This window comes from Danio aesculapii, chromosome 13 (assembly GCF_903798145.1).
Source record: "Danio aesculapii chromosome 13, fDanAes4.1, whole genome shotgun sequence".
NCBI lineage: Eukaryota > Metazoa > Chordata > Actinopteri > Cypriniformes > Danionidae > Danio > Danio aesculapii.
The window spans coordinates 26,316,232-26,460,410 of NC_079447.1; the positions used below are offsets into that span (position 1 = coordinate 26,316,232).

General features: G+C 37.0%; 2 protein-coding genes across 2 annotated transcripts; one reads left to right on the forward strand and one right to left on the reverse strand.

Annotated features, from left to right (window-relative positions):
* The first annotated feature begins 6,333 nt into the window (after positions 1–6,333).
* On the forward strand, positions 6,334–25,763 carry LOC130239289 (serine/threonine-protein kinase VRK2-like). The gene is given in 15 exon segments (XM_056470384.1): positions 6,334–6,685; positions 7,602–7,656; positions 7,759–7,829; positions 8,378–8,409; positions 8,411–8,466; positions 9,376–9,419; positions 9,422–9,483; positions 10,688–10,780; positions 11,121–11,253; positions 18,116–18,236; positions 18,601–18,659; positions 19,611–19,768; positions 22,655–22,798; positions 24,689–24,847; positions 25,191–25,763. Coding segments are annotated over 15 exon segments (1,728 nt in total). The 5' UTR covers positions 6,334–6,558; the 3' UTR covers positions 25,605–25,763.
* LOC130239288 (E3 ubiquitin-protein ligase FANCL-like) lies at positions 24,953–56,499 on the reverse strand. The gene is given in 15 exon segments (XM_056470382.1): positions 24,953–25,651; positions 25,801–25,872; positions 27,210–27,326; positions 29,754–29,835; positions 30,137–30,182; positions 32,752–32,835; positions 32,953–33,103; positions 45,001–45,069; positions 49,765–49,861; positions 53,261–53,358; positions 53,514–53,570; positions 53,900–53,960; positions 56,013–56,047; positions 56,049–56,072; positions 56,219–56,499. Coding segments are annotated over 15 exon segments (1,116 nt in total). The 5' UTR covers positions 56,306–56,499; the 3' UTR covers positions 24,953–25,615.
* Between the last annotated feature and the right edge of the window lie 87,680 nt (positions 56,500–144,179).

Here is a 144,179-nt window from a genome sequence, read left to right on the forward strand (position 1 = left end):
AAATAAAAAGAACAATTTTGGTTCTTTAAAAGGATATTATTATTATATTATAATTATAGTAATAATAATAATAATTATTATTATTATTCAAATTATTTACATTATAATCTTAAAAATATATTTTCTTATAAACATTTTAAAGACCCTTTTGTGTATAAGTTTATATATGAATGTTAAAATTTCTTCCTAGAATCATCAATACCAATAACAAACCTTTATTTTTATAACTTAATTCTTCTCAAATCTATACAGTCTACACTCTCAGAAATAAAGATACGAGAGCTGTCACTGGGGTGGTACCTTTTCAAAAGGTACACATTTGTACCTGAAGGGTCCATATTGGTACCTCAAAAGGATATATTAGTACCTACAAATTTTAAAAGGGACACTTTTGTACATTTTAGGTACATATGTACCCTTGAAGTATTAATATGGACCTTTTAGGAACAAATTTGTACCTTTTGAAAAGGTAACACCCCAATGACAGCTCGTGTACCTTTATTTCTGAGAGTGTATGACAAAGTACTTAATGTGAGTACAGTATACATAATTTGTGACAAATGTATTTTTTTAACTATACTTTACTTGACTTCTTAAACTACTTAAACCTAAGGTGGGTTCATTGATACAAAAATAAAAAAAACAATTTTTTAAAACAAATATTGTGACATTACTTAGGGCTAGGCAATCAATTGAAAAGTAATATAAATCGACATTCAGAACTTATAATCAATCCAATTTTTCCAGGTCGATTTCTTCTTCACTCTGTTAGCTACACTTTGCAGCCACATCTGATCTCTGATCAAGTAGAACGAAGGACCCATTCTTGAGCCTTACTTTGCACTACACCGACGATGATTGGAAGCTGTGCTGAGATGTCTTAAAATGGCATATTTTCCATTACATTAAAATGATTATTAACATTAAATTATTTGTTTACAGAAGATGCAGGAAATGCATAAAATATTATTTACAGGATATGCAAGAGTTATTTTATTTAGAAGAGATGCTGCTTATTTTCTACTTTTAATATAAAAAACACTGAAAATAATTTATTTTGTTTTCAAAAGTGCAAGTTATTTATTTTCCCTTTTTCATACGAAAAAAAGTGACTGTTGGTTTTAGGCGATGTGTGTTTTAATTTCAGTTGTTCAATGTTAATGTTCAATAAATAATCATAGATATAGTGTTTTAAAATCAAGTAATGCACCCTTCATTCAAATCTCTCACTGTTGTCTCTGTACAACACCTGTCAGTAAACTATGAGGGCAACAAATAAAATAAATATAATAATCATTCATTAATCATAATTGAGTTAAAATGTACAATTAATTGAGATATTGATTTTAAGCCAAATTGCCAAGGCCTAACATTACTGCAATTTACAATAATGCATTACAATAATAACTTCTTTACAATAACTTAAGCTTAGCTGTAAAATAAAATGGAACTAAACTAAATTTTCTGCTGCCATTATGGCTTTTAGTCTCACATGATCCTTAAAAAATCATCTTTAAATGCTGATTTGGTATTAAAAAATGTTTTTGAATATAGTCGTGCTGCTTATGATAAAGAGAATAAAAATATTGGAAATTTAGCATATATTAATATAATTAATTTCCTTATGTATGCATTTACTTACTCTCTCTTTGAATAACGGAATGTATTATTGGCAAATCGGGACGACGTGGTGGGCGCAGTGGGACACTCTGTCGCCTCACAGCAAGAAGGTCACTGGTTCAAGCCTCGGCTGAGTCAGTTGGCATTTCTGTGTGGAGTTTGCATGTTCTCCCTGGGTGCTCCAGTTTCCCCAACAAGTCCAAAAACATGAATGAGAGTGTATGGGTGTTTCCCAGTAATGGGTTGCAGCTGGAAGGGCATCCGCTGTGTAAAATATGCTGTGGCGACCCCCAATTAATAAAGGGACTAATCTGAAAAGAAAACGAATGAATTATTGCCAAATATGAGTTTTAATTTAATTACTGACACTATTAATTTAATTATCGACACTGTACAAGTGTTTGAATGGTACTGAATGTTTATTCAATTCAAGTTTATTTGTAAAAGAGCTTTTCACAATGATTATTCATCAAGTTACTGCACTCCATGGCACATATACTTACACTTAAATTGTATTAAACGATTACAGCGGAGCATTTGTACAGCTCAAATAAAGTTATTATTTCATTATCATGCACGCTCAATGATATCAATTAAATGTCTGAATTATGGTCTGGCTGCTCGTCTGAAGGACGTGACCAGTTGAAAAGCAATGGAAATATTATGAAGATGTTAATGTTTGCCACCCAAGGGCACATCTTTAAAGGCAAATATTCCAACAAAGATACATTTCCTTACATAGTGTTCACTAAAGATCCGGAGCACTCAGACTGAAACAAGTCAACATTCAATAAATTAAAATATCCACAAAAGGTCTTGCTCTACTATTGATTCAAATGACTTGGTCTCTGGCTAAATTGTCGCAACGCAATATTCTCCGATTTTTGCTCCACTCTTTTTATTATTTGTTTATCTAGGGCAAGAACGTAATGAAGACCACCATGAAGTAGAATGCACATCTCTAAAAGAGGGAAAAAAATTGCATCATAACCAGCACCAATATGCACAAATAGTGGCACATCATGAAGAGATATATAGTCCTAAATGATGTTTGGTTTGGGGTTTTACATTTCAATTTAGCCCCAGGCTTTAGAGACATTAAGGCCCTAATGTACATCTTGGTCAGTGCAAGTTCCCCGAAGCGGTCCGCGTGCTTTATTAGCAAGTCTCCGGCCTCTCCCCTAATAGCAAACCAGTCTCTCATTACTGGTCATTAGATTCATATTACTTGTATTTGAAATAGCAATACATCTTGCAACCATAACTAGTTTTAAAGGCCTCGATAATGCACTAAAGAGAAAGAAAATACTCGGAGCAAAACAGTTTGTAATTGGAACATGGTGTAGAGAGGCTGTTTGCTTGTATGGACTGCTAATGTGCTGCTCTTGTATAATAACTTGTACAATCAGTTCAGAAATGTGCAGAGTGAAATAATCTTGCGTTTAAGGCATACTTTGACTCAGAGGAATGTATAATTTCGCAGGCAATGCCTCGGGGATACAATATGATAAGTCGACGCGTAATGCAGACAATATTAAATCGGCTACTTTTAGAGTGCTGATGAACACTTGATAATGGAACCGATGAATAAGACCCATACTGGGAATAAGAGAGAAATTTTCAGCATCCTCACCATTTTCTCCCCTCTACAAGCTAATAAAGAAGCGCACACATGGTGAATACTAAACATGCGCTGAAAGCCCCAACACAGCCAGCACGATACACCTTGACAGCCCTGCTTCTTGCCAGCCACATATGTCAGTGTAATGATCTGTGATAGGTCAGGTCATTATGTCCTTTTACATATGCATCTATAAATGCATTCATAAATACATAACTTTTTTATTGTGTAGGGTTAAGTCATGACATTTAAAATGCATTTTCTTCATCTGTTTGGCATATTCTGTTTGGCAGTGATGTTTTTCTTTCACACTGTATTACTGCTAGCTGACCCAATAAGGTCAAAGCCAACACAATCTCTCTCACACGTACACAAAAACATAATGCAGTCACATAGATCTGCATTAGTCGGATCAGGCAAAGCTGTTGCTGTGTTATAATAAAACAGTGTTAATGCAAAAAGTATGAAAGCACTCAATAACTGTTCTCATAAAAACACATTTTCCAATATGAGCTCAAGCAGTTATGATAGTCTTTTACAATCATGTTTCAAATTCAAACAATGCAGTCAGTGTACCATCAAACAAGCAATATCTCAATGTGTTTCTAAACTTACCTTGTGCAGCTTTGTTTCTTCTTGAACTTTGACCTAGGAAGGACATTTACCTTTTTATATTTACAAAATACAAGTCTTCCCCCCCATTGTTATTCAGTAAAATAAAAGGACAGCAAATGATATATATGCAATTAATTAGTTCATTCTTTTGTTTGCAATTTTGAATTATTAGATCAGGTTTTGTGCGAACCTAAACATGTGATATGCTAGCACATTATGCCACGATTTTACACCACAAAAAAAAATCTTGTTTACACAGAAACATTCATTTTTCTTCAGCCTAGTCCCTTTATTCATCAGAGGTCACCACAGCGGAATGAATTGCCACCTTATGCGCATGTCTTTGGAGGAAAACCGAGCACCCGAAGGAAACTCACACCAACACAAAGAGGAACGTGTTGCATTTCTCCACTCAGAAATGGCAACTGACCCAGCTGGGATTTGAACCAGCAAGTTTCTTGTTGTGAGTCGACAGTGCTAAACACTAAGCCATCATGTCGCCTATACAGAAACAATATTGATTTAAAAAAAGCTTTAAAAAGGGGTAGTTTAAATACCATGGCTTTATCTAACATACACCGGCCAGTTTATTAGGTACACCTTACTAGTACTGAGTCGGACCGCTTTTGCCTTCAGAACCGTCTTAATTCTTCGTGGCATGGATTGAACAAGGTTCTGGAAAAATTCCTAAGAGATTTTGCTCCATATTGACATGATAGCATCACACAGTTGCTGCAAATGTGTCATCTGCACAAGTACTGCACATCCATGATGTGAATCTCCTGTTTCACCACATCCCAAAGGTGCTCTATCGGATTGAGTCTGGTGACTGTGGAGGCCATTTGAATACAATGAACTCATTGTCATGTTCAAGAAACAAGTCTGAGCTGAACAAAGATGGTTGTGTGTGAAAATCCCTATAGATCAGCAGTTTCTGAAATACTCAGACCGGCCCGCCTGGCACCAACAATCATGCCACGTTCAAAGGCAATTAAATCACCTTTCTTCCCATTCTGAAGCTCGGTTTGAACTGCAGAAAATCATCTTGACAATGTCTACATGCCTAAATGCATTGAGTTGCTGCCATCTGATTGTCTGATTAAAATTTTGCGTTAACGAGCAGTTGGACAAGTGTACCCAAATAAGTGGCTGGTCAGTGTATATGTATAGCAAGGATATATGCCATAGCACTTTTTAAAAAAATATATTTTTTTATTGTGCTAAACATTTAATGTAAAAAAACTGTACATTGGTCATTTCACACTTTAATCTCTATCATGATTTTAAAGACCAGGAACACGTATGATGTGTGTCCAAAGTTAAGAATGTGTAGGAAAAAAACAAGAAAAACTAAAGAAATGTGGCAGTCAAGACTGTTTCGCAAGGTCTTATCTGCACTTCTTGGTGGCCTTGGTGAAAATTACAGCCTGTCCATTTACAGTCCATATTGCGCATAGATAGCACATTAAGAGGCTCATTATATCTATTTCAGACCATATGGACCTGGGCTGAGGTGGGTCATTGCAGGGCCAGCCTAAGCTGCTCTCTCTAATTGCGACAATTATGCCATCTTCATTACAAGGGGCATTTATGGAAAATGGTGCCACGGCCCCTCAAGATTGGTGTCATAGCACTCTGGACTACAAGAGTTCCAAGGAGATGTGCCCACACAGAGCCCAAAATATGATCGTATCCCAGTGATTTTGAGCTTAATGTGACATATAGGAACGTTTTATGGATCAACATAGATAATTTTATGCTTATTTAAAAACGAGTAAAGCTCTTCAAATATTTAACTGATCTTACCTCAAATTGTTGAAAAAGAATACAGAAAAGATTTATAAAAAAAATATTTGAGTCCGATTATCATCTAGCCTAATTTATTAAACCTGTTCATAAAACATGCCTGGGCTTGTTCATGAATCACACTGAAAGGTCCGTTGAGGAATTGAACTGAATGACTCGTTTGATGCGAATTCACTGACTCACTAAAACGAAATGTGTACAACAAACAAACACTAGAAAAGTTAGTTTAATAGCAAATTTAGACAAATATGAACATACACAAAGGTCTATGTTTACGCCATGCTTGTTTTTAACACACGTGAGATTTTGTTTAACAGTGTTTTATTTTAAATGTGCATCAGAACCACACAAATCTAAACATGTGAATAAAGTTTTGTCCACGGTAAATGAAAATTATAATGGCATTGTAAATTATACATGACTTTGTTTGAATTAGCTGAATCAACAAACTGAGGCAGACTGTTCGAATGAACCGATCCATGTAAACGAGTGGATCTTCTCTTTCTGTTTTGAACGGCATCTGTGCCATCCTGTGATAAAGCACGTGTACTGTGTTGTCCCGCCTCTCTACGTTTTTTATTGGTAGTTGAATATGAAGGACGTACGCATTCCTGTTTTCTATTCGTTGCTTTAGATTTCGCGGGACTGTCAATCATATTCAGGAAGTTGCAGTCTTGAGTCAACTGCAGAACTGAAACTGTTGATTTTAAATAGAAATTCGGCTGCTGTATCATATTTTGTTTTTTATTGAGTACTAACATACTAACATAAGAACGCGCTATTGCAATTTTAGGTGTTTTTTGTGAAACAGAAGTTGAATAAGACTAATGATTTTACTTTAGTTAATCAACTTTATGTTAGTCGTTCTGAAACGTTTTACATGACATTTTAACATAATGCCTCCAAAGAAATACACACTACCTCGTCCACTTCCAGATGGATGCATTCTAACAGATTCAGAAAAGAAGAACTGGCGCATCGGGAAAATGATTGGAAAAGGAGGCTTCGGGCTGATTTATTTGGGTATGACTCTGTTCTGCATGAATATGTTATAATTTCAGTTTCATTTCACGTGTTGACAGAATAATTCAGGGCACATCATTTGTTAAGTTTAAAGAACACTATGTTTAAAGATCTTATTCCAACTAAAGAAACTTGCTGACTGATCTTAAAATATCAGTGCCTTTGTTTGGCTCAAGATGGACACAGTAATGGGTTTGTCAAAAATAAAGCTAGAACTTAAAGGTCCCCATTGAACTATGGCCTAATCCTTGGTTAGTCTAAAACCCTAGCCAGCTGGGTGAAAGGGTTTTTTTTTTCTCTCTCTCAAAAAGTGGAACTTTTATTGCAGTTACTTCTGCTCATTTTCTATTTAAGTGAGGTTTAAACACTGTATTTTTAGTGACATTTTAAGCACTTATTTTGCTGGATTAGCTTGTCGGATGATTACCATGACCACAATTTTTAAAGTACCAAAACATTTCCTAAGATTCATTCGAAATGTGAAAACAATGCTTAAAAAAACAAAAAACAAATATATCACAACACATATCATTAGGAAAAATAGGAATCTGTTAAAGTTTTAAATAAAAAGTAGCCTATTGTCATTATAAGCAAAAAACAAACTGGCCAGCACATTCAACTTTTCCTCAGTCAGAATTTGGGATGTCAACACAGGATTCCGCTTGGTTCTTCAATGGGTTTATTTACGCACTGTAGGTATTTTCTTTTACAATTTATTATGGCAAAGCAGTCAAAATAGGGGAAAAATGCTCAATAAGGGACATCTCTGAACTTTTGTTGGTGAGGAGTGGACCTTTCTAACCAACCCCGCTCCTGGCTATGGGCCTGTGATGAAACTAGGACTGTTTATGTATCTTAACTCTATACATAAGCATTGGATAGCTCAAATTTTTTACATATTTGTTAATGTTTACAGCCTCTCGGGATGTGAATGCCCCTGTTCGAGATGATGCCGATTTGTGATCAAAGTGGTAAGAAATATTTTAATCAGTTTATGAAATGTTCATTATAACACTATAAATAGACTTAAAGTCTCCACACCTACTGATTTATACTGTATGTCCATTTTCCAGGAAATATCATGAAAATGGACCTTTATTCTCAGAACTCAAATTTTACCAACGCGCAGCAAAGCCAGAAACTAGTAAGATATTTTGATCCTTTTAAATTTAAATCCTGTCAATATTCTGTAATGGAATTTCTGTTGTTATGTAAGGAAAAAAAATCCATAAACGCTGATTTTATTATTGCCAAAGAGGTAGAAGCAGATGCAGCCTTTGGAGTAGTGTTGAATGGAAAATGCTGAAGACCCCTCATCTTCATCTGAGAGTTCTCAAACATGGAGTGCATGTCACTGATGAAGTGGCTATAGATGTAAATTAGCCTGGCTAGGCGAATTAATAAACCAAAGCAAACATGCACCTCTGTGGTCGTTAGTGCAATCCCAGCTTGTTGAGCTCCTAATTCAGAGAGAGTGACCAAATTGCTGATAATGATGCTGGTTTCTCCAAAGGGCCCCTGACCACCTGTCAGTCTGGTGCACAGCCAGTCAAGACAGATTTCTTTCTAGCTAGGCTCTAGGAAATGTGCGTGAAATGTGCTTATTGTATATCACTTTATGTGTTTATAAATATGTGCATATGCATAAATGTTTTGCTAAGACATATATATTTTTTAAAATTCTGAACTCAGTGAGCAAATGGATGAAATCAAAACGGCTGGGTTTTTTTGGGTATCCCAACTTACTGGGGTTCTGGACTGACTGAAAGTAATGGAACAAGGTATGAGCTTGTCTTATTTTATTATTTGCATTATTTATTATTATTAATAATGATATGTATTTTTTTCAACCATGATGAACACATAATATATAAGCATGCATACAGTACGTAATCTGTGTTTGGGATCAGTGCAAAGCTGTTTGAGAATAGTAAAGTAGATATAAAACAAATAGTTCTGAAAGTGAGGCTGCACGTTGGCGCAGTGGGTAGCACAATCGCCTCACAGCAAAAAGGTCGCTGGTCGAGCCTCGGCTGGGTGAGTTGGCGTTTCTGTGTGGAGTTTGCATGTTCTCCCCGTGTTCGCGTGGGTTTTCTCTGGGTGCTCTGGTTTTCCCCACAAGTCCAAGACATGCGCTATAGGTGAATTGGGTAAGATAAAATTGTCCGTAGTGTATGTGTATAAATGAGTGTATGGATGGGTTGCAGCTGAAGGGCATTCACTGCGTAAAACATATGCTGGAAAAATTGGCGGTTCATTCCGCTGTGGAGGAATTCCCCAGATTAATAAAGGGACTAGACTGAAAAGAAAACGAATGAATAGATGAATAGTTCTGAAAGTAATTTCGATTTGTGTGACAACATAAAAATAATTACAAAAAATATATTTCCACATAAGTTGTATATTAAAGCATAGAGATGCGATGTTGCTCAGCAACTGTAAACGATTAAAATCTGCCAAACAATTTGACTGGTGTCTGACACATTCTGCTTTATATTTTAGCTCTCTGATAAGAGTTTAAAATTGTTGCTTGTCGAGACGCTTACTGTACCCAATCACATAGTATCACCAATCCATTTGACATTAACTGCAATAAATAGAGTACATGCATATTTTTGTCTGTATTCTTGAACTTCACTGTAGTTATTGCATATAATTAAGTCCATTATGATATTTTTTTCCGGGTGTAGGTACAGGTTTATGGTAATGGATCGGCTGGGTACAGATCTGCAAAAGTGTTAATAGAGAATGGTGGACAACTGAGGAAGTCCAGCGTGCTACAATTGGGTGTACTCATGGTGAGAGTGATAAACATTTTACATCATGAAGTTGATGTTTAAAGCCGCTTGATATTTAATATTATTTATGTACACATTTAGAATTCATTAATTTGTTTAATTTGATTTAGTTTTATATTTTTCATTTGAACGTATACAATATATTTTTTTTTGTCACAGGCTTGTCATTTTTATTTTTTCTTTATTATTATTATTTTAAAAACAACTTAATTTGTTTATTTTTATGTATTTTTCACATTGTTATTGTCAATGGTTGAACAGCTTAGATATTAGACTTACAATTATTGCACAAAATATTAGAGGTTATCTGACTTCCTAGATTGTCTATGAAAGCTTGTAAACATATTTTTATCTGAAGGACTGGGGAAATCAAAATGATGTAACCTTATTTTGTGGTCCTGAGAGCTCTCTCCTGTTCTATGACACATGACATAAATGCTTAATGTTTAAGAAATTGAGGTATTCTCTACTGTAAAGTCAGTGTCGTGCATAACCAGATTTATACAGAGAGTCTAAAAGCATTCATTGTGTAATATAGCCTCAATAGTGCAGTTACAGTGTTGTTGTAAGTTAAGTTATAAAAAAAATATATCATTTGTAATATCACCAATTTTATAATTTTTTTTTCTTAATCTGTTTTTCAGTAAATCATTTGAGCCAGTGATTTAATTATCCGTTCATATAGACAGTCACTTTCTTTGTAAGTTTGTATTGAACAAATCATTTGATAATGATTCTAATTAGGTTTATTGGGGCATTTTAGTTACATCTTAATCATGAACTTGTTTATGTCTGTTGTTCACTTAATGTCTACTGGTGTTGCTAACATAAAAGCTTTCTCAAATGTACATACAGTATATTCCTTTTCAGCTTCAAGTCTATTATGTTTCATTTATTTTCATTTCAGCTTTATTGCGGTTAACAAAAGCAGTAAGTAACAACCTCACTATAATTTATGAACACACTATAACATAACAATTAATGTTTTAAAATGACTTCAGTGTATTTAGGGGGTTTGATTTAGCACACACGTTAGCGTGAACACATAAACATTATTTACCTCATTTGTATACCTTAGTTGCATTTGCTTAGTGTCCGGCTATCTTGCATCCATCTCATCTGCCTGTAGTCATTACAGCAGGTCATTATGGGATTACTAAATTATTCATGTTAACCTTCCACTCTGCCACTTTGCCCCCAACAGCTGGATGTGCTGGAATATATTCACGACAATGAATATGTCCATGCTGATATTAAGGCTGCCAATCTCTTATTGGGATACAGAGATCCTAACAAGGTGAGCCTAAATGCTCATCATAACCACAATCAGTAGGGACATCTTAAATGATTGGTTATTGTTTTAAGTACATATTAACTATTTAGTTGCTGCATGTTTTCAAAAGAGTTTTTTATCACTTTCATTGATCATGTGTTAAGACGGCCAGCCAGCATCAATGACATTCAGAGCTTCACTCTTAAGTATAATCAATTAACTTTTCAGTCTGCTGTCACAACTTTAAAACTGACCCCAGTTTGCTTGTGCTTTGCACTAATGTACCATATATAGTATTGTAGAATAGATTCAGTTTGAAGGAAAATGTCATTGTGATGATTTATCCCGACTTTATCTCCTGCAGGTGTACTTGGCTGACTATGGTCTCTCATACAGATACTGTCCTAATGGCGAGCATAAAGAGTACAAAGAGAACCCCAAGAAAGGACACAATGGCACTATTGAGTATACAAGCATTGACGCTCACAAAGGAGTAGGTAATGTGAAATCTGTCGTTTATTTTATCTTTTTATTTTCCTGACATATCACAGTGAGAGAAATGTATGCTATCTAACGTGAATGTCTTGCTTTTCTCACTTAAAGTCAACATGAATTGGTGTTTGCAACCTATTTTATTTCTAGAATTTGAAGTATTTGCAAGTCAAATGGGGCATTCTGCAAAATATATTTGTGATATGTGTACAATTTCACCAGATGACATAAATAGCTCTATTTGGTAAGAATTCAGGTACAAAAGTAGAATAATCAAATGTAAGATAGCACTACATGGCATCTTCATTGTATGAATAACTGATTAATTATCTTTTATTAAAGTTTCAAATTGTACATTTCCTTGTGCCTGAATGGATTAAACTCTCTTGATATGCTCATACAGTCACAAGCCTTAAAAAACATGTAAATGAAAAGCATTTGCTCCATTATGGTGAACATCTCCAATGGTTCCATGTTCTGAACTGTGGCTCCTGGTCAACTATAATCCCAATTCAACATTGTAGATCCTGCGATGTGACTATTGCGTATACACACAATGCGATATTGATGCTAAAATGATATATTGTGCAGCTCTAGTTTAAATTTAGTTCAAATGATGAAATTCACAAGCATGAATTCACTAGCTAAAATACTCAGCTTATAATAGAGTACTGTTTATGTTGCTGGGACTTGTCAGTATCATGTCCTTAACTCCGGGTCATGCTATTGGAAACACATTAACTTGTAAATTGTGTACAGTCCTTTTTATTGGATATTGATTGTTCTAGCCATGCTTACTTGGGCAGACTTAATTCAAGAAATCCCTAATTAGTCAAAGTCATAACCTGCATCTTGTATGCATTTACTATTAATTAAAGCTTTGATGTTTTGTTGAACTGGGACTCAACGCCAATATCTCTGCCTGCGTTGGCCATAGGATATTACAGGAGTTCAATACTGAATACACAATGGTAAAGCTTGCTAATAGCCATGTTTCTGTTGCCGTTCATTTTGTAAGCATATGGAAAATAAACAAGATGCCCAGTCAGCAGAAAAAAGTAATAATTTACAAAGTTTATTTTTATGATAATAGCTAGTTTAATTTTGATATTAAATAATTGAATAATGTATTATCTTTAAATTATTTGAAATAAAGATATTTTAATTTTATATTTTTAAATTAGTTTTGCAATGTCAAAATTAGCTTAAATGACATGATAATATTCTAAATATATATTTATTGAACTTGATAATAAGTTTCCTACTTCGAATAGAGTAGCACGCATCAAAATATAATTCTACCTTAATGTTTTTGCAAGGACACCTCCTTTTTAAGCAATAAATTTGTGGATCCAGGCATTAAATAATTAAATCATTTTTTAATGTAGATTGAAAAAAAAAAACATGCTTCTATATTTTTATTTATCTGTATGATGGTAATGCATTTAAATAAAGAAAATGTGAGTATATATGTATGTTTACACAGTCACACATCTATTATTTCGGTTAGTGATATAAAAGGGAAAAAAATACATGACTCTCAGTAAATTCATAGCTTGGGCTCAGTAAAACACATTTTTTGATACATCAGAAAGTAAATCATGCTAAGGTTCAGACTAAGGTCTGGAGGCTTTCAGACAAGACCATGTTCTTACCTGAAACAATTTGTTAACTTCTCATGTACAGGATTCTACATATGGTCCTGATTCTGTCTTACTGCTCTTTAAATGTATGGCCAGTTGTACTGTGTAAATCACACTGCATATGGCAAGTGATATAACATTTGAGAGTTTATAAAAACACCTACCCACTGACTCTGGAGTTCATTGTCCTGGTCCCGATCCACTCCCAAACCTAAACTCAATGCAGCGAGGCCATAAATTTGACAAAGATTGTTTGCATCACTATCAAACTCTCTGCTGCAGAACGAGTCGACATCACCACACCGACTGCCCTGACAGAGGATGCAGACAGCTGTTGTGCTGGTCATTAGCATCGTCTGCCCTGTAGATGAATGTAGATTGCAGTGTTTCTTTTCTTTTGGCCTCTGGCACCCCGTGTAGCTGTTGATTTGTTACCATGGTGAGGAGTGCAAAGACGGGCACTTCGTGTCCCGCTGAACCCCGTGCTAAAGGCCTAATTATCACCTGTAGGGTTGAAGTGAGCCGGCTGAAATTCAGGAGGAGAGGTTCAAGAGTTTGACATGGCGCTTTGGATAATCACAATAACAATAGGCCGTAATTATGAACAACAGCTTCTATCTGATGGAAGGTGTTGTTCTCAGGCTTGAATGCATCATTCTTTTGGATGGGCCTTTTTTCTAAGTGAATCGGTGTCAGGACTAGGCCAGGCAGCCCACCCCTTCGACTCCCTATTACAGAGTAGTACTAAATGTTTACAGAGCACGTCTTATCTTGTGCTCTTTGGTCTTTAGTCAGAGTTACCTTTTATGTGGCACTTAAGAGGCATTTTCTCAAGGTCACCAGTGAGGGATGTTAAAATCTTTCTATTAAATTGTGTGTTTGCTAAATTAGTTTGGTCAAGGTTGAAGAAAAATAAAGAAAACCTATAGACGTGGCCTAATGGTGTTGCTGGCTAGCGGGCAGGGAGGCTGACTCCGTAATGGGCATGGCAGGATCAATGATGGTCATGGATTTAGGCAGAGATTTTCCCTTTTGATGAATGCAGTCAATAGGTAATTTCTCAGGAGATGGACTGCAGTTACAGTATTGAGTTAATACACTCTCTAGGCACGAACAAATGATGTGCCTTAATTTATCCTTATTGATGAAGTTGGAGCTTTTCATGAAGGTAAAAGCTTAAAGGGAGGTTAACTCCCATATATGAGAGAAACTGACAAAGCCCTCCCATTCAGATTTAAATATACGGGCGAACATAATTCATTGAGGGTTCTTAGTTTAAAGTCAACCTATAATTGGTCAGTCTGACCCAAAATGTATTTTAGTTTAATAGCTTGGATCTGAAATGAATATTTCATATCTGCTGCTGTCTATCTGCCTAGACTAATCAGTTGGTTGAAGTGAGGCCATTTAACACTCCTTGTTCAAGCAGATGCCTTTGTAGTAATTCTAGAGCAGTGTTGTTAAAACTGGACAGGGATAGATTCCCATTGAGCTTATGGAACACTGAATTGAGCTCTGTTGAGCTTATTCAATAACTATACAAAGACCCCTTAAATTAAATCCAAAAGTATTCATTTCTTCTCCTTTTGATGTTAAGTACAATTGGATGGATTATTTAAATTTATGTTGTTTACAACTACTAGACAATTTAAATAATGCCTAATGAGAAGCTGGACTGAGTGATGTTGTGTTGCACACCATAACATAATGTAACGTGACTTGTGTAGTCCGCCTTATAAACAGATGTTTGTGGACTGGTGAACATGTATAGTAGGGTTGTCTTGATACTGGAATCCATTACCAGTCGGTACTGAAATTTAAAAAATGTCCATTTCCCGCAAAAATTTGAGTGCTGTGGACCACGTTCTTAAACACTGCTGATTTGCCTACAGAAATGACTGTGATTGGCTGTGAAGGTCATCGGTTCACCGAACTCACCACTGTTTACTGCGTGTAACCACAGATACAGGGACACTGGAGCATTTTAAAGCCGCGATGCAACAGTTGATCAACATGACTTTGAAATGCTCTAGTGTCCCTGTATCTGTGATTACACCATAGACTGTAAAAGATATGGACGCAGTATCCGTGACGTCACCTATAGGTTTCTGAAGAGCGCAAATGAAGCTACAAGTAGGCGTGGCCAACCATCGCCATTTTGTTAGTGCATCATCGAACCGACCAGGGGTGACTTAATAAGGGCAAAGAAGCAGAGCTTGAGCGGAGCTGCAGATGCCTTCTAGCACTTTGCTTAGACGGGCTTTTCATTGGGAGAAACACTTAATACTTCATTACCTGCAACTCATTTGTGTTTTGACCACTTGTGCTTGGCTGTGTACTACAGTATATCAATAAATTGTTTAGTCTTTTAAAAAACAATGTTGTAATACTTTGAGCCACTAAGAAATGTTCTTATGACGTTTTTCTACAAGAGGAAAACATAATAATAATAATTTCACTCACCTGGGAAATGGATGCCACTTGAATGGTTTGTGAGCACAGTTAAGTGCACACAGCATACCATATTATCTGATAATTGTAGGAAATAATTCCAAAAGGCAATAGACTGAATAAAGCGATAGAAAACAAAACAAAAATACGATGTATATGCCAAGTTCAGCGGCAATCAGCTGGAATCAGCTGAGGTGAAATAACGGTGACCAGCGAGACCTAGATGTCAGTCTATACTCTATATAACTTAATAAAAACGAAACAGATGAGTTATCTGTACCCCCCCCCCCCCCCCCACACACACACACACACACACACTTAAATTAGCAGTAATATTAGCTATATGCACCAAAACCATCTTTTGTACCAGGCTGTAAACGTTTTTATCAGCTGTAAAAAAGGAAAATTTTGCATTGCAGTCAGAGAACATCTGGGACCTCATGTATTAACGCTGCATTCTCACAAAAACTTTGCGTACGGCAGATTTCACGCTCACATTTGGATTTACTAACGATGAAATGAACATGAGAATGTGCGTTGGTCCACGCCAACTTCATGTCTAGCGGACGCGCATTTCTTGTGTGTGTTTGTTTTATTTCCATTAGCGACTCCTAGAGGCAATTGTGTTAAATTGCACACTACAAAGTATCTTTGAGCCGTGCAATGGCAGCTCTATAGGACGGGATCATAAGGTTTCCATACCACACAGTTTACCAGCCAAACATTAAAGCGCAATTTGCAGTGATGGCCGGTTTTCCAAAAGTAATCTGAGCGATCGACTGCACAACTGCACGATAAAGGCGCCATCTGAAGATGAATTTGCATTTGTATATCGGAAACCTTTCCATTGAATAAATGTGCAAACAATATGTGATGCTCAAATGCGCTTAACACAATACACACACTTATTAATGATTCCTACTTGTCTTCCTTGTGATGAAGAGTAGGCAAAATCTGATATGTATTGGGGAAAAAAAGATCGATTTCATCAGACGCTGGATTCGAACCGAGTTCATGATTGATAGTGTCAGAACATGCTGCCATGCGCTTTACGGGCTACGCTGCTCTGCTCTCTTTAGTTGTTTTATCTCTGTCAATCAAACGGGACACTACAAAATTTTACACCTTTACATCGCACTATTTCTTTTTTAATTCCTTCACAGTGCGATGTTCAGACCCCACTGCGTTAACTGTGTCAGCTAAACTCTCCCACTGTATTTTTTTCTTTTGTTATTAATTGTGGAGGACAACCTTGCAAATAACATTGTTTATCTCCAGTCTACCACCGAAAGGAGCACCTCCAATTCACATTCTGTTCAAAGTTTCTCTTTTTGCTTGCTTTTGCCATTGGTTTTCATTTGGTTTTGCCAAAGTAGAGTCATTACCATATTTATTAGGGGGAGGAGGCAGGGAGGGGTTTTGCGCTCGTGCACGTGCACTCAGTTTCACGTTAATTCAGATGTACAAAGAGAATATGCGTGGGATACAGCGTACGCAGTGTTTCATACATCTGAATTTTTTGCTGCGTACGCACATTTACAGCTTTGTCCGTACGCAATGTTTTAGTATGAATTCAACGCAAGTCTTCATACATGAGGCCCCTGGACTTCCTGAAGCTAGCCCCCAATGGCGAGTCGATGAATTGCAGTTCAGTTCCTTCGGTATTGGCTTCACGAGGGAGATCGGGATGTTACCGCTTGGGTTACACTCAGTAAACAGGGGTGAGTTTGGTGAACTGATGACCTTCACAACCAATCACAGTCATTTCTGTTGAGCACTTGAACACAATGGTAAATCAGTGCTGTTTAAGAACGTGCTCCACAGCACTCTAATGTTCGCGGGAAATGGACGTTTTTTAAAATCTCAGTACCCACTGGTATCGAATTCCAGTATTGTGACAACCCTAATGTATAGTATAGTTAGTGGTTTGATTCATGAGAAATTCCTGAATTTTTTTTTATCTCAGCCCATTTTTTATGAATCAAAAACATAGTATTATTTTTATTAGTTAAAAAAATTGCTTTGGGAATCTGAAATACCATCCACTTTTAATTTTAGAGTAAGATATGCAATGATAAATAAGCAAATGCAAAAGTGAATCTATATTGAGACCTAGCTTAGTGGAGAGAAATAATCTTTTTAACATGTATAATAATGCGATAATCATGAAAGATGAAGTGGCTTTATAAGAAGTTTTTCGTTTACAAAAGACATTTACACTAGATGGCAGTTGTGTAATGTGCTAAGGCAGAGGTGGAGATGGAGGAGGTCTAGGGAGCACAAGCACACACTCCCAAGCTCTTCTCTTAAGGCCAGCGGAGACCCCACGGAATCCAGTAACATGTGGAAACTATTTGAGCCCAGACATTTATTTCTTTGTTTTACTGCTTGGCTCTCTGTCGGAGAGAGTGTCGGGCCGGGCCACAGGCTGTCTGGATCATGTCAGAGGCCGTCAGGATCAGGTTCCTGGACGAGTCGCCAGACCAGACGAAGAAGGAGGGAGTGTGAGAGCGATGCGAGGAGTGCTGGTGGGAGGAACTGACCTACTCTTTCAACTCTTAGCCCCTCTTAGAAAAGCCCCGTTAGCCTGTTAGGCAGGCCAGGGCACCAGCTGAGAAAACAAAATACTTTTCTCCATCACCCCTCCTCCTCTGCCTTTTTTTTATAAGGGCATATTTCAGCAGCCAATGGATGGGTCATTCAATCAAAGGGTCTTAACTTACTTCTCAACTGACACTTAACTTCTTTTTCTTATCTTCGCTTTCTCCAACAGCCGCGTCCCGGCGAGGAGACTTGGAGGTGCTGGGATACTGCTTGCTTCATTGGCAGTGTGGAACTCTGCCCTGGCTCCCTTCTCTTAGAAACCCAGCTGAGGTCCAGGAGGCCAAGGCCAAGTATGTTCCCCTTTTCACCACAGGTCTAGACCTTAAACTCCGTTGTGCACAGTGGCTGCTGATCAGAGCATTTTGTGCTTATTCAGCCTGAATTATTCTCTCACAGCTGCTTTGTTAAGCCTTAAAACTCTACTAAAAGTGTATAAGGCTACAGACTTTCTCTCATGCCTAGAAATGTAAGCTGAGGGGTACACAGCTTTAAAATGATCTTCAGATCTTCAGAAGAGAGAATGACAAGTTCTTCACAGTAAAATATTAACCATATGTTGTGTGTTTGCATAAGTCGAAAGCAAAGGCGTTTTCAGATGCATTCTCGCAACAAGACCTCTGGATAACCTTTCCTCTCATCATCTCTTAACTGCAGGTTGATGTCTAACCTGCCAGATTCTGTTCTGAAGATGTCTACCTCCAGCTCAAGCATGGGTAAGTGCACGTGAGTTTGCAGGCCATTTGCATTGATCAACAAGGTATGGAGCAGGGACTTAGATTCCTCGCCATCCCCACAGGCACAATCTCCTTGCCTCTCCTTCATCAACGGACTCTAGCATCCCTGCAGTATCTTTTTCCCCTCCGCAGGGAGCGAGGGCACGTGCGTCTTCTGAAAGGGGGCTTTGTGATCTATGATTATGATGAGGCCTTATTCCCCCAACCTTGAGAGGCTGGCTGCAGCTGGACCAGAAAGATAAGACCTCTAACATGCATCAAGGCTGCGCATGTGGTATACATTCAGCTGGGCTGCCACAAAGAGAATGCGCACCAGCATAGCACTGCATCCAGCATATTTATTACAGTGAAGAATGGAAGGTGCCCATATAAGACACACATTTGTGTTCTCGTATGAACAGAGAAGCCCTTTCACATTGTGCTTCTGCCACCGTCCATTTGTTAGGAAGATGTGGTTTTTGTTCCCTTTGGAATGAAAATTAAGTCTGCAGATGCAGGTTGTCACTTGGCCGGACATTCGTGCGTGCTTTCGGTTAGCATCTAGGTCAACTGCAGGATACATCAACATAAAACATGCACACCAGCACAGTTGGGGTTTATCTGTGAATTATGCAAATACGCAACCACAATCCACCTCCACAGTAGTCCTCACTTGTGTAGTTTTCCAAAAAGGATACATTCGGGATATATGATGAGGTGTTTCTAAAAATGTGTCCTGCTCAACATTTGATTTTTAAGAATTGTTTTCCGAGTATTAAATGGATAGTCCAACCAAGAATTCTGATTAGATTTTGTTATCATTTACTGTCCTTTTATGAAACTGATGACATCTTTCTTCTTTGGAACACGAAAGACAAAATTTGATGTTTTATTTTTTGTATAAATTATGGTTTTGCATATTCAAATGTCTTTCTTTCTGTCCCCCTACAGAGATTGCCCAGTTCCTGTCCAGAGTGAAAGACCTTGGCTATAATGAAAAGCCAGACTACCAGGCCCTCAGAATGGTTCTGTCAGCGACCGGGCTGCAGGGCCCATTGGACCTCTCCAGGCAGAGAGCTTCAGAGACGGTCAGGCCAACTACACAAAGGGTGAGTGTGAGATGCTTTGGCACAACAGCCCAGTAGTCTTAATCGAGACCATATGAGCTGGGGCTGGAGCATTCAGAGCAGCCTGTGGGCTGCGGCAGATTTATCTGTCTGGGAGAGAGAAGGAGATGCTCAGGTTTGGGAACCCTCCTCTGACCCTTTCCCAGCTACACTGCCTCCCACTTCTGTTCAGAGCAGACTGACTGGCCTATTGGCGGCGTTGGAGTTGGACCGAAATGGTGCAAACCAGAAAAAAAAGGAGATTTACACAGTGGTGACAGACTCAGAGTTACTGAAGGCCCTCAGCCTGGGGCCACAGCTCTATGCAGTGTCAAAACCATAGAAGAGAGCCATTTAATTAAAGCACTCTTATTTATTGCTATCACGCGCAGACTTGTATTTCAACGTGTATGTGTATTCAAAATGGTGCCTCTGAAAATCCACCATGTCAGATTTCTGTGCTCTATTATGCTGGTGAAAGACAAGAATGGCACTTTTTCTCTATAAGTAGAATGAGATGGTGGATCTTGACCGTGGTGTCATAGGTTAACCTTTGCTGACCTTGCCAAAAGGCTTATTGGCTCTCAAGAGGTCTGGAGTGGAGAGACCTTAATTCCTCTGGAATCACTTCACAGTTGATCACTGCCAACTTGAACCGCTGAACTTCATGAACACCCGAGCAACCCAATTTGGGGCTGTTGAATACACACATTTTGCAGAGGCCAAAAGATCGGCATTTAGAATTGCTTCTCATTTTTCTGAAGCTGTCCATCAGTTTGATCTGTGGTCAATAGAGAAGGCTCAATGTTGAGGATTTAGAGAAGGTATGGTAAATACCTTCAGTGTTTAGGGTGTCATTTACTCGCTGATATTGAAACCACTCTGCACAGTAAGTAATTCAGAGGACCACCTGCAGAACACATCTCCGTTCTGCAGTTTTAGATTGACCTTTGCATTTTACAAGTGTTTTATGAATAAAGCATGAATCATACAAATGGTGATTTGAATAAAAAAAAAATCAGAATGGTAGTTGGAATGAGTCATGCACATGAATGAACTAAGAAACTGTAGTGGAATTTTGCTTCAAAAGGTTTTTTTTTAAATGTGGGAAATTGATGAACTTGGGGTGCTTTCACATCTGTGGTTCGGTTGGTTTTGTCCAGACAAAGGGCAACAAATGATACATTGTAGTATTTCTCTGCTGTTTTTGGGTTCTTCTCACATCACACTGATTTGGTCATGTGACAAAATCCACATCACTCATTGGCCAGATGTTATTGAACGTATTTCCTAAACTGCCTTTCGATTGGTCAGAATTTAAGTGTAGGAAAATGCCAATGGAACTCCCACAAGTAAACGAAATGGCAGACACAAAATGTCACTTTTTACTGTGGAGTGATTGCGCTGGCTAATTGTATCCCTGGTCATAGTAGACTATACAGTTTGAGAATGAAGTGGGGCTGTGACTGCAAAACAATGTTTAATGCATTGCAAATGGCAAAGGCGCATCGCAAGTCACTTCAGGAGGAGGCATGAATCAATTTTGCTAAACTGCGACAACTGAAAATATTACCAATGATCCATCAGGTAATGTTTTTCTCTCTCACCCTTTGGTAAAGCGTTGTCAACAAATATTTTACCGCCACACAGCATAATATGAGACGGTGCATTGGACTACGGCATCTGAATTTGTCCAAAAAGGTGCAGTACTTTTTCAGTTTGGTTGTTTTAGTTCGGATGATGTTCTATCCACAAACTGACCGCTCCAGAGTTAGTTTGAAAGCGTACCGAGACCACTTCTTCAAGGAGGTCTTGGTATGCTTTTTTGGTGCGCACTTGAGTGCGATTGCTACATTCACACCTGCCCAAACGAACCACATCAAGAGGGAAAACGAACTCTATTGCAATTCAATCGAACTAAATAAGGCAGGTGTGAAAACATCCTTGAACACAATGCAAGAACTGCATGGGTAAATCCTTTGCCCTTAAGCAAAAGTCTTGGTCAAATAGATTCCTATTGATACTATTGGATATCGGCACCAAAAAAAATAAAATAAATAAACTGCCTTTACAAACATTACAATTCAGAGGCCAAAATATTCTTCACCAATTTTTACTCTGCAACAATTTGTCCACTGTCATTTTGACATTCCATCACCATCCACATGCAGCAAAACTGCAAACGGTGTGCATACAGTGTATTGCAAGATGATTAATCAGACAGAACAAGTCCACTAGGTGTTACTGCACATACTGTACTTGTTTATCCATTCTCAAAATGCAGAAAAAGAGGTATAATCATCTGACATTAGGACACAAAGTTAGATGACTATGTAGTTTGGATGATGGTTCATATGGATGATCGATCATTCTAACAAAGCAATGTGACTTTTTAGTCTTTTAATTCTTACCACCCTACATTAGGCGCAGATGGAAAGCATCAGTGTCACCAGCAAGGACATTATGATTTGAATCCCCATTTCTTTGTAGTTCTATTTTTCTCTGTGGTTCTGTTCATCTCTTTCTAGACAATGTAGCTAAAGATCCCTTTGAATAAAAGCTAAAACAACACCATCAATGTCCCCCTCGTGTCTCAGCTCTCCTGAAACCACGTCAAGCAGCGTGAGGCCAGCAGCTCCTCGTGTCACTCCAACACTCCTGGAGTTTATTTTGCCTACAGCTGACCTCGCTGGTGATCTGTGGCCAAATTTAGTTTGGACAGTTGCCACCGTAGGGAGAGCAGTAGATGCCATTAATCAGGGCAGGTCTTCTCCTCTCAGGATTCAGGTCAGGGAAGGAACACAGAGTGCACTCTTTCTCTCTCTCATGAATGCTCGGAGACAAAAGCAAGTAAATTTCTGTCATCTAATTTAACTTAACCTCCCACAGGCCGCAAGCCAACCCAAGACTACTGAGAAAAAAACAGGGAGATCAAAGCCTGCGGTGACAGCGGAGGAAATTGATGAGGAACAGTTGGGTGTGTCATCACCAAACAAAGTCTGGAGCAGGACCAAAACACAGACACACAAGCAGGTATAATTAAAAAAAAACATAACTGAATGACAGGCATAACTCGACTAGAATAGAATTGTATTCTGCTCATATTATTTGAGAAACTAGCATCACTCCCAACAAACTAAAAAATGTAGACTGACATTTGTACGCTTGCTGTATTGAAGTCCATGATTTGCCACATTCTGAAGGAACTATTCTACAGACCCAGGTCGAGAACTGTAGTTTCAAGCACACAGGTTTGCTATTCTGTGAATGTGAACTATAGATTTGGGAAACACCACATTGTTGAATGTTTTTTGGTAAAGACAGAACCATTGTCGACTAGTGATGCTTTTAGGAAATCCACTTCTGGTTGAATAATGTTCTGAATAGGCATGCCCAAGTCCCTTTAAGGCAAGTCATTTCACTCTTTGAAATGCCTCTCGGGAAGTATGCTCTGTCTGAATGGGGAAACATCAAATTCTCAAATTGCTTGCCAAGCTAGCTTATGATTAAATTTAATATTAGGTATCACAAATAAAAGTACACAACAAATGTCTCTTTAGTTTCATTTCTAAATGTTTGAATCATACAAAATCTGCAGAAACTCATGTCTGATTTGAGCCCCTCCCCTGGAGACTGTATATCGAAGGCTGATTGGCTCCAGTACTAGAAGGCGGGGCTTCATTCGCCATATTGACTTTTACACTTTTCTCCATTTAAAAATATACGAGTGACATGTCATGTGTATTCTATAAGCTGTCTCATTTTAGAGGCTGCAGACTTCAAAGGTGAGTCCTTCAAAGTCTATACAAGCTGAACCTAGCATTTTGAAATGAGACGATCTAGCCTATAGACAGATCTCATCACCTAGCAACCATAACAGCTTTCGTTGATAAGCCGTAATAAAATTTGGAATGACTTTTTTTTAAAGTGATTTTAAATCTTATTTTAAGTGATCTGAAAAAAAAAGCAAGGTTTACAGAAGCTGGAAATATATTTCCTTTGATCCATACATGCGCACACAAAAATCTAAACTGTCTATAAAATCACTTTTTAGTTAGACATGTCATACTCTTTTTGTTTTTTTAACATATGTTTAGATATCCAAGTAAGATAAAACCTAATTCAAACATTTAATCCAGAGATTTTTTTAAAAACATTCTGCCGTTATCAGCGCGCAATGAATTATGGGATGTTCCAGGCCACAAAGGATCCACCGCTTGTGTCCTTCATTACCTGGGAAACGAAGGACGCAGTTTGAGGATGTATTTGAAGAAGCCTTCAAATTTTTAAAAAATGAGACAGCCGTCGTTGCGCCATGATGACACAGAACCCTTCGAATGCTTCCTTCAGAGGATGCAGCCTCTGAAATGTGACACAGCTATAGTCTTTGGGCATGCATATGTGGAAAGGTGCAGTTTTTTTTAAAAGGCTTGGACGATTTAAAACAAATAGTTATTATTATTTATACATTTAATGCTAAAGTAATGACTTATTTCTTCATGGTGTTTACTGCGTATAAGATTAAACACAAATTAAAGCATCCCTTAAAATGACTAATTACAAACAAACAATGAATAAATGCATAATATTACAAATACAAATGGGTGATGCTACACGATTAGAGTTGAACTGAAAATGTTTCTTGGTTCATAGATTTAATAGTAAATTTGTATCAGGTAAATTTTTATTTAGATTAGATTTTAATTTGGTTATTACTCTAGCTGCATGTTTCTAAAGAAATCAATAATATGCTGATGAAGTGCTTAAACTTCTCTCATTAGTATCAATATTGAAAAGTTTTGCCACTTAATATTTTTGTGGAAACTTTTTTTCAGGATTGTTTGATGTTTCTTATGTAAATACTACATATTTAGTGCTATCATACTGTGGTTTTCTTCTTTGCTTAATTATTTCTTGTTACAGAGGCCAGTCAGAGCTGACACAGCTGCTAAAGGAAGCATCGGGCAAAACCCTATGCCCTACGAAAGTGATGAGGACGTCAGTGATGAATATGAGCCCCTGCCTCCACGAGTTCATCCTAGAACAAGAGCAGGAGCCCGACAGAGACAGGAACATGAACAAGTAAAACCAGCAACAGAACACAAGCCAAATGCCAAATAGACCACAGTCCTTCACTCACTTATTCAATCTGATCTATGTTTTAAAAGAGTCACAGGAAATGCTAAATTAATTTTTTGAATAAGTTTAATTTATTTAACACTTTTTTCCAAGCTCAAAGCACTTAACAATCAACAATGAACATAAAAGATTTAAAAATATAACAAAAAATATAGTAAACAATGCAGAAAATGATGGATTCTGATGTATGTTGTATGCAGTCTTTGTCATTTGATGCAGTAGTGTTTTAACAATCAAGCCCTTGCAATGTGTGGAAAAAAAAATCTAATTTGCTTTAACAACACAGGAAAAAAAGAATGCAGATGTTTATAAGAGCAAGACCTGGATGACCAAGAGAAGACAAAACCACCAGTATGACAACCAACAAAACAATACTCGATCAATTGATAACGACTATGCAGTAGCCAGCAGTGAAGCTGACTACTGGAGGAACTACACTAGCAAACACAGCTGGAAGAAAAAACAATGGGAAGAAACCGATGATGATGATGAAGATGAAGACCACTGTGGAAGTGATGTTTGTGAACTGAAAGTTGAACGAAATAACAGAAGAGGAAGAGGATTTGGAAAATTGATAAATCAGAGTAAATGGCCAATCAAAAGACTATCGATTTTCCTTGTTGTTCTGATATTAGCGGTTGTTGGCTGTTGGTTTTATCCTCGCTGGAGCCGTAATGCCACACAACGCTACTCTGAATGAACAGACTGTTGTTAAGCATTTCCTGTGACCATTTTCACAGTGATAGGCTGAAATAAATACAAAGTATTTTTAGGATTTTTTTGTACGCTAGGAACAAACTGTATGGTACATTTTAACCAATTTAATTGAGCATAAAAATAAAATGAATTTCTTTATAGAGCTCTTGGTATATTTTTGCAATGGAGTGTAATATTACCTTGCTGCAGTAAGGACATTCTCCAAACACAATATTGAAGCTTTGGCGACTGGTTGGCAGACCTCTCAGCCACTGCGAAGACAAATATATCAAATTAGATTTAGAAGGGTCCTATTATGCTTTGTGCACTTCAGCTTCTTTTAGTGCATGTTGGTGCTGTTTGATCTGGACTGACAGAAAAAGTTAAAAAAGCATCAAGTTCACTCTAAGGGGCCATTGTGCCTGTTCATTTACATGTTTTTTTCCATTTTAATGTAGAGTTGAATTCAGAATTCCCCGTAATTTTTTTCCCCAATACAATATTATAGTTTTAATAACTAATAGGTTATCTATAGAACAATTTTAGAGCACAAAAAATAAAGGAGAGTTCAGGATGAGAGTTCAGCATGAATTGTTTGTAGTCATAAGTTTTCTTTTGGGAAAATAGATGCCACCATATCCTGAATATAAATAATTGTTCACCACATCCGAGATATTTTTTTCCCTATATCTAATATACAAGTACACATGCTGTTAACTTTCATAGATAGTAACCAACGATATCTAAATGTGAGTGTTTTTGAAATATTGTAGCATTTTGTGTTTTGGGCAGAGAAGTGTAGGTTCTCTGTCAAAAACCCAAAAGCCTACAATATTTCAAAAACACTCAAATTGTGCTGGGTCTGACAGTCAGCTTTCTATGCAAACACATTTGTTTGTGAGCTTTAAACACCATTTCACGAGTTCACACTTGCAATAGTTTCAGAATAAAGCGTATTTGGCGTGCTGTCCGGGGAGAGGGCTCTGAGCTCGGGGAAGACACCCAAACTCGAGTTATTCCTCTTATCAGGAAACGGAGAGGAATTGGGATTCGAGCGAATAATCTAGCCCGGCCCCAGAACGCTCCCCCCGGGATTGTAATGCTTAAGAGGTGAGGTGACGGGGTGGTGGAGGGATGCTAAAGTCGTAAGATGCTGCAGGTAAGACAGCTTTGGTATATATAGGGGTTTGGTCAAGAACTGATTGGATAATAGAATAATTGTCAATGACGTATTTGATACTGAAACTTCTGCGCATGCTCCTCACGAAATTTGGTTATAAAACATCACGTATTGGGAGTTTAAATGTTTGATTGTTTGCTGTTGCTGCTGCATCCAAGGCACAAGCTGTAAAGGCTCCGCCCTCTTCTGGCCGGGGTCTGCAGCTTATTTGCATTTAAGGAGGCACATGAAAACAGCATGTTTTTGCTTCCACATAAAAGTGAGCTTTTTATAATCTGTGCAGTATTTTGAGCTGAAACTTTCCAGACACATTCTGAATACCCAAGACTTTCTTTAAATAATAAAATGCTAACAAATTAATAATTGGTTAAGGAGTTCCACATTGTGCAGTGTTTTTTTGTATGGATGGTTTGAGTCAGTGTTTCTTACCTCATAAAGACACACTTGATGAAAAGGCTGGCCACAGCGTGGGTCATTGCAGACCTGATCTGGGATGGCTGACTCAAGTCGGTAAGAATAGCAGATTCCACATTCAACACTGAAACTCTGAGAACACAACCATAAAATGAGATTAGCTTTCAGATGTACAAAGTTGCAGGGAAGTAAAAAAAAACGATCAGTAACATTTCAGTCATTATTTTATGTCTCATTTAAAAAATACAAGGTGAGTAGATTTTTTTTATTTTTCTTGAACACAAAAGGAGAATTTGTGTTGAATTTGATATTTTAATATGCAATTACTGTCAATAAAGACAAGGAGAAACCCAAATCTTACAAGTTAAAGGTGCAGTATGTAAGTTTGACACCCAGTGGTTGAACTAGGTATTGCATTCCTGCATCAAAACAAACGCAAGCGCAGGTTGCCAGATTGACAACATTAACAGGAGCGAGTCTCGAGCCTAAAGGCTGATTTAAACCATGTTCTAAATAAAAGCAAAGGCACACGATATAAGGATATTTTACATATTAAAAGGAGTTTTTATCCTAACCAACACCTCAAATAGATATATTTGAAACGGCTTCTATTTTGCAATGTGGTCAGTCTGCTAGTTTATCTATCCCCACACATTTTTATCATCACATGATCTCATAACAAAGTCACATTACTTTTTTTATGTGCATACTGGAATTTGTTCAGTAAAAGTGTTTAAGTCGCAGTTCATGTGCATCTTTTCTTATCGAATAAAAAGTCTATCCTACTCAGTTATGCGCATATTTTTTTACTTTAATTTTCAGTTTCATTTTTCAAACTTATGTGCATCTTTTTTTTTTATGCGCATATCAAAAGTGTACAGTACATAAAAATAGGTGGATGGAAAAGTAGCTAATGATCACCTCAGATACATCACATGTGCTTTGTTCAGTGGTAAATGCTAACAGTGTGAGTTTGAATGCCATTTTACATGACATTCCTTCCCGTACTACTGAAAGCAGCAGCAGATAGTTCAACTTAGATCTTGAAAATGAAATAAATCGTTTGAAATTAAACTTTAAAACTAAACACATGAGTGATTCAGCTTGTACATTTAATAATGTTAAAGAGATTATATATTAAATAGATTATAAACCTTACCATTTTGTGAGTGAGTGCACATAGTCTCTGCTTTTGAATGGCTGTATTTAAATTTCTGGTGCCAACGGCCGAATTGCTTATCACTGCAAATCTCCTCACGTAACACGCGATTACAATGTACAGTAACCTGCTCATCTAATGTTTATGTTCGTGATATTTATAATATTTGCTGATTAACTACCTCATGTGGAACTCTGAATCTGCATCTCATTTCGGAGTCTGCTACTGTCCACCGGAGGTTGCATTTCGGTCATGAGCGCATGCTTTGAGAGCCTTTCTGAACAAATGAATGAATGAAATATGCTGTTTTCCAACAAGGCAACCCGGGGTGCTGAAATATAATTGGCTAATGTGGCATTGGGCAGATTAAAATAACCAAAACAAAGACAGCGTTCCAGCACGTAACAGACATTTTCAAAGCAGAATATCTGACTTTAGCATTGCTTTTCAGATAAACAAGAATGTTCACTTGCCGTGTATCTTAAATATCTGTAAACATGGTATTTGTATGCTTTAGAAGAGTCAAAAACTTACATACAGCACCTTTAAATCCTATGATGACTTTGTATATGTAATATAATTATTTTTTAGAAAGTAAACGATTAAAAAACAATAAACGCCTAATTTTAATCTTGGCTTTTTCAATAACTTGTTAATATCTTGTTAAAAAAACAAAAAGGACACCAACAAAGCATCAAATCTCATATTTAGTCTCTCTGAGATGTGAAATTCTGCATGTAAAATTGAGTATTGCGACGGCTCATATTTGTTCCCACAGGGTGAGAAGGCTCAGGTGGACTCATCATCTCTATATGTGCTTGACCTGCACTTCACACAATCCTCCTCTGCTTAGCAAAGACGCCTCAGTCTCACAACCCCCCCACCCATTCCTCTGCTTCTCCTCCACAGTCCATGTTTGCATATCGCCATTCGGATAATTAGAGGTTTTTTTTTTAATTCTCCCACAATCCATTAAAAAGATGCAAGATAAAAATTTCAACATCTGGTCAAGGAAACTTTTCTCGCTTCAGAATGTTAATGATGGTCAAGCATTAATCTGCGGTACAGACTGTGAATAAACACTGCGCCCTTTCAACCTGCGAGCTGAAAGAGAGAAAGCAGAAAAAAAACGCACGCAGAAAAAAAAAGATAAATGGCGGAGCTATGATTAAACAGCTCTTGATAGTGCTGAAGATTCTGCCACCTTTGTTATTGTAATGATCTTATCTGTAAACAACCCAATTAAAGGAAATCCGTACCCACCTCTCCCGATGATAAAAACATAAAGAGAAAAGGAGGTGGAAACACAAACACACACACATACTGCAAGCCTCAAAATGTAATGGTGCTGTGGAACTAATAGTAAGTGGCAGTCTATGAGACGAAAATATGCAACGTACAGATTTTTCGTGGGTGGTAGGCGATGGAAATTCAATCTCCAACACATCTTTCATATTCTGTAGGACAGTGCAGTCAGGGTTCCTGAGAAGAGATGAGGAAATCAGACCTTCGTGCACTAATTAAACACACGCAGTCATGAAGCTATAATGAATACAGTTCAGTGATTACTGCCCAAAAAATGCAGGCTATCACTGTGAGAATCAACGTATGGGCCAAGACATTCTCACTGTGCGGTTTCTGATTCATTTTACACTGTAATGCAGATATGCACACACACACACAAAAATCTGCTGCAAATAAAATAGCACATTTATGCAGAAATCAATGCAGCATCCCCACAGATCAGCTTCAGCTTGAATATATGTATAACATGTTTGCTTACCATAAGTGCATATTGGCATTCAACTTATTCCTTAAAGGAGTGACCACTGAAAGACACACAAAAGTGTTACTATTTTTTAACAGAATTGGTGGAATAATTGTCAAAATACAACAATATCTATCTATCAATCTGTCTGTCTGTCTGTCTGTCTGTCTGTCTGTCTATCTATCTATCTGTCTATCTATATAAAAGGTCAAATACTAAAAAGATGATTTTTTTATCGATACAATTTTTGTATAATCCCTCAACATATAATAATTGCTTCTAAGTATAACCACTATATATGCTCACTGGCCACTTTATTAGGTACACTTTACAAGTACAAGGTTGGACCCATTTTGCCTTCAGAACTGCCTTAATCCTTCGTAGCATAGATTTAACAAGGTACTGGAATTTTGGTCCATATTGACATGATGGCATCATATAGTTGCTGCAGATTTGTCTGCTGCACATCCATGATGCGAATCTCCCGTTTGAGATCTGGTGATTGTGGAGGCCATTTGAGTACAGTGAACTCATTGTCATGTTCAAGAAACCAGTCTGGGATGATTCAGGCTTTATGACATGGTGCGTTATCCTTCTCGAAGTAACTATCAGAAGATGGGTACACTGTGGTCATAAAGAGATGGACATGGTCAGCAACAATACTCAGGCGTTGGCATGATGCTCAATTGGTACTAATGGCGTCCAAAAGTGTGTCAAGAAAATATCCCCCACACCATTACACCACCACCACCACGAACCATTGATACAAGGCAGGATGGATCCATGCTTTCATGTTGTTGATGCCAAATTCTAACCCTACCATGCAAATGTCGCAGCATAAATCGAATCTCATCAGACCAGGCAACGTTTTTCCAATCTTCTATTGTCCAATTTTGATGAGCCTGTGCGAATTGTAGCCTCAGTTTCCTGCTCTTAGCTGACAGGAGTGGCACCCGGTGTGGTCTTCTGCTGCTGTAACCCATCTGCCTCAAGTGCCTCAAATGCTCTACTGCATACCTCGATTGTAACGAGTGGTTATTTGAGTTACTGTTGCCTTTCTATCAGCTCGAACCAGTGTGGCCATTCTCCTCTGACCTCTGGCATCAACAAGGCATTTGTGCCCACAGAATTGCCGCTCACTGGATATTTTGTCTTTTTTTGAACCATTCTCTGTAAACCCTAGAGATGGTTGTGCGTGAATCAGCAGTTTCTGAAATACTAAACAACAACCATGCCACATTCAATGTCACTTAAATCACCTTTCTTCCCCATTCTGATGCTCGGTTTGAACTGTAGCAGATCGTCTTGACCATGTCTACATGCCTAAATGCATTGAGTTGCTGCCATTTAACAAATAAAATTTGCGTTAATGAGCAGTTGGGCAGGTGTACCTAATAAAGTGACAGGTGAGTGTATTTACTAATAAAAATGAAACATTTACTTAATGACAGTAAAATGTCACTGTAACTGTCTATATATTTAATATTTAATAAAATAACGTATTTAAATGTAATTCATTTAGTTAATAAAGCTGTATTCAGTAGTAATGTATTGTTTGTTATTGCTGTGGTGGTGAAACTGGCATTGAAAACTATTAAATTTGACAAGATACATTGATGACCTTAACACAGTTAAGCTGTTATCTGTTCTCATTTTCAGTTATTCGTTATTAAAACAAACACACATATTTTAGTTTTTATAATAGCAATACACACTGGACTTCATAATGTCTGCAAAGCACTGGGGGACAAAAAAGCCATCAACATAAATCATATCAATCAATCTGCATGGCAAAAAAAAAACAAGCCCGGGGGAGTGTTGTATATGAAGGCAAGAACGCTGCTCACCCCCCTAATGTAGCCGAGCAGTTTCAATTAACTCTACCTCATCTCTCATTCAGCGTTCCTCACCTGATCGCCGAGCGCTGACAGACAATGCACAACCACGTCATTTCTTACCTCTAATCTCTATTCTCTCCCAAGAAATGCCACAGTAGAGCGGCCGAAAGAACAGGGCATTTCCTACTGTGACAAACCGTCTGACAGAAAGGGAAATATTCAAATAATTCAAATAAAACGCGCTCATCATGGCTGTTCCACCCGAGAGATCAATCTGGGAGGAACGTGATAGCCGCACTCTCTGTTTGTCATTTGTAAATGCAAAAAGCAATATTTCTGTCTGACCCCGCGCTCGGAGGGTCCGCGGCTGCCACCGTCTTGACTATTGAAGTGTGGATTTAATATCAATGAATAACATTGCTAGGCAACCGACAATGTGTTCTGTGTGCCATTGTCAGCCAAGCATGACCTTGGATTTAAAGAAACAATCACGGCGGCTTAAATAGAGCAAACTGACCTCCATTCCAGCACCATCTCACTCCGAATCTAAAAGCACGTTGCGCCGCAAACATATTGCGGGCTGTCAGCTCGGCCGCTCCGACTGTAGCGCTGCTGTCTAAATGCAGTAAAGCATTTACAGCATGTGCACTTATGTACGGAGGTAATTGAAAAACAAGAGCATGAGAGTGAGGCATGAGTCTTCACATCCGAGCTGCCTCTCACACGCAGGAAAGCGTAATAAAAGCTCTATGGAGATAAACAGAGAGATCTGCAGATATGAAAAATGCCTACCGTGCTCAGCCCCGAGCAAACAGCACTCCGGCAGCATTTTGGGGTGTCTGGGGTCAATTTGTACCTTTATTGAGACATTGTTTCCTGGGGAAGAACAGTGATATGGCAGCTTAATATCATAGGGAATCATTGTGAATGGGCATTGTTGGATGGTGGATAATCTGCTGGTAATGAGATTCAAATGTAGTAATATGATGTCACCAATGGCGATTCTTCTGGTGGAGTCTGCTTTTGTGGGTTTTTCTGGTTCCAGCACCCATGTCTTCTCATCGATCTCATCCAGCACTGACCAAAAGTCAGACAGAGCCTCCACGTTTAACAGGAACTGGCTGTGGATGTTGGCCAAGGTGCTCTGGGTGTTGAAATAAAAGACAATAAATTAGTCCTAATATTTAATGTATTTCTGATTGAGAATTGGCATTTGGCTTAAAGACACTAAAGGCACCGAGTAGAAGTAGTAGGTCCAATATAGCCTTCGCAAAGTTCCATACCCTTCACTATACCCAAAAACTAGAAGTACATTTCATGGTGACTACATGTGGTTGGCTTGGTATCGGCAAAGACTATAGAATACACAAGACGTGTCACTCGTATAGTTTTGAATAGGGGGAAAAGTGTAATGGTCAATATGACAAATGAAGCCCCGCCTTGTAGTATAGGAGCCAATCACTGACTACGTTTACATGGACACCAATAATTCGATTTTAATGTGATTTAAGACAATACTCTGATTAAGAGACTAGCATATATTTGATTAATTTAATCCGATTAAGATCATAATCGAACTAAAGAGAAACCGAATTAAGGCATGTGGAGTATGCCGATTTTAGTCACATTATTGAAGTGCAGTACAGACATGTAAACATCTTAATCGAACTATTACTGTCATTTAGGGCTTTTCGCTGCGTTTTGCGACAGGATAGTCTACACACACGGCTGTTTGTCATGCTGCGCCTACCGAGTCAGTGCAGACCACAGACACCTGCATCGTGAAATGTGGAGGCTTTTTTCTTCCATTCAGCATGCGGTATGAAGTTCTATTAAAACAACATTCTTCCAGCAGTTTATAGTTGCATCCAATATCTCTTTTGTCACAGGGGCCATGCCCGAATGAAAGTGAAAGTGCCAAACTGCAGTTAAAGTCGACAAATTAACAATGAAACACCCGAAATTACATGAAACTCCGGTGGAAATGCGGATAGCCCGGTGATGCAATGACGTAAATTTATGTATGTGCTATTACATGTAAAACGGGATCATGAAAGAAACATTTAAAAAGCAACTCATGTAAACACAATCTTATTATTGTCTTAATTAGATTAAGGCAAATAATTCGATTACTGATGTCTATGTTAACGTAGTCATTGATTGACATAGACTGATGATTGGGGAGGGGCTTAGACCAGAGTTTCTGCCGATTTTGTGTGATTCGAATGTTTAGAAAAGAAACTAAAGAGACAGTAGTTTCATTTTACTTGTAATTGCTAATATGAAATTTAACTGTAAGCTTGGCAAGCACACTTGGAGAATCTGATGTTTCCCCATTCAAACAGAAAACAGAAAGGCATTTCAAAGATGGCCGCGAGTGAAATGACTTAAAGGGATTTTGGTATTGATAACAAGTGTTTGTGAGGCCGAGAGCCATGGGAGTCTAGTGGAGTAATTGTTTAACAAGCTCCAGATGGAATCTTTTGTTTTGGGTTTATCTTATGATTAAAGTTTTTGAACATTTACTCCATTTGGAACAATCATTCCTTAAACAAGTGTGAGTTTGAGATACATCTACTATTATAGTAGCATTGCATGCATTTCTGGCATGAACCCAAAACACTGGCAAAGAAACTCGACATGGTGGAACATAGAAATCCCCTCTGCCTACTAGCATTTCAGAATGCAGTGGGATTTTCTTTGTTCCACTGTGTTGAGTTTCTTTGCCAGTGTTTTGGGTTTACTAGCATTTCAGAAGTGTTATTGCACAGGCAGAATGCAGAGGTATACTGTATATGCTCACGATTGTGTTGAACACAATGTATGTGCTGTGGGGTAGAGCAATCTCCTGACACAGAAGTATAAATCAGACCTCTTGGATAAACATGCTTTGTTGAAATTGTTTGTTCTGACAATATAACTTTATACATTTTTATACTTCCATTTTATTTCCCTTTACTGTTCTGAACAGTTAAATTTAAAATATTAATTTGTATTAATTAATCAATTAATTACTTTAAATTTAAAGATTAATTTGAGAGGAAATAAATGACCTGTTCATGATGTTTCTAAATGGTTGTGTATGTGTGTATTTATGCATGTATTTATTTTGGGCGGTGCGGTGGCGCAGTGGTTAGCATTGTCATCTCACAGCAAGAAGGTCGCTGGTTTGAGCCCCGGCTGGGTCAGGTGGCGTTTCTGTGTGGAGTTTGCATGTTCTCCCCATGTTCACATGGGTTTTCTCCCGGTTCTCTGGTTTCCCCCACAGTCAAAAGACATGTGCTACAGGTGAATTGAATAAGCTAAATTGCCCGTAGTGTTTGAGTGTGAATGAGAGTGTATGGGTGTTTCCCAGTGCTGGTTTATGGCTGGAAGTGTATCCGCTGCGTAAAACCAATGTGGGATAAGTTGGCGGTTCATTCCACTGTGGAATAAATAAAGGGACCCCTCATAAATAAAGAGACTAAGCCAAAGGAAAATGAATGAATGCATTTATTTTAAACTTGAATGAATGTACATTTATTTTCCGAATAAAATAACATAATTTTTTGACTTTAAAAAAAGCTCATTTGATCCTGAGACACAAGTGCAACATATTTTTCAGAAAATATGGTTAGGCCTATAGTAAATTATCTCTGGAAAGCGTAAAATGACTGTATTTAAATTTAGAAATAGAACAGTAAAATCCACTATGTTTAAACATCTCAGTTTGAATGGACATGACGCCTCTCATCCAGCAGTTGTACTCTTAAACGTTTTTATTTATTCCCCCATCTCTCAGAAGTGCCTAGACACAAGAAATACCATCGTTTTAAATTCTCATGCGACTCTTGATATGCAGGAACAAGTGTGTTTTTTTCTTACTCTGACATTGGCCGGGCTGTCTTTAATAACTCCTGAACACTTCTGCATATGGAAGATGTTGATACTGTCCACATGTCTGGTTTCATATCACTGCTTTATACAAACTCTTCAGCCCTCTACCATCAACACTCGTGAAGGAAAAAAAAAAAAAAAAGAAACGTTCCCACTGAAGCCTTGCCAAGTCTTCATCAACTACCTGTCAACAAACCATTGATTAAAGCACCAACCAAGAACAAATCAAATACAAAAAGTGACTGAACAGGAAAAGACCAAAACTCATACATCAGCAAACAAGAGAATTTTTAGCAATGGCGTTTGATCATGGAGAACCACAGACGCCCCATCCACAGTTCAGCGTAACGGCTTCCTCTAATTCTAACATACACAAACACAGTAGGCCTCGGTTTCCTTTAGAGCTGTCCAGTGGTGAGGCAGAGCTAATGGTTTGAGTTTGACCGCTCATAAATCACAGCCGATGATTGACAGCTGATGGGGTTTGGCCTCGTTTCACTCCACGCTGTCAAAGTGAGGGAGCACAGGTCGCCCACGCCGCGCTGACCTCAGACCCACACTCCTCGCTTTCCACCCGGCTGCCAATTCAAGGTCTTTAATCTCGGCCCAGAATCAGAACACTTCAGTCTGGACACCAGATCCTCTCTGCTTAATGCCACGACCGGTGCTTTATTTTTAGATGAATAGGCTTATTAAGTGTCAAAGAGACGGCAGCACTTGAGCTGAAAGTCGGTGGAATTTTGAAATCAAAACTTCAGACTTCTAAAATGACGCAACCGTGTGCGATAAAGTCTACAAACAACACTGAAGACAGTTGGAAACCTTGTAAACATTGATTTGCTTAGTATTTGTTTGGACATCGACGATTCCAGGTTTCCAACATTCTTCAATATATCTTCCTTTGTTTTCAACAGAACAACAACAACTCAAATCGCTTTGCAACAAGTCAAGGGTGGGTAAATGAGAACAGGATTTTCTGAACTTCTTTACGTCGTCTTTAACAATCCCAATTACATCCATTGAGCATTACGGAATACATTTTTCTCTTTGTGCAATTATTGATTTATTTACTTGACTATCCCTTTAAGTGAACTGCAGACAGCAACGTATTGCTTATACCCACATTCTACAAGCTTTTAGGTTTTTTTATTATTAAAAATACAACTTTTATATTCAATAAGATATAAAAAATTCAAGGAAAATAGAATAAGGGGCAAAAATCTAATTTCTTTAGGCTGGACATGACTTTTGGGAAGCTAATGTATTTAACATCTGAATCTATCCTTGATTTTAAAGGTTAATACATTCAACAATGCATACACCCATAAAAAAGACAAGAACAAGTCAAATCTGCAGGTGTTTTGAACTATGTAAATCATTATGTTACATTTTAAAATGGCAGAAATGTATGTAAATATAGAGGCAAGTTTCACTGCTTAATGAAAACAATAACAGAGAATACTTGATGAGATTGTAATCATACAGTTGAAGTCAGAATTATTAACCCCCTTTGAATTTTTTTTCTTTTTAAAATATTTCCCAAATGATGTTTAATAGAGCAAGGAAATTTTACAGTATGTCTGATAATATTCTTTCTTCTGGAGAAAGTCTTATTTGTTTTATTTCTGCTAGAATAAAAGCAGTTGTTAATTTTTTATGAACCATTTTAAGGTCAATATTATTAGCCCCTTAAGCTAATTTTTTTTCGACTGTCTATGGAACAAACCATCGTCATACAATAACTTGCCTAATTACCCTAACCTGCCTAGTTAACCTTATTAACCTAGTTAAGCCTTTAAATGTCACTTTAAGCTGTATAGAAGTGTCTTGAAAAATATTAAGTAAAATATTATTTTCTGTCATCTTGGCAAAGATAAAATAAATCAGTTATTAGAAATGAGTTATTAAAACTATTATGTTTAGAAATGTGTTGAAAAAAAAAAATCTTCTCTCAGTTAAACAGAAATTGGGGGAAAAATAAACAGGGGGGCTAATATTTCTGACTTCAACTGTATGATAAGAGTACGAAGAGAAAAAGAGTAGGTGCACAACAGATCCTGAGGCTCTTCGGCTAATATTTTATTTAGTAAAATGTGCGTCCAGTACTGCAACACATTGGTCTGTGTCCTCCACACAAAGTATTGCATAAATGTAAAGTAAAAAGTTAGAATGCTTTCAATAAGTGCATCTTAAAACATTTCCTAGATTAGCACAATATATGTATAAAAGAGCAACGAAGTTATAATGTGATTGAAAGGGAACACAATGAAACAGCCTCCTACTGGTCTGAATTACACCAATTTCTCTTCATTTAAACATTAAATGGAAACATTTAGGATAATTTAAGTACACAAGTCACCAAAATGTTTAACACAGTTTCTTTAGGAGTTTTTTAAGCATTGATTTAATGCTAAATTTTTATATTCTACCTAACAAAAGAAAATGTTCTATCAGGACATTATCTGTCTATTTGAATGTACCTGTACACAGTATACTAGGGGTGTTACAAGTCACAGTTCAGTATGTATTTTGGTTTTGGGGTCACGGTTTGATACAAGTACATTACAACAGAAATAAATAACAAATCTCCACTTTTTTTTTACATGCAGAAGTGTTCACAATCAGCTACAGAACTGAAAAGCTACATGTAAAAAAGCACAAAATAAACAGAACAATGAAAAACAAAACTTTATAATTAGACTGCATATTAAACTTTTAAAAGGTTGAGACCAACCCTCTCCTAACAACAGTAATTGTGCATAAATTAAGTAAGCTTCTAAACTGGAATCTCTTTTATGAAAATGCTAGCACTGACTAGAGGTCCATCATAAAAACGGATGCAGCGGGCAACAACTGTTCAATCTTGCGTGTGTGTAGAGAAAAGGACTCACTTGCTTTTCTATGTAAACATGGTTGACAGACGTGCATGACAATTCACGTCTTCTGCAGCACCTCGCACATAAATGGCGCTCATTAATGTCAGTTACATAGCAGTGGACCAATCAGAAGAACTTACAGGCAGGGCAAGAGTTGCTTGCAAGCTTCTGAGTACCAAGTTGACATGACAATGGCAACATGGTGGAACTATTTAAGTGCTGCATCTCGCTTTTTAAAATGTAGAGACGCATGCTTTGTGAATGGCTGGTAAGTTTTTGCACTACTGAGATTGTTTTCTGTCTAACTCCAGTGACTGCACATCTGGACTGTATTCGCTGTTTGAGTTCTAGAACTGAACTGTCATCACCGTACCATGACAATTTGGGATGAATACATATACCGTCACACCCCAGTATATACAGAATGCATGTATGTACAGTGCATCCGGAAAGTAATCATAGCGCTTCCCTTTTTCACATTTTTTATGTTACAGCCTTATTCCAAAATGGATTAAATTCATTTATTTCCTCAAAATCCTACACACAATACCCCAAAATGACAATGTGAAAAAAAGATTTTTTGAAATTGTTGCAAATTTATTAAAAATAAAAAAAACCTGAAAAATCACATGCACATAAGTAGTCACAGCCTTTGCTCAATACTTTGTTGATGCACCTTTGGGAGCAATTACAGCCTCAAGTCTTTTTGAATATGATGCCACAAGCTCGGCACACCTGTCTTTGGGAATTTTTGCCCATTCCTCTTTGAAGTCCCTCTCAAGCTCTATCAGGTTGGATGGGAAGCAAATGTGTACAGCCATTTTCCAGAGATGTTCAATAGGATTTATGTCTGGGCTCTGACTGGGCCACTCAAGGACATTCACCAAGTTGTTGTAAAGCCACTCCATTGATTTTGGCGGTGTGCTTTGGGTCATTGTCCAACCGTCACCCCAGGCTGAGGTCAAGAGCACCCTGAAGCAGGTTTTCATTCAGGATGTCTTTGTACATTGCTGCATTCATCTTTCTCTCTATCCTGACTAGTCTTCCAGTTCCTGCTGCTAAAAAACATCCCCACAGCATGATGCTGCCACCACCATGCTTCACTGTAGGGATGGTACTAGCCTGGTGATGAGCGGTGCCTGGTTTTCTCCAAGCGTAACGCCCGGCATTCACTCCAAAGGGTTCAATTTTAGTCTCACCAGACCAGAGAATTTTGTTTCTTATGGTCTGACAGTCAACAAGAACGCTGGAGCTCAGACAGAGTGACCATCGGGTTATTGATCACCTCTCTGACTAAGGCCCTTCTTCCCTGATCACTCAGCTTAGATGGCCGGCCAGCTCGAGGAAGAGTCCTGGTGGTTCCAAACATCTTCCACTTAGGAATGATGGGGGCCATTGTGCTCATTGGAACTTTCAGAGCAGCAGAAATTGTTCTGTAACCTTCCCCAGCCTTGTGCCTCGAGACAATCCTGTCTCGGAGGTATACAGACAATTCCTTTGTCTTCATGCTTGGTTTGTGCTTTGACATGCACTGTCAACCCTGGGACCTTATGTAGACAGGTGTATGCCTTTTCAAATCATGTCCAATCAACTGAATTTACCACAGGTGAACTCCAATTAAGCTGCTGAAACATCTCAAGAACGATCAGTGGAAACAGAATGTACCTGAGCTCAATTTAGACCTCCACGGCAAAGGCTGTGAATACTGATGTACATGTGATTTTTTTCAGGTTTTTTATTTTCAATAAAATTGCAACAATTTCAAAAAATCTTTTTTCGCTTTGTCATTGTGAGGTATTGTGGGTAGAATTTTGAGAAAATAAATGAATTTAATCCATTTTGGAATAAGGCTGTAACAAAAAAAATGTAGAAAAAGTGAAGCGCGATGAATACTTTCCGGATGCACTGTATGTATGTATGTGTCACGATCATCAGCGATCATAACTCCTAGATCGCTGGATCTCACACACAAACACACATGGACTACAAATCCGCCATTCATGGACTACATTTTCATACATGCACTCCGTTCACAAACACACATGCTTCCTCATTTTGACTGATTACACCTGCACCACCTGAGGATTATCAAAGACTGATTACACACACTACTTAAGCAGCACACACACTCACTTCCCTTGCCGAGTCTTGTTATCTGTAAAGTGACATTACAACGCATTTCTCCAAGTCTTGTTTCTCCGTGTTTTCATCTTTGCCTTGTTTACCTAGTTTTCCCTGTCTGCCGCCTGCCTTCCGACCTCTCGCCTGATACTTTTGACTACGATTCTGGACTGCCTTTATACATCTGTTTGCACCTGTGTTAACCATTGCCTCCCTGACTTTGAATAAACCTGCACGTGGATCCTAAACCTCAGTTGTCTCTGTCGCTCTCCGTGTTACAGTATGAATGTATGTGTGTATGTATGTATGTATGTACAGTGTAGAATGCATATAATAAAATAAATACTGTCAATTTGATGCAGCATAAAATGCATTTAAACTAAATTAAGTTGCACCACCCAAAAAATAATGTAATAAACTAATTTTTAATCCAATATACAGCATGTACTACACACACACACACACAGACGCACGCACACACAATGTATTTTTGTTGTGATCAGAGGGGAAACTAGATTGATTTTAGATTGTGAGATGTTAAATCACATTTGTCAACAGTAATTTTGAACCATTGTAATACCTCGACCACATAATACAGCCAATCTCAACTGATTTAAGAGGGACAAGACTGGTTGCGTTTATAGGATGAGATCTCATGTGTTTTTCTTTTGTCATATAATTTGTGTGCGCTGATGTTGATTATGTGCCTGATTCTGCGATACATTTCCATACATGTTAAATTGGAGAGCACAGAGGCAGAGCAGTCAGAGCTGGTAATTGAACACAACAAAACAAATCAACTGACTTTGGTTTTCGTAGACAGTTGCACTAAAGCAAGAAATATGCAGACAGGAAAATCAAAAACACAGCAAACACTGGGGAAGAAAAATGTGTTAAGACTAGGACATATTAATGTGAACGAGCCTTTCCGGACGCCACACAGGACGAAATGCTCTGATATAGGAAAAAGAGCATGAAACAAATATAATGGGTCATTGTGCCAATACAGCACACACAATTTAGCATCGCACAGGTGCAAAGACGCAGCAATTATTTCCCAATTAATGCCGGTTGTGTGATTATAGTTATGCTTTTATTTAAATATATGGTGCAGGCGAGATGTCCTCGTAATTGAATTTCTCTTGGAAATGTGCCTGAAATGTGGAACGGCACAATGAATTCCTCCCCAGTGAGGTGACAGCATGTGCACTGTTCTGTTAACTCTACCAATTAGGTCCCGCCTCATAATGTTCAATGGTGCATTTTCAGTCATTTAGTGAACAAGTGTCAAGTAAATAAATCAATAAGTGCACAAAGAGAAATATGTATTCCTTAATGCTCAATGTCTATAATTGTGGTGGTTAAGGACGACGTAAAGAAGTAATTCAGGGCTTAACAAATCGTTCATTTATCACATTAGTGGAAAAAAGCCAAAAATGTTCCCAGCACTAACATTATTGGAAGTATACATGAAGATGAATTTACATTAATATTTAATCACTTGTCTTCATGAGGTTAGTTCTGGGGTTCTTAGCAGATTAAAACTAAAAACTTTAACTTTTTTTTTTTTTACAATTTGAAATAAAGCACTTTAAATGTAAAATAAAAACAGAAAATACAAGAATTAAAATCTGTTTAAATGATCAATAACTTAAATATTCAATGATCCTAAAATTATAGTTCATGCAGTTTTAATTCATGCAGCATTAAACTGGAAATGACAGTTAATGGAATAATTATATTATATTATATTATGTTATATTATATTGTATTATATTATATTATATTATATTATATTATATTATATTATATTATATTATATTATATTATATTATATTATATTATATTATATTATATTATATTATGTTGTTATGTTATGTTATGTTATGTTATGTTATGTTATATTATATTATATTTATTATATTATATTATGATTACAATTAACAATTATTGCTTAAAAGTAAAAAAATTGTATATTAAATAAGTGACTTGAATAAGTTTCATTCATTCAATTAACATTTAAAGCTTTAATCATTTATTTGTAGTTAATGTTAAAAAATGTTTTGTTTTTAAGTAATATTTATATAAAATTTTTAAAAAGTTATTTTTAACTTAATGACATTTCAGTCCTTTTCTTACTTTATTTTTGATGCAGATAACTTTATTTGTTTATTTTTTCCAGAAATGTTAAAAAAAAAAAATCTTACAAATCTTTTGACAAAAATCAATTTTATTTAAGATTTTTCAATACATTTTTTTAGAACAACCTCTTCCCCAACAATTTAACCCCATTACAGATGAGGGAATGCATAAAAAATAATGATGTTATAAAAATAAAAAATAAAAAATATAAAATAAAATAAAATAAAATAAAATAAAATAAATAAAATACTGCCATCATAATTACTTTTCAGGGGATACATTTGTACATCAAGTTACATTGTGTTACATTGTAGTTACCTCAAAATTACATTGGTGATAGGTAGGCTCACACGGAATCTGCGCTGGCAGAATTCCGCAGATTTTCCCCAGATTTTCAGCCCATCATTAATTCTTTTTATTTACTTGAGTAAATGTGTGTAAATCTATATTTATTCAGTTTTTAAATTAATTACAATAATATTATTGACTAATATGAAAATGTTCATCTGATTTATATACAATACAGTTTGTAAAGTAATATTTTCTGCCTTTTAGTAGATATATTATATGAGAGACTTGCTTTGTTTACCAAATAAAGTGAATCTAACTGGATTTGCATTTTAAACATTAAATAAAAGTTTAAAAATTATTTTTTTTTTATTTCACATATTAAGGTTTTAGTTATGATACTCCCAAAATAATTCCGCAGAAATTCGCAGATTTTTACCAAAATTCCCCGCAGAAACATCAAAAAACGTTCGCAGATTCCGTCTGGCCCAGATGGGTTAAGTAACCTATTATATACATATCTATATATGTTTTAATACTTTTCGACCTCTTCAGAAAAATATCCGTCTTCTTTTGTAGACATGCAGTAATTTTTTCCATTACATAGACCTGTTTAAGTCTCTGAATCCACTAATCCACCTTTGGAGAACCTTCTTCCATCCAATGTAATGTTATCATTTTTTTGCAACAAGCAATAATATCCTTAGGACAAATCTTGTTTCATCATTAAACATTTCTTTGTTACTGCAACAAACATGAGTCATATCATGCTCACTTTTCTAAAATAGGTTGTGGGTTAAAAATTGATGCTGTGTGGATTGTTTCTCTGCGTGCGCTCCACGAGTCGGGCCTGGTGGCTTGTTGAGTGTAAATCCTGCTGAGACGCACCTGCACCGCTGCGTCCGCCACCAAACAAAGAGCACACCTCGCCAAATCTCCTGATCCATATTATACATTACTCACAAACTCACTGACTCTCTCACACATGCACAAACACAGTCAGCTGAGCGCAGGTAATCATTACTCATTCAAATGTACGTGAGAGGCAGGCGGACAGGCCTTTCTCTTCCCCGAAACGAGAAGATGCATCAAGACATCAGCAGCGCAGCAGGGCTTCGGTCGACAGAAGGCTGCTGTGTGCTGAGCTGGTCTTCTCTGTCAGAAAGCCATGTTCCACCACCATCCCTCACCCAACACAACGCACAACCCTCCCTAACTCACACCACTGCTGTGCAATGTGCCAAGTCGCTTTCATCCACCTCAAAGTAATTGGAGCAAACGTATGACTGAAGAGGAGCCTGTTTTTTTTGTTACAGGGGAGGAGGCGAAAACAGAGGACGATGATAAAAAGAAAACGACAGTGAAAAATGGGTCTCCGTTCTCGCTTTTAATTGTTATACGTAAGAGGAAAACTCGTCGAGGCTCATTAGAGGCCGCTAACATATGTAGCTTTCCAGATCGCCGTCCTGTCGGTTTATTTGGCACACTTTGAGCCTTTGTGAGGGGAGTTATTGTGTTTTTTTATGAGTGCAACATCAAAGCGGCGGCGGAACGGAGTACCTTTCATCAACAAAAACACACCTTCAAATGCCAAAAAAAACTTTGTTAATTAAAAACGTTGTGTTTTAATTGTTATTTTTTTTAAAGGCCAATTGTAGTAATGTGATTAAAAGCCAAATTGACTTAATAGTAATTTGTTTTGTTCAAAAACTTTTTCAAACTATTTAAAAATATGTACCTGAGAGGTCCACGTGATGACCAGAGGAATTGGAAGATCTGCAGAAAACTCTGGAGCCTCAGCTGGATACTGAACAAAAAGAGAAAATAATTGTGAGAGATAATCATGGTTTAAAACTATAAGGTAAGCAAGGAGGTACATTAACTTATTAGATGCTTTTATCACTCAAAATGTTACTGGTCTGCTATGATCAAAAGTCTGCTATGGTCTTTTTCGGAAAGTTTAAAAGGGCACATATTTTACCCCTTTTTCAAGATTTAAGATAAGTCTTTAGTGTCTTCAGAATGTGTCTGTAAAGTTTCAGCTCAAAACACCCATCACAATATTTATTATACCTTTCAGAATACTGAAATCTACTGCTCTGAACACATTGTAGCTGTTTTTGCTGCCTGTGCCTTTAATGCTAGTTCTCCCCGCTCACAATTCCCACGTGCCTGTCAATGTGTCTGCGTCTCCATCGCATAAACAGCACAGTGACAGACATGAAGGAAGCAGATCTCGCCTAATGTTTGTGAGAAATACTACAGTAAGAACTTTGCCAATAATTATTTGATGTATTTGTTGTGGAGTTAATTCAAGCTTTTCTGAAATGAGTCACACAATGTCAGTACAAAATTCACGCACACACAGTGCGCGCAATTAACTTTGCACTGTTTTTGCATGGCAAATGTGACAGGATACATGTTAATATCCACTGCTGTATGGACATTCGTTAGGTTAATGTACAAAATAAACCTGACTTAACATCCACAAATCGGGATTGAAGCTTCTTCTTTTATAATTGTACTGACATGCGTCTGTGTAAAGATGGTAAATTTGCTGTAATTCATTATAAACACTGTTTTAAAAATGTTTTTAACTTGTGAAATTCATTCTTGATCACATTTGATGATGATTGATGATCACAGCGAGCTGAACAGATCTTTAATTCTCAGTTGCTTTGTGCACATCCTGTCTTGTGAATATGATTTTATGCGTTACATGTTAATACGCTGCAGTCAATCAATTCTGTGGGCGGGGAAACCACACTCTTACATCACATTGTGGTGGGTCTCAAAATGGGAGGGATTTGGATTTTAATGTCAGGAAATTTAAAAAAGAGACCTATTTTGTTTCTATTACTCCAATATGACTGTGAACACACTTGACCTACACACAGCTCTGTCCAAACAGCTTACAAAAGATGATTTTTATCATACTGTAGGTGCCCTTTAAATATAAATGGTAGGATGTAGGCAAGCATTTAGGGCTGTGTATCAGCAAGAATCTGGCTAATAGATATGCCTCATGAAACAAGGTCACAATATAATATACTTAAATATACTTAATATACTTAAATAATATAGCACAGCAATTTATTGCACATTTTTTATTGCTAAATCACTAAACTGCCATTAAAAAACACACCATTAGGGGTGCAATGGATCACAAAATTGTTTATAATGTTACAAAATATGTCCATTTCTTTAACTTTCTTTTGATCGTTTTATTCACCAAAGTCTCCAGAAAGATTCGATTGAATCAATAATCAATCAATCAATCAACCAACATGTTTTTGAGGATAAAAATAATCATATTTGAATATTTTCTGAAGGATCATGTAACACTTAAGACTGGACCAGTGCCCTTTTAAAAAAAAAATGCAATCATTCATATTTTAAAAAGTAATAAAAATAATGTATTATTGTTTTACTGTGTTTTTTACTGTATTCAGCAAATACAGCCTTATTGAACATAAGAGACTACTTTCAAATATATACAGGGTTTCTGCAGGTTTCACAACGTCAAATGTAAGACGTTTTAAGACCTTTTTAAGGCTATTGTGAATTAAATGTCAGACTTATACAGGATAGTATATTATAGTTATTTTTTAGCCACATATTTTAAATACATTGTCAAACAAGCAACCCAGCTGTATGCACACACATTTTTCAACAGAACTAAAAAAAAAGAAAAAAGAAATCTTTAAAAAATATAAAACTAAATGTATGGCCACCAGTCTGTCCAGGTCATCATTTATGGACTATAAATACACAGAGAACTTTTAAACAAATATTATTGTAAGGAATATAACGAAACCATATTGGTAATAAACAGAGTTATTGTATTGAGATTTGTTAAAAGTTCTATCGTGATGATTGTTGGTGACTGGATGCATGTTGGCCTGGTTGCGTAGCTGTACATGGACATAGGAAAATTAAGACTCAATTACAATTATTTAACAACATTTTTGTGAATTTAAGACTTTTTAAGGTCTAAAATTAAATTTGTGAAATTTAAGACTTTTTAAGACCCAGTGGACACCCAGATACAAGCACAATTGTAGTGTATGTTACATGAATGCTGAATGGCAGGGTACACACAATACAATACAAAGTAACTAAAATAAAATTATAGCAATGTTAATTATTTAACATTTAAAACTATTATCAATAATAAAAGTATAAAATAAAGTAAATTAAATGTATAACAATGTTAATTAATTAACAGATAAAACTATTATCAATAGTTATGCATTTAAGCAGAGAATGTCCACTCTCCATAGCGGAACATCTTACCGCACACAAAGTCTTACTTCACCTCTTTAATCCTGATATTCTCCTACATATGTTACCATGTTATATCCAATAATACAACCATGACCCCACAACCCACACTTACAGCAGAAGCAGAGATGCCTTCACTGGTTCCTATTGAGTAAGCTGCCGCTGGGTGACGGAGGGCCTTGTGAGAGGTGCCCGGCTCTGGGAGGATGAGCAGATGTGAGGTGGGTAGATCACGGCTATTTTTAGCACCCAGCAGGACGATGGGCAGGTGGGCACAGGGGGCTTCTCACGCCCTGCTGAATCTCATCAGTACCCCGTGCAGTGTCCGCAAGGAGCCACTGGCATCCATACCACGTAACCACTTCCAATGCCAAGCAGAGCTCACACTTACGGCCCGACTCTCAAACTATAAACCACTCACACGCCACAATTTTCTGCTTCTTCTGTGGCCTCTGTAATCACCTTATGAGGATCACTCCTGGTCTTATCTGCACCTCCGCATCCCCGCGCACTCTCTCACCTCTCCTTCAGGCCCTGCCACAATCTCACAGCTCCATCTCTCAACATAATCTTACAGTCACAGCACATTAGTGCCACCTGCTTAAAGTTAGATACTAAACCCAAAGTTCTGCTGCTTCTGCAGTCCAGCTGAGTCTGAGAATCTAGATATAGAAAGCTGTGTCAACTTATCCGGGTACATTTGCATCTGTGACCCACAAAAATCAGGAATCTGCAAAATGACAAAATTATTTTTGTCAGAAAGTTTATTTTTGTAGATCCTGACTTAAAAGGGGACAGATCTCTGTATTTCTGGAAAAAAAGATTATATTTTTAAATCCGGATTTATATCCAGTACATAAAATGTATTGTATGTAAATATATGTAATATATTTACAAAGTACACACACATATTTAATTTTGGAGCCAAATGAGAAAGACCTTGAATTAGATTTTTAATTCCAGATTCAAAATGCATTTATTTAAAAATATTCATTCATTTTCTTTTCGGCTTGGTCCCTTTTATTAATCTGGGGTCGCTACAGCTGAATGAACCGCCAACTTATCCGGCACATGTTTTACGCGGCGCATGCCCTTCCAGCTGCAACCCATCTCTGGGAAACATCCATCCACACTCATACACTAAGGACAATTTAGCCTACCCAATTCACCTGTACTGCATGTCTGGACTGTGAGGGAAACCGGAGCACCCGGATGAAACCCACACGAACGCGGGGAGAACATGCAAACTCCACACAAAAACGGCAACTGACCCAGCTGAGGCTCGAACCAGCGACCTTCTTGCTGTGAGGTGACAGCACTACCTACTGCGCCACCGCGTCACCTATTTATTTAAAAACAAAAATTTTAAAAATATTATTTCAATTTAGGATAATTGTTTTTTTGTGATTAAATTGTGATTTAGTTGTGACTTGTGACAAGGTTTTTTTTCTTCACTTCCGCCATTAGTGAAGCTTTTTTCCCTCTCCGCTGTCGCTACTGGCTTGCATGGTTCAGGATCTATAGAGCTGCACATCGTTGGATTTGCTCTTCAATATTTGGACTCTCAGTAGTGATTATTAAACCACACTGAACTGAGCTAAACTGAACTGAACTTAAACACTACAAACTGAACTACACTGTTCCTATTTACTATGACCTTTTATGTGAAGCTGCTTTGACACAATCTACATTGTATAAGCGCTATACAAATAAAGGTGAATTGAATTGAATTGAACTTTTAGCGTTATTTCTTCATGCTTCAGGGTCACTTCAAATCATTCTAATATACATATTTTCTGCTATTTTATGATTATTATTATTTCTAATGTTAATCTTTAATAATGGTTGTACATATTATCAACGTTGAAAACATCTTTTGTTTCTTATTTTTTTGAAAACACTGATACATTTTATTTTTCAGTACTCTTCTATTTCAAAATCGAAAAAGTTCAAAACAACAGCATTATTTAAAAATCACATCTTTTGTTACATTTTTGTCTTTACTATCACAACTGATTTATTTTTATTGATATATTTGTTCTATTATTTCAAAAGGGTCATGTGACACAAGCCTGGGTTAATGCAGAACAGCAGTTATTGAAATAATTTTTCGCAATACATCAATTTTTATTCTTTTTTGCCATATAATAACATTGTCACCTGACACGTACAAATATAAAAAAAATTAAAAAGTACAAATCAGGAATTGACACTTTACCTTGGACTTGAGTTTGACAGTAATGGTGTGGTGACGACCTGCAGAGTCCTCTGTCTTCAGCTGGAGTGTGCGGAACTCTGCATCAATGAAAAGCAGTCTGCCGAAACACATCAACAACACAATAAGACAACAAATACAATGTGCATCAAATAGGCCAACAGACACCACTTACAGAACATTTTTGAAAGAAAAATAGAAGTATTGCATGTGAATTTGCTTCAATGTCCAAACAAATCAGCTAAGACCAAATAGAAAAAAATATATACAGATGAAGTCAGAATTATTAGCCCCCCTTTGATTTTTTTTCTTTTTAAAATATTTTTTAAATGATGTTTAACAGAGCAAGTAAATTTTCACAGTATGTCTGATAATATTATTTATTCTGGAGAAAGTCTATTTTGTTTTATTTCGGCTAGAATAAAAGCTGTTTTTAATTTTTTAAAAACCACTTTAAGATCAAAATTATTAGCCCCTTTAAGCTATATTTTTTTCTGATAGTCTACAGAACAGACCATCAATATACAATAACTTTCCTAATTACCCTAACCTGCCTAGTTAACCTAATAAACACAGTTAAGCCTTTAAATGTCACTTTAAGCTGTATGGAAGTGTCTTGAAAAATATCTAGTCAAATATTATTTACTGTCATCATGGCAAAGATAAAATAAATCAGTAATTAGAGATGAGTTATTAAAACTATTATGTTTAGAAATGTGTTGAAAAAATCTTCTCTGTTAAACAAACAAAAAAATAAATAGAGGGCTAATAATTCAGGGGGGCTAATAATTCTGACTTCAACTGTATATATTTTGGTTTGTTTTTTTAATCGAAAGATGCTCTGCAGACATACACAATGCTTTCACCCAGCAAACAGTATGGAAAGTCTTGAATCATCTGCATTGACCACAGCAGATTTACGTCTGCTAATGTTCCAGCACTTCACATGACACACTCTTATTTCAGCAGCTTTCTTACGAGTCCTATAACACAGCATATTGTGGTTAGTCCATACATGCACACTTTGCTCTGAGTGTTCCCATTGGCAAAAACAGTCAGATTACATACAGTATCCACATCACAGAAGTTTCACAAAAAATCTGAGAGAGAAGAATTCGCTGGCACTTTTTGTTGGCTCAGATACTTGTTACTGCAGAATATAATCAACTGTCTATAAATCAATCAAACATTTTTTTAAATTAACTCTTTCAACAAATCAATCTAACAAACCTCCCCAAACTGAACAACAGAAGATTGAAAAAGGGCTGCTTAGTTTTAGTCTGATTTCTGCTGCTACTTTTAGATGGTAGGGTCAGAATTTGGTGTAAGCAACATAAAACATGAATTCATCCTGTTATGTATCAAAGGTTCATCAGGCTGGTGATGTAACGATATGGCAGACATTTATTTTCTTGGGATCTTTTAGTACCAATTCAAAACATTGTGTGAGGGCTACCCCCAGCAGGATAGCATGCCATATGATAAAGCTCAAATCACCTCAGACTGGTTTCTTGAACATGACATGGATTCTCTAAACTCAAATGGCCTCTACAGGCAGTGGATCTCAATCCAATAGAGTATCTATTGGATCTGGTGAATATGAGATTCCCAATTTGAATGGGCAAGTAGCAAATCTGTGGTGACTGTGTGATGACCCAAAACAATCTCTGAGGAATGTTTCCATCATCTTGCTAAATCTGTGAACAATAATTAAGACAGTTCTGAAGGCAAAACAGGGACAACCTGGTACCAGAAAGGAAAAACCTAATGGCCAGTAAGCGTACATCATAACAGTAAAGACAACTTCTATTTTATGCAATGATTGTCTAGATTTATGTCTATGCTTATTTTAAAAAAACCCTGTTGGTAACATGGGTGGAAGCATTTGTGAACACCATATGCAAAAATTCTACCTGCAAAGCCTCTTCCTCTGCTTCACTGTGTCCTAACCGCTCAGTCTATTTCTCCCCCTCACAATCCATGAAGCAACGGGACGAATCTTTTGCATCACATTCAATTACATGAGCTTTTGGCACAAAATCACACCAATCATTCATTTCCTCAAAATTGAGATCTCTTTTCTGAGCTGGAACCCCATTCAACCACTCTGCATTCTAAAGGGATCTCCTGCCACAGTATCAGGCCTTGCTGGCGTTCACCTCAGTTGATTGAAACAGCTTGACGGCTCGATGTCTTGCTGGGAGGATTGATGAGAGCATTACATTTGCAACTGGAAAATCAGCTCCCCTCATAAATGGCGAAGGAACATTTGGCATGTTTGCATACAAACAGGCTACAGATGAAGGCATAAAACGGCAACAAAAAAGAGAAGAGATTCCCAAAGAATAAGAGGGGGGAAACACAAACCGTAATACCGTCAAGGCCACTTCTCATCACAACTTTCCAGATATGCAAAAAGCCAGCTGCTGAAAATAGTACAGTTATTCCATTCTCACAGGTGCCACCAGGGATCATGGGTTTTAAGATATAACTGCTGGCTAGAGTGAGACGGTGAGAAGACCAGCCAATAGGAAAGCTGCTCAGGTGTCATTATCTTGGCGGGGTGTTAAAAGACCACAGCGAGAGGCCCGACGCTTCTCTCTCATACATGTGCAAGGTGTGACAACCTCTCACCACGGCTCCCATGCACCAATTGTCTAAAAAAAAAATCTCAACAGTTTCAGATGACGATGTCAGACCAAACGCAATATCTCACAGTAAAATGGGAGCAAAATGGGATCAAAGTCAAAATATTCAACTCTCATTTTCTTATGACCTAACACTTTGCTGCGATACTCCAAATAGCACACTTACACAGCACTATAAAGCAGCCAGAGACTGATGTTTTGTAATTTCCTAAATATCTGGCACTTTTGAACTTATACAGGGATAAGAGGGGAGAACAGACCCGACCTCATCTATACAGTAATTAACAGTAAATGTGGCTTCTTCAAGGCAACTAAAACTCATTAAAATGACCAGGTTCTGCGGCACTTCCCCCTTCCTAAACCAATCAGGGTCCACAACTGTGCCGGACTTGAGGCTATTAACAGAGACACGAATTAAGGATCTTAATTAATCTCAAGTGCATTTACAGATAGCGCTGGTGTATAATACTTCTGACCGCAATTCAGGTCTGAAACGTGCACCTTATTTCCAGCCTAACTTTTCAGCCTACATTTCCCCATTAAACTTGAGAGTGGGTCTCCAATTAGACCAATTTGCATTTGCTAATATCATAATTATATCTTTAGACATTAATAGAAAGTGGAAAATGAGAAGCCTGGTGAAATTGCAGCTTGATACATGGCTGACAGACACCACATTAGCCTTCTTTATTATGAAGCAAGAAACGTGACACAATGTTTTCATGAAAAACTACAGCGAGTTGATGACAGAAGTACATGATATTAATGTCCTACTCATTATTTGTAATGCAAAGAGTTGTCCTGCATGTCATTAGAAGGAAACACTGCAATGTGAACCTCAGAGAACGTACTTATCCCATCCTAAGATCTCCATCTCTGTTATCAGCTGCGAATAATACTGAGGTGGTGAGAAGGACTGACATCCTGGTTGGCTCTTCAATGCCACTTCCTGATAATGCACAAGTTCGTAATGAGAATTTATTCAATCTGCAGGACTCATGTGGTTATTATGGTAATATGATGCTGAACATGAGATCATGTATAACATTTGTCAACATGAATATGGTAATGCTCAACCTCAGGGATAAAACGAGCAATATTTACCAATACTGTCCTGAGCTCCAGGATAAAAGCCATCAAAGTAGTTGAATGCTGTAATCTCTGTAAAAGAAAGCAAATTAAAATACAAATATTATGATTAAACTATTTCATACAGAATATCAAAAGCAGCTCCTGTCATTTAACTAATGAGAGTGACCATAGGAGTTAATTATTAGTCATTTTAAATTCATAAGAAAATAATGAACTTTAACTAGTTAGGGTGCCACATAAATCTAGGCAGGGCAAATCATAAATCTAATCATTTTACCCTAGAGGCATATGGAAAATGCCTTTTTCCCCTCCCCTTGACAAACAATATGCGTTAATTAAGATGTATTTCTGGAATGATGTGTAATAGCTGCAAACTATTTCCATTTGATTTATTGTACCTGCTTCACAATATGTTGATAACCATGAAGTAGCCGCTTCATTTGCCAACAACAATGCAATCTGTAAAACAAAGACAATAATAATAATGATTAGAGATGCATGATATTGAAAAAAAAACCTTACATTGTAAATTTTTTTTTATTTTGCAATATTTCACCAAATAACTTGAATAGCTCTATTTTGAAATAATTAGTACATTTATATTGAATGGGACGATTTTGTAGAGGAGTGCATCCACAGAAAATATAATAGACTAATTAACAGCATAGATAAAAACTGTAGAGCACTAATATAAATGAAGGAGTCTAACAGTATTCAGGTACAGAAATAAAATTATCAAATGTACAATAAAGCTATACAGTCTTAATTTTATACATAATTAATTAAAATACATTTTCGTTAAAGCTAAAAAAAGCACATTCCTTGCGCACAAATGCTATTAACTCAATTAAAATGCTTGCAGTCACAGGTCTTTAAAACATACAGATGATAAACTTTCACTTTTTATGGTTAAACTGAAATGACAACACAATTTTTGTGGTTGGTCAACTATAATCCTGAATCCACATTATAGATCCTGCAATGTGGAATGTGACTATTGCGGATTCACACAGTGCGACATTGATGGTAAAACAAGATATAATACATATTATATTATATTGTATTTTGAACTTTTTTTTTCTTTTTGAAATATTTTAAATGTTTAACAGAGCAAGGGTATTTTCACAGTATGTCTGATAATATTTTTTTTTTCTGGAGAAAGTCTTGTTTGTTTTATTTTGGCTAGAATATTAGCATTTAAAAAATGTAAAACCATTTTTAATGTCAAAATTATTATCCCCTTTAAGCTATTTTTTTTCCGACTGTCTACAGAACAAACCATCGTTATACAATAACTTGCCTAATTACCCTAACCTGCCTAGTTAACCTAATAAACACAGTTAAGCCTTTAAATGTCACTTTAAGCTGTATAGAAGTGTCTTGAAACATATTTAGTCAAATATTATTTACTGTCATCATGGCAGAGATAAAATAAATCAGTTATTAGAAATGAGTTATTAAAACTATTATGTTTAGAAATGGTGACGCAGTGGCGCATTGGGTAGTGCTGTCACCTCACAACAATAAGGTCGCTGGTTCGACCCTCGATTTGGTCAGTTGACGTTTTTTGTGGAGTTTGCATGTTCTCCCCGTGTTTGCATGGGTGCTCCGGTTTCCCCCACAGTCCAAAGACATGTGGTACAGGTGAATTGGGTGGGCTAAATTGTCCGTAGTGTATGAGTGTGAATGAGTGTATGGGTGTTTCCCAGAGATGGGTTGCAGCTGGAAGGGCATCCGCTGCCTAAAACATGTGCTGGATAAGTTGGCGGTTCATTCAACTGCGGCGACCCCAGATTAATAAAGGGACTAAGCCGAAAAGAAAATGAATGAATGAATGTTTAGAAATGTGCAAAAAAAAATTCTCTCAGTTAAACAGAAATTGGGGGAAAAAATAATCATAAACATAAATTTCTAAATGAGGAATAAACTTACTACCTTATTAAATTATTCTTCTACAATATAACATTTGCAAAATTATATAAATATATACACATGAAACCCAGTAAATTGAGTCTAATTTTTAATTTCGGAAATAGAACACTGAAATCAAAGCATTTTTGTAATTTCATGAAGAAAAGTACAAAGGTCAAGTGTGAAATGTATTTAAACAACCATTTTATTATGTAATGTTAGATTTTGCACATATTTTTTATGCTTTATTTATTGTTTTTATTTTATTTTATTCATTGCCTCACTCACTCACTCTTTACATATAACAATGTCAAAATTACCATGTGCTGTATCTCATCTAATGTTAAAATGTATAATATGTCAAATGTAAAAATAAATAATGTAATAATTATGAAATATTAAACCTATTTAGACAATTTAGAACATATTTGTTTACTATTATTATTGTTATTATTATTATTATATAAAACTGGTGTATTTTCTTTACACTTGTTATATGCTGCTGGTATTCTTAGTCACTCATATAAATACAGTACATACTGCACTTACACACATAAACGAACAAAGAAATTAAAAAATTATACAGTACAACAAACATACTTTGCCCGTTTCATCTGATGATCAGGGGGGTAGAGATATTCTTATCCTGAAGTCTTTTTCCTATCAAAGATTAAATAATTACGATAAGGCACTCATGGCAACCCGTTCATCCATAAATACTGCACGACACACATGGCATTACATAATCCCACTGTAAACAGAGCTGACAACTAGCAGTGTCGTAGTCAAGATGAAACTGTCCTTACCAGCACTGTGATGAAGCCATCATAGAGCGTCTTCTCCTTGTTCAGCGCAATAATCAAAGGGCTTTCTCTCATCAGCAAACAGCTCATGATGACCAAGAACTATGGCAAACCACAGAGGGAATATAAATGCCGCTAACCAAGTACCAGTAACGGCATACGATAGTACAAATATCAAACTAAAGAAAACATAGACAAATGCTGTCTGTCTGTTGTTGTTGTTGTTGTGGAAAACAGTCAAACAGTCGCAGCTGTCAGAATCTTCTTCGACTGCTGTGATCCTAGCAAATTGAAAGTAACTTCCCGCGGAAAGACTCAAGCGTCGCCGACGTCACTGCAGTTTGAATGACCAAACTTTATTTAAACTAAAGTGCGCTAGAATTTAGGCAGTGGCGGTAATACGCCAGTAAGTTTGCCAACCGCAAATAAACATTCAAAGATGAAGTATTTAATTAAATAAGGCCGTTTAAACGGGAAAAAATAATTGCTTGTTTGTCAGCAGTTTACCTACTTCACCAGAATCCCTCAACATCTTGTAAAATGAAGGCCACTGTCAAAAAATATGAAGTTTAAGATGACTGCATTGTTGATGAGTGTTTCCAGGAAAGTCAAGATTAACAGGTAGGTCAAAACCTAGGCCACGCACCTGATCGTCATTATAACATACATTGTAATGCTTAAATTAGTTAAATTATGTTATTGTTATCAATACTACATTTAAATTTAGTTATTTTAAGTGTCAAGTGACTCCAGACCAAAATTCATTTTAAAGATAATTTGTAGGGAAAAATAACGCGGAAGGCAATGTGTATTGGTTTTTCAGCATTCTTCAAAATGTCTTATTTTGTGTTCATTAGCAGAAAGAAACTCAAACACGTGGAATAAGTTGAGGATGAGTAAATTATGGTTGTTGTGAAAAAAATGATAAATTTGTTGTTCCTGAAAAAAAAATGGAAGTATTATTTTAATAGCTATTATTTGTAACATGGACAGTGGTTTCTTAAACAGTGATTCTATTGACTTGAGAAACCAGTGTGCCCACATATCATCATATCAGTTTTTCTCTGACATCAGGTTTCCTTTGTGAAGTCAGGGTTATCTTACTTAACGTTTTATACTGCTTAAAGTTGACCTATAGCTTTAACAATTATTCAGGGTGTTTGTCATTTGTCTATGCATAACACGTATGCAAACAATGATGTTTACCTACCTATTAAAACTGTAAAAGTGTAAATATATATATATATATATATATATATATATATATATATATATATATATATATATATATATATATATATATAATAAAGTCCTAAGGGGCAGGTTAACGTCCTTGTTTGTATTGCAGTGGCACTGACTCGGATGTAGCAAATATTCAGTCCAAGCCCATAGTCTGTTTACATAAAGACTGCAGTGTTGTTCATGTGGCTAACTAACTATATAAAAACTGTAAAACAAACTATATAACCATCTGAAAAGTTAAGTAAAATTTTGCTGATGCTGATAAATAATGTGTATTACTTGTGTCATGTGTTTTACCATGATGGTGTTTAGTACACTACCATTAGTGGTGGTTTATCACTTTAGTTTACACTACGTCAACCTGATTTCACCAGGTAGGACATGCTCCTGGATTAACATGTTGATCCTGGAACAACACAAACACAATAACATTTATGTTAAGTTTAGGCTTACGGTTAGGTTTGTGCACTTCTACGTGATTGTCATCCAACTATGATACCCCTCTGATTTTGGGAATAATTTACAGTTGTGTTTAGGGGTAGAGAATAGGTATGAATGATATTTTCCAACAAAAATTAGGTTGCAGGAACAACAAAGATGTTAATCCAGGACAGTGTTGGAAAGAGTGTTGACAATTTATACTCAAGTAAAAGTACCATTACTTACCGAAAATTGTAGAGCAAGTAGAGTAAAAGTATCTGTTGTATTGTAAATATTACTCAAAGTATGAGCAAAAAGTATTTTGTAGTGCATTTAGTTATTGTTTAAGACTATTTAAAGAGTTGCAAAACCTAGATGCAAAAAAACTCTAAAAGCCATTTGATATTTTCTTCTAAAATTAGCGTTTTTCTCCAACTCCTGTATGTAGGTTCACAAATTTTACTTTGTAGTGATGAATAAGTTCTTTCCATTGCCTTTCAAGTGAAATAACTGAACATAAACATAGGAGGCTGACAAAAATGCTCATTTTAGGAGAACATTTCAAACGGCATTTAGAGGTTTTTCCATCTGAAGTCTTCATTTGTCGATTTCAGTCATCATACAGTAAACATTCGCCATCTTCTCATCTGTGACATAAACTTGCCTTGAAATCATTTAATATGATGCAAAATTATTATTTATTTATTTATTTATTTATTATTTTAGCCAGTCCCAATAGACATGAAAAAAATAGTGACTGCAGGTTAAAGTAGTGGAGTAAAAGTACTGATAAGCCACTAAAAATGTACTCAAGGGAAAGGAAAAGTACACATTTTTTAAACAACTCAGTAAATTACAAATTCTGAGAAGAAATACTCAATTCCAGTAATTTGAGTATTTTGTTACTTTATACCACTGGTCTAGGATTACATCGTACTTGGCAAGATCGTGATGTGCCTAGTTTAGTATACTAAACACCATCATGGTAAAATACATGACACCTTATTGATTAACATTAGATGTAACATAAAACTCGAATGTACATGAGTGATGAGACCCCCTAAAACAAACCAGAGTAATGTCAAATAAACAAAAACCAAGTGAAGTGTCATGCCGGGAATTTTAGGAAAGTCAATGTAGTATTCACCAGTAACTGTTTACCAGGGAACAAAAGTTTAAGATTTTATAGAAGCTGCAAATATTTAAAACTGCAATGCAGGGATAACTCAACAAAAGCTGCGCTAACAATGACGCAGAGCAGGGTTTTCTAACCCTAGAAAAAAAATCAATGCTTATCACACTTCTCAGTTACAAGTGTGAAATGTTCCTTATCTAGGTGTTAATATCAGTGTTGGGTTATAACCCATGTCCTGCAAATAAAAATTGTGAGTATTAAATATGAAAAATAACTTTCCTCTGCCCTTGTCACTTTCGTCCACAAGCGATTCACATCTGTGGATTGATGTTTTTGGCGCATGTTTCCACTTTCATTAAACCTATGCAGTGTTTTCTTTGTCCACTAATGCTGAAATATTCAGTAAAGCTGCCTTTAAGCAAACAGACATCATTACAGTTGAGAGCCCTGTATTGGAGTGTGTGATTGTATATTGCTTGTGTAGAGTGTCAAGCGTGCGTGCTACACATTGTGCCTGGAGAGATTGATGTTTTGTCATCCACCTGCTTCTAAGCTGTAAAAGCAAGCGCAGCAAAGGCAAACCTACCCAGCTTCAAAATCCAAACAAAGAAATCTTAGTGGGCTGTTTACATATCTGTGGAAGGATATCTGAGCTTGTTGACGGGTGCTAGAGTGCTTGAGAGATCAGTCCCCGCACAATAGGTGAGTGTTAAATGCTTTTTTTGTTTGCGACAGTGAGGAACAATTTAAAGCGATTTTGGCTGTGGCTGTGGTTTGGAGAGGGTGAGTCTGGCAACCTCACACAGGGAGGAGAGAGAGAGAGAGGTTTCTCTTTCCCGTCACATGCAGATTTCTGCAGCCGTTCAGCGCACAGGGTTAATAGCAATCCTGAATAAAGGATTTAAACAATTATGCTTTTCGGAATTGCCGGAGAAACGCGGATTATTTCTTTTCTCCTGCTGTTGCCTTATTCCTGCGGCATCTGCCTTTCTTTTATACCTTTTGAGGAGCGTGATCTATTGTGCATTGTTTATCTCCAGCCATGGTCACTTCTCTGGAATGCAATTGGCTGGAACTACATCGTGTGGGTCTTGCTCCCTGCTTTTTTTTTCCCCTCTCCCTCTCTCTCTCTCTCTAACAGATTCTTTTGAAGCGAGACAAGAGCAGGGTGGCCGATTTATCGTGCCTCTCTCTCTCTCTCCTTGCCATGCATTCATCTGAATGAGAATAAGGAGCTATTGTTCTGTTCCGATCTCGGTAGACAAGCTTTAATGCTGTTTTTACCGGCTTGAAAATATATTGTTATTGCTAATGTAGATCGGCGCATCCTTTTTATATGTGTTGCTTTATCTAAGCGTCTTTCGGTTTCTCGCGTATCAGTTAAAGCAGATTAGAATATGCTTGATGTGTTGTGCTTTTGTTTATTTAGTGTTTGTTCATTTTTGAACGCAATTATTTTATATTTTTATATTCTATTTTGTATTACTTGAAAATATTAAAAAATAACACTGCATTATATTACATAATGTATTTTTAGATCATCTGTTAATTCCGGATATTAAGTTGTATTTGAAGACTTTATAGCATGTCATAAATTACAATACTTTTTAATAAATGTAAAAATACATTTTAGATTTATGTGTTGACTTTCTCAGCCCTAAACACCTGCGCATACTAAGCAGACAAAGCGAACGAACCACTATGATGTATACTTTGGCATGTGTGTTAGTTGCAGCTTTACCAGAGCTCCCATAGCTGCCCATTATTTGAATGACTGGTGTAATGAGACGGATCAAACCCGGTGCTGAGCTGACCAGGGAAGCAGTGCATGTCAGCTATTTGGCCAGGGTCCTGGGCCATCATTACACTTTCTTTATGGAGCCATTCAGACTGTACATGAAGCACAATATGTCAGTGGAAATTAAAGTGTCCCAGCACTCTCTCCTCGTTCCTGCTCATTTACCGTGTGCACTGGCCGTTAGCCTTTGCATGCCTGTAATGGGACACTTTCCCATGTCTCACCCCTAGCCAAAAAACTTCAAAGTTATATACTGCTTGGATAAAGTTCGCAAGTGGCTAAAAGTCAAACCAGGATCCTGAAAAAAAAAAACCTTGCAGGATACCTACTAAAGGGGAGACTGGGGGTATTTGTCAAGCGTTTTAATTATAGCTCAAAAACCTGATATTATTGTTAAGCATATTTAGCAATATTTTATAAAATGTATTAAAACATCAAATTTATGCTTTAGCTAATGTATAAGCAAGTACATTTAATAAAGTTAGGATTTTTATATTTAACTAAAAAAAAACGATGAAAATTAAAACATAAATAATTAGTGTTAAAATAAACATTAGCAGCAAAAATAATGTTTTTTTTAGCCTCTAGAGTTGGATATATTTTAACTAATCATTTAATTTAAAACATAACTACAACCAAAAAAGTTAAAATAATAATAATAAGGTTGTCATAAAACACACAGACACACACACACACACACACGACTAACTCAGATTAACTAAAGTATTAAAGTATTATATAATGATACTGAAATAACCATCAAAACTTCACCAAAATGCTTTCAGTAAGGCATTTTACTTTTTATTTTGTAAGACATGCTCCAATGAAGTCTGAATAATAAAATAAATAAAATAAAAATCAAGTGTACATATTTGAAGTTAAATTGTATTAACTATGAATTCAGTTCAAGAAGATGCTATTTTTAGAAATAGTAAAATTAAACAATTTAGAAATCACTTTGTTATTATGAAATCAATTTTTTAAATTGAAGATACTCAGGTTCAATGATTTGTTTAAATTTGAAACAGCACAATTTATGTTTAAAGCTAGGAATAAATTACCTCTGAAATGGATATAATATAATAAAGGAACAACATTTTAGGAGGTTGAAAACAGGGACAACATAAAAAAAATTTGCATGTCTGTATGTGGTGTGAAATTATGGAACAGTCTAGAACAGATTCTCAAACAATGTCAGGACATTAATCAATTTAAAAAGTTGTATAAAAATATTATTAAAGGAGTATAATGATGAATAGAGGTGATTGAAAAAGAATAAAATGAGAAGGGTATGATGAAATTTCGATTAATTGCTGTTTGCAATACTATGTATTTTTGGGTCTATGTTATAAAATGTAAATGTACAAATGGAATCAAACGTATAATATGTCAAAGATGCCAAAAGGATAAAATGTCTCACGTAAAGCGCATATGTCTCATGTAAAAAGAGGAGATAAGTAAAAGAAGAAATAAGTTAAAGTAATAGACGAATGATGTGTGTGGTAATGGGGTGGGAAATTAATAAGCTTGTGCTTCATCCCACTCCATTTCGACAATGTTAAAATGTATTTTTTGTTAAAGAATTTATGTAGGATTTTTCTGTTAAAAAAATAAAGAAATAAAATAGAAAAAGGACAGTTTTTTTTGTAAGGTTGCTATGATAGAAAATTACCCCAAATGCTTACAATAATATTAATAATAATAATAATAATAATAATAATAATAATAATAATGTTCAAATCCCCCCCCCAAAAAAGTGTGACAAGTGTGTGTTCTGTACGTAGTATTGATGATAGTACAAATCAGCTGAATTGCTTATCCAATTGTACTTAGCTGTTAGCACACTGGCATCCATTCAGTGCAGTGTCTCAGAATGTACACCACAGCTAATTTGCTGTATCACGCTCTGGACCAAACCCTTTTCTTGTGGAGGTGAGGCAGGCAGTGTGAAGACTTAGCCTGGATTACAGGACTTCAGAGATAGCGCTGAATCCAGCCTCCTGTCTGACATGAATTGATCGGATTAGAAAGGGTGGATTCCATCCTTGAGGGGAACCAAGCACGTTGTATATAATTGACTTTTTGTCGCCCTCCATGTCTTGTGGGTTGGCAGCGCTAGCAGAAGGGAATACTTTGCTGGGTAAATATCAGAAAGGACTCTGGTTTGACCAGGTTGGTGGAGGCTTATGAGGCAGATCGATATAGCACTGGTGTTGAGTTGCAGTGGCAGCTCAGGGACGCGGCACAGAGGAAGTGTCTCTGCGCTGTGATTCTCTACCCGCACATACACCGCAGCCCAAATGACTCTGCTATGGTTCTTGTTTTAGAGGGTTTTGGTTGTTTACCCCCTTTATGCTCCTTTTTTTATCCACTTCCCCCAAATCTTCTGCTCTTTTAAACTTTGTTGTTGGCTCCTACATGGTGGAGTGAACTCATGCTCCAGTTCATCAGAGTGGCATTGATATATTTTCATGTCTTTTCTTGGAGAGTCCTATAGTGTCAAATGTGGAATCCTTTGTTGTAGCTTTGAACTGGGCACATCCGATGACCTTAGATATGTGTGTGGAGAACAGTGGGTTCAGTGAATGGTAGAAAAGAACAACAACAAAAAACAAAGCTACAATATTTTCTCTACACCAATGATGACTCCCAGCTAGGCATGGGACGATAACCGTTTTCAAGGTATACCGCGGTTTGGAATAGTCAAGGTTTTAAAACCATAAAAATTTTATGCAATACCGTTCCTAAGGTATGTTTAAGATTTTTTTAATTTACTTTTTTAAAAAGTTTTTTAGGACAACCGTATTGCCAGCAGAAAATATATCTAAAGATGCAGTTTAAATAAATAAAAAAATCTGTTTTTGAAATAAATGAGAGCAGAAGTCAGTGATTCTTTTAAATTATTTAGCCTGACATGTTTACAGCTCCAAAATATTCTCAAGGTTTCTTAAAATAAAATATTTTGTATTCAAAGGGAAAAAGTTTTGTTTTTTACCCAGACATTTAAATATATATATATTTTAGAGCAGTAAGCACAATACTGTGAAACCGTGATATTTTTATCCAAGGTTATCATACAGTCAGAATCTTATACCGCCCCATGCCTACTTCCAGTAGTTGGAGATCAGATGTAACTTTACAGGATGTACTGTATCCTTCAAGGTCATTAAACACTCTGAATAAAGTGATTACTGGGACTGCAGCTTTTCAAAAGGAATTAGTAGGATAGCATTTAGGTGATATGTATTTAGCTTATAATATAGCAAGAAGGTTGCTGGTTTGAGCCTTGACTGGGTCGGTTCGGTTGGCGTTTCTGTGTGGAGTTTACATGTTCTCCCAGTGTTGACGTTGGTTTTCTCCGGGTGCTCCAGTTTCGTCTACAGTCAAAAGACATGTGCTATAGGTGAATTGGGTATGCCAAGTTGTCCGTAGTGTATGTGTGTGAATGCAATAGAACAAAGTTACAAACAAAGTGCTTTTTTCGGTACTGTAAGACTCCCACAGAAAAACAGAAGGTAAAATAACACTGTAGTCTTCATCGAATGAATTATTTAATTATTAATGTTATTAAAGCTACTCTGTAAATCCCAATAAGTTTAGGTAAATCAAACCATTTGAGGAAACTGATTGCAACAAACCATTTGAGCTAATCTATATGAGTACGTCTGTCTGTCTGTCTATCTATCTATCTATCTATCTATCTATCTATCTATCTATCTATCTATCTATCTATCTATCTATCTATCTATCTATCTATCTATCTATCTATCTATCTATCTATCTATCTATCTATCTATCTATACATTAGTAATGATTCCATTTCATCTTCAATATTGTGACATTAGACCAGAGTCTCTGTGAAAAATTGCAATTCCTCACATAACCATGTGTTGAAAACTGAGCACCTCTACCGTTTTGGCAAAGAATTAGGTTGAGCTTAATGGATCAATTTTTTGATTATTAAACCCAAGTCTCTGTGCCGAGGCGTAATGCGTTCAGCATTGATCCCACTCTAGGCTTTTATTGCCGTTACTTCAGTGGCTCTCACATTTAAAAGATATGTTCACACGAATAAAGATTTTACAAAGTGACACAGGGATAAATAAGATCTCAGAGTGCAAAGATCACATTCTTAAAGGAAGGTACAGACTGGAGAGAAGTCAAGGAACCACTTAGAAAGCCTTGAGGGATGCCACAAGTTTTGAAAGTACAGCATAAAAGTGATTCCTGGAAAATGTAAGCCAAAATGACCAAACAACACTGGCCTGTTTTAAATTAAAATTACTTGCGTAGCCTGTTAAGTATTGTAGTGTGTCTCCAGCAAAATATGAGCCTTTAATTCCAATATTATTTCAGATTGGTATACAGTATGAATTTGTCCAGCATGTTTCTTGATTCATGGTCAGTCAGATATTGGAACTATTCTAAATTTGAGCAGCTCTTCTGGCTCGTCCTAACAGTTGAATTTGATTTAGAGGACGCGTCCTGACATGTTCAAAGGGCCGAAAGCATATGGAGTCTTTATTGACCATATGAGCTGAAATGAACCCAAAAGCTTGGCGCATAATGATTGTTGCACACTGGGGCCACGAGCTGTGCCGTGAGCTAACCAATCAATATCCCATCAATAGCTTTTTATTAAAATTGTTCGCAAGCAAATCAAAATCTATATTGTTTTCACTGACGAAAAGAGTGTGAAATATTCCATTTATGCGTTAGTCAGATGAACGGAGTGAAATATTGGTTTCTATGCATGATGGAATTAGCGCTCATTGCCTGTATGTATTGCTATTAGAATATCTCGCCAGAATTGATTTTCATAAGCAATGCGTTTGTGATTAACTTATTTTCGTTCATTTTAGCTGAGCTGAATTAACTATCATATTACCCCAGTATAAAGATGAGATTAATAACACAAGTATTCATTATACTTATGAGATGAATGATATGCTGCGCAGGCTGTATTGATTCAGCTGCGAGGAGGGAGTGTGGGGCTGCTTGCTTATCACCAACCTCTCATCGTTTATTTACTGCTATATATTGGGCAGTACAGGCCGTTTAAATGACTCTATTTCACCAGCTTGAAATATGAGCCACCGAAATTCTCGATAGTGCATCTGTCACCACAAAAGTCCTTTTTTTTCCTGCTCCTCCTTTCCACTCAGCATTGTTTAAATCACATCAGTAATCCTCCCTCTGTGATAGACCATTAGACATACAATGGAATTTGAAGAGCATCTTTATTTAGATCAACCGTTCAGAATATTACTGAATCAACTACCCACCTCGTCGCTTTCCCCGAGCTCGGAGATGAACGAGAGAGGCAAAAAAAAAGAGAAGGCAAAACAGATAGTAGGTGTGGAGGCTGAAAAGGATATTCACTGAAAGTTCCCATTGCTGGGGTTTGTTTCTTATCTTTGCAGACGAGTGGGAAATCAAAGACTGGATGAACGCTGGGGAAACTGACGGAGAGGTGAGCTCTGGAAAGGAGGAAGGATACTTCCTGTTCCTGCTGGAGTGACCCGCAGGTCTGAGGAGGAGTGAGGGAGAGAGAGAGAAGGCGGAGGAAGCGAGTGAGTATGAAATGAGACGGTTGCAACCAAAAGCACTGGAGAAAATGCGCTGGAATTGTGTAGATGTTAACAGAACGTAACAGGGTGCTATGGCCTAGTGTGGCGAGGACAGGTTTTATTGCTGACTTTGTTTTACAGGCTTTGTACAATTGAATTTTTTCATCATTTGTATTTCTCTACCATATTGGGTAGAGAACATGCAAGGTTATACCCTTTAATATTTGTAACGTTGTCACATCCGAGTCAAATATTTCACATTCATATTCGACATTTTTCATCATCATATCACACCACTATGCTTCTTTAATACCTTTCTATTCTCAAGCAGCCGTAATTGTCAGGAAAGAATCTGCAGTTGCACATGCCAGCCAAAAGAGGGCAACATGATTTCAAAATTCCTCCACATACTAGGACGGTGCAGTGGCTAGAGGGTTAAACGTGTAACTAACAATAATTTACATTTGCGTTTGGAATGGCTTCCTTATTCTGTCAGTCTGCAGTTCAAAGCAGTTTAACACTCTTGGCAACAAAGGAAGGTGTTGTCACATGCGTGAGATATTCTGGGGCTGAAATGAAGTTGCTCTCCATCGGTGTGTCATCGTGGAAGGACATCTCCTTCGTGATGACTGAATGAAAACAAAAGAGAATTGCATTAACCTATCATTGCTGTAACAACCTGCTGTCAAACCATACCATAGCCTGAGATCATGAAGTTCATTATATATTAGGCTGTTACTGTGTTTAAGAGTGATGTGATTTAATGGGATTTTTTTCTGTTATTATTTAGACAGTGTAACGTGAATGTAGACGCTTTTGGAAATGCTGGTGATATCACATTCCAGACTCGTCGTTATCAATCATGAGCTTTTCAATATAACTGCTTGTGTGCTTTGCATCAATCAAACAAAAGCTAATATTCACAGTTATTATAAGATTGCGGCTTCCAACTTAAAAGTTCACTTTTGAAAGAATAAAGCACGTCATTTTTGTATTATAAGCTTATAAATGCATATGTTAATGTTGCTGTGTTTGCTTTCTGGTTATTTACAGTTCACAGAATTTGTTGGATGGCTGCATACACTTCAGATTTTCTTTAGATTTGTTATAACATGCAGATATGTATTTTTATGAAGTTGACTGGTTCAATGATGTCTATTGGTTCAATACAGGCTGCTGCAAAAAAAGTGTAGAAGGGTCAACTGCACTTCAGTCTCTGACCAGCAGAGGGCGGTCTTTCCAGTCCGGGCAAGCAAAAGGGCATTTTTGTGGGTGCATAAAGCTGTTACATGGTTTTTAGACAATTGAGCATGCTATTTAGGGCTTTATACATTTAGAAACGTAGCATTTATTTTAATGTAAAGTTGATACATTTTGTGTTAAAATAAAGAGGTGTGTTTGGATTGAAATACATAATGCGTCTAATTAAGATGCATGTCTCATTTAGTTTAAATTGTTGATTTATTTTTTATTTTTTATTTTTTTTATTGTAGTGTAGTTTGTAATTGTTATCAAGATTAATACTACTATTAATAATATTAATTTCAAACATTATATTTATTTTACTTTTCTTTTCTAGTTTTACACGTTACACCAAATGAGTTTCTGTGTAGGATTTTTTTCCTCCCTTTCCTATTTTAGACTAATAGCTTTATTCCCCATTCAGTGTCTCGCGTTCAATCTCTTATCACTCCTGTCAGTATTATTTCCATAACAGTAATGCACTTGTCGAACAATTCAATTAGGCTGGACATGCTGTACAATTAGGTTTTCCTGTTATGGAATTTAACGGTAAATTACTTGCATATTTCCCAGTCATTTGCAAGTATGCAGGACCCATTTCATCTGCCTCCGAATAGAACTGGAGAGAAATCATAGAGCTATCGTTCTATCTTTGTGTTTCTTCTTTTCTTTTTTTTTCTTTTTTCTTTTCTTTTCTTTTCTTTTTTTTTCTTTCCTTTCCTTTTTCTTTCTTTTCTTTTCTTTCAGTTTTTTTTAAGCCAATGCCTCGACATTAAAGAACTAAAGGTCAGACAAAACTCTTAAAAGTTGAAGGTGACCTATCTGAGCCTCATTTAAACTTCCCACAGCAGTACAGTTCTCCAGTTCATTTGTGATTTATAAAATGACTGTTTTATCAATATCATCGCTGCCCTTTGTAGACGCAGCCGTGCTTGTGAGATGTAGATCTCTCGCAGAATGTCACGTTAAACAGGTGTACAAACACTCTGTCTGTTTATAAATGAAGTAAACACGCATTCTCGTGCGCATCCCTCTGATAGCTAATTATAAAAACTTCAGTTTCTTCTTCAGCTTTTTCTCGGAACTGGGTTAAAGTGTGGATGTGCGATTTGCTGATGTCTGCATTTTGTATTTTTAAGCAACAACAAAGAAGCGCTTGTTTGTTTCTTTGCATTAGGCTAATTGATCGCCGCATGCTTTTGACTGATATGCAAACCGTTGTTTTGTAGTCAATGAATTCAAGCTACTAGAATATTCATACAACTGTAAACGCATGTACATTTTTATCATTGTACGATGACTTTAATTAAGCTCGCTTGAAAGTATATTATCTTTCTTGATTTCGAGTTGTTTAACACTCAAACTGTGCTGAAGTCTATTAGCACGTTCGCACAAAACGTTCCACGGCTTTTGTAGACATTGCTTTTCTTTCTAATTGCCAACTGATATTTTAGCCCCTGAACCGAATCGTAGCTACTATTCTCACCACAAGCCTTTCACTGGGTGGCACAGTCGCTTTCTCAATCTGTAGACGATCGCAGGGAAGCACATTTCTTCTCAGAGCTGTAACTGACATGACACCTTCTCCTCAGCGCGGATCCAGGGATGTGTCTAATCGGTGCTGGCAGAACACTCTCTGCTTAATTTTAGCCATAATGGCTGTGAGGGGTGAAATGATACTTTAAAGAGGATAGAAAGGGAGTGAGAAGGAGAGCGAGAGACAGTGAAGAGGAGAAAAAAAAAACGCGAGAACTTGAAGGTGATTAGTTGTTCTGGAGAATCTTGGCTGTGGAGGCAGGAACACTAATCCTTGCTTTGGTTGGAGCCATTTTGCGCAATAGGTCCCTGATTCCGCCCCCTCTCAATTTTAAGACCCGTGTCAAGCTCAAGCTCCTCTCCTGCGCCTCGCTGCTCTCATTTCCTATGCCTTCTGGCGAAGCCTGCTATTTATAAGAAATCATTTTTCTTCTTGCTTTTATTTAATTCTTTCCTACTTGTTTGATTTTCTGCCCTGCTTAGGAAGGTGGCCAGATGAGTGGCAGGGATCCAGAGGGTTCCACCGCTCGCATTCTCACACCCAGAATCCTCTCTGGCTACCTGCACATAACGTCACGCATGCGCCTTGGCTTGCAACGGTATGGTGATCTATATAGCTCAGGGCCTATTCAGATGCCTTTGTTAAAAGCGCTTTCTTCGTATTTGTTAGTGCTATAGGGTTTAAGACTGGTTGAGAAGCTCTCTGATCTAGATCATATTATGTTTTTATTGATAGGTGTATCCTCATCAAAGCAGAGCTTTAGGCTGCTGTTTGCTTTGAATCTGCGCATGTTTTATGTTTAAAGACTCTTTTGGTATAGAACTGCTGTATTGCCCATCTCAAACCTGATTGATTTTAATTGCCACTCGAGTGGACTTTTTGCTGTGATTTCTATTGGATTATTTATTATCTGAAGCATGTCTACAAATTGGCATTATGAAATGCATGGAAAAAAGAGATGCGTTTAAAGGAGCTTGTTACATTTGGAAGTTGTGGTAAAAGCCTGAGGCTAAGGTTTGCGAGAAGGTGAAGTTTCAGGTCTCAGTCTTCAAATCCTCTTGCATCAAATAAATATTAACATGTATGGAACAGCAAATGCTGAATTACCTGCAGTTGAAATATTTTGTATAGCCAGAGTTTTTATTGTGGTTTCACCTTTTTTTTCCCTTTCCTCACCTCCACAGTCAGTAAAATTAATTTCCCTGACCTTTGCGTTTTCAGAGCAGCAGGGCTCAAATTCCTCATATTATGATTGTGGCTTTTTATTTTACTATGAAATACAGGAAACTGGATAATGAGGGTTCAGGGAATCTACTTATTGATTTTTATTTCAAGGCTAGATATAATAATTAAAACAACAAACCAGCACCTGGTCCTTGGGTGAGTGGTTTTAAAATAAATTTGTGTTTAAAGTGCTGCTTTGGTTTAAGGAATGTGTTACTTACATGAAAGCCAGTGTTAAGGTTTGTTAAGGTGGTGAAGTTGATGTGTTAAATAGTTATTTCTTGAAAATGGCAAACTTTATTTATCTGTGTAATTGTGTGTAGACAGTTCTTTAAAGGCAGAGAAGAGAAAACGCGAAGGAAAACCCCCACAAAACCTATTTTAGAATTTAAATATTATATAAATATAATAAATAAAGGGTTACCATTACTATTATTTATTTAATACAATGGCACAATTAATGTTTTCCAGCACATTTTATCATATATATAGTTTTAGGTACCAATTTCCACTATTAATAACTGGCTTATTACCTGCTTGTTATTAAGATATTGGCTGTGTATTAGTACTTGAAAAGTTTGATCTTTTTCTGCATTCCCAATACCTAAACCCAACTACTGCCTAACCAACTATTACTAAGCAGCAAATTGGAAGTTTATTGAGCTACAAGACTTCGTTAATGGTTTATGAATAGTGAATTTTACCTTAAAATAAAGTGACCATAATAACAATACTAATACGAAAAATAAATAAATAAATAAATAAAATAATAATAATAATAATAATAATAATAATCATCATCATCATCATCATGACAATGTTGTAAAGCTTTTATATTTGTAATACTAAGGCTTGCTATTTTAAATGACTGGGGGAAAATAACCTGATTTATTTCACAAGGAATTAATAAAACAACAAACAAACAAACAAACAAATAAATAGGTGACACAGTGGCTTAGTGGTTAGCACTGTCGCCTCACAGCAAGAAGGTTGCTGGTTCGAGTCCCGCCTGGGTCAGTGACGTTTCTGTGTGAAGTTCTCCCCTTGTTCAATTGGGTTTCATCCAGGTGCTCTGGTTATTCCCCACAGTCCAAGGACATGCGCTATTGATGAATTGAATAAACTAAATAGGCTGTAGTGTATGTGTTGAATAAGTGTTTAGATATTTCCTAGTGCTGGATTGCAGCTGGAAGGGCATCCACTGTGTAAAATATGCTAAATAAGTTGGTGCTTCATTCTGCTGTGGTGACCCCTGATGAATAAAGGGACTAAGCTGAAGGAAAATGAATGAATTAAATGATATCAGTCAATCCATCCATCCATCAATCAATCAAACAAAATCCCATTAATAAGGTTTGATCTTTAAAACGACTGAAAAAAAACAGGTATACAGCACATCACCAGTTATCATGTTTAAAACATTAACCATAACATTGTAAGAAAAAAAGAAACACTTGTGTCTATCGGACCATTAATAATATAATGAACTGAGTAATGTTTTTGACACCTCTGTGGAGGCAGGGCATGAAGTCTCTATTTCAGAGTGTTGTCTTGAAGCGCTGCTCTGCTGTCCTTGCCAGCCACGTCCAATCAATCGTCAAACGACAGGCAGGAATGGCAGGTAAGAATTAATGAAGGAAAAGTTTCTCAGACCCGATGTCACTTCATGCCAGGAAACTTTGTCTGAAACCCTAATGTGCACAGGAGACGGCCGGGGAGGAGGGATCGGGAGAGCAGTGTCCGCTGAAAGATATTGATATAGATTTTAATAAATGTACAGGCGATGACACCTAAAATGCCACTTCCACAATGCAGTTTGACAGTGTATTTGTACTAATAACCCCTAAGAGTGGAGATGTAATAGTGGCTGCTCCACTGTAGCCATGATTAATGTGGCTGAAGTAATTAAATTCCATTAGGCCCCGGGATCACCTGCCAGTGGAAGCGGGTGGCGGGCAACGGTGAGACAGCCATCCTGGACCTGGAGACTAATGCTTTTTAAAGCAGAGCTTCCAATCCCGGCCAAGGATACGGTAACGGAGGACATCTGCTCCCCGTTGATGGCTGAAGGTATTGATGCATTGGATCATTAAGGGGGAGGAGGGGGGGCGCTTAGCGCATGGTGCCAGCGCAAAGCTGTGTTTTCGCTGTTGACAGGAGAGATGCGCCAGAAGAAATGCGTCCGCTGTGTGTGCGCGCTGGCAGTGCGCTGTAATCTCTGGGCGTAGAAGGCAGCAGAAGCCTTGCTGCGGGCTGTAGCGTTGCAGGGCTCAGTGGGAGTAGCTTTGCTCTGGGTGCATCGTCAGGCTGTTGTTGTTGCTTTTTTTTTCTCCTCTGCAGCGGTTCTCTGTCCTCCCGGTAGATGGGTACGGCACCGCCCCCACGTCCCCTGCTGTTTTGCAGCAGATTCCTGAAGACTGGCATCATCGCTGGCGGAGAGAGGCCCGTGCCCTTTGCAAATGGCTACAGTAATGACCCACTTGGGATCCAGCGGGTCGCTGTGGATGCGGATGTGTCCAGGTGCCACAACATAAGCATTTCATTAAATATTGAAGCGACTGCTTTCGGTTATTGAGGCGGCGAGAAGAAGAAAAAAATAATTCTGGCCACATTCCAAAAGTGACTAAACGTGAACATCTCTCGCTCGCTCTCTCTTCTCTCTTTTTCTGTCTCCTCTCTCTAATCACTTTCTGGTTTTACTTGACCTTTCTTCTGCTAATTAGTTGCCTTCTTGAAATGCATTATGGGTAATCTATCTTGGGCGATCCAGCTTCCCCCCTCTTCTCGCTCCGGTAATCACTCTAAACGTATGAATGATTTATTCAGCCAAGCTATTTCTCACAATCTTAAAATACACAAACCATAAAATACAACCCAATTATTACCTCACGGATGCAAAAAAGCCGGTCCCGGGCCCCAGCCTGTGTTTGTGACATTGAAGGAGAGAGAGTGTTTGTGGGATGTGGGCAGGAACTTGCAGCTGTCTCAGGAATGTAATTGCACAGATGAGCACGGTAATGTAAGGTGTTGAGATGTGCAAACGCATGCCCATGCTGTGTTAAATGCTATGTGTGAGGTGGTCTGAATGCGAGTAGTTCTACACGGCTGAGGAAAGAGCTGCAGCCCCACCACGTCCTTGTTACACACACTAGGAGGAAAAACAAAAACAAAAAATTGTATGAGATGCAAATGGTTATTCAGCAACCCTGCTGCTTTGTGGATAAAATTATGTTTGTAATTTACTAGAGGCTCTAAAAAAGATTTATTGCTGTGAAATGTGTTTGAATACTGCGCCCATAAAGACTTCACTTGCTTCATTACTGGATGAATCAGCATTTTTCAAGGAATCTCTTGAAACATGATTCAGTGACATGCATTCATTCATTCATTCATTTTCTTTTCGGCTTAGTTTTTTATTAATCTGGGGTCGCCACAGCAGAATGAAACTCCAACTTATCTAGCATGTTTTAAGCAGCGGATACCCTTCCAGCAGCAACCCATCACTGGGAAACATCCATACACATTCATTTACACACATACGCTATGGACACTTTAGCTTACCCAATTCAAGTATAGAGCATGTCTTTGGACTGTGGGGGAAACCGGAGCACTCGGAAGAAAACCCATGTGAACACAGGGAGAACATGCAAACTCCACACAGAAATGGCAACTGACCCAGCTGAGGCTCGAACCAGCGACCTTCTTACTGTGAGGTGGTCGTGCTACCCACTACTCCCCTGTGCTGCCCCAAATACATTTTTAACAATCATATATTTCCACCTAGTAGTGAAACAATATTACAGTATTTATTTGTAGAGTCAACTGTAACTGTCTGCAGTAGTTTATTTTTTCAAGTACTTTAATAATTTGAGTCTTTGCAAAAGAGAGCGATATTCTGTGGTCAAAGTGCAAACATTTGTCTAATGGTGTAGTAGATTTCAAGTTCAATCCCACCTAATAACATATTCAAAGGGGATTTTAAATAAATGGAAAGCATATTAAAGACTTGAAGTGGAAGGAAAAGCAAATCATCTGCTTCCGTGTGTTAACATTTGTTTAAAAAGGTGGCAATGTTCTATTGTCACTGAGCATAAATATATGTATTGATATTGTGAAAACAACACGCAACCTCTAATCTTTTAAATATAATACAACTGGTTAAAAACTCACGTTTTAAACTACTGAAAGCTTTAGCTAAGATAAATGAGTTACACTAATGTTTTCAAGGAAAGTTTTAAAGTGTAAAATAAAAAAATGACAATATACACTGAATTTTAATTGGTAGATTCTGTAAATAATTGTCATTTTGTTTTTTTATGGTCAACAATAAAAAAAGCAAAAAACAGTTAATTCTAATGGGTAAAAATAAAGTCGTATTACACATTGTTTTGATTACTGAAGACTTTTGTCTTTGGCTCACATACAGTATATGTATGTTTTTAATACCTTTCATGTAAAACAAGAGGGTTTTTTTCACAGTTGTTGTGTGTCTGAACGGATTGTGTGTTTGATATGTGCGCCCACTGGAAGTGGGTACAGCAGATGTGTGGCGCTGGGGCCCCCGGCTGCTGCCAGCTCCTGGGATCCTGTGTTGACAAGTGCCTTCAGGTGCACAACACTCCCCATTACACACATAACAGAGTTAGTTCCTGACACACAACTAGCCAGAGCCAAACACTGTAGGGCCGTGTGTGCGTGCGTGCGTGCGTGCGTGCGTGCGTGCGTGCGTGCGTGTGTGTGTGTGTTAAACATACTAGTCATGAATCGGGGGGAATACTTTGAAATGCATGTTCTTTTATAACATTAAGAGCAAATCAGTCATTTTTCTTTTATTTATTAGTCACATTAAACAGTACTGTTGTTTATTCATTAGTTATATTAATTGTTTTAATTTTTAATTAAAAATAATTATTATATTGTAGTTTCACATTTTAAAACACAGAGAAAACAATCCCAGCACAGGGTTAAGTAACAACACAAACAGAAAAAATACAACATAAGTAATTATAACATAAATACAAATTTCTTTTTAAAATAAAGAAAAGACATAAAAATAAAAATGATGATGATAATGATAATAGTAATAAATGAAATAAAAAGTAAATGAATGAATAAACTCCTTCAATTAAATTCAGTTTTCCACATAATCACAGCATCAAGTACAGAAAAAGGGAGGTTACAGTAAACACTCACTGGCCACTTTATTAGGTACATATTAGTAGTACCCCTTTTGCTCTCAAAACTGCCTTAATCCTTCATGTCATAGATTCAACCAGGTACTGGAAATATTCCTCAGAGAATTTGATAGCATCATGTAGTTGCTACAGTTTTGTCTGCTGCACATCCATGATGTGAATCTCTCGTTCCACCACATCCCAAAGGTGCTCTGTTGGATTGGGATCTGGTGACTGTGGAGGCCATTTGAAACCAGTCTGAGATGATTCACACTTTATGACATAGCACGTCATCCTGCCAGTTTCTGAAATAGTCAGACCAGCCTGTCTGGCGTCAACAACCATGCCACATTCAAAGTCACTTAAAGTCACTGAGTTGCTGTCGTGTGATTGGCTGATTAGAAATTTGCGTTAAGGAGCAGTTGGACATGTGTACATAATAAAGTGTATATTTTATTATTTGTAGGCATTTCATGAGCAGTTTATTTATTTATTTTTGTTATTTCTGTATTTTTATTCATTGTTTTTATAGGCCCATTTAAAAGCAGGTTTATAATTTAGTTCAGAGTATTTTATTGGCATTTTACCCTTTTACATTTTATGCCTGTATATTAAAACAAGTATGTGCTGTATATTCATTTTTTATACTTTCTTTTTGGTGACTACCAGTTAGTAATTTCAGATCTTGAAAGCGATACTGAAAAGACAGCATTGTTTCCCTACAAATGATATGCGTGGGTCTCCATATGAATATGCATCAATTAAATCTGAAGTAAAGAGAAAGGACAATTTATTGCTCTGAGGATTTATTCAATTTAACTCTGTAATTGCTTGCAATTCACTTGCTCATTATAGTACAATTTAATGCATTTAACAGCAGCTGTTATAGAGTTAATGACAAGAGCTATAGGGAGGATCTACATTATCCCAAATGACTCTGTGCAAGGTGTAATTCCGTTCAGCTTACAGGAACTACAGGAAGAACGTTTAAAGTGAGTGTCATTTTTAAAGGAGTGAGTGGGAGAGAAAGCGTGGATTTCTTTACTTAAATAACAATTAACTCTTGTAAACTGATCCAATAATGGACCTTTGATACCAATCTGATGGCGATTTAAAAGACATAACAATAAACAAGATATGTGGTTAAATCTCACACATGCTCAAAAAATATACCGAAGTCACATTTACACTATCAGCCACAATAAACAAACAAAAATAACAACAATGAAAATAAATTATTTTTTTGTTTATATGTGTATTTATGTATTAATGTTCAATATATTTTATTGGACAAATCAGTTTCCAAAAAATAATTGCTTGTATTTTTGATACCTTAGAATCAAGTTACATTATTTAATATTATTATTATTTGTAATTTCTTTCTTTATTTATTTATTTGTTTGTTTGTTTTGTTTTTTAATTAATTTCTTACTTAATTAATTTATTAGGATAGGATACTTAATACACAAAATAGAAGTGCATTGTTAATAATTTGATTCTCTCTACTTTTTTATTTGATTTAAAAAACAAAACAAAAACAAAGCTAAATATTTTCAAATGTTTTTTTATATTTACAGAAAATTAGGAGGCCACATAGCATAAAAAATAGTTTTCCAATTTTTTTTTTTTTTATAAAAGATTTTTATTTATTGTAAATGTAACATTTTACAAATTTAGTCATGTATTTACTGTATTTGTTAATTCATTTATTTAATTAAATTTAATTTTATAGACTCTCTGGTGTAAAGTAATTTTGTAAATGCCCATTTCTGACGAATAATGGAATATTACTGTATATCAACATACTATATATATATATATATATATATATATATATATATATATATATATATATATATATATATATAGTACTGAACTGTCCTATTCAAATCAATGTGAAGTTCAGTGAAAAATAATCAGAAATGAGTCAGATTATATATCCGTATGTGGCCTAAAATGTACAATAGGCTTCAAATTGCAATTAATTTACTCAACACTTTTTTCCATAAATACTGTAATCCTTATATATTTTATTATTTATTTATTTTAGCATAAATGAAAGGCAGCACAATAAATAGTGTCTTGTACAATTTTAGCTGATACAAAATAATTTACAATTTAATGAAAAATACTTGTATGTTATTCCTAACTTATCTAGATTATTATGCTTGTTCGTATGTTCAGTCTTTGTGTGTGTGTGATGGTGTCAGTCACTATTCTAGAGGTGTTCAGAGTGTGTGAACTGACTGTGAAGATGCCTTTGAGCAGTGGTCGTGTTTTCTGTTTGATTGTTTACCACTTTTCTGTCTCTCTCTCTCTCTCTCTCTCTCTCTCTCTCTCTCTCTCTCTCTCTCTCTCTCTCTCTTTCTCTTTCTCTCCCCCCCCCCCCCCCCCCTTCTCTCTCTCTCTCTCTCGGCTGTAAGTCTAAAATTTTAATTATGCTGCCTGACAGGCTCGGTGCGTGATGCACGGCCCTGCATCCATCACGGCGCGAGGGCCAGTGGCGGCCCATGCCTTGCCTGGTTCCTGAACGTCGGAGCAGGGGCTGAGCAGCAGGTGCCATATTACTGTGTACAGAAAAGCAATTAGGAAGCATATTGGATGAATGAGGAGTGCATTAATATTAGCGAGTACATTTGTCAGTGGGCTTGATGCGAGTCTTTTTCTTTTCTTTATGCAACATTAAGATTGTGGCGCTCATAAATTCTCTGCTTAAATTGCCATCTGTTTCCCTGTCAGGGCACTGAGACTCAGAAAGCAGAGGAGGGGGATAGGAAAGTTTTCTCCTTTTCTTTCTCTCTCTCTCCTTCTTTCTCACTCACTTTTTCTCTCATCTGATCATTCAGTTCTTTCTCTTTATTTATCAAACGGTTTGTGTTAAATGGATAGTCTACCTAAATGTGATTTTTTTTTTAAATTTTTTTTTTTATCATTGTTAACTCATTCTTGTGTTAAAAGGAATTATTTAGCTAAATGTTTGTGATGCTTTAAAGGTATCTTCAAAGCAATGCATGATGCCTGCACTAAAATGCTTCTAAGATGCAGCTCTGTTTAAAGAAAATACATATATTGTTCGCTTTAGCAGAAATTCTCAAATTGCATTCAAATATAGCCATTTCAAATTGGGGTGAGTTGTCATGAAGATGCCAAATGTCATTGCTGCTGACAGTGATGCTCCAAATTTTAAAATGCGCATATTTAAATTACACCAAATGAGATTTGAGAGCTGATGCAAACAGTGAAAAAAGTAGATAAACAATATTAACTCTGAAATTGCTATAACATTTTACAAACAATTACAAATAAACAGCTACTGATACATTTAAATAAATATCCTGAAATATTATTTTCTTGTAAAGCATATTCCAATAATCTTTGTTTTATTAGATGACTTTTGCAGTGTTTAAAAAATGACTTATCAGAAACGCAAAATTATACAAAAAGAAAACAAATCTTCATAATTAAAAAAATTAATTATAGTTTATAGTTAATGCGAGGATTATTAAGTTAATGACACCTTGTGTTTAATAACAATATCCACCTCGTCTGATTTTCTAAGCCCTCATTAAAAAAAAAAAAAAACTAAAACTAACAATACATAAATATCTAGACCATATGGGCACTTTTTTATTTTAGTGATAAAACATATAATAATGTATAGATTATATTTAATTATTACACTATAAACATTTACAACCAGTTTAATGAAATTTTTGTTAGCTTGTGTATTTGCATTTACAGTTCATTGCATTTACAAACACATGTTGACATTTTAAGTGTATTTTGTGCATATCTTTTATGCGTTTCTGCATCTCTTGATTGCTTCGTTGTGATGTTTTCATTCAGTGTGTCTCATTAATGGAAGTGCCTTTCCATTTCGAGAGGGGTTTGGCTGCAGACCTGGTGCAGTGCAATCTGAGCTGCATGCAATGCTTTTTAATGGGCTTATCTAACCCCACCCCTACCCCTCACAGTGACGTCAATAGCTACATTTAAGTGCATTGTGTCTAACATAGCAACGCTGAGAGATGCAATCTCAACTTGCATCATAAAGACTGCATCCAGATACTATTGTCCATTTCCAGCAGTGTTTGGTCGGTTGGTTTGATAATGTCCCTGCCCGTTCACCACTTTGATTTTATGACTGGCTACAAAGTGAAAGTTATGACCTCTATGATGAGCTGTACCTGGACCCATTGGTTCCCATGTGATTTTTGTGATTTTTCTACAGTTGTTTTCATTCATTCGTTAATTTTCCTTTGGCTTAGTCCCTTATTTACAGGGGTCACCACAGCAGAATAAACCACCAACTATACCAGCATATGTTTTACGCAGCGGATGCCCTTCCAGCTGCAACCCAGTACTGGGAAACACACACTCTCACATTCACGCACTCATACACTCATAAAAATTCACTTATAGTAAGTCTTTGGACTGTGGGGGGGAACCGGAGCACCTGGAGGAAACCCATGCGAACTCGGAGAGAACATGCAAACCACTCAGATATGCCAACTGACCCACCAGGGACTCAAACCAGCGTCCTTCTTACTGTAAGGCGACAGTGCTAACCACTAAGCCACTATGTCTATGTTAAACTCCAGCAGGCACCGGACATCACACAGACGTAAAATTCACATTGTACTCCAATGTCTGACTTACTTTGAGTTTTAGCTGTGAAAATTGGGTTGACGTCAGAACTCAAAGTCAGTTTGAGGTTGGACTTCAACTTGTAACATTCAAGATGAATTTTAGTTAGTTCGCAACACATAAAATCAACAGCAAACGATGTTAGCTTTTGACATTTGTATGGACGTCACATTACGACATTAAAGTGACGTTGAATTTTAGTTAGGTAATTACACAACAGTAAACCAACGTCTACTGATGTTAGACTTTGACGTTGTATGGATGGCATATCATGACGTTGGATTTTAGTGAGTTGATATCGCAGCCTAAAACCAACCAAATATCAACACTAGATGATGTGGGTTTTAGATGTCAGCTGACATCGGTATTAGACAACAAATTGATGTTCAATTTTGGTCACCTGACTTCACAACCAAAAAAGAACTAAAGATCAACATCATATGACATTGCTGGGACAACTCCATTGTATTCCATTGTATGGAAAAGAGCAGCTATGATAATCTACGCAATATGGCATTTTGTGTTTTCAAACAGAGAGAGAGAAATTGTGTAAGATTGGAACAACACGAGTATAAATTGTGTAAACACGTTCTTGTTTACGTACTTAAATCAGATTTGTTGTGCATTTCTCTTATAGAGGAGCTATTTTTAACTCAATTTTAAATTTAATTAAGTCAACATACGGACTAAAACATTCCTTGGCAAAAGCATGGATTAAACTGCTGTGGCTTTTTGGAAAAAAAGACGAAAACTGTCTGTCTTCCCTCTTTCTTTCTTTCTGTTTCATTGTCTTTCAGCCGGAGAGGAAGAGCTGCTCATCGTTCGCTCTCTTTGGCACGATGGCCACATTCTCAGGGCTATCATCTCAATAACACGGACGGCTTAATGACGGCACGTCCAAGTGCTGTCACAGGGAGATTACTGTCAGTGCGTCCCATGCCCGCAGGGGATGTGGGGGTGTGCTGAGCTCCATTGAAGGGGGGCAAGGGGGGGATCGCATAGAACCCCATGATAATTAGCCAGCCTGTAGTGTGCGTAAAGCAGTCTGAACAGCCAGTAGAGCGGCAGAGAGGAGGGCAGCACGTTCACTCTCTTTGTGTATCTCTTCTCCCTTCCTTTGACTTCAACTCAGACTGGTCGAGTGAAACTGCTGTGAGTGGTACGTGGGCACTATTACAATGTTTAAGACAGGTATTGCAGGTAACATAGCAGGAGATATGTGATTCTTTGCAGCCGATTTGATGTGAATTACTGGAAGATATAAGTGGAGTATGCAAAATCAGTCTCTCTGTGGGCCTGTCATGTTGCTTTGAATAACAGATCATGTGTCATTAAACATCTTCAACCCCTACCAGCGCTATCACCGCAGACAGTTAATATACACCCTTCATATGCGCACAACTTGGGCGAGGATTTCTGTGCACTCTGGGCTTTGTTTGCTGATTTTAATACGAGTCAGTGGCCGCCAAATCTGACCCTCCAATGCGGTTGCGTTCACGCTGGCTGCCTGTTATTAAAACATTTTCCCTTATGAGAATTGTATTCAAATAATTCCGGTGCCAGAGTTGTCAGCCAGCTAAGATTTAACTGACTTGTCAGTAGCTTGCTGCCATAATCTGTATTACAGGCACTGGCACAGAGATTAAAGATCAAGAGATTTAAAAAAAAATGGAGGGAAGAAAGAAAAAAAAAAGTGTCTGGACATTATGTGGCAGAATTCCTCTGCAAATAAATGGTAAATGTGGGTTGCTTATAAAAGAACCCCTTGCATGATGTTTTTGCCTGGAAAACGGCTGTGCCCCTTTCTGGAAAGACAAATGTGGCATTTTATCCACTTTGTTGTTGTTGTATACTTTATAGTCCCTGTAGGGGGTATTTTTTAGTGGACTTCGAAGGTAGTATTTCAGTATAGCCTGATACAATAAAGGAATAAAAAGCGATAAGCAAACACATGTATAGACCATTTTGAGGGATGTAAACATAAACAATGGTCCCAACGTATTTCCTGTTTTACATTTTTAATTTCTATAGCTTTCAAGAATCTAAAAAGAGCCACATATTGATAAATAATGTTATGATAGCTGTTTTAACATTTAAGCTATGATTGAATTGCCTCTTGTTACAGTTATGAAATAGTTTGATAACAAGCCTGAAATGTTCATTGGCCAATGACATGACCACATTGAATTGTCTATTCAATAGACAATTCATGGATAGTGTTCAACAGTCAGATTGACACTGGGATAAAATAGTGTTTTTCTGTTCTATATCTCTTACAAGAGGTAAGGGATCATTACATAGGTATAGTACTTGGGTTACTTGGGATTCTTTTCGCCTCATTCAAATTAAATTGCTTGTACAGAGTGTGGGTGCTGGAACCTACTGTATAATTTTCCTAGCACACAATCCACAATTTGAAATATTTTGGCTTTTAATCTCTTTTGTTCATCTATGTTAAGCTGCATAGACACAGTCTACATTGTTAAAAGTGCTATCAAGTAAAGATTAATAAAATTGAATATCAGTTTTTTTATTTTTTTTGTTGACATTTTGCTATTTTTATTTGACAAGACCGTAGAATGACAGGAAGTGAAGTGGGAGAGAGAGAGAGAGAGAGAGAGAGAGAGGGGGACAGGATTGGGAAAGGTCCTCAAGCTGGGATTTGAACTCGGGAATGCCAAACCGGTAAATCAGTGCTATCAGTGGTAACATGCCGACTTCATTTCAATTTTACAGAAAATGCTTGTTCTAAGTTACTGTTCATTCATTTATTCATTCATTTTCTTTAGTCTTTTTATTAATCAGGGGTCGCCACAGCGGAATGAACCGCCAACTTATCCAGCATATGTTTTACGCAGCGGATGCCCTTCCAGCTGAAACCCAACACTGGGAAACACCCTTGCATTCACACACATACACTACGACCAATTTAGTTTTTTCAATTCACCTATAGCGCGTGTCTTTGGACTGCGAGGGAAATCGGAGCATCCCGAAGAAACCCACACGAACATGCAAACTCCACACAGAAATGCCAGCTGACCCAGCCGGGGCTCGAACCAGCTACCTTCTTGCTGTGAGGCGATTGTGCTACCCACCACGACACCATCTGTTAATATTTGTACTATTTAATTTATATGGATCTCATTAAAACAGACCTAATTATAAAAGGCTCATCAATAATAATGGAGAGAGAGAGAGAGAGATGGTTTTACCTGTGGGGTGGATAATAAATCCATAATAAAGTTATAATTACACTATAGTTGTAATGTAATAATTATTGTAAATCGTATGGAGTGAGGTGTTTCTTGACCAATTCGTTGCCAGATCTTGTTAGCAAAAACGAACCCATAATACACCTACCATTTCATTTTTAAAATACAGTTGAAATCAGAATTATTAGCTCCTTTTGAATTTTTTTTTCTTTTTTAAAAGAAAAAGAAAGTCTTATTTGTTTTATTTTATTTTATTTTATACATTTTTTTAAGTCATTTTAAGGTCAAAATTATTAGCCCCTTTAAGCTAGATATTTTTTCGACTGTCTACAGAACAAACCATCATAATACAATAGCCTTTAAATGTCACTTTAAGCTGTATAGAAGTGTCTTAAAAAATATCTTGTAAAATAATATTTACTGTCATCATGGCAAACATAAAATAAATCAGTTATTAGAGATGAGTTACTAAAACTATTATGTTTAAAATGTGTTAAAAAAATCTTCGCTACGTTAAACCAAAATTTGGGAAAAAAATAAATGGGGGCTAATAATTCAGTGAGTTTAATTATTCTGACTTTAACTGACTGAAAGTCCCAAATTAAAATATCATGACCTGCACCTTGCACTTGCTTGTAAATCTCTAAACTGAATTGCTTGGCCTAGAAGGCGATAAACAACTTTCGCTTATATTGTATGTGGACTTGGCAAAACTTCAGGAGCGTGCTCTGCAAAGCAGTTGACAGTGTTTAAGGTAAAATCATCAACCATAATGCGTTTTTAGTTAATGCTGAAATAATAGCAGATACCAAAATATAATATTGCTATGGTTACCACAGTTTAAATTATTGCAATGGACCCTTTTCACAAGACTGTTATGACGAGTTTAACGGTTGTTATCAATCTTAAAGCCTTGAAAGTTTTTAATATTTTGATAAAAAAAAATAAATAAATAAAACAAAAAAAACCCATTTATATGCATTTATGAATGTATTATATCATCTTCGCGTAAAATTACAAAAATGAATTACCACTTATGTGAGGTGTTTCTAATGCAGTGTCTATGGTACTGAGAGTAAATTTAACGTTATTCTCTCCTCTGGCTGCCGTCATCGGTCTCGCACAATTTTTTTTTTACCTTTTTCTGAAAGTCTTGATTACACCATTGTGGAGTTTTTCATTTATTATTTGAGCAAATATGATTGTAAAAAAATAAATAAATAAATGCTCTCCGATTCACTGCGATCCAAGTCTACCCAACTGAAGCCTTCCGTTACTGAGAAACCCAGAAATGTGAATAGGATCTGTTAATTTTCATTTTGAGTTATATGAGGTACTCCTGAAACTTTACAGTGTGTTTGTAACCTAATAATACTCCATTATTTCTAATACTTCAAAAATTGTAATAGATTTTTATCACTTTTATTTACATTTATTTAAAGCCAAGCAACAAACTAACTCCTGAAACAGTGTACAGTAAGTCCTAATTAGTCAGATTGACAATAGAAACCAGACATATGTTATGATGTGTACAACAGATAATCAGTGTCATTTAAATCTCATAGCAGCATACAGTATCTACAGTGTCTGGGTCTGCAATTGCCAGTACCTGAGGCTTGTCTGTCTATGGCATAAATCACACTGGTAACAAGACCAAGTTTATCTCTCCTGTAGTGCGACTGGAGCTCTCAACAGGTCTGTGCATGATCCGCTGCTATTAGGCTGTCTAATACAGTCTCATTGTTATTCATGGACTATAACATGGCTTGAGTTTTTTTTTTTTTTCCTGCCTTCCCTCACAGCTCCATTTATGAATTGCTCTGTAACCTCTTTTAAGAGTGCCGTCTAATTGATCTAATTCAGCGCTAACGGATGTTCTCTGTTATTACAGATGATCTTGGAGGCAAAGTTGGTAAAAGCATTAATAATCTGCACTCGTTGCGCAGTACCGTGGCACGCCTGAACGTGCCGGGGGGTAATCATGCAGTCCATAGGGGGCGCATGAAGCCATTATTAATATTAAGGAAGATTGTTCGGCCCACAGACACTCACTTAGTTTAAATGGAAGGCTGTAGGTGGGATTCAGTGGTACCAGATACTGCAACCCACAAACCCAGACATTGTGTAAACTCATTTTAGTGGTATTGATATTATACATGTACAGTATGTGCTGTATGCAAGTCTGCTTAAACTTTATATTACATGCTTATACTTTTTCTTACTACTTGATTTTATACTCGACAAAGCAGCAGTACTAGAAGTTTTCGGATTGAATAATTTTACAGTTCAGTTTGGCTTATTATGGATTTAATTTGATCTTTTTAGCTCCCTTTAAAAATTTGCAATTAATTTACTCAAAGTCTACAGTTGCCTCGGTTAAATGTTGTATATGCGTTTCAAGTAAGTTGGTGTATATTGGGCAGAAAATGTGGGTTTAAAATGTTTGGACCTCAATAAAACTTGCGTGTCGGTTTACTTTTTAATGCTTAAAGACTGACTTTACACAAAGCATGATAACTATACATAAATATAACGAGACATAGTTAAAGTCAGAATTATTAGCCCCCCTTTAAATTTTGTATTACTTTTTTTTTTTTTTATATTTCCCAAATGATGCTCAACAGAGCAAGGACATTTTCACAGTATGTCTGATAATATTTCTTTCCTCTGGAGAAAGTCCTATTTGTTTTATTTCGGTTAGAATAAAAGCAGTTTTTAATAAAAAAAACGCTTGCACAACATGTGCGTGTCGCTCCCATATGTGCGTCGTGCAAGTTACGCGCCTCCATTGGAAATGACAAACTTACAGCCTAAGCTTATTGGCACTGCTTCCAAGGCGTGCGCTCAGCAGCCACATTTTATTAAAACTATAGCGCTTCATACTGAAACTACATACTGAATCTTTTTTTTTTATTATCAATATTGACAATAGTGTTCGGTCAATAAATATCAATACCGATTTTATCGCCCAGCCCTATTCCCAATTCTGGGTTGCGGCTGTAAGTGCATCCGCTGTGTAAAACGTATGCTAGAATAGTTGGCAGTTCATTCGGCTGTGGTGACCCCTGATAAATAAGGGACTAAGCTGAAGGAGAATGAAGGAATAATAATCTTACCAAACAAATTTAGCGATCATGGTGATTGAAGTAGGATAAAAACAACTAACCATTTTCATTTGCCTTTATCTTTAAATAATCTTTGAAAATTACTTAACATCAAGCAGAGCATCTTCATATTGTCACTTTAAGCTTCAAACTGCCCATGCTTTTTTTATTTCAGTGGATTTTGTTTGGCTGTCAGTGTTTTATTTTTTATATTGACAAAAAATGTTCAAAAAACTGATCCCCACAATTTCATTAGTTTATTAGTAGTCTGAACATTGCTGTTTTGCATTCAAAACAATATTTAAAACTCTATCGTTATTTTTATAGTTAGTTTGCTTGGTGTAAATGGGCCTTAATACTATTTTTTTATTAAATATTAAATACAGTCCATAGGGGGCACATGAAGCCATTATTAATATTAAGCAAGGTTGTTCAGCCCACAGTCCCTCACCTAGTTTAAATGGAAGGCTGTAGGTGGGTTTCATTGGTGCCAGATACTGTAACCGACCAACCCACACTGGTGTCTTCAACATCCGCTTCCTTCGCATTTTCTCTCTGACATCCAAACCCACATTCGCCTCTCAAAAGAGCCAGTGTTCAACATTCTGATGATAGCCCGGGACTCTCGCTACACTACGAAAGCAAGATCTCTTCTCAAATCTCATGAGAATTATTTGCGAGCCCGGTTGAAGGTTGTTTGATATTTCCTAGCCACTCTCGACTTCATTCATCTCTCTCTCCTTTGCCTCCTAATTCGAAGTATGATGACAATAACATGCACGACAGCCTTAGTGAGACCTTTGGAAATGCTGCCGGCCGCCCACGCCCCCTGCCAAGGTCGCCACTAAAAGGCGTCTCACTCTTCTCCTAGTGGCTTCTCCTTTGCGCAGACTCGTCGGCTAGCCCTGAAAGATATAATTTTCTTCAAATGCACCTCTCGGACTAGTTTGTCTATTTCCGCGGTGCCCTTTTCCAATATGAGGCAGAGACTCTACATAGCAGCGACTTGCGCAAATCACACGGCAGGGCCGGGATCTGAGAGGGACAATTTGCCAGTGGTATGCATGAGTAAGCAGGGAATTTCTCCATCCATTTAGAGTGACCAGACTGCTCCCTGACAAGTAGATGAGAGAGAGAGAAAGAGAGAGAATGGAGAATCACTTCTGCTCCCTAACACGGTCCTGTGAGGGAACTGCCTTCAGATGGCTTTTGCCATGTCTGATCTTTCTCTCTGGCCAAATCTGGTTTTCCATTATCTCCACTGGCGCTTTGCGACAGGGTAGGGAGGCCATTAAAATTCGGGGACTTTTATTGGTCATATGTAAGTATATTGGCTTCATTTCTTCATGTTGCAGTGTAAGGGATACTGCAGTAGATCTGACAGGTGTACAGTATACCGTCTGTTCACCATGTGATTCTAAAGGTGAAAATAATGCATACTTGTGCAACACTCAGTTTTATTACAGTAATAAGGTGCACATTATCAGGAGGTTTAATGAGAGATTTCAGATCATTAGTGTATTTAAAGGGGTTGTCCGCAAAGCAATGTGTGCTCATGCTTCAATTGTAGAAAATCACGTTATTTTTTCATATTTCTGACTTTGATTTTATACAGCTTCCCAGCTAACATGAAAACTACTGTCATATATCAAGAGCCTCTGATTGGTCAGCTAACATAATGTGCTGTGATTCGTGTATCGGCTCCACGTCACCAGTAAAAGCGTCATGCGCCTTCAAGCATGCGCTTTTGCGCTGTGTAAGCAGTCAGTCAGAGTAACTGTTAGCCGATAAGAAAATGAAGGGCATCCGCTGCGTAAAACACATGCTGGCTAAGTTGGTGGTTCCATCCCCTGTGGCGACCCCTGCTTAATAAAGGGACTAAGCCGAAAAAAAAATGAATGAATAAATGAATTATGAGATTTAAATACTACATTTTAGTGACATTTTAAGCACAATTTTTTTAGCTGAATTAGCTTGTTGGATGGCCATCGTAACTACACTTTTTGATGTACCAAAAATATTTCCTAAATATTTTGAATAAAGGAGTAGGAAGGATATTTATTTTAAAAATACAAATTACATCATATATCATTAGAAAAAAAACAAGTTTTAAATAAAAAAAGTAGCCTATTGTAAGAATTTAATAACAAATTATAATAATAATAATAATCATCATAATAATAATTATTTAATTATCTAGCCTTTTTTGTTAAAGTACATTTGAAAATGCATAGAGAACAACTATAACAAAAATAGTATTCAAAATGATTATAATATGAATATTACTTGTGAACTTGTAAATGTGATTTATGAATTGATTGTTATTACAATAGTCTGTTTTTTCTTTTTTTTTTCCCATAGAAACCCAACTCGTGTTTTTAGGATGAGAGGTTAAGTTGTTGTAGGGTGTTTTTTCAATTAAGAGGGCAGTGTGCCCTGTGATTTTTGTCCAGCCAACCCTGAGTAGAAGAGCAGACTCCGAAGTGAATTGGCAGGTTGCATTTCACCACACAGCACATGAAAACTTGAGTGGTCCCACATCTTGTGTGAAAGAGTGTGTAAATCCTCCCCGTCCTCCTTTAAAAATCACACTGACTGAGAGGTCATTTCTTACCAGTGTAGTCTTCTTCAGCTGCACTTTTAATGTACTGTTATCACTGTCAGCATTACTGCTGTCATGCAGAACAATAAACCACCTGCTCCAGAGAGAAAAACAAAAGCAGCGTTTCAACTCTCACTTCTCTGTGGCCAGAGCGGTTGGTGATTACTTTTCTGCTGGATTGGCCAATTACAGCTCATTTTGGTTTTCCATTTTTCATGGGTTAAAGAGTAGTCTATGTTTATAGTGCTGACAAAATAAGTGTCTTATTGAATAATATTGTAAACTAAACAATAAAAAAAATAAAAAAATTCCAACTCATGATGAACCACACATGCCAGGCTTAAATATCCACCATCCTATAGGGATTTCATACATGTGAATGCGGTTTTGTGCATAATTCCTCAAAACCACACACACTTTCTCTGTTGGAATGTTCCATGCTGTGAAAGTTGTGTTGAATGTGGCCGTCAAGACAGCTGCAGTATTTAAACTGGAAAACGTTTGTAATCGTTGAACCACTTGCTGAAGAGCAAAGCCTCTGTCTGTCTGTTGAGCTGTCAGGATTAGCATGGACATTAAGACATTATGGGCAGTGCAGACCCCAACATCAGGACTCCACATACTCTAATAGTCCTTCATTTATTTTTAAAAGCATTCCTGATGGACAATTTTGTCTTTTACATTACAGTATAATGCATCTTTTGTTTATATATTTAAATTTATATTTATTGTATGTTTTTTTTTTTTTTTTTAGCTTAGATTAAATATGCAAATGTTTTCATCTATTACTAATAACATTATACCTTATGATGTTTTATGTATATTTATTCATATTTTATTCATGTTTTGTCCTATTTTTAATATTTTATAATTGAATAAGATATGCGTGCACTTATTTTATTTTTACTGAGCAGATTGTTGCTTCATCATCTGTTAATAATCATATACATATACACTTGTATATGTTTACAAGTATAAATGTATACTACATACATTTTAAATGTATTTTAGATTTATTTCAATTAAACATACATAAACATATGTATAATTTTTTTTCTTGTATTGATTACTGATCAGTTGATCACTTTATCCTAAACTAACAATTTTCTTTTTTCTTTCTTAGTAATTTGTCACTAGTCGTGTGACTATTTGTCACTTTATGGTGAGTCGGTACTAGTGTGGCAGCTGTTTTGATCAAACTCCTAATATCCACTTCTGTTTTTATTTTTTTCTGCTTGAGAAGTTATTTGTAAACTATCTCCTTTCCTATCCCTCTCCGAGTCTTCCCCTGGGGGCCCAATCTGGCCCGTGAGATTTCCTTGTTAGCTTAGATGTGGAGAACTGTTTCTAGAGTAGACACCTAGTCAAGACTGTGTGTGATGCCCTCCAGCCAGCGGCGCGGTAGGGATGATGCGCTCTCTCACAGAGTGCTAACCTTGATCAATACCCCACTATGGATCGCTCCAAACCCCGCCGCTCCCGCTCGCTCTTTATTTCAATATCACGGCTCTTTGAACACTGTAGCCAGAAGCCCTCGCTGAAATGGGCTCATTCTCTCTCTCTCTCTCTCTCTCTCTCTCTCTCTCTCTCTCTCTCTCTCTCTCTCTCTCTCTCTTTATGGGTAGTGTTGTAGAGGATGGATAGCCAGAAGCCATGGGCAAAGGACAGCTGTGTCGTTTACCTGCTTTCTCCTTTCCCATCCAAGTTGAGAGGCTGAAAAAAAAAGAAAAGATGCTTTTTTGTGTGTTTGCTGCAAACGACCTCACACAGACATCAAAAGTAACTTATATTTGGAAGTGCAGGAAAGAAAGCGCAAGGTCTTTAATAACTTCCCCTGTGCCCTCACAAGCCTTTGTGAGCCCTTCTGGGCTGAGCACGAAGGGTTTGTTTTTATTTGTCGGATCTATCGCTTGCTCATTTTGGGATTCAAGCAAAACACAAAACAGCGGCTTTTTGTTTTTAGAAATCTCTCTCTGATCTTTAACTGAGTTTAAAATCCTTTTGGACGAATGAATCTCTTTGTGTCTGTGAGAGTTCGCACTGGCGGAGTTCGAGTGTGAACCAGCTTACCTGGCAAAAAATAAGTCAAGGTAGAGAAGTACAGTGATTATTTACTTCGCAAGCAGTGTTAAGGGCTGTTCATACATTTTTTTTTTGGCCTTAAAAAATTTGGGCAACACACAGAACAATGGAATAAAAAAAAAAACCTTGAGACACAAAAACGAAGCACAATGTGTAAGATTTATTTATTAAAACCTACAAAAAAACACTTGAATAGTGTTATATATTTTGCTGACTTATATACTTGCATCATCCAAAATGTTTTGAAAAACGTTTAAATCCAAAGAAATAAACGATTTTTGACGTTGATCATGTTCTGTGTCACCATGCTAATGATGTCATACATGCTTAATTTCTCGTTTGTTTTTATAGAAACAGAGAAACACCAAATACGGTTTAATATGTTGTGCATCATAACAGAAAGTTACAATTTATGTATAATAAAACCAACCCAGGCTCATTGTGAATTTGTACATTTCTGGGGACAACAAAATATGTACCCGGAGGTACATCTGCTCGCAATTTTTGAATTTGTAATTCCATCAGAGGCCACTGTGTACGTTATTTGATGTTCTCAAATTTCTGTCAAGTGTGCCGTTTGTGTGTCCTCTTGTCGCATAAATCCACCAGAGGGCATAGTATAAACTTCAATCAACCAGCTTGCTGTCAACTGACCCACCAACCCCTTTTCCCAAACCCAACTGAGAGTGTTTTCAAAAGCAATCTAGAAAAAAAGCCATCACTGATGCGTGATTTTTACCATTTTTTTCAGATTTTACCATGTTTTCAGATTTTACCACATTTTCAGCCAGTTATTTTTTTGCTTGGATTTTACCTGGTTTCTGGAACCGTTTTTCACCAGACTCAAACCCTGTTGACACGGTCCACTCTCATTCCATCGGCCTACATGGCGAGCTACTGGGCGAACTGGTAACACCAAAAAGACTGTCCACTCAGAAGTAAGCTGTTGGCGTTATCGAAAAGGAATGGAAGCTGTCAGCAGTGCCATACCGCCCCGTAGCATTAGTTTCTCATAAAAATACAGCCAGACGTATCCCCAGGGACATATTTGGAGTTTTCCAGAAATGTAGACAGGGGTACATATCCACAATGAGCCTGTGTTGGATAAAACAGTGTTACTTTTTTCCCCACGCGATCACGACTGGACGTATTAGAAGCGCCTGACTGTGACATACTGTAATAAAAGCTCCGCTGCTTTTGTGATGCATCGTGCTTGTCCTTCATCAGCAATTGCTTCAGCGGGCTCATTTTGCTTCGAAGACTTTAAGCCTCACTCTGCTTCATACTACCATGATGATAAGTTTTGAATACTTTAGCTCATGCATGGACATGATTTCTGCAAGTGTTCTGTAGGATGTAATAGAATAATGTAATATGATAACTCCCATGATTCCATGCTCAGTCACGTCATAAAACTATACCTTTGTTTGTTATGAATATGCACCCTCAACCCTCTAAAATTTTGTAATTTGTATAAAAAATGATATGACTTTTTTTAATACTTTTAACTTTATCCCACCAGATGGAAAATAAACATGAGGAGACATTGCTCGCATGTTGAAATGACAGTTGCTGTGTACAGTAGTTAAAGTGTGCATCAGAGTTCAGAGGCTGACCCAGATGTGTAAAAGTGGGTCAACGTAGTGTCTGGGCCTTGTTCAGGAGGCAAATAGTGATATGTGTGGGGTACCGAGAAGGGTAGGGGGTTCTTTGTCCTGATTAAAGCAAATTTGGAATGGGAATAGTGAGGCATCCCTTGTGCTTTCATTTGACTGCACTGGCTCTCCCAGCATCTGACATACTCTGTGTAATACTTCCATCCTAATCAGAGTCTCTCCATCAAACAACACATGAAGGTGAAATGTGCAGTTTCTGTGCTATTGTCATTGCCAAACCCATTTGTAAACACAGGGGTTTCAGACTACAACTTATTAGACAATTCGATAAGACAGCCACATTTCAGTGAAATTTTGCCACCAAAACAAAAGTCCACTGTCAGAAAACACCACTCATGCAGAGGTAACTCAAACCAAACTGCCTGTTCTGGTTAATGTTACGGCTTTGTTGTTAAACTAAGGTATGAGCCGAAAATGACAGCTTGACATCCTCATCAATATTTTTAATTAAATGTATAAATAAGGTAACAAAAACGCAAGAAACACCAAAGAAAAAATCTAGCAAGCAAAATAGCAGTAAACATTAAGGCAGCTAACCCTGACTACACCAGCTCTTTACAGGAGAGATCTTACTGATGCCTCTGTGAAAATAGTAAAAACAGGTGGGTCTTCCGGGCCACTGCTTCCCTCACTGAACTAAATAAATAAAAATACCAAAAATAAATAAATAAATAAATAAATAAATAAAATAAATAAAATAAATGTATATGTCCAAATAAAAAAGAAAGAAAATATCCATTACCTGTTACAAAAATAAGCAAAATAGAAAAAATAAGCATACAAACGAACAACAACACTAACAACAAGGTAACAAAATAGAGACATGAGGAGTGATCCCGGCATGAGCAGGAGGACTTCAGACAAAAAAAGAGAGAGATCTGCCATTGATGTCATCAGGGTTTAAATACAAGATTTCTAAACGATGTCACAACTGTATTACACTCCTTTAGCAGATGTGGGGAAATCCCTTGTTTACAACTCCAACTACAGTATTAACTCAGAAAAAGTTGCACCGTTAACAGCAGTCTATGCAGTAGACCCACGTTGCTTGAAAAAATTAAACCTGTTGAGAAAGCGTTCACCAGGCAATGTACAGTAAACCTATTGTCCCATTCCCAAATTATACCATTGGTTGTGCCAATCATGCTAAGAGATTAACCAGGTACTGTAATCAGGTAACGATTAGCTATATACAGAACAACACCTCACATACAGTAGAAGCATAGAAAACTAAATCCATACGCTCACACAAAACTTTACGTGAGAACACACAGCCACTGAGGGTTGTCCCAGACTGCGCATCCACAAAAAGGATGACAACAAGAAAGCATGTGGCCAGTGGAAAACATGTCATGTCCTGCACACAGCACAACAACTAAACATGGATGATGAATGTCCCAGCACTGTACCGAAATCATACTAGACTTATGTGCCAGAATCTGAATACCATGCTCCACACACACACAAGTCAACATACGACCCAAAGTCACTCGAAGCTTCAAGTTCACAACAAGGACTAAAGAGCAAATGGTCAGAGCAAACTCAAAGCCACACACTCTCACAAAGACAATAGGAGCTGCAGGGCTCTTGTCACTAAACTAAGAATAACTCTGTCTGAAGTGACAAAACCCTTATGTTTACTCTTTTCAGGGAAATCCAGCTGTGATTTTTGTCCTTTTATTTTCTCTCTTCTTTATTTCTAACGATTTCATAAGATGAGGCGCTTTATTATAATGTAGTTTAATTTTCTTTTGTGCATGTTGTCAGTTCTTTAAAAGCCTTCATAAAATATTCTGTTGCTTAATGCCTGTCCAGTGAAAAAGCAAGCATTTTCTTCGACATCTCCCAGTAACCTCACACCCCTTGTCAGCCCATCTCCCATCATGCAATGCTCTCAGATGGGAGTGCTATGGGCAAGTGGCTCTTGATGCTGTCATCTGTCTCTCCTGTCTTTGCTCATCCTCTGCTTTCCTTTCTACCCCCTCTATCAGCACACTCATACTTGCTTCCATTTCTTCCCTCTCCCATTCTCAGGGCCGAACTCAGAGGTGGGATTTAGTTTATCTGACAGTCTTCTGTGAGTGTTGCCTTCTCTCATTATAAAGTAACCCTGGTCCAGCACAGTCCTGCCATAGTCCTCTTCCTGCCTGGAAACCGGTGGTAGAGGTGCCTCACTTGAGGGGGAAGGCGTCTCAAAATGCAGCAAACTAAGGCTTGCTTTAAATTGTCATGTACTTTTTATTTACGTTTCCTCTGGGTGATTTTGAGGTCTGCACGAATCTCCAATGCTTCACTTGGATCGTGAATGGACGGTTCAAAAATTGCAAAAAATAAAATTGTCATTTATTCGCCCTCATGTCCTTCCAAACATGTTCTTCTTGAAATAAGATTTTAGGCAAAAGTTCATGCCACTCTCTTGTATAAAGTAAAAGTGATACAGGCTGTTAGATACAGTAAATTGCCCCTAAATAAAAACAAGGTTGTTCATTGTCCAGAAATTAACTTATTTTTTTTGTGGATCATTAAAAAAGGAAATTTGTAAAATGTCGATTCAAACAGAAGTCAGTGGGTTCAAATGTTTTTTGTTCCAACATTAGAAAGCAAGACATAAAGGTTTGCAACAACAGTCTGTGAAATTGTCTTTATTTAAATTCATGGACAATATATTCCGAAATTAGTCAAGACATACGTTACCAGATTTTACTTCACTGATCTCTTTACCACAATAATGACAGCAGTGATTCTCATGAAGCTTGTGTATTACTTTAGAAAATAAGTAAGCACACAATCTGTTTGACTGCCTTTGGTCTTCCTTTTTAGAATGTAATGTGTGTATTTATATAGCGCATTTGTGTATGACCATACACCCAAAGCACTTCACAATTATAAAGGGGTCTCCCCACACCACATCCAGCAGCATCCACTTGGCACCAGTGCGCTCACCACACACCAGCTATTGGTGGAGTGTAGAGACAGTGATGGAGCCCATTCGGTGGATGCATGGAAAGAATCTGGCCAGGACACCGGGGTTACACCCCTACTTTTAAGTGCCATGGGATTTTTTAATGACCACAGAGAGTCAGGATCTCAGTTTAACGTCTCATCTTAAAGATGGCGCTCACTGACTGTAAAGCGTCCCCTTCACTATACTGGGGCATTAGGACAGACTGTGGGTTGAGTGCCTCCTCCTGACCTCACTAACACCACTTCCAACAGCAACCTAGTTTTCCCATGTGGTCTCCCATCCAGGTACTAACCAGGCTCAACCCTGCTTAGCTTCAGTGAGTAACCGGTCTTGGGCTGCAGGGTGATATGGTCGAAATGATAGAAATTAAAGTTACTCTGTTTCATGTGCTGACTTTATTACTAGCAATTCTCTCTTTCTGTTGTATGTTTGTGGACCCCAAATCACAGAAGCTTCCGTGAGCACAGAGATGTAGAAACCAAATCCATCTTGTCTCATTCTTTTATGCTTGCTTACCTTCTAACCTGTACTAGAACTTCACTCTATTCTTATTCCAAATTACACTATTTTTTGAGGTCTGCTCTTCCACATTGAAATTAATTACTCTGGTAGAAAAGCATTGCTGAAAGATGTTTTAAAGTACTCGTCTGGGTGCTGATGTGAGGTGTGATGTCAGGCTGTCCAATGGTTTTACACTAGTACACTCTTATTGGGGCATGGGAACAAAAATTAATGACTTTTTGCCACCTTTATTGATGGATACTGTAGTGAGAACAAGGAATGATGCCCTAACTACTAAGCCATGGCTGTGACAATTCTATGATTTAGTATTTTTCGCCACCCTCTGGTAGTTTTCTCATGTGCATTCAATAAAACAGAATTGCATTTACATGAAAAGCCAACAAAGTAATCAATGAGCTTGTGTCTTCCTCACAGCCTCGATATATCTGCCATCTGAAATTCTGATATTAATCATGCACACCCACTTCAACTGTATCAGCAAACGATAATGACTGTGCTTTCCCTTTTATTTATAACACAGCTGATGTCCATAAAGGGAAATGGTTTGACTTATGGTGTGTTTCCAATTCCAAAGAATCATATACTTAAAAGAAAAGAAAGACAGCAGCACCTGGATAAACTAGTTGAAACAAGTGCAGTTTTGTGTTTTAACCACAGCAGAATCTGTTTTTGGACGCCCCTTTGAGTGTGTCTGTCAAATATGGTCACCCGTGTTGTCGCTGTCAAGTAATTACTGTGGTTAGAGTAAATGTGGCATTTTAGTAAATGGTTTGTGTCCGGCCCGGTGCCCAGTCCGAGTCTGCCGAGACGTGCTGAAACAGATTGAGCAGGCCAGGTAGTCCATGACATCCTGTTAAAAACGCTCAGCGTATCCAAACGGCCCTGCGGACATCAAACCTCGCCAAGCTGTTCCCACGGCCCTCTGCTGCCCGCCTGTCAACTCATGCCAGACCAGCGCCGGCCAAGTCCAACACGGACATGTGGGTGAGTGTGTGTGTGAGAGAGGCCTATATTAGCTTACCCGCAGCCCGTTGTGTGGGAGCCGTGAGCGGGTGAGGTCAAGCCTCGTGTGAGGCCTGCAGGGAGGGGAAACCGGACCTGGTTTGGCTAGTCTCTAAACAGCTCCAGGCCCAATGAGAAGGAAACGGCCAGTGAGGTAGGCTGGCCTGTGTTTACTCAGGACTTTGTGGGTTTTGGAATGGAGAAAGAGAGATATGGCGAAAGAAGAGAGAGCAAGCGATCGAGCAAGACTTGGCCCCTGACTGCGTTGGGTAGTTAAACATCCCCAGGCTGGGATTGTGGTGAGGGCAGCTGGACTGCGGCAAGCTGAAGAAGAAGAGAGAGGAGGCCCGGCGCACATGTGGCTTTAACATCAGTCTTTCTTTCTCTCTCCAACTCCTCCTCTCTCGCACTATCTCTCCTGAGAGACCCTTCTCTGTTCTCCTGAACTCCCCTGACCTTGTGGTTTGAATCCCTTGCCACCCACACTGGCATGCTGCTCGTTTTTGATATGATTCCAGGCCCAGGGGTAGAACAGAAACGACTGGCTCACCGTTGCCCATTGTTCACCGGTGCCTGTGCATGGAGCTCAGGTGAGCGGAACATGCCGGCTTCTATCAGAAAATGGAGTCATCCTGCTCTTCCCCTGCTGGGCTTCAGTATTCCGTTCCCACATAGCACAAAAAGTGGAATGAAAAAACTAGCCAGCTACGCGTATTAAGGCAGCCAGAGCGCTCGGCTAACGAAATACAGTATGCTAAACTTGAGCAAGATGAAGGAGCTCATAGAAGTAACTTATTAAATAACAGCCAGCTAATTACTTTGTCTTCCCATTGTCCTGCTGCTATACGTGTTATTGAGTGTTTTATGTATCTTAGAGTAATGAGGAAGACAAGCCTGGCACCTGCACTGTGTAATTAAACATATAAATTCTCCCCTCGCAGAATTATTTGTGGTCACGGGCTGATTTATATGGCTCGGTAAATTGCAACGTTGAGCTTATTTTCTTTCCCTGAAAGGGCTTAAAAAAGGAACCCCATCCATCAGCCACCTTTGCCAGAATAAGCTTTGCTAAAAGTTGACTATATATAAGAAATACATAGTATTTTTTTTCCTCCTGTTTTTTTGTTCCTGCCCTACTCCAAGCTATGTTCAATCTACCAGGCATTTTTCCTTTGGGGAAAGCAGGTAAATATGTATTTCTGGAGCACAAATTAGTTTTATGTTGGGATAATCGGATTGATGGCGCTTTCATTTTTGCACTGATTATTTGCATAACTTTGGAAGCCATTTGTTTGCGTTTGATAACTACTGCTCTAAAAGAGGAAAACCAGAACAGAAAAAAGAGAGAAGTTTAGAACAGCAAAGATGTCAGACACAGAAAGTTGGTCATGCAATGTGCTGCTTGCAAAGGAGAACATGAAAAAAACATGAAACCCTTTCTGTGTCCTGATCACTTTAGTCGCTTTTTTGTCAGTTCAAACTTTCCGCAGTGGCTTATTTGTCTTGCAGACGTTCACCTGGGAGGGACTGTGTGCCTTTTGAAGATTGCTTACACTACAGTTTATTATTTATTCTTTCAGGCAGATTATAAATTGATAAAATCTTAATGATACAGAGAGGCTCTGGGTTGTGTTGAGCGTTCTACTAAGGGACCTTAACTTACGGTTGTGTTAGTGTTTGTGTGTGTGTCAGCCCCTGTAGTCCACACTTCAGATAAACAGCAGAAAATGCTCTCTTTGTTGTAATGTTTTTTTATTCTCTTTCTCAGTCTTTTGACGTTTCCCTCGTTACCACAGTCTCTCAATAGCTACCTTAATGTTTAGTTTTCATTTCATTTTTTTTTTCTTGTTCGTCTGTGAAATAAGAGCTTTATTCCGAGTTCTTCCAGCAATTTCAGCTCCAGCAGTTTTGTAAATATTTGGTCTCGAGGTTTAATAAGTAGTAAATGATGAAAATCACATTTAGAGATGATAATCTCCAGTAACTGAAGGAGGAGGTAATGCAGAGATGATGATTTTTCTATTTTGTCTCCGCATATTTTTAGAGTTATTATTGTGCCAGTGCTACTGCGAGGGAGTGTAGCCCTGAAAAAAGAGAAAGGAAAGTAAGAAAAATATCTCACCCCCCCCCCCCCCCCCCCCCCCCCCCACTAAGACACAAACCATCTCACATGTGCAAATGAATGTCACCACCATCAAAATGGTGTCTGTTTCTTCTCAGAGAGCATATGTGTGCATGTGATATCATGTTTGTGTATGCACGAGTATGTTTGCATTTACAATATGTGACTGTGAATGTGTGAGTGAACACCACAACAGGCCAGCATGTTTATATGGACCTGCACATGAAGTCCTTTTACAAACATGTTAATTGTTAGTCACTGTTAAATACAATTGTAATGTTTACGTTAGATAAAGTGATTATTACAAATAGTATTACAAATTCTAAAATAGTTAATGTTGTAATATAGTGCAGCAATCGGGTAGCAGAAGGAAAAAATGTCCATTCATTTTCTCAATAGGAACATCGATTTTTAAAAATATCATAAGACTAAGCTTAGCTCGCAAGTAATGCTGCACGATATTGGAAAAACTGACATATTTGATACAAAACTAATATATTTTTTTCTGCAATACACTGAGTATCATTGAGTATCATTTGAACAGATGAGTTAAATAGCTCTATTTATGAAGAATTCATCATTTTTGATTGATTAGGATGATTTTATAGTGGAGCACATCTGCTAAAAAATGTAATAAACCAATCACTAGCATTGATAAATACAGTAGAGCAAAGTTAAAAACTAAATAAATGCTGTATATTTTCTGGTAGTCAGGTACACAAATTGAATAATGTAAAATGACACTGTATAATTTTCATTGTGTGTACATATACTAGGGCTGGGCCGATAAACGATATATCGAATCGCAATACAATTTATTTCAATCACAATGATAAGCTCTGGACTATTTATTCTATATTGATCTATGAGCCAACCACGCAGCAGAAACATGCAACAATGGGAATCTGAAAGTGTGTTGATATTAGAGATGTACAGTACAAGATTTTCAGCCACTGAAAATTTATTGGCTGAAAATGTTATGCTATATAGTGGACTCAAATTTTTGTGGCTTCAGTCATTGTTGGGGTACTCTTTCAAATCTGGAAGCATTAACAATTTATATCGAAATATACATCCTTATCGTTCAATATGGAAAAAAATTATCAAGATAGATTTTTTGCCATATCGCCCAGCTCTAATATATACTATACATAAATACAATGAATCTTTCTTAAAATTACAAAAATGTAAATGTCTTGTGGATGAAAGCTTTAAACTGGCTTGAAGCGCTGACAGTCACAGGCCTCAAAAACACACAACTTTTTCTGTAACTTTATGGTTAAACTTTGCGATTACTCCAAAATCATGTGCGTTTTTAACTGTAGCTCCTAGTCAGCTATAATACTGATTCAACATTGCAGATCCAGCGATGTGACTATTGTGGATTAGCACATTGCGATATCGATGCTGAAATGATATGTTGTGCAGCCCTATTTGCATGCTTGTAAATATTTTTTGTTTTGTGCATATGCTCGTGTTGATATAAAGCTATGGAAAAATTTAAATAGAGACCACTTGACATAGTTAACAATTCTCAATTTTCTGGGTTTACTTTATTTACTAGATTTGGGTAAACTAAACATTTTTGGGATTTTGATTTTTTTTTTGAAAATGGCAATAGACCAATTACCATGTTTGTAAACATTCAGGATGCGTGCGCAGGGAGGTGGCAGAAAAAAACCAAGAGCGCTAGCATTTACAGCGAGGGAATGACATGCATGCGGTACAGAGTTTGTTGTTGTCTTAGAAATAAGATATATTGATTACATATTATATATACATGTATATATTATTTTCATAATGCTTTCAGCGTATTATAACAGCTTGTCACCCAGTGATAAGCACAGTGATTCGCCAAAATTAACCGTAAAATGAGTGGCTTTCATCTGACAGGTCCATTTGCGATAGCACCCTCCCAATGAATATTGGATAAGACGAAATGACCAAGCATCCTGCCCGAAATATACTATCTCATTGAAGCTCCAAATGATTTTAGAGAAGTTAAAGGCCTACAAGTCTTTCGATGCCAACAATGTTGTTCTGTGTGGTCATGTGCAAGAAATAATGTTCCACGATTACCAGATTCAACACTTTGTAGTGCTAAAAATCGAGGTTCTGCCTAGCCAAAGGCAAGGAAAGAAGATGGAACTATACAAGGCCTGGGTAATTAATCATCAACAAGCAAAACAACTGCCTGTACAGCAGGGTATGTGAACTTACACATAGAGGTAAAGTTGGTTTGATATTCGCACATTCAGACTTTATCCTTAATATAATTTCATAAAAGTATTATTTGCAAACTCTAAATAGCGAAATCATATTAGCAGCCAATGACTATCAAAGTACAACATTGTTCACAATCAAATAAACAGTTTTAATGTTGTTTTTAAGTCACACTTTATTTCAGACTGAATATTCAAAGTGTCGTGGTAAACAATATAGGGAGTGTGTCACAAGTTCTCACTGAATAAATGTGTGAATATAAAATTAAGTTTACCTTAATAACTTACACTTTCACATTTCATTCTTAGTATTCTGTGTCCGCAGTTTAATAAACCACATGTAACTGTTTTTGCTAAAATCATTTCTGCAATCAAAAACGAGTAATGTGTATGATTTAGCATAGCGTGAACTTACCTGATATGACATGAGAACTGCAGAGTTCAGCATTTCTAATTAGGTTGTCACTTCATTCAGCTCCCTTTTAGCCAAAGACGTCTGCAGTTGGCATTAAAGCAGTGTGGTGTATGGTAAAAGTTAAGTTTTTTTATTTTTGGAATTTGACATCCTACCGCACAACACGACATATTTACTATTGCAGCCTGTCTTTTTTTGCAACCAGGGATCCGTGTGACGTCATGTGTGACGTAGGTTGGTAATTGGTCTATTGATCAGAATAACAAATGCTTTCATTTGTTGCAATTAATCAACAGGATTGTTCCACAACAAACCATTTTTTACTCTTCTGAAGTTAAATCATAGGTATAGCCAGTGTTGGGCAATAGCAGGTTACTAGTAAAGCATTGCTGTAATGTGTTACTTTTTAAATATAGTAACTGCATTATCGTTACAATATGAGGCATTTGTCTGGTACTTTGTACAGTAAGTTCATTAATTTTGGCTGCGGTTTAGCCCACATCTTCCTGTTTACAGTGATGATGCATTGTGGGATTGGTCGATGCCAACCAACCACTGTACAGAAGATGCGTTGTATTTGAGGCACCAGATTGGACAAAAGTCAAGTGAAAGAAGAGAACGAATGCACGTGAGGTAGAGCAATTTTTATAGCTGTTATACAACAGCAGATTTTGCACTTTAATAAACACAGCTTACACAGTTTAATTTGTTAGATTTCAGTCTTGAGCAGCTGTTGTTTTTGTTTTGTTTGAATGCATACAATTTATGGTTGTCTATAATAACAGTTTGTTTTTTTGCTTTTGTTTCTGAATATGTTATTCAACTGGTTTATTACCTTGTGATATATTTTTTTACATTTTTGTGCTGCTGGTCCGACTTAAACAAAAAGTAAGTTTTAAACACTAATTCATTTAAGTCTGAAACTTAATGAAAATTATTAAGACTGTAAACCGCAATTCCATGCAAATGTCAACCTTGCCATGAAAAAAAAGTTTTCACCAAAATACCGAAACCGTTTCTACATTTTTTGTGTGTGTGTGTGTGTAAGTATTTTATAGTACTTTAGACATAATCAAAAATGTCTCTGTCAATGTTTTTAAATAATTTTATTTGATTTAGCAAAGTCACACGAGTGACAATTTCACATCTGTCACATCCATAATACAGAGGTGTCACATCCATAACCAAGCTTTTACCTCATAAATGCAAAAATATAAAATAAAATAAAATCAATCATGTTTGTTCTATAGTGAGCCAACACTTACCCTTTTCATTAGCCTTATTTTTTTGGGTTGTGCAGAATTATTATTTTTTTGGGGTTGTGCAGAAATTTACTGAATTTCTGCATGTTGTAGACTGTAAACTTGCATACTATTTTGGTCACATCCATAAAGCATGTTTATTTTCCTCATTTAAAGTAAAAAACATGTTTACAGATTGATATTTTTTCTGATCCCTTAACTTTGTGGTTAGTTGTTCTGTAAAATATAAACAATGTTTCAATATAATGTTAACAAATACTTTCTATCTGAATTAATGTTTTGAGTTTTTACTGCAAATGTCACATCCATAATGCTGGAATTGCTCTGAAGTTGATTAACTGTGTATTTTTTCTACAGCACTGAAGTGATGTTTATAAGGGCATTCATTGGAGCATTAAAAATGTTCTTTGGAAAAGTAACTCAAAAATGACTTTTAACAGTAATGCATCACTTTTTTTGTAATTGAGTTACTTTTAGGATGAAGTAACTAGTAACTGTAAATAGTTACTATTTTTCAGCACAACACTGGGTATAGCACCGTCTAAACATTTTCTGAAGGCATGACACTTTTTGTTATTTTATGCATATAGCAATGGATCTAATTGTTGTTTAATTCTGAGGAAATGAGATGTGAATATTTTTAACTCTGCATTAATTGTGCAGTTTAAATTCTATGATGTTTGTAATCGAAGCAAGACCTCATTGACCCAAGGGTAGAAAACATTGCAAAATGTAATCTCTCTCTCTCTCTCTCTCTCTCTCTCTCTCTCTCTCTCTCTCTCTCTCTCTCTCTCTCTCTCTCTCTCTCTCTTTCCTTCTTTGAATTAGATTATTATTTTGTTCTGATTTTTTTTTTCCTTTTTTATTTTGGCATTTTGTGGGGTCCTGCTGCTTTTATTACATTCCTGACACTTTTGTTAATAAATCATTGCAAAGTTAATGAAAATTGCATTCAGGCATATCCAAAATGATTGTGTCCTTTGTCATGCTAATAAATTGAAAGATGTTGGTCCAATGGGTGAATGCCTGCCCATTACTGAGAAGTTTTTGATGAGTGCCTGTTGAACCCCTCATTTTCTCTTCTTTCTCTCCCTTCCCGGCTGTTGTTCTTCAGTCGGGTGATTTTTTTTCGCATTTATCTGTAGGTTTTATCAATGTGAAACTAATAGGTTTCAGGTGCAGTCATTTTCCCTCGCATTCATTCGCACAGCACAGCTTAAGAAGCAAGCACACGCTGTGTTAAAGCACATTGACAGAACAAAACATATAAATGAAGGTGTAAACATTGTAATAATGCACATCTGCTTTCATGCATGTCACTTGCACATTCTTCTTTTGCTTATTTTACTGGCTGACCTTTACCTTGTTACCTCAGCTTGAATTTAAAGCATTTGATATTCGGCAGCATTAAAGAAATCTCTGTCGTGGTGAGTTATACATTTCCAGCATTTCATTTTTGATAAGCATTTTCCTATATCTTGCTTTTTCTTTCCTTCTAAGCTCTGTTGGTTGTGGACCGTCTTATCGTCCGCCACACTCGGCAGATACTGTGTCAGTGAATGAGGTGCAGACTGTGTGGACGTTTTACAAATCTAAATGCAAAAAGAAATGGAATATTTGATAGCCTTCCATAATGGCCCTGAAATCTGTGTCATTATCTACTATCAGATGTGGCTTTTAAAAGCATCGGAGTTCCTGGCGTTTTACATGAATTTCAGCTGAGAGCAGTTATTGAGAGCAGAATACATTTAGCGGGTCAGTTTGCTGGGCCTTCTATTGCATGTCTTTTCCCTCCGCTTCAATGGAACCCAACATAAGAGAAAGCAGTAACAAAACAGGTAACATTGGAAGCACCATATATTCAAGTGGTGTGCGTAAATGTAAAACTGCTATGATTGTTTCAACCTTAAAGGAGGAACTTTTAGTGCTAGACAGTCTAAGAGAAAGTGTGTTTTTTTGTGACATAATTTTCTGATATGTTCAGTGTTTGGAATGAAGCTGTGCAACTGTGTGTTCACATTTGTAGTTAAATTCTCTCTCTCTTTTCTCTCTCTCTCTCTCTCTCTCTCTCTCTCTCTCGATTTGTTCAGACCCTTAACAAAAGTGAAAAATACTAGTAGTTATAAATTTTAAAATAAATGCAAATATACATGCAAACATCCCCCTTATTCTCTATACAGCACAGATGATGGCCACCTTATTAGGTAGACGTGTCCAAATTCTCGTTAATGTAATTTTCTACTATTTTGACATTGAACAGAATGGTGCCAGACAGGCTGGTCAGAGTATTAAACTGCTCACCTACAGGGATTTTCATGCACAACCATCTCTAGGGTTTACAGAGAATGGTCAGAAAAAGAGAAAACATCCAGTGAGCAGCAGTTCTGTGTGCGCAAATACTTTGTTGATGCCAGAGGTCAGAGGAGAATGGCCAGACTGGTTTGAGCTGATGGAAAGGCAACAGTAACTCAAATAACCACTTGTTACTACTGAGGTATGCAGAAGAGCTGCTGTGAACGCGCAACATTTCGAAACTTGAGGCGGATGGGCTACAGCAGCAGAACACCAAAAATTGAACAATAGAAGATTGTTGCCTGGTCTGAGTCTTGATTTCTGCTGCGACATTCGGGTGGTAGGGTTAGAATTTGGCATCAACAACATGAAAACATGGATTAATCCTACCTTGTATCAATGGTTTAGGCTTGTGGTGGTGGTGTAATGGTGTGGGGGATATTTTCTTGGCACACTCTGGGCCCATTAGTACCAATTGAGCATTGTGTCAACGTCACAGCCTACCTGAGTATTGTTTATGACCATGTCCATCCCTTTATGACCACAGTGTACCCATCTTCTGATGGCTACTTTCAGCAGGATAACGCACCATGTCATAAAGAATGAATCATCTCAGACTGGTTTCCTGAACATGACAATGAGTTCACTTTACTGAAATGGCCTCCACAGTCACCAGAGCTCAATCCAGTGGAGCACCTTTGGGATGTGATTGAGTGGGAGATTTGCATGATGGATGTGCAGCAAATCTGCAGCAACTGCGTGATGCTATCATGTTAATAGGGATCAAAATTTCTAAGGAATTTCCAGTACCTTGTTAAATCTATACGATTGAGGCTGTTCTGAAGGCAAAAGGGGGTCCAACCTGGTACTAGTAAGGTGTACCTAATAAAATGACCGGTGTGAATATATACATATTTACTTACTTGCACACATACATACAAGCATACATACATAATCTTTAGTGTTTCAGTGGATTTTTTTTCGACAGTGACCTTGGAATTGTTAACATCATGCAGAATCGGGTAAAACATGAACGTGGCCTATCTTAAACACTAGCGGAGTGCGGGGAAGGGGATGATCATGACTTAAAGATTACAATCACTGAGATGGCCAGAGATCATAAACGGTTAACGTTTATTTTCACAATAATACTACAGTATAGCCAACCTCATTTTTCTAATGATACAAACCTACCCCGCAATGCAGGATTCACATGCCGTTTCTTATTAAAGGAAGGATCAGCAAAGACTATATATGCATTGGATTTTGTCAGTAAGTTACACAGTTCATATGGACCAGTTTCTTCTACCTCTGGTTCACAACCTGTAAGTGATAAAAAAAGGTTGCATCCTTGTTTTCTGTAGTTTGCAAAAATTGTATTTAACCATGTTTTGTAACTTGTAATATCTCCCTGTGCGACGTGTGCTGTATCTCTCAGAATAAATTTAAAACGCGTGCCGCTTCATTTACCGATTTAAATGCGTTTCTGAGCTTTCGGTTCCCTGACATTTGTTGTTGCTATGGCCACCATCAGCTGTTCCTACACAGACGTGATGCGGTCAACTTTCAAAATGGTTTAACATTTGCCACTGTGTGGATTAATGTGTAAATGTGCGTTGTTGTTATTACTTGGAGTTGTGGTTAAGAACAGAGGGATATGCTGGTGTTTAACTGCATTGCTTTAATGCATTCCTGCATTAGGCTCACACATTATGCACTCTGGCTACTTCAACAATGTTGATAAGATGTGGTGGGCATTTCTTTCCGTCTCACGCTAAACGCAGTTGACCAATCACAACAGACAGACTGGGCCATTGGACCAATCACTGCTGATTACCCTCATGCAAAGGACCGGTTTGGAACCAATCAGCTGAACAAATCATATGGGAGACATTAGGATAATTAGGTAAAAATGAATGCATATTGTAAAACAATGAAAGTGTTTTTTGATCTTGCATGCATATGAGCCTGTTGTTGGAGACCCCCAATACCAAAATATGACTTTTTTTAATAAATAATAGTGGCTCTTTAACCAATTACTAAATTTCAATTCTACTGACCTCATATCACAGTGCTGAAAATATGAGGAAATTTTTTATATGTACCATTCAAATCTAATATGCAGATATAGCACTTAAAATGTTGAAATTTTTCACAAAACAAACAACGCTCCTCTGCTTTGGAAAAGAGAGATTTTAGCAGGACAAACAACTCAAAAGTTCTGCATAAAAAAAGTTTATTATTATTATTATTATTATTATTATTATTATTATATTAATAATATAGCAATATTACTTTAAAAAAAATGCTCCGGATATATACATAAGTTCAGAGCACATTTGTGTTGCGAGAAAGCCCATTAAAAGGTTCATTAGGAGAGCCAGATGGTGTATATTTGGTGACTAAAGGCGCTAATCTCCGCTCATATCTGAAAATCGACGTGTTTGTTGATTCTTGCCTTTAACTCGTCTGCTGATTGATGTGCCATGGCTGCGTGGACAAGCGAAGAAGGTGTGTGTGTGTCTTTTCTCCACCGTTGGACATGTGCGTTGAGAGGGCTGTGCTGTATTCAGCTGCACCAGATTCGATTAGCAAGCTAATGTTTTATTAGAGAGGAGTGCGAGAGGGGGAATAATTAAAGAGCCCTTGTAAGGGAGGGACAGGCAGTCCTGTCTGCCTGGGCTGATGGGACATCTGTTTGCCTGGGGGTCAGGCACTGAAGCGGTGGGGTGCACGGGATGGAAGGGGGAGTTTGAGGGGCGACCGGGTAGAGGCATGCTGGAGCCAGAATGGTGGCCGCGCTGGAGTTTGTTTCCTCCCTACGCCACGCTGGAGCAAGAAACAGCAGGCCTGCTAACACACAGACACCAAATTAAACAACTTACCCAACTTCATTAACAGAATAATGATGGTCTCAGCCTGAACACTGCTTTATTACCCATGCAAAAACACATTCGCATCAAACCGCGATAGGCCTGTACGCAACCGGAGCGCACCAGGATTTCCAAAACGTTTAAATCCGTTTAAGCTGATAGACACAGACTTCAAGTGAGTCGAAAACAAAGAAAAACAGAAAAAAAAATGGCAAAAGCGAATCATCTCTCTGGGTATGTTTCCTGTGTGCACCTTGGATTGCACACGGAAAGCCGATGCCAAGTTTTCTCTGTGTGTAAGCACCACGGTGTGACCCGGGGGGCGTACGGCAGAGCCGGGTCGAGCGGTGCTTTGGTCTGCAGGGCAGCCCCTCCCACAATTCTCACCTCCATACTGCAACCTTTCAGTCTAAAATAACTTTAAAGCGCTGCGCCTGATGGGAATACGGCTCCAAACTAGAGGCTAGTCCTATTAAAACCACCCTAATACTAAGGAGGGGGATGAAACAGAGTGAACTGTGGGGCTGTATTGATGTGGAGAAAATGAGCAGTTCTTGCTGTGGAAGAGGCCCGACTCCCCTATCGATTTAAAAAAGGAAAATGTAGAAATAGACTCTGTAAATCTGGCACTGCCTAACAGGTTAACAGCGACCATCTTTTCATGTAAACTCATTCCGTATGCTTGCATTGATGTCCATGAAGATGAGCAGTAAACCAGAACTCCTGCGCCTTCTCTGCTTTGTGAGTTATAGTGTTTTTTATGGATCAATACGCAAATGCAATTATCTGTTATTAAACTCTGATAGATGGTAATTGTAGCCATGTTGGTATTTGTGCTCATGGATGAAGTGTTCGATGCTTTCTAAGTATTTATGATTTACAGACCATCCTGATCATCACAACATACGTTTATAAGAAGAACATACATTCACTTCATTCATATAGGAAGTGATTAGGATCGATAACTGTAATTATTTGTGAGTTTGTCTGAATTGTCTCGTCCATATAAAAGCTTGAATTGTCCCATTCATATAAAGGACCTAAAATTGCAGTAAATGAACAAGCGATCAAAGTCCAATCCATTTTCTATATAAAACAGGACCTCGCTTCTACATCAAAAACCCTATTGCGACTCTGACACAAATCTTTCACTTCAGTTTTGTTTTTAACCAAAACTCTAATCCTGTACATTAACTGTCCTGTTCAGAAACAGAACTGACATGTGCATTGTGTGATTAGTAGAAAGATGTCTAGCGTTCCTAAAGCTAACACTACTTTACATGATTGATATGTGGCTTAGGGAGTGTGGTGTCTATGGCAGTGTGCTAAATAGATCCTTATTTCCTTTTTTTCCTCACTCTTGAGTGCATGTTGGGTGCAGTGGACATGTTATTATAACGTAAAGAATGAGCAGGATTTGTCATCACACATGCTTCCACAAAGCACATGATAGAAAGTGTGGATAACTGCCTTTTTCAATAAAATATACTGTATATACAGCTTTCTTTATAGAAATCAAGGTCCATCATTCTTCAGAGATGTGGTGTTGTGGTGAGTGCATGGGCTAATGGTGCAATGAGCTAATACACTTATGTTGGGTGTCTTGGGTTAAAGTTAAGCCTGCAAAATGTAGATTGCGCCTTAATTTGGTACAATTTAACTTGATTTCCATTGTAATATCCTGATATTACACCTAATATCCTGTATTTTTGTGATTCATGTTTTCTGTTTATTTATGCTTTTAATGTTCACTATGGGACCATGATATCTGTTCTTATGGTACACTGAAGTAAAGTCATTTAAAGGCAAGTCATTTCACTCAGCGACCATCTTTGAGATGCCTCTCAGGCAGTATGCTCGGGCTTTCTGTCTGAATGGAGAAACATTACATTCTCCAAAACCATTTGCCAAGCTTACGATTAGATTACATATTTGGAATCACCAATAACATTAACAACTGTCTCATAAGTTAAGTTCTATCTGTAATTAAAGTGTTATCTCTCTGAATAATGATCGTCTGATTGCGCTGCTCTTCTGAAGTAATCCACAACTTGGTCTTGATGGTGAATCTCCTCCAGAAATAAAGGCAAATCTTTGTTTACAAGTTTTTGGGGTGTTTGAGTAGTTGCTGTCATGTGATGTGCGTTTGACAGGATGGACTGAACCTCACGTTAGTTTCATACAGATAACAAAACCCAAAAACTTTTTGTTTTCTTAGGTTTATTAAAAAACAGATTTCAAGCTTTATTTGGATATATTCCTTAAGTCTGTGAAGCAAGTATTCACTGAGATTCCAGTGCATTTGTTGACCAACAAAACTGTCATAAAAGCACACGTCTGGTCCGAGCTCTCCCCCAGAGATTCCTCAGTCTTTAGCGATCGATAATTGGCTCCTGTATTTATAGGTGGGGCTTCATTCACCATATTGACCTTTACACTTTTCCCTATTCAAAACTATACGAGTGACAAGTGTTTTGTATTCCATGGTCTTTGACTTTCAAAGTCACGGTTTGGTACATACCTTGTTTTTGGGTCACGGTTCAATGTGGGTACAGTACAAAAGGAATAAGCAACATATTCCCAGTGCTTTCCGTTTTCTGTTTATTTTGAGCATGCAGAAGTGTTGTCACAGACAGCTACAGAAATGAAGAGCTTCTTGTAATGAAGTAATGAAAAAAACGTTATAGTTAGGAAACGTTAAAGGTTAAGCTCAGCCCTCTCCTCATTCAATAATAGATTTAATTTTAATACTGTGTCTGTCTATAATAGAGGGTGCAATGGACAACAACTTTTCAGTCTTGTGTCTTTGTGTATATGATGGGACTGACCTGTGTGTGCACAAGATGAGACAGAATCTTATATCATTTTTCTATGTAACACGGTTAACCATTATACCTCGTGTCTTCTGTAGCACCTCTCACATGAGCACCAATTTCAGCTTTTACCTGCAGCATCTCTCATTAATGCCAGTTCCAGAACAGTGGACTAATCCAGAGAACTCGAAGACGGGATGTAAATTTTCAAAGTTTAGCATTGGGCTAACAACCCACCTTGTAAAAATTAGATGTTACGAACACCAACATGGTGTGGCTAAATAACAGCTTCGTTATAAATGTCCCTGGAGTAAGTAAGTAACTTAGGACAAGTGTTGTGCGCTTCTGTGTACTGTAGCATGTTGGCAAGACAACGACAACATGGCAGAACCTTTCTGAACTCTGCATCTCATGTTTTTAGACGCAAAGACACATTCTTTCTGAATGGCTGCTAAGTTGTTGCACTGCTATGTTTTTTTTTTCTGCCTATCTCTAGTGATTGCAAATCTGGACTGACTGTACTTTATTTGTTGTGGTAGTGCATGAACCAAACCATGACTCCGTACTGTGCAAACGGTTGCATGCTCTGACAACTTTAAATGTTAAAAAATAACTAAGTGACTTTTATTGATATTTGTGGTAGCCATAATGAGCTTCCAGATCTTTTTTAATGGTACTGTATTATGCTGTGTAACTTTACACTAATTGGGGTGGCGCATTGGGTAGCCTCACAGCAAGAATGTCACTGGTTCGAGCCATGGCTGGGTCAATTGGCATTTCTGTGTGGAGTTTGTATGTTCTCACCGTGTTCGCGTGGGTTACATCCAGGTGCTTCGGTTTCTCCCACAAGTTCAAAGACGTGTTATAGGTGAATAGGGTAAGCTAAATTGTTTGTAGTGTATGTGTCTATGTCCTGGTCCTCCAGGTTGGGGGTTGAGCGTTAGACTAACAACCCACCTCGTAAAATTTATTTGTTACAAAACAACAATACGGTGCGGCTAAATATTAACTTTGATATAAACAGCCCTGGTAACAAGTAACTTATTTTACACTAATGTTAACAAGCACAACTTTATTGTAACGTTACACAATATAGTACTTACTAATACAATTTTGTACTGTGCATCTAATAATTTTTAAGGTGAAATACTTGTAAATATTTATATTTACATATATTCATATACAAATATACATGTATATTGTCCATTGTCGATAAACTAATAAGCAATCATGTGTTTTTCACTATATCTGTCTGATGCAAATAGCTCAAAATAGGCCTATCAATGAATCAGCTGTTTGATGGACATGCATTATTCGTCAGAGCTTTGTTGATTGGGCTTTGGCGGCAGGGTTATGGTGCAGGTTTCTATGCCAGTGAGCCCCATCCTCATGGTCTGCAAGAGTATGCGAAGCACAGATGGAGGGGTGGAGGAGCTGGAGAGCGTGGACGGGAAGAGTGGTGTGGTAGGGGTTGGACGAATGGACCTTCAGTCTGTTCAGAGAGACTGAGTGGGCGGGCGAGAAACCTGCCAGGTACCCGCTGATTGACAGGGCATCGTGACAGGAGGTGAAGATCCAGCGAGGGTCGGAGGTTAGCGACCAGCAGTCCAAATCGGAAGCTCTGATGCCATTTCTCTCACAGCGGAGTTTGAGGATGAAAACAGATCTCTCATATCGAGAAGAGAAGGGAGGATGGGGTGAGAAATGTGGCTGTAATTAATGAGTAGCTGGAATGAGGGAGTCCCAGATGGAAAGGCAGAGTCGCCTGGCATGATTGTGCATCCGTGGCTGAGCTGTAAGATATACCTGGCCGCACGCTCGGCTCTCTGAAGTGGCTAGTTAGCATACGCCGCTCTTGTTATTTGTGTACTCAGTGTGAGAGCGGGCCTCCTCAGCTGCCGTTCACCAGAGACTTGTTTTGTAAGATTAATGAAGGTCACCCATATTCTCAGAAGTATTCTGATAATTAAGGCTTTGTTTATCAAAAACAAGTTATATTAAGAGCAAAAAAGATTCATGGTAATTATTCATAATCTTAACAATTCAAGTGTAGCCACCTCATTTGTGCTTTTAATTCTTCTTGTTAATGTTTTGCATAAATCTGCATAATTACTTGAGATGCCTGTTGTAATTTTGACAGCTACTCAGCTCATGTGCACTAAAGTATGGCGAACGTTCCGCGTGCTGCATACTTATAAACGAACGTATGGCGCCGGCTGCAATGTGATTTTATTCTGCTCGTTGTGACTCTGGGAAAGAATAGGTGTTTATATCAAATATGCTAAATGAATGGTTTGGCCCGCAGTCGGGGGAACGCGAACGGAATGACTGGTTTTATGACCGAGGCGCTGCTGCGATCACGCTGACAAAACAAATGCCGACATGCTTCTATAAATCCTTGGCACAAATGGTCAGTCCCCCTCTGCTGCGTGCCCAGATGTGTCTGTGGAGAGCAAAGGCTACTAGGCCCTCTAATCACACTCTAATTTCTGCTGTAATAATCATCATGTAAATGGATGTGAAATGGTAATGCAAGTCTGGAGTTTACGTAATCTTGTAATGACCTCTTGTATTACACTGTCTGTGATGTTGCCTGTAATAGATTGTTAGTCACTAATCTAAAAAGGGGGGAGAAAAATCAAGAACAGTGGCTTATGAAATTAAATTTGGAGTGTGGCTGGGCCTATTAGCACTCTGACATAAGTGATATAATTTCTTTCACTCCTCCGTGCGCACACACAGACACGTACGCTCACGCTTTAGGAAGGCTGATTAGTATTCACTAAACAGGAGAAATAATGCTCTCATCACCGGCTTAGACCTCAATGATACTTTTAAACTAATGCACGGTGAGGGTTCACAAGTCACTGAAATTAGAATGCCGGAGCTGCATCAACAGCAGGATTCTGATCACGAGCCACACTGAATACATGTGCATGAGCGATATAGCTTTTTTATATGAATTATCAAAGCAGGGTTCATATATCAACAACTATCGGCTCTGCGTTGATGTTTATGTAATGGTTTTGGTCCCTTTGCCATTACTGTACTTAAAGGAACAGTTCACCCAAAAAGGAAATTGTATTTTCTGTTTATTCCCCATATCCCCATAATCATATTTTAAAATTTATATTTAAATATTACATATAATATATTAGATGGATCTCAGGTTATCATACTTTAAAAGTCTTCTTTCTTTCTTTCTTTCTTTCGTTCTTTCTTTCTTTCTTCTTTCTTCCTCTTTCTTTCTTCCTCCTTTCTTTCTTTCTCTTTCTTCGTTCCTTCTTTCTTTCTTTCGTTCCTTTCTTTCTTTCTTTCTTTCTTTCTTTCGTTCTTTCTTTCTTTCTTTCTTTCTTTCTTTCATTCCTTCTTTCTTTCGTTCTTTCTTTCTTTCGTTCCTTCTTTCTTTCTTTCGTTCCTTTCTTTCGTTTCTTTCTTTCTTTCTTTCTCTTCTTCTTTCTTTCTCTTTCTTTTTCTTTCTTTCTTTTTCTTTCTTTCTTTCTTTCGTTTCTTTCTTTCTTCGTTTCTCTTTCTTTCCTTCTTCTTTCTTTCCTTCTTCTTTCGTTCTTCTTCTTTTTCTTTCCTTCTCTTTCCTTCTCTCCTTCCTTTCTTTCTTTTTCTTTCTTTCTTTCTTTTCTTTCTTTCTTTCTTTCTTTCTTTCTTTCTTTTCTATTTCTTTTTTCCTTTTTCTTTCTTCTCTTCTCGTTTCTTGCCTTCTTTCTTTCTTTCTTTCTTTCTTTCTTTCTTTCTTTCTTCCTTCTCTCCTTTCTTTCTTTCTTTCTTTCTTCCTTCTCTCCTTCCTTTTTCTTTATTTCTTTTTTCTTTCCTTCTTTCTTTCTTTCCTTCCTTCTTTCTTTCTTTCGTTCTTTCTTTCTTTCCTTCTTTCTTTCCTTCTCTCCTTTCTTTCTTTCTTTCTTTCTTTTTCTTCTTTCTTTCTTTTTTTTTTTCTTTCTTTCTTTTTTCTTCTTCTTTCTTTCTTTCTTCTCTTTCTTTCTTTCTTCTTCTTTCTTTCTTTCCTTCCTTCCTTCCTTTTTCCTTCTCCTTCTTTCCTTCTCCTTCCTTTTTCTTTATTTCTTTTTTTTTCCTTCTTCTTTCTTTCCTTCCTTCTTTCTTTCTTTCGTTCTTTCTTTCTTTCCTTTCTTTCCTTTCTCCTTTCTTCTTTCTTTCTTTCTTTCTTCTTTCTTCTTCTTTCTTCTTTCTTTCTTTCTTTCTTTCTTCTTTCTTTCTTTCTTTCTTTCTTCCTTCCTTCCTTATTTCCTTCTCCTTCTTTCCTTCTCTCTTCCTTTTTCTTTATTTCTTTTTTCTTTCCTTACTTTCGTTCTTTCTTTACATTACATTACACAACATTACATTATTATATTTCTATATCTAAGTACTGTTGGACTCTTATATATATATATATATATATATATAATATATATATATATATATATATATATATATATATATATATATATATATATCAGTGGTGTAGTCCTAAAAATAAAGGTGGTGTACTATTACCCACCCATGCTGTATTATAATTTTACCTGAACGTGACATCATTCAGTTGACTTTGAAAAACAAATTTAGATGAGAGTTAAAAAAAAAACATTTGGTATACAGTTAAAGGGGATGCGATTACACGTAAATTAGGGAAGTCTAATCAGTAACACAAGTGAGTTTACCAAGGGTATACGCAATTATTGATCCTCAGAAGTCGTAATACCCAAACAGCTAGTCTAAATAAATGACTTTTTTTTTTTTCACAAATAGAGCTATACAAGTCATCTGGTGAAATTTTATTTATATTGGAATATATATCACAGAAAAACGAAATATCGCAATGTCAGATTTTTTCAATATCGTGCAGCCTTAACTGTAATTATCTATTGGCATTCATTCATTTAATTGATTTATTCGTAACATTTTTTTTTTTTGCTTTGTAATCACAATTATGAGTCTGTGCCACTATATTGCATGCTATTTAAAAAGGAAATCTTTGAAAAATCTAATTCAGTTGAAGTTGCCCAAATTTTTAAATCAGTGTGTCACCTATAAATGTTAATATTGGCACCAGCCACTAAAACCTCAACGTACTCAAGCATTCCTTAAAATAACAGACAAAAGGTGTATTTATAGCCGTATCTGCTGGGACACACTGTTAGCTTAAGTCCCTGTTTTGTTTTCATGGCAGAGCAGCAAACATGTAAACAGCAGCACCTAATGTTCCTCCCTCTGTGGACCGGGAGACCTCTCTCGCCAGCCTGCTGTCGTGCTTGCATTGCGGGTGCGCTGATGTGCGTAAGGCTCCTTCACGGCGTCGTGAGCCCATCACAGATTTGCACAGAACTGGGCTTTATGGGAGGGCCATGAGGCATCAGGAGTTAAATGAAAGTTGCTTAATGAAGTAAACTTACGAAGACGGAGAGAGGGGAGGCGAAGAGACAAAGAGAGGGCAAGAGAGAGAGAGAGAGGAGGAAAAAAAACTAACTTTCTTTAATTATGTTTACCCAACAGGCCTTGCCTCCTAATTTAAATAGCATAAACATCTGGACTGCACCGGCATTAAAATCATGGCAGTAGTCAAGCAAATCTTGTGGAAAATAATGAAATTAGATCCCTGGTGTTGTGACAGAGGAAGGGGGCAGGATACATCAGCTCCATGTTAAAAAATTCCATGAATGACTGAATACAATTAAGAAATTGTCAGTTGTGGCTGTGAACTTTGTAACTCGTAGATGTTTGCATCATTTGATTATGGTGGCAATTGGAATTGTTTATCAGTGTCTGTGTTGGGGTATTAATTATGACCTTTTTTATTGGTCACAATTAAAAACAAAACACAAGCGCGCGGGGAGGGACAGAAGCCGAGGTCTGAGCTGAGCACAGCAGGACTCATTCACTGGAAATTATCTCTCACTTGACTCTGTATATTATTATTATTAATAATAATAATAATAATAATGATATTGATGTTGCTATGGTTACTATTGTTGTAATCATACACTGTAAAAATATCCTGGTTGCCTGGAATCAAATTAACTTTGAGTCCATTAAACTTATATTATGTCCAACTGACTTAAAACAGCTTGCATAACTTATAAAATTAAGTTCATTAACATGATTAACTTTCTAATAAGTTTAATAAGTTACAATTAACTAAAAACATATGCTGTCATGACAAATTAGTAATGTTTACAGTGTAGTGATAGATAGATAGATAGATAGATAGATAGATAGATAGATAGATAGATAGATAGATAGATAGATAGATAGATAGATAGATAGATAGGATAGATGGATAGATGGATAGATAGATAGATAGATGGATGGGATGGATGGATGGATGGATGGATAATATAAAACAATGTTATATAAGATGATGATGTAAAATTACTACAGGTTTTTATACTTTGTATGTGTAACATTTATTTTGAAAGTAAGTAAAAAATGAAAACTGGTATTATGAGCTCTCAGGTAAGACTTATTTTTATTAATTTATTCAGCAGATTCCAAAAAGTTCACTGGTTAAGTATATATTTTTGGTAGTTTAAGGTGTTCATTGTGAAAATTGCCATGCATGCTTTTTTGTGTTTGTGTTAGATAGATGATAGATGGATGGATTGGATAAATGGATGGACAGACAGGTGCTTTGATAGACACATGGATGGATGGATGGATGAATGAAATGACAAATGGTTGGGTGAGTGGATGGATGGACAGACATATAGATGGATGGATTGTTAGATGAATGGGTAGATTAATGGAAGGAATGGATAGTTAGATGCTTACCAGTTGGTAGGTAGGTAGGTAGATAGATAATTTGACATACATTTGAGTTAGATGCAAGTTTTGCCTCTTAGTGGAACCTTAGTTATTTGTGTGCAAGTGTGTGCGTGTTTTGCTTTGTATTATTGCTTCTAAATTAAGATTCAGAGCGAGGTGCTTTGCAAATTGAAATATGAACCTCTACCTCTGTTTCAGTCCTCTCTCGACTTCAGCATTTATCTTATCAGCCAGCACAAGGAGAGGGAGATTGTATTTGTTGAAATGATTTGTCAGTTTAGGAAGTAATAATGGATTTGGGCTGAGAGCTGTACAAACAAGGCCTTCAGCATGGAGAGAGATTGAGGAGAGGAAGCGATGACTGCTCTCAGTGCATTCTAATGTACTCAGAGAGAGAGAGAGAGAGAGAGAGAGAGAGAGAGAGAGAGAGAGAGAGGATAATCACACATCTCTAAATAAAGATTTGTGAGCTTCTTTCTCAAACACATGGATGCTGATCGGTGGGGATGGTGTTTGGAGAGAGGTGTTGAAATTCCTGTATATGGCTTTAAACTTTTAAAATCAGTTTCCTCTGAAAAGAAAGTGGTGCAAAAGTAGGACCTCTTATGTTGGATTTTTTTCAATCTTCAACTTTATTATACTTCATAAAATTTAATAAAGAACAAACACATACAAATATTATGATTTGAACATGATTTGTAAAGATTAAATAGACTTGAAAAAAGACTAGATTGAAAACTAATGAATAATTTTATTAAGCAGAAACATTTTGTACAACAAAATTATATATTTTTATTTAATTTATTAAATAATAATACTAATAATATACTACTAATAATGATGATGATGATGATGATGAATAAGGATAATGATGAATAATAATAATGATGATGATGATGATGATGAATAAGGATAATGATGAATAATAATAATGATGATGATGATGATGATGAATAATGAGGATGATGATGATGATGATGATTAATAATGGTCATGATGATGATGATAATGATTAATAATAATAATGATAAATGATGATGATAATAATGATAATGATGATAATAATAATAATAATAATAATAATAATAATAAAATAATAATAATAATAATGATGATGATGATGAATAGTGATGATGATGGTGATGATGATGATGATGATGATGATGATGATGATGATGATGATTAATAATAATAATAATAAAAAAAATTATACTATATATTATATTATTTTATTATTATTATTATATTATTATTATTATTATTATTATTATTATTATTATTATTATTATTGTGTATACATTTATTTATTTATTTGTGTATTTCAATGTTGTGGCTATTATTACCCCCCCTCCCACAGTTCAATAGAAAGAAGTATTTGGAAATATACATTTCTTATCACTTGTCTATTGCATGTCACATATTTGGAAGAAGTCTCTTGCAATAATTACAGCCTTGCTCACAAAGGCTGCATTTACTCTTGGCTTCAGTGTCACGATTCTTCAGAATCCAATCTAATGTGCTGCTCATGAAACATTCTTTAATATTAGAACTATTTAAAACAATCCGGCTACATAATAGTTTGTGGAAACCATGGTGCATTTTGTTCACCATTCTTTCATTACCTGAAAGTTTAAATCAACAGCATGTTATAATTACATGAAATTAAAATATACACAACTTTATATGATGCTTACTCTTCATTTTGATCAGTTTAATCCTCCTAGCTAAGTAAAAGTATAAATTTCCTTTAGAATACCTAATCGGCCTATCATGCACTTTAAGTTTATTTCACTTTGAGCTCAAATAACTTTCTTATCGACCTTATCTGCAATGTGGAATTAAGTTCATTTCTGTAATTTTTTAATATATACTGTACATAAGAATCAAAGTCATATAATAGGAAACTACCAGGGTCAAGCCGATTCAATATCCCTCAACTGTTTAGATCTTTAGTGCTGTGTCTGCAATGCATTATTTAGAATTATCCTAATGAATTATTTATTAACATTGTTTACCTCTGTATTTTACTTTAATATCTAAATTGATGCATAAAATATCACAATTTAAAATAACATTTAAAATTAATCTTTAATATCTTATTGACTGCAATAGGGTTTCTCGTACACGCACACACACACACCTACATGGATGCATGCATATACACACTAATGGCCCATTTCCACTGAATGGTATGGTACGGTACCGTTCAGTTCAGTACGCTTTTATGGCTGTTTCACTAAAAGCGAACCAAACTGTACCACTTTTTGGGTACCCTTTGCAAATGGTACCAAAAGACAGAGCAAGACGCACAACTGAACGCTATTGGTTTATAGAGATACATCACTCGCTCATGCAACAAGCCTGGAGAATGAAAACAAAGGAATTGCCATTTTTAAAAACACAGCCAAGACAAAACACCATAATACTATACATATAATAATGAGGCATGGTCGACCCAATCTCAGACAAAGTTTGTTGTTGTCTTGATGAACAGCCACACAGCCAAGAAGAAGAGCAGAACCTACCCTGTGCCCCGTAGTTTTTACAAGGCCGTCTAAAGCGCGAGTGGTTTTACTTTCTTGCATGTGTTCACTGCGCATCTATATTTGAAAAAACAAACTTCTTGATCTGATAATAATAACGTGCGCGTGATTATTGAAGTGCTTCTGATATCCAGTACTTTCAGAAACGGACAAACGAGATTGACACGCAAAAAAACAAAAACAAAGGAGAAGCCGAAAAACAAAGGAGCAAATGATTCTTTCAGCAACCTTAAACATGAACAAACTGCCTTGTTTACTGTTACTATTATCATCACCTTTTGGACTATTATGAACTCAGAATTGACAGAATTACTTTCTAACAAGAGGTTACATGTGCTGGTGAAGATTAAAGATACAGATGAGAGGTTTGCACTGACTGTGGGCTATATTTCGTGTTGTTTTTGAACCCAAATAAGGACTAAATGTAGGCTGTGTGTAGTTTTTCTGTAATTGGTAGCATATCAGAGACTGTAAGGGGCTGTATGTGTTCATATATGTTGGATTTATTTATTATGCATATTTGCTGACGTTGCAGTAGGCCATTTCACATTATTGATCTGCAGTTATAATCAAATCATGTTCATAAAAAGGTCAGTAATGAACATTTATACACTTGTATTTATGTCTATAAAGCATCTGTTTTGTAAGAAGTGCTTCTCATGTGATGTGAATGACCCGTACAGCTTTACTTTGACATTTCCTTGATCGAGAATCTTTCTGTCGTACACCACGCCCACCATTGGACTATTGTATTTTATTTGCAGATACACAAATACACAAATGAGTATAGAGATTTTTTTCAGTTGTTTCTGAAGGTTAACAAAGCAAAAATGTGGTTAGCATTAAGATAGCAAGTCATGTTTGTCAACGTCATGTCATTATTAATCATAATAAAATAAAATAAAAATGTATCAAGATGAATCAGAAGTTGCTTTGGTTGCACATTTTAAAAATTTATTTCGACAAAATGTTTTTATAATTTGCTGAGAGAGTGCGATTTCAACAATGAGGTGCTTTGACAGTTTCAATTTGAAACAAAAAGTCATGGAATAAAGAAACCTTAACTTTAACTCAAAGAACTCTTTCTAGCTTAAACAGGCTCTTTGAGACAATATGGTTCTAAATAGAATTGCAGCTAAGTGTAAAAAAAAAAAAACCCTTTACAAAACATCTGCACCACACAGTTTCACCGAATCACTGTAAAACATTGGCAGGTGGTTCATATGTTTGTGCAAGATGTACTCAGATGTGTTCAGAAACTCTTGAAAATGACTGTAACCTACAGGACTATAGTTAATCAACTTTTTATTCATCACAGCTAGCATATAGTCACAAAAAAAGTTTATTCTTTCTTGTGAAATACATTCGAAGTGCTTTCTGTCATTTGGTTTTTTCATACAAGCACTCAGACAGCAGATGTGGAGGTATACGCCGTGCTGTTGATATGGAATGAAGGACTGTACCACAAAAATGTGTAGAGGGACAAGTTCAAAGCTAGCGAGAGCTGGAGGTAATTGTTTCCATTCTTGCTGCCAGATCCAGGGTTAAGTTGTCATCAGCACTGTTCTGCTTATTGAAGGTTTTATCGTCTTGTCTTGGTCCAAAGCCTATTGTATTTTATTCTGATTTGGAGTGTCTTTTGTGTTCAATTCATATTTCTTGCCTTGATATGGAGGCTGTATTTTTTTTTTATTCCAGGAAAAGTGATTTTACCAGTTATTTCAGTACCTCTCCATTTTGACTTCTAACCTCAGCTCTTATTTTACAACCCAATAAAGTCATTCAAACAAAAGATACTAGCTTTTCTTGCCACTGTTCTTTAGCAGAGCTGTCTAAAGAATCCCATGGACTTTTCTGAAAGGGTTTTCAAAGCCAGTACACGAATCATTGGTAATATAATATACATGCTTGTCTTTTTTTTTTTTTTTTTTTTAGACCAGTGCACATGTATCGTTTATACACCATGTACAAAACAGTCGACTATAAAAAAAATTCTTCAGGGCAGTTATTTTTATTGGACATCTTGACCAATATCGGTCTTATTTCCCTTGGCATGGATGCCTTTGATATTTTCCTCCTGTGTAATGTAACTTAATGTACATTCAATATGCGTTTAAAATGTATGGAGCGTGTGCAGCTGATAGAAGTTTGTGTGTGCGTGTGTATATTCATGATGACATAAGGCTTATTATTGATCTGACCTTATGCTTGCACTTGTCTGTTTTATCATGTGTTGGTCCTTGTGCAGTACATATTCTCATACTGAACACTATGTACTTTTCTGATTTAACCATGTTGAATTAAGATGAAGCAAAAATCTTAATATTAGTATTATATTATAAAATATTTAAGTCATTTAAAATGAAGGCAGGTGGAGATATGAAGATTACCAGACGGTTTAAGGAAACAACCGAGGTATGATGTTTAGTCACTAGGTCCTTTTTATACTTTTGACTGGCTAAATATGTAAAACCTACATACACCAAAAGAGTGATTCAAAAGAGTAATATGAATAAAATAAAAAAAGGAGATATGGATGGATGGACACATGGATGGATGGATGAAGGGAATGGATGGATGTATGAATAAATTGGTGGATATATGAATGGACAGATTAGTGGATGAATGGATGGACTGGAGAGAGGGATGGATGAATGGATGGATGAATGGACGGATGAACAAATGTATGGATAGTCAGGTGGATGGATATGTAGATGGATGGATTGGATGAATGTATGGACAGACAGGTGCAAGGATGAATGGATGGATGGATGGATGGATGGATAGACACATGGATGGATGGTTGGATGGATGGATGGTTGGATGGGTGAGTGGAATGACAAATGGTTGGATGGATGGATGAATGAATAGAATGATGGATAGATGAATAAATAGACGTATTAGTGGAAGGATTGACTGGACAGATAGATGTATGTATGGATGAATGGAAGGATGGATGGACAGACAGGTGCATGGATGGACATATGGATGCATGTATGGATGGACACATGAATGTATGGATGGATGAATGGAATGACAACTGGATGGATGGATGGATGGATGAATAGATGGATTAGTGGATGGAAGGACCGGAAATATAGATGCATGAATGAATGGATGGACAAATGGATGGATAGTAAGATGGATGAATGGATGGACAGATGGATGGATGTATTCATGGTGGACACATGGATAAATGGAATGAAAATAGATGGATGGATGGATGGGATGGGATAAATAGTTGTATTAATATATGGATGGACTGGGAAGATTGATATGGGTGTGATGTATGGATGGACACATGGATGTATGGATGGAGATGAATGGAATGACAAATGGTTGGATGGATGGATGGATGAATGGATGAACAAATGAATAGACCGATTAGTGGACTGGACTGGACCGATAGATGTATGCATGTATGTATGGATGGATGGTCGAAAGTACGGATAGACAGACAGATGGATGGATTGGTTGAATGGATGGACCAATAGGTGCATGGATGCACAGATGGATGAATGAATGTATGAATGGATGCATGGATGAATGGAATAACAAATGGTTGGATGGATGGATGGATGAATGTATAGATGGATAGACTGACATAACGATGAATGGACATATCAACTGATGGTAAATCATTGATGGATAGATTGATAGATGGGTGTGTAGATTAATGGATGGATGGATAGATAGATGCTTCGATACCGATGGATGTATGGATGGACGGACGGGCAGACAGATATCTGTAGACAGACAGACATACATGGGTAGATATGATTAGTTATAGGTTTGCACATAGGTAGGTATGGATATGTTTTAAAAGGTCAGTACATAAATATATGGATACTGTATAGTGTTTATGATTAGGGAAGAAGGTATATTTGTAGATAGACAGAGAGGAGCTATTAAAGTATGTTTTTCAGGGAATTATCCACAAGATGAAGAAAGGAAATAAGTAAAAAAAATAGTAAAATGAATATATCCAGAGTCCATAAGAAATGAAGAGTGCGGCTTCCCAGGAAGATGGTAAGAAAGCTTTGAGGATCCAGGAGTGCCATGAAAGCACTGACCTCTCACAGGAAGGTTCATGTCTCTCCGTGCAGAAACAGATGGATAATAGCACTGTGCTGAAATCATGCAGCACGTATTATGGGCACTGTGATTGCCGACCTGATTACCTGCCATATGCTTGCTGAAGGGTTGAGCTGAGAATGGGAGAGTATGCAAACCCTTTTAAAGCAACATTTTTATAGCATTCTCATTATACCAACATGGTGACTTGCTCAAATGAAAGCGAGCATTGCTGGAAAGGAAAATTATGAAGTCATAAAATTCAGGGTTCACGGTGCATGGGTTCCACAAGGGCCTCAACGCTGCCCCACTGCTGTTTCTGGTGTGTGCCGAGGTGTGTGTTTGTGTGTGTGTGGGCATTGGTTTGGGTGGTTTACAAGGACAGAAATGTATATGAAAAATATAATAAAATATGTATAACCTAGGAATTACAACATTGAGGTGGTTTATGAGGACATGCCTTGTGTCCCTGTAATTCAAAATGCTTAAAACAAACTTAATTGTGTCTTTTAAAGTTTTTTTTTTTTTACATTTAAAAACAGTTTAACAGTTTACATTACATATAAAGGGCACAAAATTTATTTTTAAAATAAATAACCTAAATTTCCTATTCTAAATATTTAATTCTGTAAATTATTACCTGTAATTATTACCTGTATATAATGTATCTGTAATTATTGGTGATTTTACAGTTGAATAAGAAACGTGTTTTGCTCCTACAACTTGTTACAGTCACTAGTGATCTAGTTACTGCGTATCGCTGCAGAACTACAATTCTCCACGTTAGCTAACTACAACTCCCAGCATGCACCTCACACACAACAGTTTCTGTTATCCACTGATTACACGCACAGCCGGAGGATCATTATGAACTGATTGGATGGATTATAAAAACAACACAACATACTCACTTTAGCGCTGAGTCTTATGTAACATATGGCACCGACAACGGGGTTGAGAATCCAATTGCAGCATCTTTATTGACAGAGAATGGTCATACAGGCAATGGTCAATCACAGGAGCAAACAGTATCATGCAGGGCAATCCAAAAGAGATGTCGAGTCACAGGTCAAGAGGTCGGTTTAGGTGGTTGAACAAAAGCAAGGGTCTGGATGTGGAAAACACGACAAGGAAACGCTTAATAATGTTGAAAGGTTAATCAGTGGGTAACAGTAACCGGTGTGTGCGAGGTGCATGCTGGGACGTGTAGTTTGCTAACGTAGAGGATTCCCAGCAGGCACACAACATCATAAGACGTTAATATTAAGCTAGATTTAGATCATAACGTCAGGTGACCAAAATTCATTGTCTAGCCAGTGTCTAAGGACAATGCTATTTTGACGTCCAATAACAACATCAAATTACATTTATATTTGGTTGATTTTAGGTTGTGTTGGAAAGTGACCAAAATCCAATCATCATGGTAATGTCCACACAATGTCAAGGTGTGACATGATTAGACATTGATTTGGTTGATTTAAGGTTAATTTTAGGTTGGACATTGATATCGGACTGACAATGAGTTCGGGAGTTAACCCGATTTTCATTTCAAAACAAATTCCAACGACCCCATGATGTTGGGTTACAGCGTCAATATGATGTCATGTTGACATCCTGTGCCTGCAGGGTTGTAATTCTCCAGGAATCCACAGTAGCTAGATCACTGGTGACTGTAACAGCACTACCACTACTACTACTACACAACTTCTAATAACATTTATTTATTTATTTATTTATTTATTTATTTATTTATCACTATAACATAATTACAATTTGCAACTTTAAATATAGTTAGCTTCAAGTAATTCAAATAGGATTTTATTTTAGTATGTGAATAATTGTATAAATTAAAAAATAGCACAAGCATTATTGAATGATTGATTGATTTCATTGTTTGATTGATTGATTAATTTATTCATTTGTTCATTTATTGATTGATTGATTGAAATATATATCCCATTGAAACACAATAGCACAAAGTTACTTTTTCCAAACATCATACAGACTGCTGTCTTCAAGAACATCAGCTGTCACAAAATCTTCCATTTCTTACCAAACTGCCCCAACTCAGCTCTATACCTGTCTCTGTGTAGTGCCGCAGAACTGTGTTCATGCCCTGTGGCTGTCAACGCACACGCACCGAGACTCAAGAGGCGGTTACCTTTCCCTTGCCTGGAGATTTGCCTGTCTTTCATTTCTCCATGTCATCCATTAAAAGAGAATTTTGCATAATCTTTAAGTACCTTTATGGCCTACTTAGCATAACACGATTCGTCTGTTGGTGAGATGATATTTGGGTCAGCTCCTTTCTAATTCTCTTTCATTGGGAATCTCCTCCAACATGGCGTCCCGTTCGCTACTCTTCCACATGTTTAATTCTGATGTCTGGCCTGATTTCCTGAAGTGGGTTTGGTATTTACATCTTTAATTGAGACATTAATAGCAGCATTCATTTTAGCAGAAATGTAAGCCTTGTTAGTCATCAGCACTAAAGGAGATGCCATAAAACTGTGCAGTTTATTTTCAGTACAGACCACAGAGTCTTAGGTTTTAAAGGAATAGAATTTAAATTTATTTACCATCAAATGGTTTGATTTATTTATTTTTTAAATAGCATTTAAATAATAAATAATAAATGGCAATTAACCTGTAAAATGACAAAACATCTACAACTTATCAACTATGATATCTTAGGTTTTTGGATGCCATATGATTGCTTTGTGGGATGAATATACCAAGCTAAGCCATTTTACAGTAATGTTAACAAAAAAAATACTTGGTGCATACCTGTCAACATTGGGATATAAAAATAAGGGATATGCCCACCATAATCACCCCCCCCATCTTTTTTTCACTGTATAACTTACACATTCTTATTAAAGAGCACCGAATGAATTGCTCATTTATTTAGATTTTTCGTTTCATTACATTAATTAACTGAGGTGTCACTTTAAAAATGCACAGATCTACATTAAAATTAAAGCATTCGATTGCTTTCCTAACTTTTTATGCTCATTTAGGACAAAATGAGTTGTTTGAGAAACCCACCAAGATCGACATCTTTAGATGTTGTTATTATAATTAATTATGTGTATATGTCTGTTCAGTCACCCAAAACCAAGACTTTCGCTCAGGTGTACAGAATTTGTTTGGGAAACAGTGTCTATCACTATGGAATGCGTCAGCTGACAGTCATGCACCGCTATATGACTGTTTTGAGGATTGCATATGAGGGGCGACGGCACCTGTAATGAAAAGGAAGGGTATCCATCGTATTTATATTTATTTCAAAGTGTTTCATGCCTAAGTAAAACAAAGCACAGAACAGACTCAAATTAACAGCAAGGGGCATCCCCTGGTGGTTCGGCGGTATGGGTTGCATATAGGGATGATCGGCTCTTTTTAATGTTTATTACCACCCTTCATAGAAAGATTGAAAATACGGGAGAAATACAAGAAAATACCTTTAAGGGATGATAGCGGGATAGAACTGTAAAATACGGGAGAATCCCAGGAAAAACTGGAGGGTTGACAAGTATGACTTAGAGTATTGCTTTATTGCATACATGTTCAGAGTATAATGCTTAAACAAATTCAGTTGCAAAAGGAATATATAACACTAAAGTCTTCGTAAACATAAATGCATTGAACAAAAATTAAAAATAGCCATACTGTATTATAGGCATATTTTAAATGTAATAAACAACAACTGAGTTTTATTAGTTTTTAATTCCATTTAATAAAATGATGACTTAAAATTAACTTTAGGCATTAACTAAGAGCCTAGGATTAATAAATGCTTTTGTCATTGTCATTACATTGACTTTAGTTCAATTTACTGATGTTAACCAATAGAGCTCTACTCTGTAGACTTAACCTACAAAAGTCCTATAGTCATCTCATTTTCAATGTTGTAAGCTAAATTAATGTGAAAATGTTAATGTTAATGTTTGTAATTGAATGTTAATTGATATTCAATCGATTAGTGCTGTAATCAACAACCATGCAAATACAACTAAAGTTCTAATAAATACATTTTCATGGTATTTTTAAGCGCCTATAATATTGATATCATGCATTTTCATTATCATAATATTGAATATTTGAAAAAATTCTAGCTCAGGGTGTGTGATTTCAGCCACAAGTTGGACGACTGACAACAATTTTGTTAATCCTAAAAGATTTTTGAAATCCAGGGCTAAAATCAGTGTTCTTTTTATTGTTGCTCTGAAATATTTAGTCAATTATTGGCCATTGAGATCAAATTTTCCCTCCGATGAAGTTCTGGCAGTGTCAGAAGGTTCCAGATGCTTTCCTGAATTGTGATTTCAGTTATGATGGTGTCAAACCAAGAACCAATAGAAGTGTCAATATGATGATGTAATTAGTGCGACAGCTTCAAACCACACCAGGAAAGTATCAAAACAATGGTATATTGAAAGATGCGAAGAATGCAACTTGTGCATGCTTTATTCATTATTATTATTTTATAATATTTATAAGTTTGGAACCACATTAGAATGAGTAAATAATGACATTAACAGTATATAATGACATAGTTACATTTCTAGGTGACTTTTTCTGTGGTTGTTAAAATTTAAAACGGACTGTTTAAGAATAAATAAATTCCACTTACCTTCTGGCATTGTATGTGTTGCCCTTGTGGCTACATATGCAGTGAATATTTCTCAAGGCGATAGAGGTTACAGCATCAATCTGAGTGTCATATATGAATACGTTAAGTGTACGCTTGAGTGTGCATTGTGTGTAGGTTTTCAGTCATTCTGAATGCGTGCAGCTTTTTCCTTTTATAAATCAGCAGTGGCCCTTTTCAAAAGAGTCATCAAAAGAGAGGGACCATCACAAGGCTCGAAGTCGAATGAATAATGGAACATGTCCATAGTGGCACGAGCTCATAATGCCACAGGTGGTAACTGTACATGTGTGTGTATTGAAGGGGAGAGGTCTAGGCAATGACCAAGTGAATCAATCACCATGGTGATTCTGTTAAGAGAATGGTAGACAAGCTACTGGACAACAGCATGGGCAGCACAACACAGACTGAGGTGGAAGCACCATAAGTGGTTTCTGGTTATCTGTCTGCCGGGTTATTTTAACCTTGTGTATTGTTAAAATTTACTACCCTTTTGTTATGTTTGGGCCTGTTTTTGCCCCATTGGCTTTCATTATAATGACATTATTTGATTGCAAGGTCATGGCATTGTATAATCATGCATTCTTGATCGTTGGTGGTTTTCCCTGTTGGGAAGAGGTAATTAAATATTTTCAAAACATTTTCCCAAAAAATGTGTTAGAATAAAATTTGTCCCCAAAAATCATTCCATTTGCTGAAACACAGGGAAAGCTGTGGCCAAATTAAAACTCTAAATCACCTCACAGTGGATAAAAATATCCTCAACAGCACACAAGGGTTAATCCAAAAATATGCTGCAAAAATGGACCAATGCAATGGTTGTTTTATTTATTTATTTATTTATTTATTTATTCATTGTTTAAATAAATTTTTAAACGAACTGTTTTGTCTGTCTTTCATTCATTCATTCATTCATTCATTCATTCATTCATTCATTCATTCATTCATTCATACTGGTAAGTGCATTCATTTTTATTAGTTAACCTTTTAACATTAACAATGCAAACATGTTTTGTATCACGTACGCACACACACATACACAAACAAAAAAAACAAATTCAAATATTATTGTACAAAATTTGGCTATTTTCTAAATTTTTATTAATGGATACTTGTAGTTCTCCCCCTCTGTGTCCATGGTGATTACGGCCCTGTAGTGAACCACGTCTCTGTTCAAGGTCTTGTGATTGCTGTTTCAAATAGTCTAGGAGAGACGTACTCCTTCAGTATGCAGATCCAATAATAGGTATTGACTATTTTTTTTCCTCTGCAAATTGCACGTTTCCTGGTTAATTGCTATCGGAGATTGTATCTTGGAGCTGATGCATTGTAGCTTGAACCTGTTAAGCTGATGATGTTGTTAAAGAGGGAGAAGACGATATGCTAAACAGCTCTTCTGCTTCATTAATGACCTTTAAAATGCTAGAAGCTTTTTTTCGTTCTGTTTTATACTCTGGACTGGGCAGGAAACCCTCTCCTGTTGACCTCTGCTTAAACTGTAATCCAACACAATAAACAAAAAATACATGCGCTCATCAACAGGCAGATCATTTTTAAGAGTTGTACAGTAACAGTCTCAAGTGCACACTAGCTGTTTTTCAGATGTTTTACAGTATATGACTGAACCTAATATTTATTCATGATGTTTAAAGGTGAAGCAGGTCATTGTCTTTTTTTTTTGTGCTGGTTTAAAGTCTCTTCACATTCCAATAGTAATTATTAAACTAAATGATCTAAATGTATTTATATGTATCTTTATATTCTGGGTAAGGCATGGGACTAAAAAATGTTCATCCAATGAAAAAATGTCGGGCCAATGATTACGATTGGTAGCCCAAAGTGTCTGTCAACAAATTTAGTTGTATATATAGTATCTGCGTAGATTGATACGTCAGTTGCGCATTCACATGACAAAGTGACTGTGACAGAGAGTGAAGATGGCAGGAAAGTAAGGTGTTCCTAAAAGGATTTGAAACATTGCTTCATCAACAAAAACCTGCAATAAATAATTCCATTTTCAAAAGATGTGGAATTAAAGTGTTATGAAGTACCGCTAAAGTTTTCTCACCGGTGAATGTCTCATGAGGTAATGTTGCCTGTGCTCATTTCGGCTCTCATTTGGGGCTTCAGGAGGCATGACTTTGGATGGTAATTTGCATTAAAGGCTGGTTTACACTTCTGCGTTGAGTGATCGGCGTGATTCTCAGCACATGGCTTGCATTTGTACTCTGCATGTTATGTGTGTTGCTCTGCAATAACTTGGCAGTAGGCTTTATGTTCCTCTGTGTCAAGGTTTTTCGCTGGTGTTTTTCTAAACGCTACCTTAATGTACAAGTAGCTAAAACTCACTCAAAGGTTGGAACTTGCGAACATGCAACAACTTCAATCACAAGGTAATCACACAAAACAAAAGTTTCCATTTGGAGCTCCTTTACAGGACTCGACACTTGTAAACACTCGCTCTATCTGGCTCGCGGCTCTCAGCATCGCCCACACTCGTCACTGCTACCAAACCGACCAATAACAGAGCTTGTGCTACGCGTCATTGCAATTGTATAGTTAAATTTTTTGAGAGGTGCGTGTGGGTGTCAAGGTTGGTGAGGGCTATGCGACCGCACACAGCTGTGCCGGAGCATACGCGTGCGCTTGACGCAGAAGTATAAATCAGCCTAAGGAGGGACATGCATTTTCAATGCTAGTTAGCATTTGGCCATCTCCTACTGCATCTTTAAGGAATTGCATATGTAGTTGCTCAACAGCTTTTTTTTATGCAACTCAGCCAATCACATAGGGTAAGCACACATAACTAGGGGTTTGTTTTTTAACTCAACGCACAGCATTGGTGTGATTGTTTTCTAGGTTTCATCTTTAAAATGTCAGTGTAAACGCAAAAGCAACCTAGGAATGATGTGTGATTTTCTTTTCAAACCAAGAGAAGAGAAGTACAAATGTGAAAACAATTTTTAACAAAATAATGCCCATTCAGATTGTCATGTTTCTCGTGCTAAAAAATGAACAGATGTACAATTGTCTGTACGATTTATGGTTTAAAGCATAGGTCTGAAACTCAATTCCTGGAGGGCCGCAGCTCTGCACAGTTTTGCTCCAACCCTTGTTAAACACAGCTGATCCAACTAATGAAGGTGTTCATGACTCTTTTGGAGACTCTTTTGTTTATTTGGATCAGCTGTGTTTGATCAGGGTTGGAGCAAAACCCTCCAGGAATTGAGTTTGAGACCTATGGTTTAAAGGGTCTGTTCAAAATAAAAATAAAAATTATTGGACTAAAATGAATGAGCCAAAAAATGAATATTATGTTAATAATGACTGAACCTCATGAACTGACTCAAGAATAACTGTTGAATAAAGTCGTTTACATTGTACATAAAAGTATTCTCATTTCAATTGAACTACTAATCACTATAGGTTAGTTTATTATCCATTTTCTATGTTTACAAATGCTCAGTTTCTACTCCTGATAAACTACTGTGTACCGAGTAGTTGGAATAACTACTTTTGCACCTTTGCCTCCATTGAGAGCAGCCCAACACAGAGAGGTGTGTTATCTGTTCTTCCTCTCACTGTCTGATGGGAAATCTCCACCAGCTCAGAGGATGGATGTGGACTGACACTGGGCAATCTGACAAATCTAAATCGTTATATCTCATTTGACATTAATATGGCATTTTTGGTGGGGCCGGCTAACAGTGACGTACAGTTCAGGGATTCATCATCTGGCAGTATGAAAATGGCATATTCATATGAGCGGGGAATTAGCTCTTTGGATGTGCGGGAAGCGCAGTGGGCTCTGACTGAGAAACAGGAGGCTGGGGTCCATCTTATCTTTCCCGTCTATGAGCAATATGTCAGAGTGCTGGAGCCCATTCTGAATGACAGTTATCTTTTTAATTCTTTTTGACATTTGCTGATATGAATCTTAACAAAGCTCCACTACTGGAAGTCAGAGTTTGTGTGTTAACAGAACTGCTTACCTTTAGAGAATATATGGACGTTCTATTTATCGCATGAGCAATTTGCTTAAAACTGCTTTACTGCTGCATTGTGAACACTGTTTTTGTGTCCTTTTTTACAACACAACAGTAGGGCTGGGGGATTTGGCCTAAAACCGAAATCTCGATTAATTGAATATTTTAACTTGAATACGATTAATGAACGATTATTTATGCATTTATTTTTTTTCCCTCACAGTTTACTGACAGGTTTAGTACAGTAAATATGCTCACATATTACAAGTGAGAGATTTTTGAATGAAGGGTGCATTAATTGATTTTAATATAATTAAAGGAAACATTCACTATCTAATATATATGATTATTTATTGAACATTAACGTTGAACAACTGAACTTAAAACACACATTGCCTAAAACCAAGGGAGCCCAAACTTTTTCTTATGAAGGGCCAAAAACCAAACTAAACGGAGGGTTGTGGGCCAAAGGTAAATTAAAGGTTCCATGAGTAATCTCCAAATTTATTTCCAAGTATTTAAAAATAACTAGAAAACATTGCTTTAAATTATATTAACGAATGTAGTATGTTTAAAAAAGTTTAATGAATTTATTACAGCAAAAACATAACCAATCGCAATGATACAATGCAGTTCAATGCTGAATACACTAAGCTGAACCTGCTTTTGCCTTGATCTGCTCGCTGATGTCTTGTGCATTGCCTGATATCTGTCGAGTGACAGTATTGAATTTTTTTAAGGATCTGATAAATTTACAAAACTATAGAAATTACAAAACGAGCAAAAGGTTACATTACGTTCGAAATGACAATATTTGTCAAAGATATTAACCCCAACCAACAACCCATCATTCTACCTTCTTCTTAAATAGAATGGTGGGCTAAATCAAATGTTAGAATGGGCCAACTTTGACCTGCGGACCTTAGTTTGGGCATCTCTGCCTAAAACGTACAGTCAATATTTATAAAAAAGTGAAAATAAATAACTTTTATTTTGAAAACAAAATAATTTCAGTGTTTTTCATATTAAAATTAGAAAATAAGCAGCATCTCTTCTAAATAAAGTAACTCTTGTATATCCTGTAAATAATATTTTAAACTGCATTTCTTACATCATCTGTAAACAAATAATTTAATGTAAATAATCATTTTAATGTAATGGAAAATATGCCGTCTCAAGACATCTCAGGCGCAGCTTCCAATCATCGTCAATGTAGTCCAAAGTAAGGCTTAAGAATGGGTCCATTATCCTACTAGACCAGAGATCAAATGTGGCTGCAAAGTGTGGCTAACAGAGCAGGGTCACATGACTCCAAGGTAGGGAAAGTATTTGAAAAAATAGACCTGGTTATAGGTTCTGAATGTCGATTTCGATTACTTTTTCAATTAATCACCCAGCTTTACACCACACTCATTATTAATTATTGTAAAACATTTTAATATATTTTTATTCTTTGTTGTTTTTTATTTCTTATTTTTGGTTTCTTTATTCTTGTTTATGTAAAGCACTTTGAATTAGCATTGTGTATGAAATGTGCTATATAAATAAACTTGCCTTGCCTCATTAACAGCTACAAATATATTTTTTTATTATATTTTGTTTAATCTGACCATACGTGATTTGATTAATGGCCATGGGTTTGATAGATGTAACAGTCATTGACTGTTTGTACTTATTTTCATAGGTTAATAGACGTGACAGACATATATCCTTGGATTAAACTCAACCTTTTATCTTTGATGAAAGCAGATGCACATGTAAGAGGCACAATACTTATTGTAATATTGCCAGGGTGCAGACAAAGTCAATCCAGCTGGCAAAGAAAGCAAAAAAACTGCTTGTCAATATTTATTTGGCCATCCATTTGCACTTATCAGACAGTAAGGGCAGGAGGGACAATATCCATGGGTAATGGAGTGGTTGAGCCGAGGTGAAAGTGTTGCATTATGGGAGTAATAAGTCTGGGCCCAAATGAAGGGGCAGATAAAAGGAAGTAAAGAGGAAGAGAGCAAAGTTGGGTTTCACTTTAGCCCTGCTATCCTTGAGGAAGGGATCTCTCTTGTTAGTGACAGGCTTTTTCAGATTAGACCTGGCTCCCCTAGGTAAAAGGCCAGTCAGGCCTTATCTGAGGTGATAAGAGCCCAGCAGCTTGCCTGTGTGACTGCATGTGAAACTGTGTGTGCATGCAAATATCCTCAGCTGTCAAACCTTGACACACACATACACACACACACATCCTTCAAACCTCCTTTTAGATGCAGGATGCAAACTTTGACTACACTCAAAGTGCTTGTTTAGTGGCTTATTCATTTCTTGACTTGGCTGTCATTGTTAAATGTAAACAGTTCATTAAGACATGAATCATTTGTTTTTCACTAGTTCAGTTTGATTGGGTCATTTGAGATATGCACATGGTTATTTACTGAGAGGTGAATGCATCATCGAGTTTTAGCGTGTAAATAGACAACAGGTCATTTTAAACACTTGACTCATATTGTTTATTTTTTTCGATCAAAACATGACATTAATCTCATTAATTGTTGTGTTTTGATGCCATGTTAAGCGGATTATGTTTTGTTAATTATGTTGATTCCTTATTTCAGTCTAAATTAAATTATCCAGAAGTAAATGAATGAACACATAAAGTAAGCTTCAACTAACACCTTTACATGGTTTCAAAGTATGCATTGATATTGATTTTGTCATTTACTCTCATGTTGTTTCAAACACCAGTGGCATTTACTTCATCGGAACAAAGAAAAAGATTTAGAAGATTATTATTTGTGTTGGACACATTTAATAATGTCTTTTGAATGGTTTATTGTCGGACACAATAATTATCCCCATTTAAAATAGATAACAAATAATTATCTTAATTTGTGCAGTGATTATTTGGTGTACATTTGTAATATACAGTACATGACCCACTGTGAAGTGCTGTTTTACTACAATAGCTAATAATATATCAATATGTATCACATAATGTTAAAATGAGACATTTTCTCTTATCTCGAGAGAAAAGCAGCACCCCAACACACTGGTGCAAATATAGAATTGCTTGCATTGGCCTGTTCCTCCACATTGCAATTAACTCTTGGGGGAAAGCATGTTGTATTGTTATGATTACTCAAGCAAATAATAGAACAGCCTTGCGTTGACATGTCATCTCCACAGTGTCTCCAGGAAAATGGCTTTTTTCCCCCCACTCTCTTTCAAGGAATTAAACATTTGTCATGTTTGCATGTAAGTCCAGTTGAAAACTGCAATTCATAATGCGTTTTGCCCCGATAGTCACCTTTCAGAATCTTGTCAGGTCATTTTAATGTGACCTGTCAGTTTTGCTTTTCGGTAAACACACTCTGTTTCCAAACACGCTTTGTTTAAATGCAACAAGGCTGCGGTATGAATATGTATCCAGGCTCTTAGACGGGGGTCTTTTTGGCCTTTCAGCGTGGTCAACAGCCGAGATATTTTCTCTTGTGATGTTTTTTTTTTCCTCTGTTTTGCCTGAGGTTGTTGATTGTATTGAAAGGGCTCATTTATTATCTCTCGCATTGTTTAAATATGCATGGTGACTCTCTCCCCTCTTAATCATTGAGATTGCTTGCAAAAACTTGATCGATGTCGTGTAAATATTCATCATTAACAGAGCATGGGTACGTTGAGGGCTTTTCTCTCCTTTAAAATTGGAGAATGCAATTATTCACTCGGTCTTGCACTCAAACTTGCTTGGAAGATCCACACATGCACACACATTTATGTAGATAACTCTGCATACATATGCTTTCTGTTATAGGGCTGCACTAAAGCATTAACAGCGCATTGTACCGTATGTATACAACAATCACAATGTGTGATGTCCAATGCGGAGTTCAGAACATGTCATTTATGAAGTCACTGCAAAGTTTAACCATAATAGACAGAAAGTTCATCATTTACAGTACCTGTGATAAATTATACCGTTTGTAGCTTCATTATTATTAAATATTTGCACCTGGATATAGTGTTAGACTCTCCAGAGAACCATAAAGAGGTTGAAGTGTAGTTCTGAAACCGTATTATAATTGTTAGAAAAGTCCACAGGTACTTTTTTTTCTCTAAAAATGATTGGGCAGACCAAAATGCAAGTCATAGAGACTTGAAAGTCCCACCCTGTTTGCCACGTCACCAAGGCTCACCCAGATTGGCCCAATTGAGATGCTTCATCCACCCAAAACACATAATTGCTCATAGCTCCTAAGTTGTTGGCCACAGATTCAAGTGCCTTATAATGTTGGAATCCTTGGCTCAATCCCCTACAAGGCATGTGCCAGATCCTGCTGCCACCCTGGCCAATTTTTTGCGTATTTTTCATTTTCTGAATAACCTACTTTTGCAAACTAGTCCTAGGTTTTTCCACCTGATCTGAACCGAAGTAATGTAGTCAGAAAGAGAGACATTTTCATTCAGGTTCGCCACAGAACAATCAAATACAACTTTCATAAATATTTCTTGGAAATTTGGAATGCAAATTGATGAGCCTGTTCTGAGGTAGTGTGTAATAAAAAAAGTAGTGACCACATGGTGGCGCTACAAATTGAGAAAAAAAAACTGAAAATGGCCTTATGAACAGCTAATCCAACTGATTTGAAAACTGGGATGCAGTGTTTTTGGAAATGCGGAAATATTGCATTTTTACATGCGTGTACGAGACTGTATATTGCACAACATTTCACAAATCAATCCATAGCAAAAACTATGAAGTTTGGTAAACCAGGGCAGCATTCATTCATTCATTCATTTTCTTTTTGGCTTAGTCCCCTTATTAATCAGGGGTCGCCACAGTGCAATGAACCACCAACTCATCCAGCATATGTTTTTTTACAGCAGCAAATGCCCTTCCAGCCACAACCCATCACTGGGAAACATACATTACGGACAATTTAGCTTACCCAATTCACCTATAGCGCATGTCTTTGGACTGGGGGAAACTGGAGCACCCGGAGGAAACCCACGTGAACACGGGGAAAACATGCAAACTCCACACAGAAATGCCAACTAACCTAGCCAAGGCTCGAACCAGTGACCTTCTTGCTGTGGGGCGACAACACTACCCACTGCATCACCACGCCGCCTTTAAGGGAGCATGTATAGTATAGCACAATTCTTAAGATGCATGGAAATGTTTCACAACTTTAATGAATTACACAACTATTAAAACCTTGTAAAATACTGTTTACATTTAATGGTGATTGCACTGAAATTGTACATTTAATTAGTATGTTTGTGATACTTTGAACTAGTTCTAGATTTACTAAATAAATACTTAATTTTTTTTACAAAAACACTTATTGGCATTAATAGTTTCTCATTAAGAATAATAGTAATAATCCTGATAATTGCTGCCTGCAGCTATATTTTCCATCTGTTCTCTACTGTATTTATCTATACTTGTAATTTGTTCATTATGCAGAATTATATGCAGATGCATTCCCTTACAAAGAAAAAACAAACATCCCATAAATGAAAATTATGCATTCCTTCGAAAGAGATCTAGTGATATTGTATTAATGTTGCAGTCTGGCATACACATACATAAATATTGCAATGTCATTTTTTTTCCCAATATTGTGCAGCCCTATTATTTTTGCATTTTGCATGTGAGCGTGAATGCATATGCGCAAGGGACTGCATATCCCTGTTCGTCCATGATGCATGTGCATAGATAAAAGGGCAGAGCCCAACTGTGTAAATGCTTTCTCTCCCTCTCTCTCACCTCTCGTCTTGCCCACACCATGGCACACCCTCAATCATTATTAGATGCAGGCAGTTGAAGGCGAAGCTTCACTGCCGTTATGTTTCCTTGTGTGATAAAATGAAAAAGCCCTATCAATCTTTATTGTCTGTCTTGCTTACTGTAATTGCATTCAATAGTCCACTGATTCTCTTGTCTGGGCTAATGTCACGAGCAGTGAAGAGCCAGATGCTCCGACTAGATCATACACGGCCGCCGACCACTCTGATAACTTGGCAGCGCCACTCTGCATCCTGTGATAAATTGTTGACAGTATAGATTGTGAACAGCTGAACATTGGAAGTGTATATAGAATAAGATTCATACCTTGTTGGAGCTCTGGCACCGTGATGTCAGCGAAAGGGCAGGTCATGTATTATTCAAATGCATCTAACACTGGAGAAGTGCCAACCGGCGATTGTATCTCAATGAATAGTAAAAAGGGAGAGTTGGGGGTTTGGTGTTGGGGGGGTGGGACGCGGAGGACAGCGGTGTTGGCAGATCTGAGGAAGGATGGAAGGAAGAAAGAAGGAAAGGAAGAGGAAAAAAAGCTGAACTGTTTTCATCCGTCAGACACGCATCACTCTATTATAATACATACAATACAAGGTGTTTATAATTATGGCTTTCTGTCCTGAGGTGCCCTCCTGTCAACTGCAATTCTGAGAGGCTTGCTGCTGTTTCTTTCACTCTTTCTTTTTTTTATTGTGTTGTTATTGTGTTGTTTCTCCCTCTCTCTCTTAGATTGTAAAGCGGTCTCATGTGAATATGTTTTCATGGCTTTTTGTTTGGCCATCCATGAAAGAACAATGGATGTCATTGGTTACTGACACTGTTTTATTTTTATTTTCAGGTATACCTATTTTGCTGATATTTCCTTAATTAAGAAGTGATAGTTCACCCAAAGCTGAAAAATCAGCCATCATTTACTCAATCTTCACTTGTCATGAACCTGTTTTAGTTTCTTTTGTTGTTGTTGATTTTGAATACAAAAAAAATATATATATATTGGTAGAATTTTGGGGGTGTCACTGTGGCGCAGTGGGTAGCATGATCACTTCACAGTAAGAAGGTTGCTGGTTCGAGCCTCGGCTGGGTCACTTAGCATTTCTGTGTGGAGTTTGCATGTTATCCTCATGTTCGCATGGGTTTCCTCCGGGTGCTCCGGTTTCCCTCACAAGTCCAAATGCGCTCTAGGTGAATTGGGTAGGCTAAATTTTCCATAGTGTATCTGTGTGAATGAGTGTGTATGGATGTTTTCCAGGGATGTGTTGCAGGACATCCGCTGCGTAAAATATATGCTGGATGAATTGGCGGTTCATTCTGCTGTGGCGACCCCAGATTAATAAAGGGACTAAGCCGAAAAAAATATGAATGAATGAAATAATTTTGGAAACCGGTATCCATTGATTTCCATGGTATGTTTTTCCTACTATGAAAGTCAATGGTTACAGGTTTCTAACATTTTTTTTCCCAGAATGTTACGGTGGCCAAGAGAGCTTAAGGTGCTGCAATTTAAGAAAACACATGCGATTACAAAAAACACCAGCAAATTAAGAAAAGATCTTCATCTGTTTGACAGCACGTGTAATAATCCTCACAACACAGACATTTAAAAAACGTGCTGCATTTTATTACAATGCAAACAGATGAATAAAACTCGCTGCATTTTCTCACTAAGCAAACAATTTACGCAAATGTGCTGCATTTTTTTACAACATTTTTTGTTTATTTATTTATTTTTTTTATTTAATTTAATTTTATTTATGTTTTTTTTTTTTTTTACTAAAAAACGGAACACAGGGGAGATGTTTCAAGGGGACCCAAAAACGTGTTGGGATGCCGCTGTGCCATGACTGGCTGTTTCTCGATTCCAAGAATGCAGAAAACAGACTTGGGTTCTCATGGAGAGCAGTCTTGTCGGATTACCTCAGACAAATAAACTCTGGAGACTGTGAGAACACAGAACACATCCTGTGAGAAATGAGATGCTGCTTTCTTCCTGATGGTCATGTGACCTTCACACATTTTTAACGAAAAATTATTTAAACGTAGCAATCATACAACAATTTTTTGTTTTTTCACTTTTCAATATCTATAACTTGCACAAAAACCTTACAAATATACTTTGCACAATACAAATGAAACAAATTTTAATACGAATTTCAGCAAATAAACAGCCATGATGTGTTTATGCCTTTATTAAGATTTTCATGTTTACTTTCACTGTCTTGTTTAGGAAAACTCCTGAGATAAATAAGTAATATCTCTGAACTTTAATAAGAAGTCTATATAAAATATTGCACTTCCCACCTTCTTTATTCAGCCGCAATGACTTCTGGGACTTCTCGAGCGAGTTCGTGCTCAAGTCTGCATCCACGCGTCATCAATATCGAGAACACATCCAGGAACTTTCACGCGTTCTCCGTTCTTGCGGTCTTGAGTTTCGAAACTGAACTTTGGAGGTTGATGATGTTGTTACACAGGAACATGAGGACACGAGCTTGCTGAAAAATGCATATTGAGAGACAGCCTATTGCTCAGTGAAATTGTAGGTAATCTTTGAAAGGTGAGTTTTTATGTTTGTTTATTTAAACATCCTATTCCCTTGTCTTTTGCATTTTATTACCCTAAATAATCAAACCCTCATTAGCTGGGTCCGTTACATTTTTTTGGTCCCCTTGAAACATTTCTGTTGTGTTCCGTGCTTTTTAAAAGTGTTGTGACTAAAACGTGTTTTTGTAAATTGTTTGCTTTGTGAGAAAATGCAGCATGTTTTATTAGTTTGTTTGCGTTGTGAGAAAATGCAGCACTTTTAAATTTTTTTGTTAAAGTGTTTGCATTGTGAGGATTTGCAGCATGTGTGCTGTCTAACGGATGAAGATCTTTCTCAATTTGCTGCCGTTTTTTGTAATTGCACAGGTTTTCTGGAATTGAAGCACGCTAAGCCCTTTGGTCACTGTAGAATATCTACTTTTCGTGTTTAACAGGAATACAAAACTCAAAAAGGTATGAAACCACTTTAGAGTGAGTAAACAGTGAGTACATTTTGGTTGAATGATCCCTTTAAGTATTAGATGACAACAAAGATATTCTAAACACAGCAAACATATTCCAAATTTGAAAAAAATATAATAAAATACTTAAATGAGAACATAATGAAAATTAAATATTTAGTATTGTCTGATGCAGTACAACTTGCAATACATGCATCCCCAATAGGGTGTAAAAATAATAACAATAAAAATATACCTTTACACATCTTATGACAGGAATAGTCCAAACCACAACTATAATGATATTGACAGAGTATCAGTTTCATTTCAACCACTTTCACAATGTTTACATTTTTTTGCCCACGTGATGTTTGATTAAACATTGACATCCAATCATAATCTACTCTGCTTTAAGCATTTAAAGGGGCAGACTACAATGCATCATGTGGATAAAATAATTGTTTTATTATTCAATATATGTAATGCAGATCATTAGATCAGGTAGTTATTGAAGGGAAATCAAAATACATTGTCTTTTCACATTCACCTATTTGATTTACAGTGTAGCTATGTTATAGAATCTGGTATTGTTTCGTACTGAGGCAGATTTTAGCACTGTATATTTATCGTCATCATTAAAGTTTTGCTTTAGAGAGTCATCCAGCTGAATCTGCCGTCTCTGCCGATCCTCCACCCCCGCTGGCAGCACATTATTACCTGTGTACAGCATGTGCAGCCACCAGCACGAGGATATGTAGATGTGTCCAGCCAGTCTATCTGTGGAAATAAATAAAGAAGTGAGACTAGGGGAAATTGCCCTTCACCTCTGTGTATAGGAGATCTGCATGTGTGGAGCTGCTGGAATTGCTTTGTGGGAGCCTCCCCGGGGGCCCGTCGGCCCTCCTCTCCACGCTGCTGCGGGTAAAGGCTATAATTTACACTTTTAGGATTCCATTAATCTCCTTGTTCCACAGATCCTGACACACGGGACAGGGCTTCTTTGCATATTAGCTTCCCGAGATGTGGACCTATTTACATGAATGACTCCACACTGAAGCTGATAATCAGGAACACGCTGTTTCCTCCAACAAGAGCGAAAACAAAAACTGTTCTTGAGGTAAATTGGCTTCTTAAGTCAGATTTTTTTTTGTTTTCTTGGTTTGATGATGTCCCCATCAGGATATTTATTTATTTTTTTTTTCCATCAGCACATTTTGTATTTGGTTATAAATGAGTAAAGATCATATTGGCTGGCTAGATTTAAATTCTGGAGCGTGACAGAAAATAATTTTGATGTTGACCATTTGACCAAGGAGAGACAGCGGATTTGAGTCTTTAGCCTCACCCGGGATTGGAATATATGAATAAAAAAAAAAAATGATATTGATCTTGCTCTCTAAATGTACTAGAAGCATACTAGAGTATGGAGTAGAAACTACTAATATTAATGAAAATATTTAGTAATAATGAATCTATTTTTGTAGACACTGGCCTTTTTTATCTAATCTGGCTGACTGTGTATATGCTAACTGTTTACTTTATGTTAGTATCTGTTATTTTATGCAATAATAATAAAAGCAATCATATTAAGGGTGGCATGGTGGCACAGTGGGTAGTGCTGTCGCCTCACAGCAAGAAGGTTGCTGTTTTGAGCCTCGACTGGGTCAGTTGGCATTTCTGTGTGCAGTTTGCGTGTTCTCCCCATGTTGGCGTGGGTTTCCTCCTGGTGCTCCGGTTTCCCCCACAATTCAAACACATGCGCTCTAGGTGAATTGGGTAAGCTAAATTGTCCATAATGTATGGGTGTGAATGAGAGTGTATGGGTGTTTCCCAGTGATGGGCTGCAGCTGGAAGGGCATCTACTGTGTAAAACATATGCTGGATAAGTTAGCAGTTCATTCCACTGTGGCGACCCCTCATTAATGGGACTAAGTCAAAAAGGAATGAGTGAAAAATCTGTATTCAAATGTCTTGCAGTGTGTTGCAGTAGTATATTTTTTGCAATCGCCTAAAATAG